This window comes from Passer montanus, unplaced genomic scaffold (assembly GCF_014805655.1).
Source record: "Passer montanus isolate IOZ18808 unplaced genomic scaffold, ASM1480565v1 scaffold41, whole genome shotgun sequence".
Taxonomy (NCBI): Eukaryota; Metazoa; Chordata; class Aves; order Passeriformes; family Passeridae; genus Passer; species Passer montanus.
This window is the reverse complement of record NW_024368930.1, coordinates 5,106,740-5,250,129: the sequence shown is the minus strand read 5'-3', so window position 1 is coordinate 5,250,129 and position 143,390 is coordinate 5,106,740. Positions and strand designations below refer to the sequence as shown.

At 46.1% G+C, this 143,390-nt stretch overlaps 2 protein-coding genes across 4 annotated transcripts in view; both read right to left on the bottom strand.

Moving 5' to 3' along the window:
* Nucleotides 1-36,893: 36,893 nt before the first annotated feature.
* On the bottom strand, nucleotides 36,894-94,556 carry NTSR1 (neurotensin receptor 1). Of its 3 annotated transcripts, none has more exons than XR_005628682.1 (5): nucleotides 93,808-94,555; nucleotides 56,388-56,589; nucleotides 46,505-46,595; nucleotides 41,706-44,211; nucleotides 36,894-39,222 (listed from the first exon to the last, which is right to left on the bottom strand). XR_005628682.1 is itself a non-coding variant. In XM_039719382.1 (4 exons), the coding sequence occupies exons 1-4, from the start codon at nucleotides 94,474-94,476 to the stop codon at nucleotides 43,962-43,964; spliced, it is 1,212 nt and encodes a 403-aa protein (XP_039575316.1). In that variant the 5' UTR covers nucleotides 94,477-94,555; the 3' UTR covers nucleotides 41,620-43,961. The 3 variants fall into 3 exon arrangements, 1 of the variants encoding a protein (XP_039575316.1); XR_005628683.1 differs by lacking the exon at nucleotides 36,894-39,222 and adding an exon at nucleotides 40,330-41,462 and having other exon boundaries at nucleotides 43,884-44,211; nucleotides 93,808-94,556; XM_039719382.1 differs by lacking the exon at nucleotides 36,894-39,222 and having other exon boundaries at nucleotides 41,620-44,211.
* A 26,219-nt stretch (nucleotides 94,557-120,775) lies between these two features.
* The window catches only part of SLCO4A1 (solute carrier organic anion transporter family member 4A1), a 26,980-nt gene continuing 4,365 nt past the window's right edge, over nucleotides 120,776-143,390 (bottom strand). Inside the window, exons 2-12 of the mRNA XM_039719456.1 lie at nucleotides 134,611-135,589; nucleotides 133,298-133,388; nucleotides 132,283-132,404; nucleotides 131,867-131,978; nucleotides 127,526-127,680; nucleotides 126,657-126,852; nucleotides 125,952-126,117; nucleotides 125,181-125,353; nucleotides 124,702-124,766; nucleotides 124,064-124,212; nucleotides 120,776-123,276 (exon numbers count right to left, since the gene is read on the bottom strand). Coding sequence (XP_039575390.1) covers nucleotides 123,127-123,276; nucleotides 124,064-124,212; nucleotides 124,702-124,766; nucleotides 125,181-125,353; nucleotides 125,952-126,117; nucleotides 126,657-126,852; nucleotides 127,526-127,680; nucleotides 131,867-131,978; nucleotides 132,283-132,404; nucleotides 133,298-133,388; nucleotides 134,611-135,436 — 2,205 coding nt within the window. The 5' untranslated portion in view covers nucleotides 135,437-135,589 and the 3' untranslated portion in view covers nucleotides 120,776-123,126. The remainder of the gene's footprint in view (nucleotides 123,277-124,063; nucleotides 124,213-124,701; nucleotides 124,767-125,180; nucleotides 125,354-125,951; nucleotides 126,118-126,656; nucleotides 126,853-127,525; nucleotides 127,681-131,866; nucleotides 131,979-132,282; nucleotides 132,405-133,297; nucleotides 133,389-134,610; nucleotides 135,590-143,390) is intronic.

Here is a 143,390-nt window from a genome sequence, read left to right as displayed (position 1 = left end):
GATGCTGTTAAAGGAAGGGTTCTGTGACCTTACCAGAACCACCTGACCTTGGTCAGGGGGCAAAATGCTCCAGCTGTGTTGAGTGGAAAAACCTTCCACCAAATCTGCTTTAACAAAGTTGAGTTTCTCAAAAATTCCCTTCTTTAATGGCCTGTCTCACGATGTCTTTTTTCCCTGATATCTGGGTCTGCTCTTCTCCCTTTTACTTCTTAATCTGAAGACCAAATGCTCAATAGCCCAAGTGGAAAAAGATCTAAAATAAGAGGTGAAAAAAATAATGTTTGTGGAAAATTTTTTGGGCTGGGCTGTTCACTGCCTCTGTTAAATGATGCCCTTCAAACTGGTCCCATCATTTTAATGCTCCTTTGTTTTGTTTTTCATTTTTTTATGGGAAGGATTTTCATCAGTGAAAGCAATAGAAACCCAGATGTAGAGTTCGCCCTGGGCCTGCTGTGACTGCTGTCCTTGTAGAGGTGCCAAATACTCGTCTCCAGAGCTGATTTTTTGTTGTATTCTCATTTTAGAAGCTCTAGTCCTGCTCAGGCCAACATTTCATTGCTGTTGCCTTTCTGAGTGTCCAGCTGGGATAATCTGTGGTTTTCACCCCTGGGCACAACAAGGAAAGGGGCACTTTCTCCCCATTTTGTATTTGGCACTTTCTCCCCATTTTGTATTTGGCACTTTCTCCCCATTTTGTATTTGGCACTTTCTCCCCATTTTGTGTTTGGCACTTTCTCCCCATTTTGTGTCTAGCAGTTCCTAAAGTTGTTTTAAGGAGTTTGACTGTTACATCCATTAATTTAATTTAATTTCTCTCCATTGCAAGGGAGTCTGGTTGGTTTCTGAATATCAAAGCTGGGAATATTTCCACCCTTAGAAAACAGCTGGACGTATCAGGTGTGTAGCTGTTTGTGTACACATGTGCAGAAATGTAATTAATCTTCAAGGGATTTAGGGAGAGCTGATGAATTTTCCACTATATCCACAGTCTGATCTGGAAGAGGAATCCAAAACCACAATATGCTGCATTCACTTTGAATTCTTTTCGTTATTCTTCTTGGATCAACTTAGTGGAGTTGTTATGAAAAATAATCTTATCTCATTTCCCACTGTACCTTTTATTGCTGCAGTTCATATCTGCATATTACCTTATCTCTGATCCCTGATGGGATTGTTGCTAATTTATTCAAATTCAGAACATTTGCTATCTGCTCTCACTATGATCAAGGTGGGCTCATGCAAAACTGTGCTCTTCTAATCAGTTTTATTAGACAGGATTGCTGATTAAATGCCTTTATACTTGTCTTCCAGGCCAATTTCTGAAATGAATTTTGACAACGGCTGTTTGAGGCTCCTGTTTCTAATACAGGTAATAATCAGGTTCATAATAGGAAGCTCTTTGACAAACGCATTTCTAGAAAATGAAGATCACAAACTTGCTGGAACAGTGAATACCCCATTTGTGCTGCTCCCTTTACTCTTCAGTTATGAGCAAACAGTACTTTAAATAATTTAAACATGATGAAGTTTTATTTCACTGGGCTGAATCCACTGAGTTCAGTCACTGGAGCTACTCCTAATTCTTCAATATGTCTTAATAAAAGAAACTTCATTGTCACCAAACCCTGCATTTTAATTTTCAGTTTGAAACAACAATTTCCAATTACATTGGAAAAAAAGACCAATCATGGAAGATAATGGAATTGTAAAACTTTGTGACCTTTTATAACAAGAGGCCAGCTGAGGAGAAGCTTTACATTTTGACTGTTAACTGCATTGTGAGTCTATTTTTTTTCTCAATTTTCTGTTCAATTGAGTCTTCTGCCAAGAGATACTATATTAAAATAGTTTTTCTCTTTATCTAGTTAATGAGAAGTTATAATTAAGATGAGTGGGATCCAGCAGCAGATCTCAATCCGATGTTATTGGGTGGCCGCAGCTGTATTTCTCCTGCTTTATAATTCTTTTTGGTGTTAGCAACTGGAAACCTGAATGTTCTTCAGAATCATCATTAGTTCTTTGTGCCTTTGCATTCAGCTTCAGAATAAAAACTCTTTGTAATGCTCTGGGCTTGATGCAGTGGTTCAAGAGACTCCAGAGCTCACAGGACTCACAAATTCGGGTCATCCCAGGGGAGGGGGGCAGCCAAAGATGAATGCAGGATAATTACTTGGCCTCGTGGTGCACTCTGACAGTTCCTTCCTTTCAAATTCAATGTAACTTTACAAGTAATTAAACATAGCTCTGGCTTCCTAAGGCAAAATGGTTTTAGGAGTGGTCAAGCATCTCGTGGAGCCCTGCTGATGACACTGGTGTCCCTCCTGTGATTTTATTTTGGGTGGCAGAGCAGAGCAGTAACAATTTCAGGCCTGAAGGTTTTAGTTCTCCAATCTTTTCTCAGGTTACCACTCCCCACTCTGGGTACCACGGGCTGTTAATCCAGACTCAGATTTTTCTTAATGTCAGAAAAGGTCTGATGTTAATCCTCGTGCTTTAAATCTGCCTCTGGGAAAAACCCTTTTCTTGAACTTCACATAAAGCAGAAGTGCACCTTTATCAGAAAAGAAGAAATTTTGTTGAAGGTTTAGCAGCAGCAATGGCACTTTTGTAGATTTTTTTTTTTCCTTCTTTTTCAGTTTAAGTAGCAGAGGTGAATTTGTCCAACATCCCTGTGCTATGTGCAGTGTTATGTCTTGAAACTGCAGGAGAGGTACTGCTGTCAACATTTCTGGTACATGCTGTGCTTCCCCACTCTCATGAAAACACATTTTCTGGTTTTCTGGGTTTTTCTTCTCACCATGCCACCCCAAACATCTGACGCCCAATGTATAAATTTTCCTATAAAGTTAATCCCACACATCCTTACATGCAAGTCAGTCAGAATTCTTTGTCTCAATGCTTTTGTGTTTCTCTGGGGGGCACAGCAAGATGAGAAGTGGCCAAGTCCAGCTGGAGGTGGGCTCCTGCCTGGTTTCTGCAGGAGGAGAACAGACTGTTCAGAGAATCATTTAGCAGCTGTTTATTAGAGGCATAGGCATGTGATTTTGGGGGTAGTGAAACTTGGCAAGAACTTAAATTTCAAAAGAAAAAACAAACCAAGCAAAGAAAAGCAAAAAAACTGCCAATCACTGATCTCCTTCTGCTTTACAGCGAGTTTAATCTTGTGTTTCATTCCAAATTCACATGGACATTCCAATTGTTGTGTGCAGCACCTGAATAAGAATCTAATCACACTGATAATTAATTTGCAAAGAAACTTTTTGAAAAATGCTGTTGAGTGCAACAAGTTTTGGAAATGTAATAGAGAAGCTCACCGGGTGCCCATTTTTTTAAGTCTGAAGGGCTCTAATCTAATCTGACAAATTGAATCTGGGATGGAGCTGCTGCACTGAATTTCAAGGCCCTCAACAATGAGGAAAGTGATAAACTTTGGTTTCCTTTGACCACTGAGGTAGGATACATTTACAGATTGGAATTAAACAGACTGAAAAGTCCAATGATTTTGCAGGAACTGGGAAATTGGGTATTAGGACACATCCATGTGTAGCTGCAGTCTGCTCCCCCTCCAGCAAGGATCATTCACCACATCTGCTCCTGACACAGGAGACAGGGCTTGAATTCCTTCCTTGAATTCTTTTGGATTCAGCATTCACTCTGTCAGCTCTCCTAAAGCTTTCCTCATTACTTTTTGTCCCTGTGTCCTTCTAACCATGCTCAGCTACTCCACAAACTGGGGGTCTGGGATTCTCCTCTGGATTACCAGAGCCTTTTCCCCACCTTTGTACCATAACCCTGGAAATTTCTTTAGAAAACAAGATTTCTGTTCAGTAAATCCCTTTTAACCAAGCAACAGTACATTAAGAAGAAACTACAATATCTAAAATAAAAAATAAAGCTGCCATTGAAGCTGAGGTTTCACCCCAAAGTGCAAGAAAGGCAAAGAATTAACTGAAGTTTCTATTCCCTCTCAGTTTGTATGTGGGAAGTGTTCAGATACTGTGCTGATGAGTGGTGTTATAAAGTGGTTGCATAATATCAGAGTTTAAAGAAAAGGGTGTGGAAAGCCAGTGTGAAGATGTGTGAATTCTGAGGAAAATTTGAGTTACAATTAATCTGGATAATGCTGCAGAAGGATTTTCACTGAAGTCCAGTCACCAGGGGTTGAGACTCCCAGAAAAAAATTTCTTGTCCATCAGGAAACACCTTTGAGCATCATTTTAAATACTGTGAGCATCCACACAGTCAATTTTTGCAAGGATGATCCCTTAGGAGGAAGAGAATTAGAAAAATGCTTTAATTTCCTTTGCTGTTCAGCTGCAGTAGTTCATCAGGATGGACAGATGAACATTTCTGTTTTCCTGGGCAGACAAGCATTTGCCTTTGTCCTTTCTGTTGCTTGGAGAACTGCTGAACATATTTTTAAGTAGAAAGTTGTGTAAAACAAGAACTGAGGTGTATCTGCCTGAGAAGAAGCTGCTGCAACAGATCTGAAGCTGCCATTCAATGGAAAATTCAGAAACCAATTTTTTTTTTGCCAAAGGAGTGAAATAGCTCCTAGAAAATCTGCCTCACAGTTACGGAAAACACAAACATTTATATTAGACAGGCTGGAAGGATAGGAAAGGGCAGGTGATAAGGGAGGGGGGGGTCTCCTAGATTTGGGTATTGCCAGAGGCCAGCTCAGGGTGGTGCCACCACAACCAACACCACTGCCCGTGGTGTGTGCTGTGAAATCCACGGGATCCCGTCATCCTTGGCAAAAGCTGCAGCTGCATCCTCTGTGTCCCAGCCATCCCAGCTTCTGGGGCTTTAGACTGTGTCCCTCCACTTCCCCTTCTCTGCAGGAGACAGAAAAGATGCTGCTTCTGCGTTTGTTGCTCACTGTGCCAAGATCCTGGAGTGTCTGGAGTGCTGAAAACGCTTTAACAGCGCCGAGCGGAGCCGGCTGCTCCGCGTTCTGCCAGCGTGCTGACAGCTCACTTCTGGAAACTTTAACTCCACAGAGGCAGCGATTTGCCTGCAATTTCTGATTTTTAGTTCTTTTATTCAGCCTCAAGAGGGGATTCACGGTACAAAGTGGGCAGAGCAGCACTGCAGGCAGAGGCTCCCAGGTCCCCTCTCCACTGAATCTGACGCACTTGGCTGCAGCACTCGCTCTGTCTCGGAAGCTGCATCTCCCTGTTCCAGCAGAACATTTCAATCTGAGTTTGTAAAAAAGCACATCTGATGCATACACTGCCCTTAAAAGTGGGAAGAGCCTGTAAAATGTCGGGATTGGCCAAAGCCATGACTTGGAACTCAATTGTGGGTTTGTGCTTGAGGCTGGGAGAGAGTGGCTGCTCCTGTACCACGACTTCAGCAATGGGCTGAGGTCAATCCTGGCTCCCCAACTCCTTTCTCAGGCTCTGCATCCTCTTTTCTGTGCTTCAGACTACTGTAAACTATGAATTTAGTGGTTTTACATTCCTGAGAAGACAAAAGATTCTCCTTTAGCACAGTGTCTGATCCTTGGGCTTGTGAGACCTCTTATTGTGTGTGATAAATTTGATCAATGTGATCTTCCTTCCACCTGCTGCGTTGCTGTTTCTGCTGTCTCTGCTCTAGTGCCACTGATATTTGGAGCAGATTTTCAAGAGAGAGAGGAAAATTCCCTCTTCACCATATATTTTTCATCCTTTTGCTTTCCCCAGCCCCACAAAATCCCCTGATGTTTCTGCCTTCTCTTTCGCCATTAACAACAATGTTTTGTGACAAGAGCTATAGTTGCAGTCAGCATGGAAAATTTGCTGTTATTTTAAATAACCATCTGCTCTCCCCACAGTCTGCTACCTCACCCTTAATTTCTTTATTTTTTGAATGTTTATTTTGATTAGCTTTGTCACATGGTGCTATAAGGAAATCTTGCTTCACTTCACACGCTGCTGCCATGTTGATACAGAAAACTGGCTTACAACCAAAAAGATGCTATTTTTTTCCATTCCCTCTCCTTTTTTTTTTTTCACCAGAAAAAGTTTTATGTAACAAAGTGTTGTGTAAGGAGGAGAACAGCAGGGAGTACATCAGAACTGATGGATTTTATTTCATCTCTGTCACAAATCCACTGTGGAACACTGGGCAAAGTCAGTACAATCCTAATTTTCTTATTTGGATCAATGTGAGAGCTACTGAAATCTCTTCAGTAGATCCATAGTCACACATGTGTAACAAGGATCAAACTCTAACCCAGAGCAAAAATAGGATTTTGGAAGAACCTTCTAAACCAGGGAGGAGCTGATGCACTAAAATAGGTCACCTTTGTTTATTTACATTAAAATTGCTGGCACACAGATCTTGAATTTCAGAGTAATATTTAAATGTGGGTGTTTGATATCTGTGCTGTAAATGCTGTTTCTCCATTAGATGTGCACTGACCACAGTGCACAAGGTTGTGGTAACTAAACAGCCACAATTCTGGGTAGGAAATCAGCATGTGTGGTAGAAATGGCTCAAACCACAAGAAATCTCTCTTTGAGGAGCAAAAAATCATGAAGAAATTAATACCCATTCTGCAAATGCAAATTTAGCTGGTGTGGTTGAATGAAGAAATGTAATTTGGCTTCCTGTGAGAAACATTTTCAGAGGAAATTTGGGTCCCCCTGAGTCCTTGGCATACATTACAGCTCCTGCAGATCCACGGGGAGCAGGGGGAAGTGTGGGAGCACTGTGGGTGCTGCTGTTCACTTATTTCTGCTTTTCCAAAGGACTTTCCTCAGTGTTGGCTTTGGGTGTACAATCCAACCCTGCTGGCCCTGGAGGTGAGACTGGAATCAAGGCACAATTACCTTAACGAGCCTTCTGGAGAATGTGAGTGCACAGTGCACAGCCTGGGTTTATTTATTCCCATGTATCAGTGTAAACTGAGTAATTCTACCAGAAAAAATGAGCAGAGAATGAGGTCCTGTGGTTCTGTCAGAGATTTCAGGAGTTCACTTAAGGTGTAACTGTTATGTTACAAAACACAAGGGATTCCTCCAAAAGCTTAAAAAAGACATTTGTGACTGTTGTAACAGCACACAGGGCTTCCAGGGGTGTGTGCGAAGAGCAGCTCTTCTGCAATCAGAGCAGATCAGCTTCTCCCTGAATTAATGCTGTAAGGATTTTTAGATACATTTTTATACATTTATCTTGCTTTTTCTGGGGTTAGGCTAACTCATATTACAGTTTCTGCAAACTCAACCAGCAGGGGTAGTTACCAAATCTGTTCTGTTTGTGCCCAGAATTGCTATCAATGAAACCAGGAGTGGGAGTATCCTCCTCAGGATGGATTTTCCTTTACCCTTCCCTTTGTCCTAATCTCCATTCAATAGTGGCTTCTGCCAATATTTCATCTATCTGCCCACTCTGTTAGGTTTTTCTGGAAATAAAACCTCAGACCAATAAACAAACTTAGCCAACAACAAACTTGAAAAAAAACACCAAAACAAAGGAATCTACCAAACACAACCACAACAAAACCCCAAGCAAACAAAAAGCCACAAACAGCTACCAAAAAAACCCCAAACAAGCAAGCCTACAAAGAACAAACAAAACCCCACAAAACCCCCTAACAAACAAGCCAGAAAACCCCTCCAACACAGAAAAAAAAACAAACCAGGAAAAAAAAAGCCCAATAAACCAGAGTTGCTGCAGTGATGTGTTAATGCTTACTAATACCGGCCTGCAGAAAACAAAATCTTCATTACTGGTGACAGCTAAATAAGCAATATTTATCTTATCTACAGAGTGCAGTCATGGATTCACACAAGAAATGCCCTTTTCCACAGCACAGCTCTTTCTCTGGGCTGCTGCTAACTGCACTTCAGCCCTTTTGGGATTTCCCTGAGTTTATCTGGTGAATTAACACCATGAAGGACTGCAAAGTGCATTATTTCCTACAGCACAGGACACCCACTGCTGCTGCTGCTGGTACTCAGAGAAAAGCAGTGATGGATGAGCAGAGGAGGCTCCCCTGTCCCAGCCAAGGAAAAACCACATAAATCTTGTTAATGCAGAGCCACAGACAGCTGAAAACACTGGTCCAGAGGATGGATGGAGATGTCCTGGGGAAAGTTTCCTGAGCGCATTTCAGAATGCTCTATTCTGATTACTGCTAACCTGGGGCAAGAGCAGGCAACTCTCAAACAATCAGCCAGAAAGAAACTTTCAAAAATCTGAAGTGACTTTATTTTTTAAAGGGGATCAGTAGCAAAAAAAAAAAGTGTTTATTCACTTAAAAAACAAAAAAGTCATAAGTATGAAATCTGTGTTGCCCCAGCTACACTTAAATGATCTTTTGCCTTATCCTGTCACATGGATCTTTGTTCACCTTTGATCCAGGTGCATTTCTTCTTTATGTGGCCATACTGCTACTAAGCAGAAAATCCCATAAGACAAATCCCATAAGAATGCTTTTGTATCAGTCCTTTGTAGATGTGTCTTACAGAAATAGACTCTGTCCTGAGTGCCTCTAGTCTATTACTGAAGGAAAAACGGTGGATAAAGCCAGGTGTTCCAGTGAGCCCCAGCTGCCCTGCTGGACTGGAGAGCCTTAGGTGTCCTACAAAAATAAAAAGAAAGGCTGACTTTGAGTGGGTCACAGATATTTTACATCTTTCAGCTTTTAACTCATTTTCCACAGGAATCCTTGTGTGAACAAACTCTGAGTTGGTGATACAAATGATCAGTTTTTGTTTAATTTAATTTATTTTATTTAATATGATAGGGAGAGTTCCTGAAGGAATTAGTGTCTGACAAACCCCTTGGCAGAAGGCAGCCTGGCAAGGGGCTGGGTTTGTTAATGCTCTCCACAGAATCCCAGAATGGTTTGGCTTGGAAGAGGCTTTAACGCTCATCTTGTTCCAACTTTCCTTTTCTCCTCCAGGGTCTGCCACAGGACCCTCTAGCCTGGGAATGTCCCTCCAGCCACAATCCACAGCCCTGGTTTCAAACTTCTCCCAGGACTGGCATTTTTGGCTTGGGATGGCTGGGCAGAGTGACACCACCAACCTCTCCCTTCACTCCTGGGGAGCCAAGGGGAGGCTGTTGAATGGTGTGAATTAACCCCTTCATGCCCCCACATCTCCTGCTCCAGAGAGCCCAGGAGCCATCAGTCACAGCAAGGCACGGGAGAGCAGCACTGGCAACTCCTCCAGACAGTCCACAGGGCTCCAAAAGCAAAGTGCAGAGTTTGGGGCAAGGCTGTTTAGTTCAGTGCTGTCCTGAGATGGCACCAGGAACCAGGACCCATCTCCACAACAGGAACATGCTAAGGACAGCCTCCAGAACCTGAGAGTTTCGTTTGCTGCAGGAGAACTGGCAAGACCTGGAAGGTGAGTGCTGGGGAAACTGGAGTGTGAGATCTCAGTGCAGAGCTGAACGTGAGCACAGAGCACAGCCAGGGTGCTCTTCCCTTCCCTTCCCTTCCCTTCCCCAAATTCCAACATCCCAATGCTTTCAGGCAGTTGGTGGCACTAGTTTTTACACTACATAGAAATTATTACATATGTCTAATCAGTGATTGTATTTACCTATTCATGAGATGGCCACTTAGGCACCTGTGGTACAAGAGAACCTGAGGAATTTTTTAAGAGGTAAAAAAGTCAGCTCTCCCCACTGGGAATCCCCCATCCACTGAGTACCAGGAGAGACTGGCCAAGTCTTCTGCTCTCGTGGTCACACAGCCACAAGGCCAGTGAGAGACAGCTCTGAGAGCTGGGAGCACCACTCCTGCTTTGCAGTCTGCCCACACTAGGATTTGAAAGGAGCTTGGCAAAATTAAAGAAGGCTCAGAGCTCTTGCCCTGTTTTCCCTCCTGGTTAACTACTTTGTTGTTACCTCATTTGTTTTGTGCTCTTTAGTGGGATGCTGACCAAGCTGCTCAGGGAAAGTGTCATTAATTATTAAGAAATTGTCTAATCCATCAGGGCATCAGTACTGCTATAATGCTTCCCCTGAGGAGACCAAAAGAGCTTTGAGTAAGGAGTTGGAGGTGTTCCAGTGAGAATATGCAGCCCCAAAAACCAACCTTACTTCTTAAGTTTGTTAAATGGAATTTCCAGATGTTTCCTTCCTTCTCAGCATTACACACCAAAAAGGCACAATGGTCAGCTTTTGGAAAATGAGATTTGTTTTCTGGGAAATAAATACTGCTGAAGGGACTAAGAGAGGATCCTGAGGGATGAAATGCTCCATGTCCTTTGGGCACCACCATATTATTACATGAAATAATACAAAAGGTCTGACCACGGACTTTATAGTCCTTGACTTTATAGTAATAGTAACACATTGCAACCCTGTTGATCTTAAAGCTAGAATGGAATAAAATCCTCTTTTCTTCCTTCCAGGTGCATCACAGACATGAAATATCACCCATTTATCTTGCTGTTTGCTATTTTTGTCTGACTGATACATGACTAGAAGGATACCCAGGATCAACCTGAAGATAACAGGATTTTATTTACTCTATTGCAGTGTCTGACCTCAGCTTTTAGGTGCTGAATTTTGTTCCTCAGGGACATTGAGCCAGAGCCAAGAATGCATCATGTGTCAGAGATGGCAGAGACTGCCCACCCTGGTCCCCCTCAAAGAGGGCTCTGGGCAATTCCAGTGCTCCTCTGCCAGTAATTCCCTACTGTGTGGCAGGAGAAGATGAAAAAGTGCAGCCCAGGAGGTTCTGTAGCTGGGTATGAATAAGCTCAAATCTGTGTCTCAGTCCTTCCACTCTGGGAGAGAGCATCTGATCCTTCTCACTGGCATTTACTTGATGGCTTGAAGTGGGAAAAACCTCAATAAAGCATTGTCTATAAATCACTCCAATTTAAGAAGGAGTTTTCATTAAATCTCCTGTTCCCAACCTTTCTTCTCCCCTCCTCTATTAAAGTCATGAGTTAGGAGTGGAAGGCTCAGGAGCTGCAGTCAGGAGTGATAAGGAAACCTCCCTTGAGCTGATTAAAAGGCTTTTCCAACCATGAGAGCAAGGCTGTAAGCCTGCAACAAGCTCTTCATCCTTAGATGTGATAGCTTCACTCTCCCTCTCTAGTTCCAGGTGGCTGTGATTCATCTTGGAGCTCTTGATAGCCAGGACTTTTCAGGATGCTCTGCATCCTGCTGACAGCTACAGCTGCAGATGGCTTTTCCTCTTGAGGCCAATACTGTGCAGCCCCTCTCTTCTTTAAAGACGTTTGTGACAGGACTGTGAGCCAAGGCTGGTCAAAAAATATTCTGGTGTAAAAAACTGTTTTTGTAACATTAAAGCTTTTGTCAGAGATTGGTTTTAAAGTTCTGTAAAATTAAATTTCTTGTTGAAATGAAAAAGCGTCTATGTCACTCTCACTGTCCCTTTGTGATCTTCAGAACAGCCTTAGATGATTTTAATCTTCCTCAGTGTTTAATTTATACTCCAGACTTTGAAGAAAATACTGCTTGCATCATCATGGCATCAGCATTTGAATATATAAGTTTGCTAAAAATACAGTAATTCTTGTCTACATTAAAGACTCTACTAATCCAGGGTGAGAAGTTAGAACATGGCAAATATCCTGACAAAAGAAAGCAGCTTTCCAAAGGAAAATAATTTCTGAATGGGTTTTGACTGCTCTGTGCTAAGAGTATGTGGTAAGTTTACCAATAATTAAATACACTGCAATTTCACTAATTGTTTGATTAGGGGCAATTCTCTAAACATTCTAATGTGTCAGGTTTTCAATGACAGAGCTGACAGATTGGTCTCTTATTTTCCTTTTGCTATAAATCATGGAGTGTGACTTGCTGGGAAACTGGAAGTATGGAAATGAGGCACAATGAAATGCAGAACCATGCAGGGACTGGAGTGTTTACATTTCATTCTAAGCAATAAGGCAAAGGAAAATACCTGGGGGAGGGAGGGAGTCTGGGTGTGCAAGTGGCTCTCTCAGAGGCAAAATCAAGCCTTGCACAATTACATTGAAGCACAATTATGTAGAACACAGAAATGTTCATTTTTTTGTTAAAAAAAAAAAAAAGAGTTAGAAACCCCGGTTTGTTTCATCAATAATAAAAAAAGTGACAGGAAAGGGAGTGAAAGTAAAAGAGATTATATTTGAGAGTGAAGGAAATTATGAGAACAGCCCAGCTGTGACATACCAGAGGGAATGGGCCTGGATTCCACATATTTCCAGCATGAGAACGTCCTCAAGGATCTGAAGAGAGGTTTGTGCAAATAGAAATGGCCACTGCTGCCCTGGGGTCAGGATCAGGATCAGGGGCATCTCTCCCTGGCCTGGGGATGAAAATTATATAATGGGGTTCCCCATTAAGAGACAGGAAAGAAGGGATGAGGCTTTGTCAGGAAATTGCCCTGGGGTGAGGATTTGGGTCTCCTGTTCCAGGTGGATCCTTGTCTCTGCCTTTGTGAGCCCTGCTCCACAATCTGCTTTAACAAAATGGAAAAAAATCTTTGTTAAATAAAAAAACATCTTTCAAGAGCTGTCCTCCTTCTCTCCAGGAAACCTGACATTGTCTACCATCCTGGCCTGTTTTGTGTTCCCATCAATCAGCCCCTTTTCTTCATGAAATCCTGCCCTGTTTCTCCAGGTCCAAGTCTTTTTGTGAACCTCAGAGCACTGCCAGAAAGCCTTGATGGATTTCAGTTCTTGGAAGTGCACTGTTTCCTTTGTCCTGGCATGTAGCTTGCATGCAGATCTGCTCTTTAAAGAGAGCTGGAGCATCAGTCAAGTGGATTACAGGGAGCTGGCAGATTCCAAAGGCTCTATGAAAAATGTCTGCTTTTTGGCAGGCAGATTGTCCCTTGAAAAGGGAATTCCATCAAAGCTGAACTTCTCTGACTCTGAGAGCTTCAGATCATTTGTGAAATACATACATGCTTCATTTTTGCTCACAACATGGATAACTGATGAAAAGAAGTTATTTCTCTTTACCAATCTTTTAATGTCCCATAAATTAGGAGAGAGCAGCAAATACAAGAGGCCATTATCACTTATTATTCCATAACCTTTCTGTTCAGACACAATCTCTGAAAAACTAATTAAGGCACTAGTGATGGCTAATGCATGCACTCCAAATAAAGCACACTCAGGCTCTGTTTCCAGCCAGGGCAGCCCAGGTTCATTAACATTACACACCAACAGATGAATTCAGTCTGGGGTAGTGCCTCCCGATTAAACTTTCCACAGCCCACTTAAGTGGAGCTTTGGTGCGTGTTTGACAGACACTTTAAACTCCCTGGAGACCCTCTGCTCTCCCCTTTGCATTCCAGCTCCTTCTGAAGGCCAGATTCTGGCTGCTCTCAGCTTGATTAGTGACCTGCTTGTTCTGTGGAGTTTAAGTGAGATGAACTGCAGGGCTGAGAGTCGTTCCACCTGGGGAGAGGTAACAGAATGGGACCAAAATGGTGATGCTGATAACAAAGGGGTCATTTTTAAGTTATCCCATCACAGCCACAGCTCAGAAAATTTGCTTCAGGGAAGACCCTGGGCTGGGACTCAAGAAATGGGTCAGCCTTAAGTTTAAACGTTAAATTATAAAATAGTGATAGGACAAGGAAGAATGGCTTTAAAATGGAAGAAAAAAGGTTTAGATTAAATGTTGGGAAGAAATTCTTCCCTGTGAGGGTGCTGAGGCCCTGGCACAGGGAAGCTGTGGCTGCCCCTGGACCCCTGGCAGTGCCCAAGGCCAGGCTGGACAGGGCTTGGAGCACCTGGGACAGTGGAAGGTGTCCCTGCCATGGCAGGGGTGGCACTGGGTGGGCTTTGTGGTCCCTTCAACCCAAACCATGGTTGTGTGGTTGTGTGAAAGTGACATTGCAGAACCTGTTTCCCCACCCTGTCTGTTCACAAAATTACTGCCAGAACTCTTTAGGAGGAGTCATTCCACCCTCTGCCTTCAGCTTCCAGAGTGCTCCCAGCAGGTCCTGCCTCTCAGCAAGAGCTGTGCAGTGACTGTCACCGTGGGACTTACACAGGGAGTGCAGGAAAGGTGCAAACTGACCAAATGACACGAATTTGTGCCTTGAGAAGCAGAAGAATGGACAGCCAATCCTTGGAGCCCCTGACAGATGGGGATGGCAGGTTGGACCATCCCCATCTCACAGGGATGACAAGCTGTAAAAACCCAGTCAAGCAGTCAGCCAAAAATCCTGCAGATGAAGCTGCTGGAATCACCAGCAGGTGTTGGGAACCAGCTGAAGTGGCTGCCAGACACCCACATGCAGCAGGATGGGGATCCCTCTGCTCATTGCGTGGGTTTGATTGAAGTGAGATTCAAACAGGACTTTTTTTTTTTTTTCTCTTACAGGTGGCAGCTCTATGCAAATTTGAAAGTGAGAGTTGATAAATACACACTTAGGGATTGCTTTTATCATCCATTTTGATTTTTATGTTAGGGTTTTATGTTTTTCCTCAGGAAAGTGAAGAAACAAATACTGTGTTAATAATTAATGGGTTGACTAATTGAATTGCTGCCCTTTTCACTTGTGTGATCAGCTGGTATTCACAGCTTTTTAGTGTTTTGGGTTTTTTTTTTTCTTTCCATTAGGATGAGAAGTGGTTGATGTCTGCCTTGGATCTTCTTTGGTATGAATTGATGAGGAATATACACCAATTTTCAGTGAACATTGCAGAGGCACAGCAGGCAGTTCCCTTGATGAGAAAATCCTTGTCTGGACCTCCTGCAGGTGCTCCCTCCAGAGAGATCTGCTTTTCTGCCTGCTCTTGAGGAATCACAGAAACTCAGGGAGTCTGAGAGAGCCCTGCCTCCTCCAGTGACCCTGTGCAGTACAAAAACAAGAAGAAGTGGCAGTAGCAAGAGGTTTTTTTGTGGTACAGTTTGTTAAACTCTGTTTTATAACAAGCACAGGGCACTACTTGTGGCAAAAAAAGGCAGAGAAGTTCCTTGTGCCCCTCAGACTCGGAATTTCTGTGTACTCCAGGGAACTGATGTGTTACCTGGAGCCATCTGAAGGGTCTTCATGCACCATTCCTGAGCTCCATGGTCCAGGGGCACTGAGTCCATCCCTAGCCTTCGTGGTCAAGCAGAAAATCCTTAGAAATATAGTATAAAAAACTCCCCTGAGTAACAGGAAAGGCATCTGGGGAGGCTGAATCAGTAGAGAAAAGGCTTTCTATTACTCTTACCTTTGTCTCTCAAGTATACACAGTGGACAGAATTTCCTCATAATCCCATCAGGTTCAATACAGTGCTCTGTTTTCTGAGGAGGTTTTTTGGATTGGACTCCAACACACACACAACCACATATCTGCATCTTCTCAGTGCCACAGCTCCCTTCTGGCCGTGTCACCTGGCCTGAGAGCTCCCTGGCACCAAGGTGTGTGCCCCGTGCCCTGAGCTGGGGGTGCATGGACCAGGCAGTGAATTAGTCTGGCCTGAGATAGCTCAGATGGCAAAAATCCTTGATTTATCTGCCAAGAAAACTGCAAATGTGCTTCAGCTGAGTCTGTCAATGTGAGAGGAGCAGAGGAGTGCCCAGTCAGCCAGAAGATGAATTTGTGCTTGTTCTGTCAGCTGCTGGAGATTGGAATGTCAATATTGAGCCTAATAAACTTCTAGTTTCTAAAACATTAGCTGTGCTGAGATCATATTTAATAACAATCTGGTCTGCCTCAGACCATGCACTGGTCTGCAGGGCTGTCTCTGGGCTGGTGGTGTTGCCAACACTCTCTGGTTTCTCAGGTCTGCTTAGGTGTGTGATTCACCCAAATTAAATTGTGGCCTTGGGCGGCTTCACTCTCAAACCTTCCATGTGCAAAGCAAAGGAGGTAATTTAAAATAAAAGCTGGGGTTTTGAGACTGAGAGATTAATATATTTTCTTAGATTCCTCCAGAGAAACTGTAGCAGAGGGCAGGTACTGAATGAACACAAGCAAATATCCTCGTGAGGAGTGTGTGACACCACAATTACCATGGTCAGCCCCTACAAAGGGCCAATAAAATCTCTGTGACTAATCAGGCTTCTGAAAGACCAGAAGCTGAAAGTCTCAGATCCTTCTGTGGTGCAGACAGCTGTTTCCCATCCAGCTTGCAATGCAGCTGGAAGTGCTGATGGATGCCTGGGTACCAAAATGCTTTAATTACACTGCCTTCCCCAGAGCTCATCTCTGTCACGTGTACGAAGTACAAGGAAAATATTGAACACAGAGGTTTCTTTCCTTAGTTTTTGTCTTGGCTGGATTAATTAAAGATGTCATTGATCCTGACAGGACTGCCTTGGGTTAGTATGGCTGATTCTGTGCTTGCTGCAAGTAGCTGGTGATGAGGGATTTTTTTTGTGCTGTATTATTCCATTCGAGTCCACTTGAGTTCCTTTGGAACAACATTTCTCTCTAGAATTATTACATTCTCCCTCTATTTATTGGTAATGTGTGGTAACTTATTCCCTGACACGGGAAATGAAATTGGTTGCTGGTGACTGCAGGGGTTTTGTTTGAATATTCTTTAAATCACAGAATCACAGACTGGTTTGGGTTGGAAGGGACTTTAAATCTGCTCTCATTCCATCCTCCTGCCATGGGCAGGGATACTTTGCTCTAGACCAGGTTGCTCCAAGCCCCATCCAACCTGGTTTGGAACTTTTCCAGGGATGGGCAATCAACAAATGCAAAGCAATAACTTAAAGAGAAAATGGGAGACACTTCCCACCCTGTACCCAGATATCTGAGCACTGAATTAGAGTATTGCTCACCTTGCAGATATCCCAAAGAAGCTCCTAAAGATTTCTCATCAAAGCCAGGACTCAGTTGTCAAATGCTGGCAGACTGGAGCTTGCAAAGCTGGGGAAGGGTGGAATAAATGGATTTGTGGACAGAGGGCAGGTGACAGGGTCAGAAGCACATGACAGATCCATTTCTCCCAGAGCCCTGCAATTTATCCTGTGACTGTCACTTCCATTTAGAGGGTCTGGACTGACTTGGTGCCCCAGAGGTGAGTGGTGGGTGTGGAGCATCTGTCTGGGTTCCTGTGGGGCTGCAGCCACGGCACTGCTTGGGTGCCTCAGAGGCACAAATGCATTTATCACTGCAGTACCCTCTGGTTGGGCAACAATACTAAGATTTTTTTAAAATTTTATTTATTTTGGAGGCATCAGAAAAATAAATATGATGTTACAGGTCTTGCAGGGCAGGAACTAAAGCATATTCTTCTCACTCCCAGTTTAATATCTTGACCACAAGACTCACTTGTCAGGTGGCATCCTAAAAACCTGCTCTACTTAATCTACTCCTCCAGGGACTTCTGAATATGTAAGAAATACCTGCTAAAAATAAATCTGCAGAAGATAGAGTTTGACAAGTTTTTCACTACTGCTCCAAGAGCGTGATCATTTTAAAATCAGCTGTGGTCTGTTTTCTGTGTTATGAATTATTGTCTTTGATAGAAAAGTCTCAGTTGTACATTGGCTTCTCCTCCACGTCCATTTATGCCTGATACCTCTCTAAATCAGTGATGGCTAAATTACAGGTGACTCATGGACAGTAATCAGTGCTAAATCAAGTTTGATTCCTCTGGTGAGAAGCCTGGAAGACAGAAATAAGGTGCCTGGAACTTTAGACCTTTCCCAAGAAACACTTGGTTCTTCCTATAAACCCAATAAATGCTTGCCTGTTATGAGGGACAGAAATTCTAAACTAGCCTGTTTCCAAAGAGACCTCCATGAGTAGTTATTTATTTGGTGGCACATAGTTTCAGGAAAGAAGGAAAAAAAGAGAAGGAGCTGCTGTCTGGTCTTAATTTCTGTGGGAATATTTCTTTCTCCCCACTTCTGGATTTCCTTAATTGTTCCTTTCTTCCTTTCTCGCCATGTTCAGGCCACTCCCTGAGCCACACTAGACCTCTAACAAGGACTAGGAAATGTAATTATTCCCACTCTCTCTGTTTTCATTATGTCTGTATTAATTGTCTTCCTTTTCCCAACAAGCTCTGCTGACAGGGAGCCATTATCATCTGATGCACACAGACTGAGTACAAATTCAGGTTAATACCCCAGGATGCTGTGTAATGCACTCTCCTGCTGCTGGGCTTAATCTAATCCAGCCTGATGGAGGAGGCACCACGGCACAGCCCAGAGCTCCAGAGCAGGATGCATCACCTTGCCAAATTTTGCAGAGGGCTGGCTCAAAAGCTCTCATCCTGCACCAGAATCTCCCAGCCCAGTGTGCAGGGCAGTGGTGGCTGCTTGTTTCAGTGCCACCCTGGCCTCTCTTCACCATCTCTGAGGAGAGCAGCCAGAGAAGAAAGGCTGCAGAGGGGCACCCCAAAAATATCACCTGGCACTCAGCTCAATAAGCTTTTCTCATTATACCCTCTGTATGAAAATGGGCTGATGGGGTCAGAGGGCACTGAGGATGCCAGCAGAGGACAGGGAGAAAGGGGGATCCTGTGCCTGTGTGCAGCCACCCAAAAAAGATTAAATTAGAGGTGTGAACACAGTGTCTTCCTGGATCCTGCCAAGAAGATTAATTAAAGTCACTTGCTGTAGCTGAGTGACCCACTTTCACTCACAGCTATCACATCTGATGTGATGTTTCAGGAGATGGGCTACAAGAGAAGAACAGCATTTCCATCTTTCTGCCTTTTTTCCCCCCCTTTCTAAGGAGAGGAAATGACAAACTCACTTTGCAGGCAGGAGAGGTTGATGAACTTTTTATGTTGTAGTTGTGGTAAAAACCACTGACACGTGACATGGCCCATCCAGATCCCAGCTCTGCCCATAGCTCTGCCAATCCCATAAATCCCTTTTCCTCTAGGGATAAAGTTTGGGTGGAGAGACAAGTCTAGCTGAAAATTTGAGTAGTTTGCCTTTGCTCCTGTCTTCTGTCCTCACGTGTCCCAGTGAATTTAGAATTGCAGAGTCTGTGTTGCTCAGCAGTGCACAGTTTTATCTCTGGCTGGGACAGGTTTTGCATGACCCTGGACTCCCTGGCGTGCTCACTGTAATTTATTTCCAGGTTTTGGCAATTTTCTGCTCCCTGTCTTGCAGGTCTATCATATTTGTGGGGTGCCCTCGTGGCAGGAAGGAATGATGAATCTGACTCCATGTTCTCAGAAGGCCAATTTATTATTTTATGATACTATATTAAAGAATACTAAACTGTACTATACTAAAGAATACAGAAAAATACTTACAGAAAGCTAAAAAAAATAATAATGAAAAACTCATGACTCTTTCCAGAGCTCCAACACAGCTTGGCAGTGGTTGGCCATTGAGTCAAAACAACTCACAACAGAAACCAATGAAACAATCACCTGTGGGTAAACAATGTCCAAACACATTCCAAAGGAATAAAACACAAGAAAAGCAAATCAGATAATTATTGTTTTCCTTTTTCTCTGAGGTTTCTCAGCTTCCCAGGAGAAAAATCCTGGGCGAAGAGATTTTTCCAGAAAATATGAATGTGACACAGGTCACTGCAAGTCATTACTGCTATGGCACCATTACACACCTCTAGGGGAAATTCCCACATCTGCCCCAGATCTGCTGAGAGATAAAGGAGTGCAAAATGATGCACAAAGTGTTGGAAATTGTTCCAATTATGCTCCAAGAGTCATCTTTGACCCTACTATTTCTCCTAAGAATAAGGCCATACTCTCAGAGGAAACAGCAAGGTAGAAATAATTTGGGTTTTTTTTTTTAAATTTATATTTTTAATTGTAATGGAGGGTTTTTAGTCTCTCCCAATGCAGTTACAGCTGTTTGATTCATTGAACCTTGGTGTAACTCCCTCTGGCAAACCATGCACTGAGACCCAGAGCTACCACCTGCACGTCAGCAGGAAGCTCCACTTTTCTTCCCACAAAGACAGAGATTTATGACAGCTGCTGCCTTCCCTTCATTTCTATAGCAGAGTTAATTTAGATTTATCATTCAATTCAAATCCAGGGAAAGTTCCAGTCCCCAGCAGCCCTCACAACCATTCATTTGCTAGCAACAATAACTCTGACTAAACAATAGAATCTTGCTTGCAAAGACTCAATAAAAGTTATGCTGATACTTGAGGAAAAAATTGCTTATCTTCAAGCCATGAAAGGAGTAAACTCACCCGCCTGTCACAGTGATGAGCCCAAAATTAAATTTTTGATCTGATGCTCCAAAATCTCTGGATTTTGTCCAAAGTGGAAACCAAATGTAGACGAGAGGTGTCCAGGTTAGAGCAACACCAAACCCAGAGGGATGTTGGCTTTGCTGTTGTCTAGAGGTGCTGCAGTAACCCAAATAAAACCTGGCAGAAAGAACTTTACCACAACATCAATGTTTTGCCAACTTTTTTTCATTAATGGATGTGACAGGACAGAAATATCACACCTCCATGGCTTGGATGCACTTCAGTCTCTGCTCTCAAAGGCAGACTCCAGTTCTGCATTGAACAGAACCAATCCAAACCCCAGAAAACTGCCCACTGCTGGAACAAAACACCTTCCCCAGGAGCAGGGAGAGAGAGCCAGGAGACATGGCCATTAGCCAAAATACCAGACAAAGAAAGATGCTGAGAAAAGATACAACGACTCAGAGAGATTTCATTTCCTCAAAAAAAAAGCTTTGGCTTGAGCTCTTTTCTCTTTAATATAATTTCCCACATTTCTGCCCTTGCTGTATATCTTACATCCTGCCATTGTTGAAAAGAGAGCCTGAAAAACATTGAAATCACAGCTATATCCCAATTCATCTTTTCCCTCCAGTCCTTCTTCCAAAAGTGAGCAGTAAAAGGCATCCTAATCCAAGAAAACCCCTCCTTCCAGCTGCCCCCACAGCTGCTGGGACCAAATGGTTTCATCCCTGCAGTGGGTGGATTGCTAATTGCTTCCCTGCCCTCCACCCTCCCCCGGGATTGCCCAGAGCATCCAATTCTCATCAGAAGCAACAAATGATTGGCAGAGAGCTCAGGGCTTCAGCAGCTCCTGCTGGGGATGTCACTGCAAATCTGGGAGAGGCAGGAGCAGGGGGAGACAAGCCTGGCAGAGGACAGAACTGCAAAGGGCAGCCCATTGCCCTAGCACTGCCTGGGCCAGCCTGCATCCTTTCAGGGATATTCCTGAGCTGAGGGAAGAGCTTTTCACTGTGCTCAGAAATCAATTTTTGCTTCGTGTCCGTGTTGTTTAATCAATATAATAAAAGCTGAAGTAGCTACGGGTGCCTTTGATATAATAGTGGTTGGCAGTCACAGACCTAAGGTAAATAAATAAAATTTGCAGTAAGTCCCTGTGCAGATGAATGTAATTTTGACATTTGCTCTCATATTTAAAGCCTGATCTATAAGATCAGCTTGTAGAATCATTAAAGTTGGAAAATACCTCTAAGGTCATTGAGTCCAACCCTCTTCAATAGGAGAATTAATTCCAAAGGCTCTTGAAACAGGCTTTGGCAAGATCACATGATTCCACATGAGAGATTAATAACACTATGAGAGGTTTTATCACAGTCAGATTATCAGCAAGACATGACAGAAACTATTTGGGCCATTGGGAATGAAGAGGCTGTGAAAGCCAAAGATATACATGAACACCAATAAATGTTAGGGACTGCCTTCTCTAATTAGGATTCAGAGAATTTAACAAGAGGGATTCCTCGCAGAAAATCCTTGGCCAAAAGCAGATCCTCTAGGTATTGAGTGCCAGGAGTTTCATGCATACATTTATTTCTAGGCATAAGAAAGGTAAAATGCAGGTCAGTGATGCACAAACCAAGCTGAGAGTGCTGTGGCAGTGAAGGGCTTGGTCCTTCCTGTACCAAACTGTTCCCTTTTGCTCCTCAAGACACAGCAGCAGCTGAGGGATGTTTGAAGGTGCAGTGTGTAGAAGAACTGAAATAACCACCAGAGGCTGTCAGAGCATGATGGAGGAGCAGTGTCAGGAGGGTTTGACAGGATCCCTCCAACCCTTTGGAGTCCCTGATTATCACATCACCAAGACCCCATCGTGGACACCGTGGCACAGCTGACAACTTTCCTTTGCTTGGCCAAGGTGAAAATTCCATCTGTGCCCATCAGGTCATGCAAGGATTTCATCAGTTCTCTCAGGGATGAGCAGAAACCAGATTTCAGCTGAACAGACAAACCTCTGACAGGACATTTCTGTAGAAAAAACAAGGGCTAATTTCATGCTGAGGTAATCTGTCCCCATCTACCTGATCTTGTTTAGGAACAGGCTTTATCTCTTCTTTCAGCAGATAATTGCCCTCACATACTACAGTTATTCTCTGTTATTTCCTGCTTCTCTTTCCTTAAAAAAAAAAAAAAAGAACTTCGTTTGTCCTTTAAGCATATGGTTTCTGACACATATAAATCAATATACTTAATAGAAAATATGCTTCAGGAAGGAATTTATAGAAATAGAAGGACCCGTCATGAAACATGCACCGAGCATCCATAATAGAATTCTATCATGTTAATCTATTTGGAAACAATTTGTCATCTTAGGACAAAGCTACAGCCAGGAAGGAATATTACATGAGAGCTTTCTCTTTGCACAACATATTGCTGCTAGCCTGGCTGAAAACCACAAACTAAGAAACCTTTTCGTTTATTTAAGTGCCAGATGCCTGATTTAAGGCAAGCTGGGCCTGATCCCAAAGCCTATCAGAGATGATAGGAAATCATCCTTTGAATTCAGCTGGCCCAGGCCCAGATTTACAAGCTGGTCTCTTACAGGCACATTTGTACCACAGGCAGGGCACTGACCAGGGGTATTTATGTATTCCAAATACTTTCCTTACGGTCTGGATGTGGAGTTTAGGCTGTGCTTACTAACAATTGCTAGAAATCATAAATAAAGGTTCTTTGAGTGTTTGGCCTCTAACTTGTGGCAGTGGTGCTGTTTTGAGGCTGCCACTTCTGAATTCATGTGCTTGGAAGGGGCACATAATGAAATTTCATGTTACAAAACCACATTTTCACTATCATTTGTTCCCAGCCTTTGATGGGAACTTCAGAAAGTGGGTTGTGAGGGCACAGAGAGGGAAAACCCCAAAAATATTTGGTTGTGTCAGCATTGGGACTACTCAGAGATTCATAGAATGGTTTGGGTTGGAAGGGACCTTGAAATTCATCTGCTGTGGGCAGGGACACCTTCCACTATCCCAGGTTACTCCAAGCCCCATCCAGCCTGGCCTTGGATACTTCCAGGGGTGGGGAAGGAAGTTCATAATGGAGCTGAGTGATAAATAACCAATGAAAAAAATAAACCTACATACAAAACTGGGTAAACTGAGCAGGTGATCACTTCCCCAGGCTGGCTTTTCAGTTACAGATCATTTCCTCTTGTTCTTCTAATCCTTGCTGTTCTAAACCCTGATGTTAGGACATGCTTTCCTTCCAGCCACACCAACATTTATTTATGTGACTGTAACGTGGCAGGTTTTTAACTGGCTGGATGTTTTTGTCCACCTTCATTTAAGCTTTCCTCTGGCATGCCAGGATCCATGGATGCTGCCCTGAAAACTGGTGCATTGGTGTTTTGGAGACAGCTGGAATAGCAGGGGGAGGCTTTTGTGTGTGTGACTGTGTGTGAGTGTCTGGAGCCTGGTGAAGAGAATGAACACAGCTGATAATGGATGCTCACAATTAAATCCAGGCCAGATAATAAAATCAGGTGAGGAATAGACCTTTGGCCCCAAGCTTTAATTCTTGTTGGCAAAGAAGGGAGAGTGTTAATGCAGTTTCATGTACTGCTACCTTGATTCACTTCTCTTCCTCACCAACAAATAGACTCAGGGTTTGTGCACAGATTCTGGCAGAAGTAACTATAAATACTTGCTCCCCTGTGTATAAATTCCAACACTGGAAACCTGGCTTTACATCTGAGCTCTCTGAGAGTTGCTTTGGCTGTTGAATCTACATCCCAAGAAAATCCTAGCAGAACTCAGAGAAGGAAGGAGTAGGCAAAGGCCCATCAAATTATTTTTTCAATGACTGGGAGATTGAAGAGGACCAAATCTCTGCTTAACTGTGGAGGAAAACCAAATCTGCACAGATTTCCTTGCCATCAGTTTATTACCCTTTCCAATGTCACCATCATCCAGTGGTGATGGTTGCAGGTTGGGCTGCTTCAGGGACTATCAGAAAAGCCACTGGGATATGCTTTGCTAACCAGTATTTGCCAGTGATGGTAAAAATGACTGTGTGATTGTCCTTGATTGCATAGCACACATCATCTCATCAGCCACCTTCCTGCTCCTCCCAACCCCTCTTGAGTGATGCTTTTTGGATTGTGGCTCCTCTGATCCTTCTGCTGCCAATAGTTTCTGCATCACTTTGTGGATGTGGTATGTTTATGTTAATGCTTATATTTGTGTCTGCTTCTGCTTCTGCCAAGGTGTCTTCCTGTTTAGTGAAAAACAGCACAAAAAAACCCCCAAGCATTGAGAATATTATCATTCCAACACAGGAGCAGGAATTTCTGCTAATCCAACCCAGGATACAGTGTCCAAACAGTTGGATTAACACAGCTCTGCTGCATATGGTATTGAGTTGCAAATGAGTCAGAACATATTCTCTGTCCAAAGGTGGGCAGATGTACGACTTTGATAGAAGGCTGTGGATTTGGCTCCTCCAGACTTTAAAATGCTGCCAAGGAGGTAGGAATGGCACAGATCTGAGCTGGCTGCAGCCCTGCCTCACACAGTGCAGTCAGGGGGAATTTCAGCTATTTGGGGTTTACAGGGTGAAGGAGGAAGAGTCTGTGCCTGTGACTGCCACTAGAAATGCATATTGTAGGACAGAAGGGCTTTTTTTATCCTGCACAAATTGCCTCAGTTCCACTTTCCTAAGTAAACAACCAGCTAAGAGTCAGCTACACTGCTAAATGAAAACACAAGTTGCAAGAGAGCAGTGTAGATTAATTGAACAGGAAGAAAGGAAATATATGTGTAGCAGACCTGAAAAGGAGACAGAGAGCTAATTAAATGTACTACAATAATTTGACACAATGTCCTTCTCATGCAGCATCATAAAATGTTTGCCAGATCAGTGCACAGAGAATCAGCTGCGAGTCTGAAATCTTCCTAAAATCAGAAAATTTTTACATCTCTTGTGCTCCACCTTATTGTTGAGAGCTGCTAAGAGGGAAAAGCATCATAGCTCATCAATCCTTCCTGAGATCAAGGTGAAATTCCAGCATATCAACCAAAGAATGGGAAAGTGGGAAAAGTACAGAGACCAAAACTCTGGGATGGGCAACAAATCAAAAAGAACAATCTGCCATGTGCCTTTGCAAGAATCCATAGGGGTTTTTTTGAGTAATCCTTCTCATGATCTTACAAAATTCATGCCTGTGCCTCTGCATGTGGGGCATGTTCCAGTATGTGTGCATGGAAGTGCTGCATGTTCTTTTTGGAGCTTTTTGGTGCTGTGGGTTGTGGGAGTGATATCCATGTTCCCTTTTCCCATGTTTCCCCAGATGTAATTCTTCCACTGTCTCATTTTGGCTGTGCTCAGCCAAGGACTACACCTGGGGGATGGCTGCAGGCACCTTAATTAATTCTTGCTTTCAAGTGACAGCAACACACTCCCTGTATCAGTTTCCAGGAGTGTTACTTTGCATGTGCAGGAAATTGAGGGCTAGTGAAAATAGCATCAATTTCATTATTGTTGGAGAAAATATATTACAAGTGAAGCAAACTGAAAGTCACTGGAGAATGATGGGGCTGAAAGGAAGAAATTAAATATGTGGGCATTCCTTTAGGATACTGATATTTCTGTACTGCTGGTTTTATGCAAAAAGTAGAACTTGGAGCAATTTGGCTCTAATCTTCACCAAACTTCCTGATTTTCTGCTAGCAGAAATATGCAGCCATTTTTTTCTGTGCTGGCAGCCTGAATCACAGCCAGTGCTGGGAGCCACTGTGCAGCCAAGACAGGACATGGGACAGCAAACCTTGAGCATGTGGGTCCTGTTCCTCTGCTCTCAGCACATCCAGGGTCCAACCTGCTGCACCTCTTGTCCTTCTAGCACATGGTGCTGATGCCCATGTGAGAGAGACAGGCCTAGGCAGAAGCCTTCCCTTTGGTTTTGGAGAACTTTTCAGCCATCAATCCCTTTGAGTCTCACAAATGAAGGGAAGATTTTTCTTGTCCATGGAAGAAGATTCCCTGGTTGGACTTACCCAGCCCTTAACAGCCTGTCTCCAGGAATAAATTAGAATAACAAGGTAGGACAGACCATTTTATTAATTCCCTCTCTTAGCAGGATGTCCCTCAGAAGGGAGGTGCACTCCAGTGTGTTTCTGCTCCCATTTAATCTCTTCTGTGCTGCCCAGGAGGGGACCAAGTGAGTCATGAGATGCTTTGGATGTCATCTCCAACCTCCTGGGTGTTCCTCTTTGTGTGGGATGGAATGAGGCCAGGCAGAGCTCCCCTGCCCACATCACAGCCTGTGGCTTAGCCAGGTGTCCCTTTGCTCATCAGCGAGCTGGAGGTTGCTGCATTATATAGTTTTCACAATGGAAAAAAGCACAATTATTATAAGGCACTGTTATCTCTGTCACATTCAATAAAATCAGCCTGGCTCTCGGGAAGTCCTGTGAGGAAGGTGTTGGGATGAAAATTCATGAGTGCAGGGTAAGAGACATTGGCAAATCAGCCCTTCTGTCAGTCATCACCCCACAGATACTTTTTTTAGGGAGGAATGGGTGAGCTGGGGTTATGGGGCCTTGCTGTGATTTGCCAAGCAGTCCCAAATGCCCTCATGCAAGGACTGGTGATGAGGGCAGGTTGTGCTGATGATCCCTGCACTGCACTCACTGGGTTATGCAACTGTGCAGCTCTGGCTGGTGGTGGATGTTGACTTAGCTCAGCAGGCCATGGTGGCTCCTTGAAGAGAAGTGGCACTCAAGAAAGGGGAAACGTTTTAAAAGGCTCCAAAGCGTGAGATCTGTAATGGATCACATGAGTGGGCAGCATCCTGAGAGGTGAACAAACACTACAGAAAAAAGAGCTTGTGACAAGAGCATTGGAGGGAGAGAAAGAGACTCCTCTGCTTGAGCTGAGACTGCAGCACTGAGGTGAGATCTCTTCTGTCAGCCAGGGAAAGACAGAGACTGCAGGCTGTGGTTGCTCTTAGTAGGATCTCCACAGCTAATTTAATACTTTAAATTTAATACTCTAATTTAAGAAACAGTTGTTGCTGCTGTCACAAAGTGCTGTTGTTCTACCTGTCCTAAAATTAGGAGAAATGCAAACAGTGCCTTGATTTTTCATGACATTAAAGCCCATCATGATAATTACTGAAAAACCCAAATCCTATGCACTGCTGTGGCCACTTGCCCATGTTTGCTGAGGTTGCCCTAATGTTTCTTATGAAGTTTTACCCTGTTTGTGAGGAGAATCCCTGGGAAAGGGGAGGATGGTTGCTGGGTTTCACTGCATAGCCTGGTTTGGAAATGCAGCACAACCAGGGAGCCTGTGGTGATGTTTCCCAAACCTGCAGAGCTGAGGAGAGCTGGTACTCTTGAGGAGAGCTGATACTCTTTATGTTCTTGGAACATTAAACCCAGACTGATTCTGTCTGAGCCTGCGGGGTTCAGATCTCCTGGGGCTTTTCTGAAGTGACAAAAAGCAAGTTGATTTTCTGGAAAAGCTTTTCTCGGGAAAAGCTTTACCCTACAAAGTGTTGGCAGCTCTCCACACTTACTTTCTTCAGGGTACAGGGGGAGACTTGCTTGGTAGCTGGAAGAGCAAAGCTCATGAGGGAATTTTAAAACATTGAAGTGCCTGCAATTCAGAGATGCTGCAGCAGTCATCTAATGCACATTTATTTTGCATGGGAATTTTGCAAATGTAGCTGAATAATAACATTCTTTTGCTATTCTGCTTTTTCTGTTAGGAGGTGTTTAGCATCTCTGATGCAGATTCCCAGGAATATGTGTTTATGTGTTTAAATTCAAACTTGACCCTAGGAGGGGAAGAACCAATTTTCTGCTCTTGTGTCAAGCCTGAGTGATGATGAATGGGCAGGACCTGCCTTACAGATACTTTCATTTAGATCCTTTTGAGTATGTAATAGAAAATGGAATGGTGCAGGTAGGCTAATCCTTATCCTTGCTTTGCCAAGCATCAAACTGAAATAGCTGATGCCTTCCTGAGACACTTTGTGAGTATCTCATGGGAAAATGGGAGCAAAAGGCTGCAGTCAACATTTCTGCAGCATTGCTCCAAACAGGGTGATTCACGTGTGAGCCCACAAAAATGTGCAAATGAGGAATGTGCCCACATCACCTCTGATCTGTCAAAGACCTCAGCCCAGCCCCTGTTTCAGCAGGAGGGCAGTGCCACCAGGGGAAGGGGCTTGCCCTGGGTCAGCACCCAGCAGTTACTACAGAGGAGTGGGCAAAACTGAGGAACTTCTCCAAAGATGCCAGGCACTTGTGAGTAGGATTTTTTTTTAATTGGTTTCCACCTGTCAGACTTGTCAGTGGTGAAACTGGATGTTTTCACAGAGCAAAAAAATCCTTCCCCCTCATCCACCCCCACATGTCCTTTCTCCCCATGGCCCATCTCCAGCTCCAAAGTGACAGCTGAGCAGGTTTATTTCTGTCCACAGCACTGGAGGAGGCTGTGAGAAGAGGCATCCCACAGCTCTGGTTCCTAGCTGATATTTTGAGTCCAATTTCTGTTTGGGAATCATTTCCTTTGGGTGCTGCTGAGACTCTGCTGTGCTCCTTTGGGCTGACGTTGTTCCTGAGATGTGCAGGTGCTTTAACAGCAGCCTGGCAGCCCTGCACAGCTTTGGGATGGTCTGTCCCTCCTCAGAATGTCCCAGGTGCCACCACCTGGCCTCTGGTACCACAGGTGGCTGTGCTTGGGCACAGAGGGACCTGGCAGGGGCTGTGTGGGAGTGTTTGGAAACCTAAAGTGGGTCTGCTCAAAGAGGAGGCTCCCTGGCACTAACCCAGCCTCCTCCTATGGGAAGGAGCCACTCGAAAGCAGGAGAGTTTTACCACAGAGTGACAGGGAAAATTAAGGGAGAAAGGAAGCAGTTCTCTTCTGCTGACAGCAGGAGACAGAGGCAGAGCAGTGCACAGCCCAGCCACAGCCTTGTTATCTCCTGTATCCCAAAGCCCACTCTGTAGTGACTTCCCTGCTGACATCCCTCCCCTTACTGGAGCTAAAATATAGCAAAGACTTGGGTGGTGAAACCAAAGTGTAAGAGGAGCATGGCTATGAGTTATGGGGGGAGAAAAGGACAGAGGCTCCCCTGGTACACTGTTGTCACCCCAGAGATTTCCACTTCCACCAAATTCACAGAATTCCCTGAGCCTTTGGGACAGAACCGATCAGTTCAGCTTTGTGCCATCAGACAACTGAGATGACAACGTTATTGGTGTCCTCAGGTCAAGCTTGTCATGTTGAATTAACAGCTCATAAGGCACAAGAAGTGCTGTCTCCCCCCTGTGAATCAGAACTGAGACATCACCTGCACAAGTAATTGTATTAGTTTTGAATCAACAATGAAAACAAAGGATAAACAATTATCTACTTAAGTTCTTCATCCTTTTTGGTAAGATTATTGGGCAGAGTAACTGAATTACTGTTGTCTTCCCATTTGTCACGGGGTTGATGAGACACCCTTTCTTCCTCTCCCCTGCCTGTGCCACTGTGTGCATGAGCACTCAGCAAACAGCCCAAGGTGCCTCTGGCTCTGCCTCCAAGGGTGGGAGCCTTGCTCAGAGGTGTCCTGCTCTCCACCTGCTGCCTGCGGGTGCCAGCTGCAAGCTCCTGGTGTGGCTGAGAAGGAAATGTGGTCCCCAGCCAAGGGGGTGGGAGCAGAGAGGAGAAATGTGGGAGGAAGGAGATGTTCATGCACCTGATGTCCTCCCGGAGGGTTGCAGGGCTGATACCCAGAACTAGAACTGGGATTCTCAAAGTGGTGCTAAAAAGGAGCTGGTCTCTCCTTCCTGGAGAGCTTTCCTTCAGGTGAGCCCCAGATGTGGCTGCACAACCCCCATGGTGGGGCTGCAGTTTCATAGCCCACATCTGGGTGTGCAATCCCAGTTTTGCCTGCCTTGGATTTGATTTCTCTGTACCTGTGGAAATGCTGTGCGTCAGAACACAGCATTGTTCCCACCACAGCTCATGATTTATTTGAAATGAAATCTACTTTTCTGCATCAAGGTTTTTCTGGTACTTCTGGTTATGATGAGGTCGCAGTGTTTGACTTTTGAAACATTAGAATTTCCAGTAGCGCAGAACAGTTTAAAGGAAAATAAGGACTCTCAGCTATGAATATTTATGGCTAGAGTTGAATTGTGTTTCAGACTGCAAGTCATTATTGCTGGGAGAACAGTACATAGAAGGCAATATTCAATTTATTAAAATATTTTCTATTTTTTGTCTTGATCAGTGAGCACATTTATTTGAAATTTGTGTCATTTAAATCTCAGTATTAAAATCTTATTAAAGTTACTAAATAAAACAGAGCAAGGAACAAGGCTATCCACAACACCAATAAGCCAGAAATATTTCTGCTCATAAACAGTAAAAATGTAGAGTTGACCCAAGCTATTTTATACAGCAGATACTTTGATATGAACAGAAACACAAATTATTCTCAATTTCAACATTCATGAGGTGAAACCACAGCTGCTCAAGTGAAACTTGTACTTGTTAATCCTAAATAAAAGGAGCTGGTAGCAAAGATGTGGATATTTGCACCGGAGATGAAATCAATCAAACCAAACACGCCCTCATTTTGAGGGTCCGTGACTGAACATTTCTTTCAAATTTAATATTTGGAGCGTAGGGATGACTTTGAAAATATCTGTGATTGAAAATGTGAATGTAGGAAGGTGAGTGCTGGTAAAGATGCAGATTAAATGCTCTGGAGCTGTGGTGGGCAGCAGGAGATCCTGAAAACCTTCCCAGATTTGGGAGTTCATCTCTCTCCCAGGTATCCCACTTCTCTCCTTCTCCTGCAAGGTGGGTGTCCCATTCCTCATCCTGTGCAGCTCTGATCCTCCCCCTCTGCTACAACACCAAGTGCTTCAGCAGCTTTCCCTGTGTTGTGCAGCTACAAGGAAGGCTCTAAGGAGATTTTCTTAGGTGCTCTGAGGAGCTACCACCAAACTGAATTGAAGTAAATTTCATCTGAGCAGAAGGGAAAATGTCCTCAGTTGCACTTAGGAATAATTGCTCTACAAGAGAGTTGAGAACAGCTAAAAAATACAGAACTCTGGCCAAAAAGAGCCAGGGATTATGGGAACAGGCATTTGCTGGGAGACGTGAGCAAAGTTAACTCTTTGCTTCTCTGCTTTACTCTGATGCTTGGTGAGGGGATGATTCACTGAGCAGGTTGACAGGGTTGTACCTGTGCCTTTGCTTCATCCCACTGCAGTGGGTGATCCTCTGCCCAGCCCTGCTTCCCCTCCTTTTACCACAATCCTATTCTGTATTTCCCTGTGCACAGTTAAAAACCTTCCTGAGAAACGTGATTTGTGCTTCACAAGACAAAGGCTCGATTTCAAATAAACATGCCTTACCCTCAGTTTTGAAAATTTTCATTCCAATGAAACACCTTTCCCATCACATCCTCTGATTCATTATTTCATTTTGGTCCTACAGCTCCTAATTCTGCAGCACTCTGATGCCAACCTCTGAGGAAGTCTGCTGGTTTCATCAAAGTCGTGCTGTGACTCATGGTCCCTTCTTACAGAAAACAGGCTTTTCCTCCTGATGAAGACAACCAATCTTCAAACCCTGTGCTGCCTTCTGGAGAGATGGATATGAAACACAGGCGGATCCTGAGCCCTGGAGCTGATCTCCCAGGAAAATGAACACCACAGGGAGATGAATTGTTGTAAACAAGTGGAAGTGAGATTTTTGGGTGAAGAGAAAAGCTTTTAACTGGTCTTTTAAAATGCAAAAATCAGAAAGGAGCAGAATGTATTATCTTTCTTTTTTTTTATCTTTCTTTTTTTTTCCCTTTTCCAATCCATTTTCCTTTTTTTTTTTTTTTGTTTTTTGGTTACACATTGATGTTACTGACACAACTGTATTCTCCCTGGGAAAATCTGAGAATCCTTTTGATGACATGATGTACAGAGAGCAAATAGAATTGTCATTGTGCACTGATGGTGCCCACACTTTCTGAAGATGTTTGAAATCCTTTGTACCTTTATCCTACACCCTAAGCTGATAGGGCACAATCTCCCTCAAAGCTGAGCTTTGAAAAGTCAGAGGTTTTGGGCTGGGGGGAGCCAAAGTGAGATCCCCTGTCTGCAGAAACCTTTTCTGCCTCCATCTCCCTGTAGAGAGTTCATTAATGTTGCATTTTCTGAAGAGTGGAGCAGAAAAAGCTCTCCCCAGTTTGTATTTAATGTTCCTCTATGCATAGCTTTGGCTTTTCTGTTCACCACAAGTATAAGGCTGCCCCTCACACACTGACTCTTCATTAAGCTCAGTGATTAAATGTTCTCCCAGAAGAATCTTCCCCAGGGATCAGATGATGGCAACATGGCTGATCTCCCAGAGATCATATCACCCTGGGGCAAGGGGAGAGGAATTTTTACCAGTCAGCCATTCTAGGACAAAGACATTGCTCTCCAAGGCTCTTCATGGTGATATTCTTCACAGCCAGGTTGGACAGGGCTTGGAGCAACCTGCTTTAGGGGAAGGTGTCCCTGTCCATGGCAGGGGATTGGAATGAGATGATTTTAAGGTCTCATTCCAGCCCAAACCATTCTGTGTTTTAGTCATGAGGAGCTGATTGTAGTGGTGTATCCTTGGAGTGAGACTGGCAGTATGGCAGAATGTATTTTTCCCTGTCTCCAAAATTCCATGAAAACTTTTCAAGATACAAAGTGAAATCTGAAAGTCAATGCCAGTGAGCCCCGAATGATGAACAACTTATTAAAAAGCACTGAGCCATGCTGTGATAAAAGCTCTCCTCCCTCACCCCTGTAATATACACAAAAAGCAAGAGATATTGTCCTGTATTCAATAAAAATCAGCACCAGAGTCTTTATTTCTTCCAGACACAATCTATGAACTCTGATTTCTGTTTTAGTCTGGTCAGCACCTCTGGCATTTAAGGCTGGAGCTGTGAACAGAATGAAGAGCATAATTTTCCCCTGCTAAATGATATTTTTTTAAAAAAAAGCTTCAGAAAAGAGAAACTGAGTTAGATTGTGTCACTTACAAAGACAAACTGGGTTTCTTTGCAGATGCAAACAGGTTTATACCAGTTGTGCAGCTCAGATTCATCAAGGCTAAGAAATGCTCTACAGATTTGTGTTTTCTTTCATCTCAAAAGCTTGTAGACTTGTGCTGACGTGTTTTCCTAGATCAGCCTCCTGAAGGGTGCTCACTTCTTTGGGCAAGAGGATGAACCAATCTGGCTGCCTTGCTGTGGCATCACTGGTGACCAGCTTTAAAATCCCTGTACCATTTGCTTGCTCTGGTCTGGCCCAAGCCAGGAGGAAGGAGAGGGATTAAGAGTCCAGTTCTGAGTCAGAAAGCACCAACCACAACATCAGGTGTTTTCCTGAACTGATCACAAAAAATGACATTTCATGCTTGTGTTGATGCTAAAGAGAAATTAATCTTATTCCAATTGCCGGTCTGAAGGAAAACAAAAAAATGATTTATTGCAGTAATGTGAAACTTTGTAAGAATTCATGCTCTGTGTGGGAGCTGTACTAATAATGCTGTTGGCAGTCGTCGCTGCTTTCCAGTTGGACAGGAGAACTAAAACATTGAAAATGTCAGGTGCCACAGATTTCGTTACAGCTCCCCGTGGCACTGCTGAGGTCAGCCCCAGCTAATGGAGTTTGTTGCTGTTTGGGTATTTTTTAAATTCAGCAGGCAATGCTTCACCTCCTGCAGTGTGCACGGAGCAGACCCCAAGGATAACAATGTCAGGAGCTCTCTGGGAGCTGCCAAGGGCTGTGACAAGCTTGTTGCTGCTGCTGACAACCAGCGAGAAGCTGTGTTTTAATGGCTGAATGTTGGCATGTTTTGCTAATATATGTCTTGGAATGGAGGCTTAATATAGCTCATGAGCTACCTGCTGCTGCTGAGTGAAGGGAAAGGTGAAGCACTGTTGACTGTTGGAAACTCTGGGGTTTGAGGCTCTGGTCTATGAGATTTCATTGCGGCCCTTGGGTGAATCCCCGAAGTTCCTGTGCCTGAAATCCATCCCTAAAACAAGAGCTCCATTGCAGTGACAAAGGGATGGAGTGGGCTGGGTTGTTGGAAGTGTCCTAATGCTGTTAAATCTTGGCTACTACATCTCCAAGCATCTCCAATATGTTTGTGAAATTCTGGGGTGCTGGCGAGATCTAAATCTACCCTCCCTCAGCTAAAAGCCTTTCCCCCTTGTCCTCTTACTCCAGGGTCTTGTAAAAACTGGAGTTTTTACCCTCTCCAGCTCTCTTGAAGCCTCTTAAAGTACTGAAAGGGGTTCTAAGCTCTCCCTGGAGCTTTCTTTTCTCCCGGCTGCACAACCCCAGGCAAAACATCATCCCAGGTGTGGCTGCAGCACCCACACATGCCCTTATACACTCACTACAAATGTTTGGCCTTTCTCCTTGTCCTTCTTGAAACTCCTGGCTGGCTTGGCTGGTTTGTATCACCAGTGATATGGTGTTTAACTAACTTTGCTGCTTCTCTACTTAGATGTTAGGAAGAAATTCTCTGAGGGTGGGCAGGCCCTGGATGCCCAGAGCAGCTGTGGCTGCCCCATCCCTGGAAGTGCCCAAGGCCAGGTTGGACAGGGCTTGGAGCAGCCTGGGACAGTGGAAGGTGTCCCTATCCATGGCAGGGGATTGGAACAAGATGAGATTTTAGGTTCCTTCCAACACAAACCATCCTGTGATTCCATGGCTCTGTGATCCTTTCCCACTGGCATTTGGCTGAGTGAGCCCAGGATGGGGCTGGCAGCCCGTGGATGCTGGGCTGGCTGCTCTGGGCTCCCCTGGCATGGTTTGTGTTCCCAGAAAACAACCCCAGCAGCTTGGATTGGCCACCCTGCAGCACTCAGGCCATGCCTGTGCCTGTGCTTCTGGAGAGGTTTTGCACTTGAGTGCCCAAAATCACTTCAGGTTCTGCTTTGTGCTTCCCAGCCCACAGGAGGCCTGGAATAATAACTGTGATGTGCTGCCTTATTGCTTAAATGCCCTCATGAATATACTCCAGTCTGATCTACTGTTCAAACAAATTCAATAAGGCAGACCAGGATTTAAAGATATTTTAAATAAATTAACTTCTGCATGGATGTTTATTAAGTTTTATGAAGCCACTTACTAAAACATAACATTTTTTTCCGAAAGGTGCCTGAAATTTTCCCCTCGTGAACTATGGAAATTGCTTTTATAATTGAAATGAGAAATAAGGGCCAAGCTGAAAGCATTCCTCGTGGCTCGAGGCACAGTCCTCGTGCCTTTCTAAAGAAAAAAAAGAATTATTTGGCTCTCTACATCTTCTGTTTTCCTTCACATCTGCGGGGCAGGACGTGGTGCAGGATTGCGTGACACCAGGTGGGAGGGAGGCTTGGGAAGCTCAGCTTCCCAGGATTTGGCTTTTTCAAGGAGTCAGCCCTGAGCTAGACAAGTCATGAGCAATGTTTTTCACTCCAGCTTGAACACGGGCTGGATTTCTGCACAAACCATGGAGGCTCCACTGGGAGCGCCGTGCCCAGCACAGAAATCTCCTGCAGCCTGGAAACAAGGATGCTGCCACGTGCTGTGGATTTCCACTGCTGGAGACATGAGCTGTGAGCTGAAAATGCACCTTTGAGCAGAGCAGGGCTGAATACCAAATCAAAGGATCCATAAAATAAATGATTTTCATTCTTTAGTGCTTGATGCTATAGGGACAATAGAGGCTCCTGCTCTTCTCATCTGGAAGCAGCACCAAAAAACCTTTGGGGACCATTTGAGCTGTTTTTAGAAGATAGATTTTCCAGGCATGGATGATTCCAAATATTTAAATTTTATTCTCTTGCTGCTTTCCAAGCCACCTTCCCTTCTATCAGAAATCAAAACAAAAGGCTTGAATGGTTAAAAACTATGAAGATTTTATGGCTCAGATCAGCTATTGCACAACAGAACATTAACCAGGAGCTGCAGGGAGGATGAAGGTGACTGATTTTTGCTCATTTAATGTAAGGACACCTTAATATTGTGGGCAATACCCAAGCATTCTGTCCCCACAAAATTACATTTGTGTTAGAAAAATAAATGCCAGGGAGGATCATGCTAAAGATAAGAGGATAAGAGGGGAAATCTCACTGTTAAAAGACAATAAACCTGCTTCTTTTTCATCATTCTTTGGGGTGAGGCTGACTCCTTTGCTGTGCCCCTACAGCTCCCAGTGCCATAAAGCCCCAACCTGCTCAGTTTTCTGGGCAAAGCTGCTGCAGAACTGTGGCCAAGATACAACATCTGCGACATCTGGCCTGGCACAGGGAAGAGCAAGCAGGGAGGACAGGCAGGGCAGGAGCCCAGACCCCTGCAGTGCCCCTGGGGCTCAGCACTTGGAGCTGCTCAGTCTGGGAGCTCAGCTCTCCTTCCCTTCAGGCTCCTGCCCTCCACGTGCCCCAAGTCCTGGGTGCTCTCAATTGCTCTGCCCAGCACAGATCTGGTGCTTTTAACAGATCCCAGGAAGGATTTTCAGGGCAAACATCACTGATGGGAGTGTCCTTCAAAGCCAACTAGCCCCCCTGTTTGTCTGCTGAGCTGAAGTCAGGAGCAGCAGCTGATGTTTGGAGGAAGTTTGTGCTGCAGAGTGCAGGGACTGAGCACTCAGGGCCCTTCTGCAGAGGAACAGCAAGTCCCAGTTCAAGGCAAATGGAATCCCACCAGTTTAGACCCCAGCCAGGGTGCCTGATAACCAGGCTGTGTGATAAAGGCACACCTGCCACTCCAAGCAAAAGCAGCCCAAGCCTTAAATTTAGATATTTATTTCTTAGGATCAATAAATGACAAAATAAAATACCATACAGTACAAAGGCTATATCAGGAATTAACCATTTCAGTACACTTTGATCAGTAAATACAGTATCAATAATAGCATGTTACACTGAAAGAGTGTTTCCCATTGCCATACAGGAGGATTCCACACCCTCTTCTTTCCCTTTGTCACAGAAAATATCACAAAATAGACACTGACACACTTTTAACATTCATTTTTTCCCCATTGAGCAACAGGCCACAAAAAATAAAGCACATCAACATTTTGTATCTCAGAATAAAGTAAAAATAAAAAGGTGCACTTCAAAAATATTTGCCATAAATACAATATGTGCAGGACTATCAGGTGGCACAGCTGGGGAAGGACTCTGGATCACAAAGCCAGGACACAGCATCATGAAATTTTGGATCAGCAATTTCTACTTTTGTACTAAGCAAATCCAGTCTGAGAGCAGGAGGAGTGGTTGAGCTGTGATGTGAAGAACCAGACAGAGCTCCAGCAGACACAGCTTTGGTTAAAGCCACCAAAGAACACAGCCAGGAGGACACTGGGCTGGCACAGCACCCTGTGGAGGTGTTTGCTGTCCCTGCCCAGGGCTGCAGCCATGCAGCTGCACAGGTGATGGGTCCAAACCTGCAGCAGGAGCTGTCTGCAGCAGCTGCACACCCAGGGCTGCCTCACTGAACGCTGGAAATGCAAAGATCCTGCTATTGTTGTGCTCCAGCACGTGCCCTGCCAACCCTCCTCGCTGATTTCCCGTTGAGTTTTCTTCTGAAACCTCGCTGAAGTGAGGTCTCATGCACCTTACAAAAAAAGACAAGCTCAGCAGAGCATTCCTGGGCTGGGCCTGTGGTGAGACAGTCCTGTCTGGGGGAAATTTCTGAATAGCAAAATTACTTTATAAACCTGATTTCACACTCTGCTAAACTGATGGCTCTGGCAAGGGCACTCTGAAGAGAAACAAAGCCTCAAAATAACGTTTGAAGAGGTCACTTGATAGACTCTCTTCAGAATGGAATTTCTCAGAATCCATCTGGCAGCACTTCACATCTGCGGGTTCCACAGATTTTATTCTTTTTTTAGTCAAAACAAACAGTTCCAAACACAGGGAATTTGCATAGATGAGCAGAGCCCCAGCACTCACTTCTGCTTCAGTGAAGAATGCCAAAGCAGGGACACAATGGATGGGAGTTTTTGTTCCGTCTAATGGCAAAAGCCATCCACATCAGATTAAATTAAAAAACGTTGTTGGGTTAGCAGTTCAATCATTGTTAAGAGGCATCTAAAGAACCTTTTCTGTGGTAAATATGGGGCAGTTTGTACCTTTCTCATCTCTACTGTATCAACTTTCCTTTACAAGGCCAGGTTGGATGGGGCTTGGAGCAACCAGGTCTAGGGAAAAGTGTCCCTGCCCACGGCAGGGGTTTGGAACTGGATGGTCTTTAAGGTCCCTTCCAACCCAAACTGTCCAGTGATTCTCTGGAAATCATGAAACCATGGGGGCTTGAAGTCAGCTATCCTCACTTCTTTGAGCTCAAGCCACATCTCTAAGCTGAATACAGCAAAATTAGGTGAGGAGGGAAGAGAGGATGAAAGCAGCTGTAACTTACACTGCTCAGCTCAAGGCTGTCAGATTTGGCCAGTGGAAGAGGTAGCTTTGAGCTGCAATCTCAGATTAAGGCCATGGACCCAGATCTGCTTTCCTGTTAAACTGCAAGAACAGAGCTGTAGAAGTCAGCAAACCACTTGGATGAATCCCCCAAATTCCCCCTGCTCCTCAGCACTAGAGTGGCCCAACAAACACTGTGGAAAGAGTTGATGATAAGTTCACTTTTTCTCCAGCTTTTTCTCACTGTCATGTCAAACCAAAAACAAACCTGCCAGTTTCTCTGAGCTGTGATCAAATATTCTGTAAGCTGCCTGTGTATCTCAGTAGTGAAAGTCTAAACCAAGCATCTTATGTGAAAGAACAATTTTTGTACAGTGTTTTCTATGATAATCAAGGACATTTCAGCAGGCTGGTGTTGAACAAGTGTAGTAATAATGTTTAATATTTCAAATGAGCAAATGAGACATGCAGGGTGTTAATGAAAGTCAAAGCAATGCAGTTACAGCTTCCCTGGGAGGTTTCAGAAAGCTCCTCCTAAATACAGCTGCTGGCTGAATTTAGAGGTGAAGTAAAACCATTTGGGTCATCCAGAAACATTTGAAGTGTCTTGCCTGGAAGGCCAATGTTAAATATGTGACATCAAGACTCCTCTTTCTCTCAAGGCAGATTTTTCCCCTCTCCTGTTCATGGTACCTGGATTTTGCCATGAGGCATATGTGACATCAAGACTCCTCTTTCTCTCAAGGCAGATTTTCCCCCTCTCCTGTTCCTGTACCTGGATTTTGCCATGAGGCTGGATGAGCAGGTCTTCTTCTTCCAACCTGCTCAAGCCATTTCACACACAACATACACACAAAATACTTGCTTTTCCCCACAGATTTCCTTCTGAAGAGATCAGTCTCCCTTATTCCTCTTTGTTTCAATTTATTTATTTGTCTGCCACTACCTGTTTTCTTTGTCGAAGAGGAGTCAACAGTCCATGAGCAACAAAAGTGCTTGGTCAAATATAATCTCTGCCCCCTGCTTGGTACAACCGGGTCAAGAAATCACGAGAAGGCATGACAGAACAGAGCTTGCAGTGCGGCTGAGTCAGAAGGAACTGAAGCCCCACTGACTTTCATTTTGAGCCCTTTCTTTTGCAGGGTTTCTGTACTAGGCATTAAAATCACCTCCCATCCCTCCATCAGCAGGTGTGGCTGATGGGCTGCTGGGTGGCCAGCTGGGTACAGGTTCTAAATGCCCCAAAAGTAGTCACCCATCACCAACAACTCACAGCAAATGCCCCCAGATGGGTGTTTCCTCTTTGTGCTGAGCCCAACAGTGAGTTGGACTCAATGATTCTTGTGAGTCCCTTCCAACTTGACCTGTTCTGTGACTCTGTGATGCAACACCTGTAGCAGGAGATGTCACCAGTGGTTCTGGTCTCCACCACTGTGTGACCCTCACTTGGGCCAGCCTGTGGCTCCAGCTGGGGACCCCAGCTGCTCATTAGCTGAGGGGTGACGTGGGATGGGCAAGGCCCAGAAAGCCAAACTGAGCCAGCTCTTCTACTTTGTCACCTTTCAGAGGCAAGTCCTGCTCTCCTGGTGGCATGTGGTGTGAAAGGGGACACCAGGTCACCACCAGCAAAGGCAGCACAGGGTGAATGGTCAGCTCCAGGTTCGTGCAGGTCACCATCTGGGGAAAAAGCCCTTTAGCTTGTCCCAGAGCCCTGTTATTTCTGCACTAAACACTCTGGAGCAATTTGCTGTATCATATAAGGGGCCATCAGAGGTGAAACCATATGGGGGAACAGCTCATGCTACCTCTCCTTACCTCCCCTCTTAAATTTCAAAGAGAATTTTCAGGTCTTGTTTCTGTTCCTCTGGCTTGTTAAAAGAAAATGGGTTTAGAGTGAAGACTCCCCAGTTTAGACTTTCTTATGCTCTGCATTTGAACTATGTGAGTATTGGGGGTGCAGATAGGTGTGCCAACAGTTCTGGTAGCAAAAAGTAATACAAGAAAAGGTAGAACAAGAGGACCTGCTGCCTACAACTGCTATGCATGAGGCATCAGCCTTGTGGAAATAGCAAGAAAACAAGTAAAACTGGAATTAGAATGGGAAAAATCTGAAGGTGCCAAAGAATTGGGGCAGATTGCTCTTATCTCAGCAGCCTGGAGCCCTCATGAGCTCAGAGTTTTCTCATCTCTTAGTGCAGGCCAGCAAACTGTTCTCCCTGGTAAAAAATAGGATTTGGCTGTATGGCAAAAGGAATATTTTCCATTTCTGTTCATTTTCAGCGCTCCATCTGGGCACAGCCTCTGCATTCTTGACTTTGCCAGAGACTCTGCTGCTCTTGGTGCAGTGGTACCAAAGCCAGGCACTGTGGATGCCCTAAAGCCAAAGGTGACCCCACTCCCCAGGCCACAGCCACCCCAGCCTAGGTAAGGCATCAGCTGTTCTTATTTAATTTCAAGGAGCCAGAGTGGCTCTCTTGAGCACCTCAGTTGTGTTCCTCACAATGGATATATTTCTAAAATAACCACCTGGCTCCCTGAGTTTTCACTCCTCGTTCACTGAACATCCCACAGATAGCATATCCATTCTCCAAGAACATCCCTTTCTGTTCAAAGCTTCTTTCTCCTCATCAAACTCTCTGCTTGGTGCCACCAGGAGACACGATCTCAAACCCTTGGACGTGGACACGGCATCTCTGCACTGAGAAAAGGATGAGATGCAGAACAGTTTTGCCTAAGTTGAACACATTTTGGCTTCCCAGTTAACACCACATCTGGATTTATGCCAGACTGAAGTTACAATACATGTAGACATTACTCACAAGAGGCAAGGCCAATGCTTGAAAATAACCTCAAAGTTACTGGCAGAACAAAGCCTATTTTTTCCAACAAAAATGACTTTGCTAAACACATTTGTGTTACGTGAATTTGGAGACCATGCATGAAAGTCACAGAGGCCTCTCTCAAGTTTTGACTCCACGATGAATTGCGTTCCTCCTCCTCCGTTTCAGAAAGCTCCTCCTAAATACAGCTGCTGGCTGAATTTAGAGGTGAAGTAAAACCATTTGGGTCATCCAGAAACATTTGAAGTGTCTTGCCTGGAAGGCCAATGTTAAATATGTGACATCAAGACTCCTCTTTCTCTCAAGGCAGATTTTCCCCCTCTCCTGTTCCTGTACCTGGATTTTGCCATGAGGCTGGATGAGCAGGTCTTCTTCTTCCAACCTGCTCAAGCCATTTCACACACAACATACACACAAAATACTTGCTTTTCCCCACAGATTTCCTTCTGAAGAGATCAGTCTCCCTTATTCCTCTTTGTTTCAATTTATTTATTTGTCTGCCACTACCTGTTTTCTTTGTCGAAGAGGAGTCAACAGTCCATGAGCAACAAAAGTGCTTGGTCAAATATAATCTCTGCCTCCTGCTTGGTACAACCGGGTCAAGAAATCACGAGAAGGCATGACAGAACAGAGCTTGCAGTTTGGCTGAGTCAGAAGGAACTGAAGCCCCACTGACTTTCATTTTGAGCCCTTTCTTTTGCAGGGTTTCTGTACTAGGCATTAAAATCACCTCCCATCCCTCCATCAGCAGGTGTGGCTGATGGGCTGCTGGGTGGCCAGCTGGGTACAGGTTCTAAATGCCCCAAAAGCAGTCACCCATCACCAACAACTCACAGCAAATGCCCCCAGATGGGTTTTTCCTCTTTGTGCTGAGCCCAACAGGACCTAAACCACAAGTCCAGCGAGTTGGACTTGATGATTCTTGTGGGTCCCTTCCAACTTGACCTGTTCTGTGACTCTGTGATGCAACACCTGTAGCAGGAGATGTCACCAGTGGTTCTGGTCTCCACCACTGTGTGACCCTCACTTGGGCCAGCCTGTGGCTCCAGCTGGGGACCCCAGCTGCTCATTAGCTGAGGGGTGACGTGGGATGGGCAAGGCCCAGAAAGCCAAACTGAGCCAGCTCTTCTACTTTGTCACCTTTCAGAGGCAAGTCCTGCTCTCCTGGTGGCATGTGGTGTGAAAGGGGACACCAGGTCACCACCAGCAAAGGCAGCACAGGGTGAATGGTCAGCTCCAGGTTCGTTCAGGTCACCATCTGGGGAAAAAGCCCTTTAGCTTGTCCCAGAGCCCTGTTATTTCTGCACTAAACACTCTGGAGCAATTTGCTGTATCATATAAGGGGCCATCAGAGGTGAAACCATATGGGGGAAAAGCTCATGCTACCTCTCCTTACCTCCCCTCTTAAATTTCAAAGAGAATTTTCAGGTCTTGTTTCTGTTCCTCTGGCTTGTTAAAAGAAAATGGGTTTAGAGTGAAGACTCCCCAGTTTAGACTTTCTTATGCTCTGCATTTGAACTATGTGAGTATTGGGGGTGCAGATAGGTGTGCCAACAGTTCTGGTAGCAAAAAGTAATACAAGAAAAGGTAGAACAAGAGGACCTGCTGCCTACAACTGCTATACATGAGGCATCAGCCTTGTGGAAATAGCAAGAAAACAAGTAAAACTGGAATTAGAATGGGAAAAATCTGAAGGTGCCAAAGAATTGGGGCAGATTGCTCTTATCTCAGCAGCCTGGAGCCCTCATGAGCTCAGAGTTTTCTCATCTCTTAGTGCAGGCCAGCAAACTGTTCTCCCTGGTAAAAAATAGGATTTGGCTGTATGGCAAAAGGAATATTTTCCATTTCTGTTCATTTTCAGCGCTCCATCTGGGCACAGCCTCTGCATTCTTGACTTTGCCAGAGACTCTGCTGCTCTTGGTGCAGTGGTACCAAAGCCAGGCACTGTGGATGCCCTAAAGCCAAAGGTGACCCCACTCCCCAGGCCACAGCCACCCCAGCCTAGGTAAGGCATCAGCTGTTCTTATTTAATTTCAAGGAGCCAGAGTGGCTCTCTTGAGCACCTCAGTTGTGTTCCTCACAATGGATATATTTCTAAAATAACCACCTGGCTCCCTGAGTTTTCACTCCTCGTTCACTGAACATCCCACAGATAGCATATCCATTCTCCAAGAACATCCCTTTCTGTTCAAAGCTTCTTTCTCCTCATCAAACTCTCTGCTTGGTGCCACCAGGAGACACGATCTCAAACCCTTGGACGTGGACACGGCATCTCTGCACTGAGAAAAGGATGAGATGCAGAACAGTTTTGCCTAAGTTGAACACATTTTGGCTTCCCAGTTAACACCACATCTGGATTTATGCCAGACTGAAGTTACAATACATGTAGACATTACTCACAAGAGGCAAGGCCAATGCTTGAAAATAACCTCAAAGTTACTGGCAGAACAAAGCCTATTTTTTCCAACAAAAATGACTTTGCTAAACACATTTGTGTTACGTGAATTTGGAGACCATGCATGAAAGTCACAGAGGCCTCTCTCAAGTTTTGACTCCACGATGAATTGCGTTCCTCCTCCTCCTCCTTTGGCTTCAGTACGTGGTTTCCCTTGTGACCTGGCTGGAAAATGTGTGGTTGCTGGAGATGCTGTTGGATTTCCTGGTGAAGGCCAGTCGTTTCTTCTTCTTCCTCCATGGCAGGCACAGGATGGTGAGTGTGGAGAGGAAGATCTGGCGGAAGTTTGCCGACACCAGGTTGTAGAGGATGGGGTTGATTGCTGAGCTGACGTAGAAGAGGACATTTGTCAGCATGTAGAAGTAGTGGTAGAAGTTGTAAAGGAAACTGGAAGAACAGATAAAGGACAAAAATCTGAGTGTGAAGAACTCAAAGTCACAAAGGTGAGAAAAACACGAGCTGCTCTCCAGCTAACCTTTCTAGGCTGCAAACATGAGCTGACCAGTGGTGCCAGGGCCACCACAACCCATCTACATCTCCAACTAGAACTGGTCAAACACGGATCAGATTCCTCTATGGAGATACTGCCCCACTCACCAGCAGTTAGAGACTTATTTATGCCCTGGATCCAGACAAGATAGTTACCTCATGCCTTCATTTTTCCTTGGATGTAGTCATTCTGGAACCTGAGAAGCCAGATGGAAATTTGCTTCTGTGTCATACATACACATTAGCTTGACTTTTTTGGCTGCAGTTCTGATCTACAGAGGTTGCAGAAGAGCCAGACTCCAGGAACAGATGCAGCTCTCTCCTCCCTCTGGCAGTGAGAGCAGCATCAGCTCATTCAATGTGTCCCTGGGTTGGGATTTGTCCGTAATGTGGGACAGCATTTCCTTTTCTGGGGGCAAACTGATGATAGCATGCTCCTGAAACACATCCTAACCACCACAATTTAATGTTTTCAACAAGAACTGGTTGAAAATGTTTTATTATCTTTTATGCTTTTGGATATATCTTTCCTTGGGCCAACTGAAAACAACAGCCCTGAGCTGGTAAAGCATTTATAAACACCACGGGTCTCATTTTCAGGAAGATGTTCCTCAGAATCATTTATCTTGGGGAAAATTGCAGACCTTTTCTCTTGTCTGAGCAGTGTCTAACAAAAGATAAATAGAAGAGTGCTGGACTATGTTGCCCATCCCTCCACACCCCTTCAGCACTGCCAAGGACTGCATGGCCCATCCAGTTATTACAAGCAGAGTTTCTCTGTGTAGTTGTGAAGAATTAATACTGGAAACATTTCTCTTCTTCAGGGGCAAGGCACATGTGTTTATAAATGAACATACCAAGCTGCTGCAAACTCTTGGTTAGCCACCAGATTGATAGTTCACTATCATTTTGTAAATTCAGTGTTTTCCTAAAATTACTCATGGTTTTAAAAAGAAGAAAAAAAAATATTACATGGATACAGCCACAATGCATAAATTCCCACTAACTGCAGAAAGACTTCTCTACCCCTCTTGCTCAAAGCAAATGCAGTCATCACATAATTGAACAGTGCCTTAAGTGCTTTTCATACAGGAAAGCAAAGGAGAAACAAGAGTTTGTCCCAGTGTGTGCCTAGAGCTCTGTTTTCATGACTGAAGATAGATTTTGGATTTTACTGTGGCTGGATCCATAGTCCCATTCAGTAGACTGCTATATCCTAATTTAATATATTTTGAGTCTGGAATTGATAGAATTTTAGTTTTTTATTGTTGTTCTGCTTTTTGGTATAGTAGATTTTTCTTTCCTTCCCCTTGAAAGGAACAGCCCTGGTCTCAGGGAGAGCAGGGATGTAACACCACGGAGAAGACACAAGAGAGCATCCCTTGGCATCTCAGGCTTCCTCAGTGTGTGTCCCCAGACAGCGTTAGCTCTTAATGACATATTTAAAAATAATAATTAGTTTGGTGTCTGCTTTGCTGAAGAGCCTGGCCTGGTGCCTCAGAAAGGAGCAGGGGGTGCCTCTGCACATCTGTGAGCAGCGCACGTGTGTCTGTGTAATTATCCCGGAATTCTCTGACAATCTGGGCATTTCCTAATCAGCAGCAACTGCTGGCATTTCATTTTGATCTGCTCCCAGTAAATAACCTGGCCCAGACCCAGTAATAGCACAGCTATTCCCCCACCTGTGTCATCCCCCTGTCAGAGAGGAAATGTGGCCTCGTGGAGCTAAATTGTGTGCTGACAGGAGCTGCTGCATCTTCGGGCTGGGATCAATATCTCTGGCACAGAGACTGAAATCCACTCTGGATGTACCAACCCCCCTGTCCAAATGTCATTTCATCAAGGGCTGCCAGACTGATGTCTGTGGTTGCAGCCTCAGGAGGAGAGGGAGGAGAAGGAGAGGGAGGAGGAGGAGGGGCTGATGATGCCTTTTGGTTCAAAATAATGCTTCCTGAGGGATTTAGGTAAAACAAAAACTCTTAATTTTCCTGGCAAACAGTGATACATCCAAAATAAAAAACAAACCAAAGCAGCAATTAGGTTTTGAGTCTTGAATGCCCCACTGGAGAACACCTTTGTTCCCAGATCCCCACCTCCACCTCCACACCTGGAGTGCCCTGGCATCCCCAGCCCAGCCTGAGCCCCCAGCCTGTCCTGGCACAGGTGCCTGTGTCCCCACATTGTGACTCACTCTGTCCAGTGGCTGGAGGGGACATAGCAGAACATGAGGCGCCGGATGTGGTAAGGGAGCCAGCAGACCACGAAGGCAATCACCACAGCACCTGCAAGGCAGGAAAAAAGCCTTAACCTCGTGAGCAACTCTCCATCAGGCTGAGGAAGGGACCTGTCTGCTTGGGTTTAATTGCTGTAACTGTTTTCCTGCAGCCCCACTTGTTGTTGTATTGCTGTAGTGCAAAGAATTAATAACCCTGAGGGACAAGCAGCCTGCAAATGTCTGTAAAACAAGCAGAACAGAAGTAATAGAGAACAGCACTAAGCACTGGGGCAGGGACATGAGGAGCAGCAGGAGGTAAGATGAAGCACTGGCCATGACTAGTTCCTGGCTCAAAGAAAACTCTGTTTGCATCTGTGTTTCACGCCCTTGTGGCACTGGGTATTTTGTCCATGTATTCACAGAGACAGCTGGAGTATGTTTTCCATCCAGGTAGAAAGAGAGCCAGGGCCACTCTAATCCCATTAGTTTGTTCCATGGAGCCACTGGCCACGGGCCCCACAGTGCTGAGCACCATTAAACTGCTCTTTCTAGTGGCAGGGCTCATCCTTTTGTTCCACATTTGTGCCATACCTGAGATTACAACGTGTTTGGCTCTGGACTTTGTCATAATAAAAATGATCAATTAAAGGGTAAGCAGAGAAAGACACTGCTGCTTTTTTCCTTTCCAGATTCTGAGGGATGTCAGACAATGGAAAATAAAATGCAACAACTCTGAGGCATAAAAGTGCTGTTGATAGAGTGCATTTGTCAGTCTGGATTAAAAAGTAGATCTATCAGGCAATCAAGAGAAAGATTTGTTTCCTTTTGTAATATACGTTTTAACTTCTGTGTGGAACAGCAGGATTCTAGCAGAATCCTAGCAGGAAATAAAGAAATCTCAGTTAAAACATAACACAATAAAAGGCAAGAAGAAAATAAAGACTAAATAAAATAATTAAGTTAATTTTTGGTCCCAAATTTGCTCTACAGACAACAAGGGACGCATCACTCTTGTCCTTTATGTGACCTGTAAGGGGCTGGGAAGCAGCAAAGCTCTGCTCCGGAGTGAGGTACCACAAGTGCAATGTGGATTTGGCACGTGGAGCCAAAGGCTGGGGGGTTTTCTGCCCTGGGATTGAAAATATTTATGTGGATATGTCCCAAACCCAGACACTGTCATCTCTCAGGGACCATGTTGTAGCTCAGGGAGATGTGTTTCCATTGGATAGTGCAGACCAGGAGGAATAAATCTAGCTGTGGCTGCATCTCCCCATCACTGATGCTTAGCTAGGAGGCACAGGAGAGCAGAAATTAGAAAATCCCTGGTGTCCAGCTCCCTGCTCACACCCTACTCCAACTCCATGAGCTCCCTCTCATTAAACACATAGCTAACAGTGGAGAAGGTTCTATTCCATGATGCATGACAGCATCTTCCAGGAATGCTGCAAAAGACATTTATCCAATAAAGATTTAAACAACTGAAGGGAGATGTTTTGGAAAGAAGGCTAGAGGGTCTGTTTTTATTCTCTTGTCCAAGTGAATTCATTTTTTCAAACTGTTTTTTGGCCGCTCTCTGGCCACAGTGATCACAGATGTAACTCATCACCAGACAGCCTGCAGCCCTTCAGATGCCATCAAGTGAATTAATTTGACCTGTGTCTGATCCTTCCCTGAAGAGCTTTGATGGGACTTTGGCAGGAGAGCCCCTGCATGACATGTGGCACAGGAGAGGTGGGGACATCCCCTGGGAGTTCAGTGGGAGCGTGGCTGCCTGCCTTGCTCCTTCACATTTCTGAGCACCCGCTTTTGGCCACATCCAGAAATCCATTTCTCTGCTGGATGGGCTTTTGGTTTGCCCTGGATGGAGCAGTCCCCCCCATGATTCTCCAGGAGATCCCTCCCAGGGGCTGCAGGAGAAGCAAAACTCTCCAGCCTCTCCTCCTGCATCCATCAGCCTCGGGCCAACAGAGCGAGCCAAAATCACAGCTCCAGCCCATCTGCTCTCCCAGCGCCTGCACAGGATTAGCTGCATTTTCAGGCTGCAGAAGCAGCTTCCCAAATGGCTCCAAACACAGGTTCATTCAGGCACAACTTCATTTTTGCAGGAACCTCCACACGCTGGCACTTCTGAGCTGCTCACCCCTGTGTGCAGCTCTTTAGGAACGGCAGGATCCGGATTCTTTCGACAGCCAATTATAAGAATCTCACACATCTGCTTGTTAAATTTACCAACATGTTAAATGAAAGTGGTTTTCTCCTGGTAAATGATCTCTGCTTCTGCTGCTTAGGCAATGCTGTGCCAAATAATATGGATCTATAGTAACAAAAACACATATTGAGAGAAGTATCTGCTTAACATCAGCAATTAAGTAATCTGTGATAATTCTGTAATATCACATGCAATCACTCCGCAATTAAATCTCTATTAAAGATGTGAAGTGCACTGGAGACACTTCTGGTCTGATTTGGAAGTCCCAGCTGGGTGACACACTGTGCAGTTCTGTGCTGCACAGATTAGGAGATCCCGACCCAAATTTGTCACCCTTAATCCGTATGTTTTCATTTTATCATACAAGGGATCAAGCAGATTTAGGGCGGCAATCCTGCCCTCATGGGTCCTTTCCCCTGGGAGGAATATGAAACACGAGACTGTGTTAACTTTCACCTAATACAGAAGGAAAATTCCCTTTTCTCCCAGATACCTGGCTCCTTTTCCTGCTGTTTTGCTCTGCCTGTCAAAATGGTTGATCTGTAAAACAAATCCTGGGCAAAACCGTCTGCCAAAATGATATTTTATTGTTGTTATGAGCTCCTAGGATGTGTTCTTCATCATCAAAAGCTTGACATGTGGGTTCCTTTGGTGGAGCAAGAAGGAGCAGCTCAGTCTGCTGGAGCTGAGCACTGCAGGGGAAGGGTTTGATTCAATATGTGATGGTGTCACTGTCCAGGATGGTCTTTGTGAGGTTGGAGACATCCTGCCTTTCTTTTTTGAACTAAAAATAAACCAGACACATCCCTCACTTCTAATTAATTCAATAAGGTTCTAATAGGAGCAGAACTGCTCTGTGAGCTTCTGATATTTCCCATAATTGAGCAAATGAGGTGCCAAACCTCAAGGCTGGGGAGTGGATGTGGGAGCCCAGCAAGATGACCCCAGTGTGCCAGGGGTGGCAGAGAATGATCCTCCCACCAAAGTATGCCCTCATTTCCCTTCTAAACCAAACTCCCAATTTAAATGTGCATTAAACCATGAATTATTACATCCTGTGTTTTTCTATTTTGTCTTATAATGGCTCTTTTCTCTGTCTGTTTGAACTGCATGCCAAGGAAGAAGGGGAGAGGAAGGAGGAGTGGCAGAGGACGAGCCCTGGTTTGTTTTTCCTTCAGGAAGTCCTGCAGAGAGAACCATCAATTCTGACTGACATCTTGTTCATTGTGAGGAGATTTAAACTGTGCCAGTCTCTACTCTCAGACTAAACTGGACGTGGCAGCAATCCTGGAGGTTAAATTCTGTTAGATCACGCTGGGTGTTTTATTTTGCCTTGTGTGTATCCTGGGCTGAGGCTGGGACCTGCCCAGGAGCTCCTCTGGGTTAGCACATGCACGGGGCAGGGCACCCTGAGCAGGGAGCCCATGCCATGGTTTGGCTGAGCTCAGGAGAGGGCTCAGGAGGGGTTTCCAGCCCCCATGCCTTGGTGGGGCCATGTGAGGCTGGGAGTGACTCAGAGCCCTGGACAGCGATGGGTGAGGAGCCACAGCCGTGACTCGCCCGGGAACGGTGCGCACAGAGCTGGGCTGGTGCTCTCCTCCTCCTCCTCCTCCTCCTCGCTTCATCTCCTGCAGCTCCTCTGGGATGCTGAGTCACAGCCCTGCAGCCCCGGGGTGGCCCTCGGCGAGGGTATCCCTCTGTCCTGTCCTCCTTTCTCCAGGAGAGGCAGAAAAGGGTTGCTGCTCCTTCTTCCACACCCCTGCTGCTGCTACGGCCTCCAGAGAGGCTCGGATCCATCTTCCCTTGATAGTTTTGTCCAGACTACTTCAGCCAATTTATTTCTTTTTCTCTGCATTGCAAGGGGATCTGAGCCACATACAGATGTGGAGCAGCAGAGTGGAATTCCTGAGCAAAGGCAGGAGCTGTTTGGGGAGGTATTGGTCCCCCTGAACAACAGCTCTCAGCTTTTTCTGTGTTTCAGACTCATCCCCAACGCTGCCCAAGGCGTGCACACCCACCAGCTAATGAGGTGTACAAAAGGTCATCAGGCTTGTCAGCGTGGTTTTTGGAGAAACAATCCTTGTATATCCCAGTCTCCTGGGTTTTATATGTTTATTTAGTTGATGCCATTACAGGAGAAGCTCTCCCAAAGTGCTGTTTGATCTGGGAGCTGGTGAAAGCTGGGCCAATGCAGGCACAGCTGGCACTGCCTTGTTAAACCTCGAGGTGCTGTTTATATTAACATGATGTTCTACCTGACAGGCTCTTGGCAATATTTATATCAGCAGGCCCCAAAGCAGGGATTGCAGAAGCCCAGTAAAATTAAAACTACTTATGCTGGTATTTGGGTCATAAGGCTGTGGAATAAAGGATTTCCATAAAAGTCAGTAACAATCAGCAGGGTTTGGGGACCACCAGCATGAACCAGGAATACTCAGAAGAGCAAAGAAGAAACTGGGAGTAACAGTGAGCTTGAGTAGTCCTCAGCTCCTTTAAACACCACTGAAAACAGAACATTTGCTGGGTATAATCCCCTGATTCTCCTGAATGTATGATCAAAAAAAAAAATCCTAAATTCTTCTTTATTAGTGAAAGTGAGACAGCACAGTGAATGGAAAAACCTTTTGGCATTCAAAATCAACATATTTCACCCAGACTGTATTCTCCAGTCCTGATTTTTAATGGCTTCAGAAGACAGATTTGAAAATAGATGTGAATTTTTGCCCCAGCTCACGCCAGTGGTTAAATCATCCCCTGGCACCAGTTCCATCCATAAGGAGCAAGGCAGAAAATACAGATTAAAGCTGGCCCAAGAACAGCACAGCAAGCACAGCACTGCTGTCCCAGTGCATACTGGGGTCTCTTCCCAAGTTCCCTTCTAAGGTAATCATTCTTTTGGAAATTACAGAAGAGGTTGCTTAATTCCATTTAAACTTCATTCATGCCATTTCCCCTGGGGATGTCTGGAAGAGAAGGAAGAAGAAAGGAAGAGAATTTCCCCTTTGAAAGGTAGAGAAGGGATCCCATTTAATCCTCACCACGTTCTTTTTCTATTTGGTGAGATCAGGTGTAAGCTGAACTGGCTTCCTCTGCAGCCCTTTCTTCTTTCCCCTCCAGTTTTGAGTTTCACATATCCTTTGTTCCTCCCAGAACAGTTCCTGCTCATCAAAGGGACCCTGGAGCTTTTTTCACTGCGTGCTTCTACACTGACTAAAGCCTGGCCAGACTTCATGTTCAGAATCACATTAGTTAACTTTTTAAACACTCACATTGTCACAGCTTAACACCTGGAAAATCTGCTTTCAGTGCATGGCCAGTGCTGGAGTTTTCTGTAGAGATGCAGCCACAAGAACCTGCAATTCCTGCAGGAATGCTGTGCCAGGCCCAACAAAGGGACACAGCTTGGGAGAGGGGAAAAAAAGAGACTCCCTGCCCCAAGAGGTGCAGCCACCCCTGGTTTTTGCTCCTTGGAGGGTGTTTATAGAGCACTCTGATGCTGCTTGTTTTATCTCACTTGGCAGGCTGCAAAGTAAACCTACAACTACAAACATCTCTGGGAAATATATACAACAGTTAAATAGGTAATTTATCCTCCCAAATTTCAGTGTGACACTTCAGCTGTTAAAATCAGCTTCCACTCAAGCTTAATGCCACAGGGGTTTTGCTGAACTCCACTTGGAGTTGCTCAGACTTTTTATTAGAGATACAAACTGCCATGAATTTTGTTCCTTTCTTGAAAAGAAATGATTCATGAACAAATAAATCTGCTTTCCTTAGAATATAGGAATTATGAAATACAACTGTTTAAGGCGTTTTAGACTGGTGCTCTTCTGTGTATTGTGCTGCAAAGTATGAGCTATTCCTGTCTGTAGGCTGGTTAAACTAAATCTCATGGCAATATTCTCCTCCTGAAATGAATAACTCAGACTAGGAGCATTGGTGAGAAGAAATGAATGGACTCTTCAAAGTATCTGTTAAGAAAGGGAATTATTAATGCACAAATTAATGAAATACATGGATACATAATTAATTCTTGGCCTTTGTCTTGTATTACCTGACGAAATGCAGAGGCTGCAAAATAATAATTTAAAAATTCACAGACGTTCAGTAAAAAATGCATCTTGACTTCATCTGCTAAAGAAGCATTTTACTGAAGCATCACCCAGTCACCTGTGGGAGACTGAAGGATATTCTTTTAATTGGCTAAACCTTTAAGTGCTTTATAATTGCTTTCACTAAGCAGCTTCAGTGACACACAGCAAATGCTACCTGGAACTGATTACATTTTAATAGGCTTAGCCAACATCCCCTTGCAAAGCCTCCCCTTGATGTCCATCAGTTTGTCTCAGTGTCGTTATCAGAGCTCAGTTGTGCCATTCAGTAACTCCTGCCTTCCTTCCATCCACCTGGGAATGATCTGGAGGAGAAGGGGCTGCAGCAGGGGTGTTGGTGGGGGTGTCAGTCCATGCCACAAAACTGCCCCTTTCCAGAAGACATTTTGGCTGAACAGAGCTTTCATCCTGAGCCAAGCTCAAATGCACCCTGATTTCTGAGCAGCAGAGAGAACTGGGGTTGTTCAGCCTGGAGAAGAGAAGGCTGCAGGAAGAACTTGCTGCAGCCCTCCAGTGCCTGAAGGAGCTCCAAGCAGGCTGGAGAGGGACTGGGGACAAGACCTGGAGTTACAGTACAGGGGAATGGCTTTAAAGTGAAAGAAGGAAGGGTTATCAAGACTGGATATCAAGAAGAAATTCCTCCCTGTGAGGATGCTGAGGCCCTGGCACAGGGTGCCCAGAGAAGCTGTGGCTGTCCCATCCCGGGCAGTGCCCAAGGCCAGGCTGGACAGGGTTTGGAGCAGCCTGGGACAGTGGGAGGTGTCCCTGCCCATGGCAGGGGGGGAATGAGATGAGCTTTAAGGTCCCTTCCAACCCAAACCATTCCATGATTCTATGATTGTTCTGGTGTGTGTGTGTGCATGTGAGTATTTAAGGATTATTTAGAATATTATCAAGTGATTGGCACATCAGAAAACGTTCATACTTCTGTAAAGCATCACACAGCTTTGGGAGCCTCAGCACTCCAGGGCTCCAACATGGCCAAGGAAGAGCAACACAAACTGGAGGTGGTTTAATGGAAGGAACTGCATGGGTGAAGGAGGGTGTGGAATCTCTTGGTGGAAGGTATTTTTAACAGCAGAACTGGCTGCCCTGATATCCTCAGTAAAAAGGCTGGGAAGCTGCAAAGTGCCTGGAGCCCTCTGAATCTGAATCCTCACACCTGGTGAACTCTGAGGGAATTACAATCAGGAATCTCATGCTTCCTGACTTAATGAGTTGGCTCCCGGGCAGCAGGCCTGACACATTCCCTGATCCTGATCACCCTCATTATTTTGTACATGACCACAGTCAGACAGAGCCAAGAAAACACACAAATGCTACCAGAAGGGAGGAAAACACTGTTGTGGATGTTTTGAATGAGGCTGTTAGCCTGGCCACTTTTAGCTCTTATTTCAATGTAAACAAATACTTAATCTCAGTACATTTGGAGCAAGGAAGTTTTTTGCTGCTCTGATTTTATCCAACAGCTCTGCACAAACACAAAAGATTGTTTTCTAAGCACAACTTTTACAAGCTCTGAAACATTTCACCCTTGGACCTAAATCAGCTTTCTCTGTACCTCGGGCCAAAGTTCACTTTTGGAAATGGAAAATACTTTCACCCCCACGAAGCTCTGATACTCTGCCAGCAGTTTTAAAAGGGGGGACAAGTGTCATTTTTCTTTTCCCACCCTCTTCCACAAATGAGCCCAGACTCTGTTCATGATTTTGGTTGTTGTGGATGCCAGGATAAGTAATGTGAATCCTTGTGTATTCTTTGCTACTTCTCAGACAGCTCAGAGACTTGGTTTATTAAAATGCAAATCATGAGGAACAGGTGACAAAAGTGTGAATCAAACACCCCTGTAATAAAAAAAAAAATCAGTTTTTTTTATCTGAAAAACTGAAATGCACAGGATTTCACTCCCATTTGCTAGATAAAGAGAGCATTTCTGCATGGTGGAGTGAATCACAGACAAAAGTGAGGGAGGATTTTTTTATTTGCTGGATCTTCCTCAGCACAGAAATGCAACAAACAGCTGCCCTCTCATTGCCTTCCCAGCAGGGAGAGGAGCTCAGTCCTGCTGCTGGGGTGGCCCTGAGGAGATGCCTGGAATATCTGGGTATCCCTGCATGGGGGAGCCCCATGGTGCCACATCTGAACCACTTTTGAACCACCTCAGGCTCCAGACTGAAACCCCTCACTTTTGCCAAATATTCTCAGCCTTTGCAGTACACATCAAACCCAAAATTTGCCTGGAGAAGAAAAAGAGGAAGCAGAAGAAGATGAAAAAGAAAATTATGCTTATTGTTCAGAAAGTGAAGGGTTGTTTTTCAGCACCTCAGAGGAGATGTGGACCTGTGGGTGAGGGGTGCACTTCCTCCAGTGCTGAGGAATGCCAGATGTAAATTTAGGTTTCTCTGCTATTATTCATGAAGAGCTCTCTCTTCTTGATGATCAAAGAGGATACAGTACTGAAAGGAGAGAGAGAGAGGTGTGTGAGGTGGTGTAGCAGGAGTGAGAAAAGGCAGCTTCTCACTTCGTGGCAGCAGGCAGAAGTGTTAACAACCAGAAAGGGATAGCAAGGAGCAGAGCCCTGGTAGGCTCCGTGGGGAAGCAAGGCTCCCTCCTCACCCACCCCTGGTAACAGTTCACTGGGCTGCAGAGACACTAAACAAACACAGTCCAACAAGGTAATTGTGGGGAATTCAATGTCCCCTGTGTTTTTCTTTCCTTTTTCTCAGTAGGCATTTCCCAGTTGGAAGCTGGGATGCACACGTGGCTCACCTATGGCACGGGCAAGGAGTACTTCATGGGATGCATTCCTTGTGAAAAACAGCTGGAAAAATGTCATGGAGGCTCTTGGTGCCTTCTCTGGGGATTTCTCTCATTGGAAACCTGATCTGAGCCAAAGCACTTCAAATGCTCCAAGATGCCCCATCCCTGGAAGTGTCCAAGGCCAGGTTGGACAGGGCTTGGAGCAGCCTGGGACAGTGAAAGGTGTTTCTGCCCAGGGCAAGGCTTTGGGACTAGGTGAACTTTAAGGTCCCTGACAACCCAAACCCTTCTGAGAACACCAGAACATCAGAAAGCTTTCTGCTAACAAATTTTCCCTATCTCATGTTTAAAACCACTATAGGCACCCTTTGTTAGCTATTTTGGGTACTATTTTTGAGCAGCTTTTGCTTTATCCTTTCTAAGGTTCAGCTACCAGATTCTTTGGTCTTTCCCTCAGCTTATTTAATCAAGACATGCACTACTCTGCAGTACAGCTCAATTCCTGAGTGCAGGATCTTTTTTTAAAGCTCTGAACCAGAGCTCTGCAGAAAAAAGGGAAGTAATGAAACAACACAAGCAAGGCTTAAATTGCTGTCAACTAAATCATTAAAATGCTGGGTTGGCTTTGCTTTTCCAGAGTGAGCAGGTCTGCTCGTTAGCTTTGCAAACCAACAAGCAGAGACAAAAGGAGAGGGCGTTTTGGGCGAAAGTGTTTTCCAGTTTCCACCTGTTACCCTTCAAGTCATTTATTCAGGCGCGGAGGGAAGGCGATACTCACGCAGGACCCTGACGCCGTGTTTCAGGGCTTGCACTCTGCTGGGCTCCATGGACATGCTGAGCATGGTCTGCTGCCCACCAATGGTGCACACCTGGTTCTCCTGGGCCGCCTGCTTGAACATCACCAGCAGCTGGTTGGCGATGATGGTGTTGAGCACAGAAATGACGACCATGGGGAACACGAAGGAGATGAAGGTGTTGACCTGCAGGGGAGAGATGGGGCACAGTCAGGGATAGGAGCAGAGGAGCAGGAAGTTGGGGTTTTATTTCTCAAAGTAAAAGGGGAAGAGCCTGCAGCGGAAAGATTTCCATCCTCTTACTCAGCTGGTTTTGAAGGATTGTTGTACAGAGGGAGAACTCAAACGCTGCTGACGCAGGTTCATTCATGTCGGCCAACACCCAAAAAAGGCAAAATCATTCATAACTAATGACGTTCTTTTCCCCTTTTCAGTGCAGCTCATTGCCAGAAATGTCTCAACTGAAACATGCCATTGATCTTTTCATCTCACAACCAGCAGGATTCTGCTTAGCTCTCACCATGCATAGCGTGACTTCTAAATAACAGTGTGTTATTGTCTTTTTCCTCCATTATGAGCCCTCCTTGGGATCTTTTTAACTATCTTTTTTGTCTTGTGTTCTTTCCTTGCGGATTTAATGACAGCGTTTTGTTACCTCATAACAATGTTAAATAAACCTTGTGCCTTAAAGGATTAAAATTGATCGGAATAAACAAGTGGAAATCGTAATGTTTTTAGTACAAATTATTTGATTACTACAGTTTTGATAAAATTAAATGGAGGATCAAATTAAGCAGTGATTGAATCAAGTAGAAGTCACAGTTCATGTTAAATGGAAGGCTTTGGGGCTGTTTAGAAAGCTCAGTTGAACTGAGCTTGGTAAAGGACAGCTCAGAGAAACAGAGGCACGTGTAGGGTTTGCCTGCACATCTGCCATGGTGGGATGGGGAGCTGCTCTGCTGAGCCCAAGAGCTCATCCTCTCTGCTGGATGGCACAGGAGGAGACTCAGCACATCACTCAGCTGGGTGTGGAATAAATGAAAAGCCCTTCAAGATTTTAGAATTTCAAAATATTGACAAGAATTAAACCCTGTCGCAAATCGCTGTGAAAGCAATTGCATTAGAAGTGATAAAATGACAAAAAGATGAAACTCTGAAACTCAAGAGGGAATTTGCTCAGTGGGAGGGCTCCAAGACAGGCTGACTTCTTACCCAGACAGGGACTTATCTTTCACCTCAGTGATGCAGGACACAGAACAGCCCTGCACTCCAAGCCAATGCCAGGTCCCTCTGCAGGTTGCAAAACCTCATCTAGAGAGAGGTGGTCCATCTGCTGGGATGGAGATATCCCCTCTCCACCCACCCACCCCTGCTGGACCATCACCATGGACAGGGTTCTCTGTACTCCCTGTGTCTGGTGCAGCTTTGTGGGCTCTGTGCCCTGGAGGGATTCAGAAATGCTGGAGGTGAATGGGAATCACCCAACCACACCCCCAGGTGCTGCAGGATATCTCTAAGAGAAGTGAGCAGCACACAAGCACATGAGAGCAGAGGCACATCAGAAACATTCCCTTTGTCCATAGCTCTGAAGCAGGAACTCCTCTCTTGGTGAATGAAGACAGGCTCTGTGGTTGTTGCCCAGGTTTTCTTTGGATAGTTCAAGTCTCTGTACAACTTTGTGCTCCAGAGCTCAACGTGCCAAGCAAAAGCATCAACTAGGTTTTGTCTCTCTTCTACATGGTGAGAACATCCTCTCCCATTTGTGCTGGTAATAATAACAGAGCTCCTCAGGGGCTGAGTGGATTCCTAGATACACCCCACCACTACAAGCTGCTAATGGCCTCTTTTATTAAGTATAAAGCAGTTTTCTAGGCTTCTAAAAGATCTCACAGCCTCCTGTACATAAAGAAGAGTTATCTTTTGGAGCTGTCTCCACAGGCTAAGACAGATCATTAAGCAGTAAGGACCAACTATTTAACCCTTGCAATGCAGCCAGGCTGAGCTGGAGCACATGGGGGAAATTATTGCCTAGATTTACCAGGTCAGACTAAGACAGGAACCCTGCAGCTCTTCACTCCAATTTCTGGGCTTTAGCTGCAGAATGCCCTTCCTCTTCCCCACTGCTGAACAACGTCTGCACATCAGCAAAATGCACCACTTAACTCTGGGAATGTTTCACTCTGTCACCTGTGATTCAGGATTTATTGGTTTTCATTCTAAAATTTTGCCCTAGCTGTAAATCGTACTTGCTTGATATAATTTTGCAGAATTCCAAAAGTCTTTTCCAAGCTGTTTTGAAAGCTTTGATTCATTCCATAGTTGCACTGTGAAGTCTTTTAAAGAGCTTATGAAATTGGCTAGAATAGCATTGACTTTCCCTTTTAGGAATTGTTATGGTTAAAGTGGGAATATTGCATAGTTTCCATAAAAGGCTAGATTTAAAGATTTTTCCCCTGCCTTGATTTGTAGCAAAACTCTCATATATTAAAAAAAAAAATCAATATTTTCCCCAGTAGCAGAATGTTTTAATTTGCTGAAAGAATTATGAATAATTTGCAAACACAGAGCCCCAAAGTACATAAGGTCTAGAAAAGCCAATTTTCCTAAGAAAACTCTTTCTATTCCCAGCTTTTCTGTTGAGCTGCTTGCTGGGAGCCCAGCACACTGTGCACATCAGTGCAGCAACACTTCATTTTCAGGTGACTTTGCACGCTGCTGGAGCTGGTGCCTCCAACAACTTCTCAAAGTCAGTGGAAAATTTCCCATTTGCTCAGGAGGAGGTGGTCTGGGATCCCAGGATTACATAGACAAAAGTTCAGGAGCAGGAAGATTGTGGAGGTGTTTAATGGGATTTTCTACAGTGTCTCCAACATCAGTGGGCTAAAGTGGCTACAGCTCTCAGTGAACACCCATGGGAGCCCTTGGAGCTTTACAGATATTCACAGACTACTCTGGCCCTGGGAAGGAGGGTTTAGAGAGTGTGCAGGCTCATTTTTGACCTGAAAGTCTGAGATTTATGTTGGCTCACCATGGAAAGCACAGTCTGTGTGATGCTGGATCTACACTAATCCTGTGTTCTGTTATTTGGGTGCACAAGCACGGGGGTCTGCCCTCATCTCTGCTCCCACCAAGCGTGGTTCAGTCTGATTCTCCTCTCCTTCAAAACTGATGGGATTGCACCAAAGTGAGCCCACCAGAGCCCAGCACCACAATGGGCAGAGTGAGCTCAGTGCAGGAGCCCAAAGCTGTGCAGGGACAGGCTCAGCCCTGACTGCCCTCTAGGCTAAAAACCCACACAAACAGAACACCAGCAACCCCAGGACTGAGTGCTAAATCCTCATTAAAAAATAAATCCAATATTGCAATGTTTGCCAGTGGACAGAATGGAACACATGGAACACTGACCCAGTTCCATGCTGCTGTCCCAGCTGGAATCAGTGAAACTCCAAATGCTGCTCAAGCACCAGGCTGGCAGCATCTGTGGGATGGGATTCATCCTCAGGACCAAATCATGTTTTGTCTGGTACAGAACAAACCTTCCCTTCCAGCACTGCCTGAGCAGTGACAGCCAGAGACCCAAGTCACTCCTCTCTGGCTGTGCTGAGCAGGACAATGACAGCACAGGTGTCACCTCTGCTGGAACCCTGAACCCCCAGAGGCACAGCTGAGGTATCTCATCACCTGATGGATGCCAGGATGAGGCAGAGACACCTCTGTGACTCCCCACACCTTCATTGTCCCCGGCGTGGTGACAATGACCTTCCCAGCTCCATCAAGGCCAGCAGCCCCTGGGGTCCTGCCCTGCCCCAGCACTGAGCCTTCCTGGCTCTCTGATGATAATCTTCATCCCACTCGTCTCTTGGCTATCTCCTGCCAAAGGTGATTTTAATATGAAATAGGAATTATGGCCGTTGTGCAGGGTTTTGCAGGACACAGGAGGGAGCAAAGCTGAGGATGGGGCCTCATATGCTCATGAGAAAATACATGGAAATTTGTGGGATTTAAATCTAACTTCTAGAAGTGAAAATGATGCAGTTATCAGCCTCACAGTTAGCTCAATAAAAATCCAGCTTTGTGTGAGACAGAGAATTCAGCCTTGTGAGTTTTGCTTCTTCCTTCCAAACAAGTGTGAGAGAGACATGGGGGAAGGGACAGCAAAACCAAGGGACAGGAAAGCAGAACCCAGTTCTGAAGTTTGTGACTCTTCCTAAATCTTTTGCACGGAAAACTGCTCCCCGGGCTCTGCTGAGCTTCCTGCTGACGTGGTTCACTTTGGCCAAGTCGTGCCTCAAATTATCTGACTGTGTGGTTTCCCTGGGTTACCAGCAGCAGCAGCCAGCAGCTCCCTCGCAGCTGTGATGGAGAAGATGAGCACAGAACTCCACAAGGAACTCCCCAGAGGGCTCCAACAAAGTCTGTAAATCAGAGGGTTTGCAAAGATTTATTCTTTTTTGCTCCAAGGTGACTGTTGGAGGAACACAGGTTCAAAGGTCACTTTGGAAAAAGATGGGGTGTGGATCCCTACTACAAGCCAAGATCTTTTTTTTTGTTAGATACATCTGAAGGCAAAGAGGGTAACATTATGAGTATTACACCTGTTTATGGGTCATCTTTTTTCCCAGCAAAACTCCATCACCTGAGCCATTCAGTGCACTGAATGTTCCCATGGTCCATCAGCACAAGATTTTGGACAGGCACAGAAAAAATGAGTGAAGTGTTGGAGAATTGGTTAAAAGCAAACACATTAGGCTAAAGCCTCTTCTGCAGTAGCAAAATCAACACTGTAAGTGTTTATGATAAGAAGAGCCAAGAATCAGAACTACTCACAACATTTTAATTGAAAGAGTTTTGATGAGAAAATGGAAAATGTTCCAATACTGAGAAAAATAAAAGATTTTTGAACACAGGTCTTGTGTTTTCCCTCATGCCTTTTTCCCATATAAGTAAATAAAATTCCCCAAAGCCAGGGGAGCATGAAATGCTGGTCACAGCAGCAGCACAGTGTGGTGCATCCCATGGAGCAGCAGCTGGGGTGCTCTGCCAGCAGGAGCAAGGCCCCTGGAGTGGACAAGGGGGCCAGCTGAGATTAAGGGATAATTTTAACCCTGGGTTATGGCAGGGATTTTGTGTCAGAGATCAGAGATGTTCCCTTGTAGCCTGATAAATGAGGTGACAGCACAGTCAGATCCTTGGTCCCTGTCAGCTCAGCCTCTCCAGGGACACAGCCCCCTCCAGCAGTGAGCTGGGATGCCCAGAGTGATTTTTTCCCTTTCTTTCCAGGGCTGTGGGAAGGCCAATTAAAATGGAGAGAAGTGTGGATGATGGTGAAATGGGAAAACCTCACTTGTACCCACTAAGGTTCTGTCACAGCTCGTTTCCCTGTGCACACCTGGGGAGTGCTGAGAGATGGCTGCAGCCTCCCTGTTTTCTGCTGGGGAGGATTCTCAGTGCACAGACTCCTGGGAAATGGGTGAGAAACCCCAAAGGAGCTGAAAACTGACTCAGGAGGAGATGCGTCCTTGCTGGTTTCCTGGAAGTGACGAGGGAGAGGACTGAGGATACGGAACATCATTTGATTTGTGGTTTTGTGCAGATCTGTTAAACCACAGAGCCACATTTTAACAATCTACCACATTCTGGTTCACCTCATTTCCAATGGAAATGGAAAGTAAATTATCCTCCCCCTGACTGTGGAGGCAGTATTGTTAGCATATGTCAATCAGGGAAGCACATTCTGCTACAACAACATTTGGCTGCCAAAAAATCTTATTTGACTAAATGTACTTTACAAAATTACTGGTTATCTCACTCAGTAGCCAGAATTAGCATTTTTTTAACCAGCCAGTGGATAATTTCAGCCGTTAATAAGCACAGTACTGCATTCCAGGATACAGCAATCTGTGCAAGACAAAGCAGGGAAGGGGAAGGTACATCGTGTTGGGATGCCAAAGGGAGCATTTGGCAGTGGCACTCATGTTTGATGCTCACAGGCTGAGTCTGATGAAAAAATCCATCCACAGGTTTTTTTCCTCCCCAGTAAATAAATTATCATCTAATTAGCCCCACCTTTACATTAACTGTGCAGCTTTCCATGCCAAGTATCTCATGATTGTCAGGAAAATGCCATTCCTCAGCTACAACAGGGCAGGAGAGGTTAGTGTTTGTGAGTGATAGAGGAAAATAACCCCTGCTTTTGGAGCCAGTAACTGGCAGAGGGAAAAGCATGGAAGCTGGACACCTACAGCCTAGTAAGGGAATTTATCTCTTCTGGAATTTTTTGAGGGGACCAGTACTGCAATGCATTGGCTCTGGTCTTTACCTTGGATGAGGGCATCTGGTATGGGAGCACAAATGCTGGGTAAATAGGGATATTTGGCCAAGTGCCAAAGCCTGTGTGTGTATCTGGAGCTCTACCAGTGCATTTGAGCAGGAGCTCGACCTTTACAGGCTGCCAGTTTTATCTGGGGCAGGTTTGCCTGTCACGCTCCATTTCGGGTGGCTGCTCTCTCCAGAGCCTTGACAGCGTGGCAGGGGTGACACAGCTGTCACCCTGGGACAGAGCTGGCTGCTGACCTGTGTGGGTGGCACTCCGTGCCCTGTGCAGACACTTTTGGTGGCTCTGGTGGAATCCTGCATCCCTGCAGGGTCCCCTCACAGCACCAGAGTGGCACAAACCCCACTGAGCTCAGCCGTGTGAAATAACCCTCCCTTTTGGATGCAAATATCTATGTAGATCCAGGATATAATATCCCATCATTAGCTTAATGAATAATCAAAGACAAGACATCAAAACCCAGTTATTATTTTTCTCTTTGCAGCACCCTGAGAATTGGTCACAAAAGCCTCTGGTTGTTACATCCTGATATACCCTGTGCCTCTTTTACCCAGCCAGAGGTGAGTTCACATCCCACACACCTTATCCATGTGGATAATGTGGCTGTGTGAATTGCTCTGATCTCACCCCAAAGAGCTCCCCTGTTCACTCCCTGGAGCTGCAGGAGCTCAGAGAGACTGAGGAGCACCTTCCCTGTGCCTCAGGGAGACCTTTTCAAACTCGCTGAAAATCAAGCCCAGACATTTCAAGGAAAGGTTAAGATGATGTAAAATGCTGCTCCCAGTCACAGGTATTGATGTCAAAATGTTTGATCAGCGCTGGGTTACAGAGGCAGAGCCTGAAGCCAGGACACAGCTGTGTGGGGACACGGGGTGGATGGCAGTGACAAGCAGCTGAACCTCAGGAGCTGGGGCAGAGATGAGAGTGTGAGCATGAACACAGACACGAGCAGGACATCCAGAGTTTTTTATCCAGGGAAAAAATCCTCAAGAAAAGCCTGGAACACAGGCTCATCCTATCCAGTCCATTGCTGATTAAATAACTCAGCAGGTTGTGTTGACCTCAGCTGGCATCAGCCACAGGAGCTGGAATTGGCCAACACTCTGTATTCCAGAGCTCTGCAGGAGCCCCAGCTTTATCTCTGCTTTGGATGTGGTCTGCGAACAGCAGACTGCAGGTACTGGTGCTGAGGTGAAGAAAGAGAAAAAGAGAACAGATAAGCCTGAAGATAAATTATCAGATGGAACTTCTGGATGTTCTTGAGCCACTGGACTGGTTCCTGTCCCTGTGCTGCTGCTGCCCTGCAGCCTTTGGTGTCAGTGGGGCTGGAGCTCCACTAACTGCACAGCAAGGACACGTGAGCATCTGCTCCTGACACATCCACTTGAGGATGTGTCAGGAAAACCCCTCCAAAGACAACCCAGAGGATAATGCAAAAGGCATTATCCTTGTTCTCGAGCTCTGGCTGCTTGATGCTGTGGAGGAGTTTCAGGTTTTGTATTGGTAGATATTTATACCAGAAGAAAATCCGTGTTACTACAAGGCTTGGGGTGGCAGACTGCAGTCTGTGCTGCACTTGGAGAGCTACAAGGTGCAAGTACCTACAACCTGCTGCACAGCAGGAGGACGTGGCCGTGCACAGGGCAGTGGTCCTCTCCTCTCTCTGTGCTGGCTGGATGCCTCCAGAGCTGTCTCCAGCTGGATAACACCAGCCATGAACTCTTCCAAAAGGCTTAATTTAGCTCTAGCATTGAGATCAGCAAGAGGATCTGCTTAAACTCTGTTTTCATTAGCATTTTGTGTCTGCTCCACAGTAGTGATGTTTTCCTGGCTTCTCTCCCTGGAGCTGTGACCATCACAGAGAATAACCAGGCAGTGTGGATTAAGGTTTTAAGAATAACCAACGTGTACCATTTTGGAGCCTGTGTGTGGTCCCACACTGATGAACTATAATGGGAATGCAGAGCAGCTAATGATGTTGAGAAGTTGAGTTAATCACATACTCTGCAGGAGTTAATCAGATACAGAACAGATGGAAATAAATTGCGCACTGACAAAAAACATCCATCATATCTATGGCAAAAACATTCCCATTCATAAACTTCCCTCCTTGGAGAAAACATTTGTACATAAAAAATAACATCTGATGCAGAACAACTTAAATGGGCCTCTTGCTCATGATGAGTTGGGAAAGATGTCAGAGCACTGAGTAATGGTGGCATTCCTGAGCATGACTGCATACCTGAAGGATCATTCAACCTCATTTCTATGCATGGTTACAATGCTGTCACCTGAACTATTTTCAGATTTATTTATTTATTGTAAGTAACAGCAAAAGATGTGATTCATCCGTAAGTGTTTCATATAAATCTTATTATTCCCAATTGTACACAAGTGTAATACCTAAGTATTGAACTCCCTGGGGACCTCAGAGCTTTTCATTACCTCCTTAAATGCCAGAGAACCTACTCCATTATAACTGTTTTTAAGAAAAAAATTCCTCTTTTCCTGGTCTTTTCCCATCAAACTCAAACTTGAATGGCTCTGCTGATTCCACCTTCCAAAGAGAAAGAAAAGCTGTGACATTCAGGAAGTCCTGGAAATAATGGACTGGAGAACAGACAAATTGGAAGGTTCTAAGGTTTACCTTGAAAATGGAAATGCCTTGTATATCATGGATTTTCTTAATAAAACTGAAGGAAAAATGTTTATTTAGGAAAATGGAAGAGTAATCAAAAAAGGCCCAATGCCAAAGAAAAAACCCAAAACCCAAATAACTCAAGTTCTCTGTAGGATTTAGCTTGATGAAGATGATGAATCTGGGGCCTTTTACATCTCACTTCAGTTAATCTAGGGCCTCCTGCCACTGATTTAAGAGGGATATGTGGAATTTAAAAAGGAAAGATTTTGGTATGGGATATCTGCTGCCTTCCTGTACCTGGTCAGGGAGGAGAGAAGGGACAGAGCAGCAGTGATGATCCTGCATCACATCATCAGTAACCCAAAGCTTCAAATCCTCCCCAGTTCCTCCTTCAGGAAATCACAGACTGACAGAAAATTCTGAGCTGGAAGGGACCCACAAGGATCACTGAGTCCAGCTCCCTCCTTCTTCCCTTCCTGTGACTGGTACAGTGAGCTACAAAGTAAATTAATTCAATTTACCCAATTTTGCCTGCAAACAGGAATAAAGTCAATTCATATGCTGTCAGTTTGCTGGCCTCAGCCTTGCTCCTCAGATCCATTGCACTATTTAGGGCAATATTTTTGGATGAACAAAAACTCAGTGAATAATGTTCATTTTCCCTTTGAACACACAGGTCTTTGGTACTATTTCCCCCTCACACTACCCAGGAGCTATGTTCTACTGAAGGGGAAATAATAATTCAACTTCAAATGACAGACTGGAAATATACTTTAAATAATTTACCAGTGCAGTTGGATTTCAGTTCTCACTATCTGCTGGTATTTTGGTTCCTGCCTGTTTTTGCCAAAGGGATATTGCCCATTGCCTTTCACATTATATTTGGGTTTCTCCAGCTCTGCTGCTTGTCAGCCCTCTAAAGAATTTAATAAATGTTCATACCATGCCTAATGCTCCTGACAGCTGAGTAATCCTAATCCAGACTTTGTAGTTTTTTCTGCTTATCCTCTTTTGGTTCTTCTTTGCTACTGGGTTGCACAAGTTGTGGGGGCTCACAGGGTGGACATTCACCCCCAGCAAGTGTCTGCATGGAGCTCCCTGTGGAGCAGACTGCTGCTGATGTTGAGTATGGCTGATGATGTCCTTGTCAAACCCCAGGAAATCAGCCTCCTTCCTGTGTTCTCCACCACAACTGCAAGTGCTCAGCACATCTGACACTCCTGTGTGGCTGGGATGCTGCAGGAGGGGCAGCCACCACAGCCTTAAGGACAGCACAGGCTGCACGTGTGTCTCAGGGCACTACCACCACATAAACAACTCACAGCAGCTGGTTTTGTGAGCCAGCATCCAGATCCTTGCTGCTCTAACCTGTGCTTGCCATTCCATTCTTCTTTGGTTCACGCTTGGGATGGCTGTTGTCATGAATGAGACTGTTATGCTTGGATATTTACTCAAAGACAACATCAGAAAAATATTCAAACGCTGGTGACAGCCAATTATCCCCCAACTTCTCTTGTTCTGGCAACACTGAGTCATTTCATCCCTCATAATCAAAATGGATGCCTTTTTCCCACATGGGTATGAAGTCACTGGCAGTGGCTGTTTCAGGATTCTAACTGAACAGTCTGCTCTAGCAGGGGAACAAAGCCAAAGACACGAGCACAGGAGCAAAACAAGCAAAGATTTCTGCCTGTGAAGAGCAGCAAACAGTTGAATCAAGTGGTGCTTGCTTTCTTTCTCTCCTCCTTCCCACACTCTCCTGGTAGGTGGATGATGACAGAGAAACGTGTGGGTCTGTTTGGCTCACGTGGTGCTGTCAGACTCCCAAGTTCTCAAGTGAGATTCCAAGTTTTACACTTGGAATGGGTGTGTAAATGAGTGTGGAGCACTCAGGTGCTGGGCTCCCCTCTGCCACCCGTGTCCCAGCCAGGTCCCTCTCTGGGGACAGGGGCTGGGTGGGCAAAGCTGCAGTGGCCCCTCTGTCCTGCCCTTCGTGGGGAAAAAATGAGGATGCAACCAGCAGCTGGCTGACAGGAGAGCAGAAACTCATTAGAGCACAGGGTAATTAACAAATCAGCTCCATTCCCCAGGATGGTGCTGGAGATTTAAGATAAAGACTTTGTTATAAGCCAGCCAAGGACTACAGCCTTCAGCCTGATGCATGAGGTACACACTGCAGGAGGATCCAAAGGAAAGTTAATTTAAACAAAAGCCCAAAGAAATGGAAAGAACAAATCATTCTATTGAAAAACACGTTAGATCCAATTCAGAACAATTCAAAGGAAAGTTAGGTTAAACAAAAACTCAAACAAATGGAAAGAAAAAGATCATTCTCCTATTGAAAAAATACATCAGACCCAATTCTGGTTCTGTATTTCTGCCACGTGAGGTGGAGGTAGAGGAGGGTAAGAGATGCTATAGTGTCTGAGAGACAAGCAATGTCATGACAAAAAAAAATTTATCTGTTGAATTACATTTCAGGATCAATTTTTCTGAAGCTTTTTGTAATATTTCACATATGCTGAAAAGTCTCATTAATACAGCTGGTAAAATAACAGCTTGTCTGCTTAAAGTAATTAGTAGTTGACAATTGGGTTGAATTTTAAATCCATGAGGAGCTTTGCTTAGCACTAATAAATGTTGATTAAGGTAGCAATTAAAATCTAACAATCTCTCTGGGGGTCTGAACTTAAAAGCTGAAGTTTGGAACATACCTCAATTTACAGAGAAAATGCTACTGTTCCTCCCCAAGCTGCTTTATTAAGCTGTGGCAATGTGGATTTTTATTTCCTTTGATTGTTTTTTTTTTCCTTTTGTTTTTCTTTCTTTTCTTTCACCTTTTTAAAATTTTTATCAGTTTACACAAATTAATTGCAGCCTAAAGTAGTGCTTGGGCAGCCACCAGCACCTCTCCTGGCTGAGATAAAGACTTGGGGACAGTGGTGACATTTAGCAGAGCGAGGTTTGAGATCATTCTCAGGAAATGCTGCAGGACCCTCTTGTCCCCATTTCCATGGCAGTCCTTCCCAGGAGGCTGTACCTGTCTGTCCCTCTCCCCACCAGGCTCTGAAGTGGGCTGGAGAGATCTCCAGCTCTCCCTCAAGGCGTTCTGCCTCGCAAGCACAGCCAAGAGGGGAGGTCAAGCAGCGCTCATCCCTCCTGATTCCCTCCCCTGCTGCTCCTCAGAGCATCCCATAATCAGGTGATTGGATGAGCTACCAAGGAGAACTATTGACTAGGCAGTGCCTTGAGGAAGACAAAAATTTTCTCTCTTTGTTGCACTTGAGCAGTGTGAGCAAGGCAAATCACAAAGAACATTTTGTTTATAGACTTCTATGCTGATTTATCATCAAGGCACTATTCATGGAGGGCTCAGGTTCTTTGTGATCTTCCTTAACCCGGTACAATTTCAGTCACGTCCCTGCATTTTTTCTAATTTGTAAGTCAGAAAGCACATTTGTATTTCATGGAGCACTTCCTTTACAGTGGCCAAATCCTTTTGGATTTTTTTACTCTTTCTGTGGGCAAGACATGAACTGAACACAAAACCAGATTTGTCTTTATCACACATTAGCTCTGCATCACCCATTAATTACATTGCATCCCCAGATTTTAAGATGAATGCCAGTGGGGGAAAAAATAAGAATACAATGTGAAATGGGAGCACCTTTGTCCTCTGGTGCTCCTGGGAGTGTTTCAGTATTTCTGCTCTGGTCATGCCCTTAAATCAACAGCCTTGTCATTATACTGTTTCCCAGGGCTGTTCCTGCTGACTTTGGGGGCTGCTGAAATGAGCTCCTTTTCCTGCAGGGTCCTTGCCATGGCTGTAAAGGAAAAAAACAGACCAGCAGAAAATTTGTGAACATCATGGACAAATCCAGGGGGTGTTCCCGGGGCAGGGCAGGGAGGTCAGAAGGAAACTGGGTCCCTCTGAGTTCCCAGGGCTCCTGCTGAATTTGGTGGCTGCTGCTTGGTCCTGCTCCTGTCCCCAGCACCCTCAGGAGATGAAACAGCCTCCATCCTGAGCAGCCTCTCATTCTGAGAAGGACCTTTAAAAATCAGCATAATTTTTAGGTGCTTTCTTAGCCCAGCCTGTGTGATCTGAGTGTGGCTGTTGGTTTCTCCACGGAACTGTGTGTTCCTGAGAACATTTCCTGAGTCCATTCACTGTTAAGGATATTTACAGAAAAAGAGAGCTGGAGAACTGAAGATGTCAGGAGCTGGAGGAGGAAAAGGATTAAATCCAGAGGGTGGAAAAAAAGCCCATTCACTATCAATCAATGTGTCTATCACTTTTTTTTCCTTTTTTTCTTCTGTGTTGTAAGGATGAAATACAAATGGCTCAGAGAAATGTGGAAAGGAATGCAAATAAAAGCTTCATAGCCAGAGACATTCAGAGCTCTTTTTTTTTAAAGGAGGTTAAGAACTGGATGAAATTGTCCATTTCCATTTGAGTGAGCAATTTCCATGCCTGAAGCTTTGGGACAGGTCATTTTCTCTGCAAGATGGACACAAGGGTTGAAGCAGCTGGGAACTGCAGCCACAGATGGGCACAAGGGTGAGCAGTGGTTTGGGTATCTTGGCACTGCAGTTTTGGGGTTTTCAGGGAAAACAACTGCTCTGAGAGGGTCCCCAGTGGACACAATTCCTCCTGGACATCTCCACAGCCAACACCACCCTCTACATGGATCCACCTGTGCTGCAATGGGCACTCAGGGCTGCTGTGGAGACATCACCTGGGGTCTGGAAGCATTATTGCATGGAAAGCCATGGGCTCCTGAGGAGACACCAGGGTGATTATTCATGCACAGGCTTTCAGACTACTTGAAAGGGCCTATTTAATATTTTTACAGTAATACTATGCACTCTGCTGCTCTTACAGAAGAATTACAGGTGTCATCCTGAGGAGGTGTGTGTGGGGGGCAGGTTTTTGGAGAAAAGCCATTTTGCCAGGGAGACGAGACAAACAAAGGGCTGCAGAGAGACCTGGCATCTCCAAGGAGCTCAGAGGATCTCCTGGTTTCAGGCTGCTGCCCTGCCCCCTCACAGAGCCATGAAGATAAATCAGCAGGGAAATACTCAAATGGTGGGGACAGTATGGGAGGACACGCGGGATCAAGTGACATGCAGAGGGAGAAACCCTAAATCCAGCACAGGTAGGGAGGAAAGCAGGTATGAGCCATCTGTCCCTGGTGCAGTGTCTCTGTTGGCCAATTAAAAGCCACTGCATTGAACAGGTCAGGTTCTAATGAGCTGTGGGTCCAAAGCCTGACGGGGCAGCTGGAAGACCCCGTAACCCCAAATCCACATGGTCTTTCAGAAAATGAACCCAAGGCAAAACAGATCAAGGAGGTCACGGCTCTCTCCTGCAAACCACAGCACAGGCAAGCCCTGAATGCTTTCCCATTTCTCAAAATTGATTTTCTTTTTTCCAAATTAAAGCACAAAATGAACATGTGAGACCAAATGCTATCAGAGCAGACTGCAAATGAGGCTAATAGGCCAAATGTCAGATTTGTTTCTGCTGAGGAGTCATTACTGAGCACAGACTTTATGTAACCTGCTTTGCTCTAAAGCATAATCCAGCCAGCTAATGACTGGCATGAGAAAGATGTTTTGCCTGTGGAATGGCTTCTTTGTTGTCATAAATTTCTCTGGACCTTACTCCAAAAGGTGGAGGTACTCACCTGGCTGCAGCCAGCATTTGAGGTTGGCTCAGAATCTGATGGATAAGGCAAGCCTGAGGTGCTGGGTTAAATAATTCTTTGAATTCTGTATGGAGCAAAGGTCTAAATTGCTATTCCTCAAATCAAGATTCTGATTGCAGCTTTAGAAGAATCTCTAACCGTTTCCCCATGGTGGCTCCAACTCCTGCAGCACAGTTCACAGGCTCTTAACATGTGGGTTGTTTTTCAGCTTTACCTTTCTCAAAACCACAGAACTCCATGGAGGAGTGGCTGAGAATGTTGACCTGGAGCAGGTACCACCTTCCAGTGTCCTGGCTTGTGCAATGCAGGGATCAGGAGCAGAATCTCAGGTCCCCAGTCACTCATGGTGCTGTCCAAGGCTCTGAGTGTGGCTGTTGGTCACATCCCCCTCTGCTCACGGAGATGTTGCAGCTGCTGTTGCTGGCACTTACTTACATTGGCCTTTGCTATGCATTAACCAAAATAATTTCCTTTTTGAAGCACAAAAATTTCAGTGCAAAAATTGCTGCTTTTATCCCTAAGGCAGGCTGCCCAGACACAAGGCTGTCTCAGGTAGGAACCATTCCTGTCCAAAGAGTTGTGGAATCAGATTCCTTGCAAGAGAGGAAGTGATTTAGCACAATGAAGTAATCACAGTGTCGTGAATGCAACCAGGATTTCCCTGTTAATTACCTCACCGTTAATTAAGGGACCATTTTTTTATTAAAATTAATTCTCATCTTTTAAAAATGTATCACTTAAAAAGGAGATGTACAGAAGTGTTTATCACTGATACCCTAAGATGCTAATTTCCAAATGTTGTGGCTTGTAATCAAGTTTAATTTTCTGACTTATCCTCCAAAGGAGAGACTTTACACCAGTTTTGACATTTAAATTACCTTTGATTTGCAAGTCCAATACTGCCATAAATATTCATAGCCAAGAATCGACTATTTAGCCTTGAATTTTTTTATATTTTTAATTCTCTACTAAAAACCAGCTTCAGAGCGAGCTGAAGGAAAGAAACGAAGCAGATTTCCTCTGAAGCACTGCGAGCATCTGGCTCTGCTACCCAACACTGAACCGACACATCCACGCTTCTGTTTGATGCCGCCGAACGAAAATTGACAAGGAAATCATCCTTTGATCCTTTCCCTTCCATCTCCTCGCAGAAAGCTGCTGTGAGCAGGGGCTGCTGCTGTTGTTTTGGCCTGTGACACGTCCAGCCCTGCATGGGGACACAGCAGGGGCAGCCCAGGGCAGGGCAGCCACACAAACACAGCAGCTCCACTGCTGTGGGAGTCAGAAAACCAGAAAACTCCCCAGACACCGGGGGGTTTGATCTTAGAAGAAACTTAGATTGATGTAAAAATATTAAGTAAAAAAAATAATAACTTTTTATTTTTGTAGTTGTAGGTGAGAATATGCCTTAAGTAAGTGAGAGACTGTGCTGATGAGATGGTGAAGGGTTATAATGTAAGGGTGTGGCTGTATGGAGTAAGCTGAGAGTTTAGAAGTTATAACAGAAGCATCTGTGTGCATGTGAGTTAGAAGCCCATTAGATAAAAGTATCTGCAGTGCAGTAGAAGTGAGTAAAGGTGATAGGTTAGAAAAGCAAAATAAACCCTGTGGCAACTGTTCATTGGGTTAGAAATTTGCTTATTGCCTTGTGACAAAGAACTTGTGGCTACTCTTGATCTATGGCCGAATGCTTGCTCCTCTAAAATCTCACAGCCTCTGAGACTGACGTTTATCTGAGCAATAAATCCTTCTTAGCTTGAAAATAGCCCCATCCCTTCATTTCTAGCAGGGACAATGATACACTCGCCCTGAGCGTGGCCACGGGGAGGACAAAGCCCAGCTTTGCCTGCTGAAGGAATGCCAGGCTTGGGGGAAAGAGCCTTGTTGGTGCTGCCTGGCCGTGACCCTGGGAGCCCCTTCCCTGCCCTGGGTGGCAGCGTGCCAGCCCTCAGCACCTTGGCCACAGCTATCCCAGGTACAGGCAAAGGCTCCAGGCCACGGGAGGGTCCCTGTCCCCTCTGGCAGTGACAGCAAGGTGTCCTCTTGCTGCTCTCCTGCAGCCCCCAGGTCCATTCAGGCTTGGGCACAATTTCAGTGGCTGAGGAGAAGGCTGTGCTGGGGCTGGCAGCTCTCAGGGCTGATGGGCCAGACTCCCTTCCCCTTCCCTGAGCAGAAACCCAGCTGAGAAGCAGAAGAGCTGAGATGTTCCAGCCCTTCCCTTGTTGGTGGGGCCACTCTGGTGGCCAATTTCTGTCTCAAAATGTTCTAAAGATGCTCCATTTTTTCCTGCAGGATGTTGTGAGATGTGGGTCAGTGTGGGATGGGACGAGGGGCAGGATGAGCTCAGATGTTTTGCAGAGGGCTCTGAGAATCCCCTCAGAGCCCAACTCTGAGACACAGAGCAGGCAAACACCTGCACACATCAGTCACAATAAAGGGCAAATTGGCTTCATAATGAAACATTCTCCTCTTTTCAGTGACTGATGACTTCTTCAGGTTTGGGTTTTTTTTTTTTTTATATCAGGTACACTTCAACCGTAATTAGTTTCTCCAGTCTTTTTTCTTCTTTCAACAATAAGGCAAGGACAGAGAAGCAGCACTATTAGTACCCACTTCTTAAAATAATTTCTATTTGCAAAAGGCTAATAAAAAAATGAGATACACTGTGACCCTTTGGGCCCTTAAACTAAGGAATTTATTTTAAGGATAAACATCTACTTCTGGGGTGAGCCCCTGCCAGTGCTTTAACTAACACAAGATGGACTTTGACACTGCTTTTATGGCATGTTAGATACCCCCAGCTCACCTCCACCCCAGGGACAATAAATATGTGCCTCAAATGTACCTCTGCTGCTGCCAGGAGTGTCCTTGTTCTTGTGTGGGCATCTTTGCACCACAGTTACACTGAGAGATTGATTTTCTGATACATAACCAAGGTGTCTGCTCTTACCTGAGATCAAAGAAGGACCTGCTTTCCCAGGAACTCACCCAGATCTTTACTTTGTCTCCTTGCTTTTCATTTCAGTTCAGTATTTTAATAAAAGGTGTTTTCTCTACCTACAAAATAATAGTTCACAATGGGTAGCAGGCTGGCTTCTGATATTATTTACCTCTTCCATTTGAAAAGGAATTGCTTGCAGTGAAGCCCATTCAGTTTGGATCTGAGTGTGGCCTTAGAAATTCCAAGCTTTGAAAATGTGAGATGGACCATAGGAGATCAGGGATGCCAATTTCAGGTCTGTTTCTGCCAAAAAGCCCTGAAAAATGTAATTCTTTGGTGAAGCAATGTTCCCTCTGGTCAGTGCCTAGGACTGAATTTAGTCCAGCAGAGCAAAGCCCTTCCAGATTCACTTTCCATGAAGGACCAGACATGAGAAGGATGAATATCAAAACTGGTGAAATGAAGCAATTCAGCCCTGAATTGTTCACAGAGGCTCCACAAAGGTTAGAGAAGACTCATAAGAAAACCCGGACTTTGTTCTCCCAAATAACTCATGGCAATGTAGAAGAGATGATCCAGTGCCACTCTGGTGGGAAAAAAAGACATGACAATGGCCTGAAACGTCTTGATTTTTGATTCAGTAAAATCTGAGAGTCTATTAAGTGACAAGTTCTCATAAATAATTCCATCTAATGGAAGATACTTTGGTAATTGCGGTATTTTAATTTCAACCCTTTAAGTGCAGAGAATTCTCATTAGCACTCAGCATTCAGGTACTGCAATGAATTTTCATGGAGAAGGAGTAGCATACACAGCGCTGAAATGGTGGAACTATGATGAATTTATGCATCACTTTATGGACAAAGACATTAAGTGATTCATTAAGCAAAGCCATCCATTCCCTTCTGGGTATGAGAAAGTTTTTATTATTCCTGTTCTTCAGGTAAATAGACAGAGGCAGAAAATTACTAGGCCTGGCCCAAACCTCTTCTTCCCAAGCATTTCCACAGTGACTTTCTCTGGTTTCTAGCAAGGTTTATTTATAAATGAAGCCTCCAAGTGACCTTAGAGAGTCTGACTTTCCATGCCTCAATCTAACTCCTGTGCAATATTGCCTTGACTAAAGGCAATAAAAACGTCCACAGGGGAGATGAAATGCCAGGCTGGCAGACTGAGTGCATGAATATTATAAATGAATGAAGCAAAATTTGGATTTCAGGACAAAAGCTTGCCTTTACACCAATGCAGAGAGAACTGAGTCTTGTTATGGTTGTTTAGAGGAATTTGCAGTATTTTGGAGAAGTGACTCCTCTGTTGCCGTGTGCTGCCAACTTGGAGTCATGGAAATTAAAACATCCATGTTCTCAATTATTCCACTGGCACTGGAAATGCTGGAGGAGGAGGAGGGATATCAAATAAGAGTGTGCAAGAACAAAACTCTGAGCTCTCTTGTGTAGCAATGACTCACAAAGTCTTGGGCAAGCAGCGCTCAGCAAAGGTGACAACGTGGGCAAAGAAGGAAGAGTCATGGCACCTTTTCCTCCTAATTGTCTCCTGTATTTTAATTGGTTTCAAAACTAGTTGTTAGCAAGGAGATAAATGCTGCTTCCTTCATGTATTCTGCAGTTAAATGCTGGGAAAGGTGAAGCACTGCATATAAACCTGGTGGGAATCACAAACTCACAGTCTGGCTTGGGTTGGAAGGGAGCTTAAAACTCACCCCCTGCCATGGGCAGGGACACCTTCCACTAGATCAGGTTGCTCCAAAGTCTGTCCAAGCTGGTTGTGAACACTTCCAGGGATGGGGCACCCACAGCTTTCCTGGGCACGCTGTGCCAGGGTGTCACCTCCAGTCGTTCCCTCTGTTTAGGCTGTGTTGAGGTACCAGCTCAGAGAGGCACCACTGGATTTTGTTTAAGAAAGAAATGAAACATTCCCAAAACTCAGCTCCCTGCTGAGCTGCTGTTTACCATCAGCAGGTGAGTGATGGGGACAAGGACAGTGACCAAAGGCAGGACTCAGCCAGCCCAGGGGAGCTGCAGAGCATCACTCCATCACTGCTGCAGATGTTTTCCTGTGGGGAGGGTTAACACACACTGCTGCTTCTTTCTCCATTACTTACAGCTCTCAGTCATTTCACCTTTTATTTCCTGGCTCTGCTTCATTTGGAAAAAGTACTCCAGTGACAGGTCTATGGCAACTTTGACCACTTTTTCAGGTTCACAGCTTACAAAAGGAGCTGAGAAGGGCAGGTCCCTCCTCACTCAGCCCAAGCTTGTGGGCATCCAGCTACATGCAGGTCACTGCAGCTGCACTTGTTACGAGCAGACAAAGCTGTTGCCTCTGCAAAAATCCCATTTCAGTATAATTATAAAGACATTTTTGCATGAAAAAAGGTTGTTTATATGAACACATGCATGGACCAGCTTTAATTCTAAAGGTAGAATTCAAACCTAACCCAAGCATGTCAAAACTTCATAGGTGAGGACCTCTCTGTTGCTGCATAGGCATTCAGAAATTCTGCTTTTCTGCACAGCCTTTGGTAAAGCAGAGATCCTACAGATGAGAAAAAGGGATTGGTCTGATCTTTAATGATACAGCCAGTATCACAACCTGAGAACCAAAATAAAAAGCACAAACCAAACATAAAGAAGCAGAGACACCAGCCACTTGAGTGCTATTTGGATTAATGTATTTAGAACAAATTAGAAACCTTATTAAAGACTCTTCCCCCAGGACCTCTCTGGTCTATACCTGAAACATGCAAGGAAAAACATTTGATCTTTAGCAGTGAAGGAGCAAAAGCAAAATAAATTTAAAAAAAAAAAGACACACTGAAGACAGATACTTCAAACAAAATGAATCAAGAGAGAATGCCGAGATTGTGCCTAACTTCTAGGGGACAACTGAAGTATCAGTTTACTCATTTATTATGCATTAATTAAAATGCTTAAAAGAAGGTGAACCTGGCTCAGGGAGTGTTGAAGCAAAATCAGATGTGCTTTGACTCATCGCTGTGACACAGTGAAAGCTGTACAAAAATATTACCAGGAAGATCTGTTTGGAGAATTTAAGATTTTTGTGCATTTAAGGAGTTATGACATGCTGTTGTAAGGCAATGAAAAGTACAGGGACTGAGGAGATGTGAGAACACAAGTTACAAAAACAACTGGAAAATGCTTTTGTCCTGTAAGAGGTTTCCAATAGCTGAAACAGTTCTAATTGCCTTGACTAAAGGCAATTAGAAAAAAACCCTAATAAAATTAAAAAGCAAAGGAAATCTTGTGGCCCTAGAACACTCCTGTGCCTGTATAATGAGCTTTGAATATCTGCTATAACTTAGAGCTGCTCTAACAGCTTTTGCAGTGTGTTTTTGGACCCCTCTGCATAATGAAGCCCCTAAATTGAGGGTAAATCCTGTGCTTGTACTTCTGGAGGTCCCTGGCTCAAGTTCCAGAAGCTCAACCAGACACCCCATGAAGGCTGAAGCGGAAGGTGGGGAGTTACAAACCTGGGGGCACAGGACACAGCCCTTGCTTAGGAATGCACCAGTTATGGACAAATAATCTCCTTAAGAGAGAGGTGAATTTGATGCAAAATGAATTTTTGCAAGGAAACCAAAAGCTACGTGTCATAATTCAATACACAGTACTGACAAAAATGGGGAAATGCTGAACTATTTCAGTGTTTTCAAATAAACACTTGTTTTCTCCCTAAAAACACTAACATATTTTGTTTCAAAATATTAAATAAGAAAATATGCTGATCTTCTGCTTTATTTCAGAATTGTCCTAAGCTAAAGAAGAAAGAAGAAAAAGATGGGTTGTAAGCCCAAAATGAAGCAAAGTGACCCATCTCAGCTGCAGCCAGAAACTGAATTTTCTCACAAAGTGCTGTAGGTTTAAGTTGATAACCCCAAATTAATTACTTTGTTTAACTAATCCCTGATACATTTATTAATTTCTTTTTCTTGGTTTGACCCAAACTCCTTTTTCTCCTTTGAAAACAAATTATTTCACCATGAAACCACAATTCCCATCCTTCTCCCAGGTGCAGCAGGAACATCTCCATGGAAAGGAGAGGAATAAAGACTGCAGCCCATGAGCTCTGGGAGCCACGTGCCCTTGGGGATCCCCCACCTGATCTCACCTGGAGTCTCTGGGTTCCTGCCACAACAGAGAAGGTCAAGATTTCTCCCAAAGCATCAGTGCTTTTGTGAGCCCAGCATTTGGGTGCAGGGGTTGTGACAGCTAGAAAACTTTGTTTTCAAGCATGAACCGCCAGTGCCTTCAGAGTGTTTTGTCTCTCCTGCCCCCATACAGAAAAAAAAGCCTGTAGAAATGAAGAAAGTTCATCTGAACTGAAACAAAGGAGGAGGAAACAGCCTGTCCTCTCATTTTGATGGATCTTTCTCTGCAGGGAGCACTGAATATGTTCATTTTCCAGGTATCATTTGGTCTCAGATTAGTCATTCTTGACACGGGCATTTTCCAGCCAACAGATTAGGCTTCTCCTACTGGGTACAAAGTGTTTGGATGTTGTCTTGTAAAATAAATAATTTCCTCCCCCTCCTTTTGGACAGATCAGTGATTACTGCTCGCTGGTTTAGGCAGTGAAAGAGTGGGTAATTCTAGAAAGAATTAAAAAATAAAATAAAATAAAATCTGGGGACATTTCTATTTCCCTCAAATCTTTTTTTAAAAAAAAAAAAAAAAAAAAAAAAAAAAAAAAAAAAAAAACCAAAAAAAAAAAAATAATCCAGAAACATTTCTATTTTCCTCAAATTTTGCTTAACTTGTTTTAAGGTTTTATTTAAGGCACAGAATGGTTGACAATAAAATTATTTCTCTGAGCTGGGAGAGGTAAAGCAGATTGTTACACACAGGGAGAGGGGAGCTGACTGCTCTCATAAATAAGTCAATGTGTTACTCCTGCAAGACTGGAAGTGGAATGACAGCTCCTCCAGATGCTGATGCTCTACTTCTCTGTGACCCTCAGTAAACTGAAGTTTGCTAAAAATACCCTCCAAAAGCACACGTGCCCATGGGCTGCAGAAACCCTTTGGAGGAGGGGAGGTTTTAAATCTGGCCAGGTTTTAGATCTGGCCAGACCCCAGCTCATCCCCCTCCATCCCCAGCTGGGCTGGGTCTCACACCTCTGTCCCCAGCTCAGGTGCCCAAACCTCCACGAGCATCCTCCCGTGGCTGGGGGGCTTTGTGGCCAGGGAATGGGGAGGGTGGTGGAGCCTGAGCTGCTGAGCCTGCCCAGGATGCTGGGGATGGCCCCTGCTGCATCCTGGCTCTTTGGGGAGCAAATTGTGGCTCTGAGGTGCAGCTGAGCCATGCCATGCTTTAATGGAGATTATTTCGAGTTATGTTTCCAGGGGGGATGTTTCCACACGTGCCCAGCCTTGCTCTGCTCCCTGCCCCCTCTTGACACAATGAGGAGGCTGGTGATAAAACACAGCAAGAGTTAAAGGCAAGAGGAGATGGAAGCCCATCAAATTCCCAAGCAGAGCTGTGTTTTGGGATGAACATTCCTTCACTCCTCAAAATGCAACTCGTGCAGACAGTGACTACCCAGGCAATGGGCAAGGACATGTCACCTTCCCCTCCTGACACCCAGCAGAGGAAACAAATCAGTGTCATCAAACCCCAGCCTCTTCCTCCCCTTCTTCTGCAATCTGATGTCTGAGATGCATGAGGAAGAGGAAAGCACAAGTGTGACAGGGTGATTGGTGCTGATCTTTACTCACACAGAGAATAAGCTACCAATCAGCCAATCTGTCCCTATCTCCTTATTTAAAATGCAAACTAACATGAAGGAAACAATAACATTTTCATTAGATGGAAATAGAAAAGCTACAGGAGAATGCCATTGTTGCAGCGTGAGGTTCCTGAGCCACATGTAATTACTTTGATGGATCACACACTAAAGGGAGAGTTACACAGCACAGTTTCCACAACACTTTGCACCATTCCATCTCTTCTCACTTTCAGTGATGGAAGCCAGGGACAGCTAGGGTGGGAAGTGATTTTCCTTACAGTGCAGCAAGGACAGCCTTCTGGGAAGCAGACCCAGCCCACACTCCAACCATGCCTGTTTTGCTTTTAAAAAAAAGAAGAAAAAAAGCCTCAGAGCTTCAAACGAAAAGATGCCCAGAAAGCATCAAAACTGGAGGAGAACATGTAAACCATGATGGAAAGTAGAACAAAAGAAAGAGAAAACTGGAAGTAAAATAACTCATGAAACTTTTCACAAGTATAAGGACGTGCTCTGACAAGAAGGGCTGTCACAGACCAGCCCTGATGCCAGCTTGCACTCTGGTGTGCTCCAGGGTTCAGCCTGGTTCCCCCAGACTCAGTCTCAGTGCAGCTTCAAGCCCAAATTTTGGAGAGGCAGAGCCCAGAGCACCCGGTGCATCGAGGCTCTTGAGGCGGGGCCTGCTGCCAACACAAAATGTGTCACTGTGAATCATCCACACACCAGTTTCAGACTAAAAACTGTTCCCTGAATCATGGGGAAAAGCACAAATGTTCTGCTCTGAAACAGAAAATTCACTGACTCCTTCTGGAGCCAAAAATAGGGAAAAGAGTTATGTAATTCATTTACTTTGAAAAATAAGCATTTCAAAGTTATCTAAACAGCACTAATAACAGGGAGATCTCTGTTTATTTAATCCGTCCATTTTTTGCTGGGCTTGGTGTTGGTGCTCCAGGCAAGTTTGTCTCGTTCACCTTAAAACAACTTAAACACAAAACTTCACTCTCACAACTTAAACAGCTGTGAGAGGCTGGCAGGGCAGCAGCTCCACTTCACATCTACATTGCTGCCATAACCATGTGCTCCTAAAAACATCCCAGATTTTGTTGCACACCACGTTGTGAGCAGAAAGAGAAGCTGGAAGCATTTTGTGAGTAAGTCTTGGAACCAGCTGTTTTCTTAGGGGTGACCAGTCCATGTTTTTTCACTGGTTTGCTCCATTTCCAGCCCAATCAGCTTGGATGGAGGCAGATTTCTGACAAGTCGCAGCTAGAATTATAAATTAAAAAGCCATGATTATTTTCAGCTGAAATTCTTGTCTCCCTGGATAAGTACTCTACTTCCCTCAGCAGTCTTTGCAAATCATTCTTTGTGACCAGACACAAAAGCCCTGTTTTCTATGAGATCACTTATCTCCAGCAAAGCTTCAATGGAATATTGAATGAAGGCATCAAAACTCTGTCAAAACAACCACTGCCACAGCATGGAAAGTGATTTTTCAAGGCTTCTTTCTTGATGTTTGCTGGTAATAATTTCCATCAAGTTCATTCCCAGAAAGGTTTGGGGGGATTTTCTCCCCATCAGTCTCTTGGGATGCTGGGCACAGCAGTGCCCAAGGCCAGGATGGAGAGGGTTTGGGACAACCTGGTCAGGTGGAAGTTGTCCACAGCAAGGGGCTGGAATGAGAAGATCTTTAGATCCCTTCCAACTGAAACCATGCTGTGATTCTGTGATTCACCACTGGGGAAGGGGTCTTTGATTGCCAAACCCATTCCTGGGCGATTCCTAAGCGCTGGGATCACCCAGCTCTGAGGAAGGAAAGCAGCTTCACCCCACCCCAGCTCCAGCCCCCTGTTTGGGACTGCTGTCTGTTTGTAAGTGAAGGCAGCCAGGCAGAAGGACTCTTTCTCCACCTGAGGGTTTTCCTGCTGCTGATGCTGACCTGAGAGGCCCCACCACAGGCTGGGTGTGGGCAGGAGAGCAGCCCTGCTCCTGGGGGTGTGCTGGTAATAATTTCCATCAAGTTCATTCCCAGAAAGGTTTGGGGGGATTTTCTCCCCATCAGTCTCTTGGGATGCTGGGCACAGCAGTGCCCACGGCCAGGTTGGAGAGGGTTTGGGACAACCTGGTCAGGTGGAAGTTGTCCACAGCAAGGGGCTGGAATGAGAAGATCTTTAGATCCCTTCCAACTGAAACCATGCTGTGATTCTGTGATTCACCACTGGGGAAGGGGTCTTTGATTGCCAAACCCATTCCTGGGCGATTCCTAAGCGCTGGGATCACCCAGCTCTGAGGAAGGAAAGCAGCTTCACCCCACCCCAGCTCCAGCCCCCTGTTTGGGACTGCTGTCTGTTTGTAAGTGAAGGCAGCCAGGCAGAAGGACTCTTTCTCCACCTGAGGGTTTTCCTGCTGCTGATGCTGACCTGAGAGGCCCCACCACAGGCTGGGTGTGGGCAGGAGAGCAGCCCTGTTCCTGGATCTGGGAGGAGGATGGGGTGGGTCCATGGGATGGCTCCATGGAGCACAAACAGGTTATCCAAGTGAGCTTGGAAATTTGTGAAATTTGTAGGACAGAAATAGAGGGAAATCTGCTACCTATTAAGGTTTTCATAGAATCATTGTTGTTTATCCACTCAGTATGGGAATTTTTCCTGACATCCAAGCTGACCCTCCCCTGGTGCAATCTGAGGCTGTTTCACCTCATCCTGTCACTCACTGCCTGGGAGAAGAGGCTGACCCCCCAAAGCATAAGGAACTGAGGTGTGGACCAGCCTCCCAAAGAGGAAAGAAGCCCAATGCTGGGATGGAATTAATGCCCAGAAGATTTTCAGCTGTGCTTCAGTCTTGTCTCAACAGAGGTCACAAGTCAAGATCATCTCCACAGATCGATGCATGTGGCCTTTTAAGCAAACTCCTCTCTGCTGCCATGAGGCTCAGGAAAGGTGTTAGTGCAAATCCACATGGAAAATCAGGCATTACACCCCGACAGACACAGCCCCAGCAAAGGGCACCTGGCACAGCCACCCTGTGAAACTGGCAGGGAAAAGAAAACTTGAAAATCACCGGAACTAATCCCTTCTCCTCAAAAATCACCTGCAATGTTTTGGGGTTTTTTATTGAATTTGAGAGCACGGCTCTGCTTTGGAGCCCCAAGGGAAAGCACTGGCTGTCTCTCCTGAATTCAGTGGGGAGGAAGTCAGTCTGTTTGCAGGCGTGTGGCTGCTGTGTGCAGCTCCAGCTGCAGTCGTAGAGCCCTAGTCAATAGCTGCTTTACAGAAAAAACAGTTTTGTTTTGCAGGCACAAAGACCTCTTCTATCCCTACCCAGCAGGAGGTTTATAAAACTGTCATTTCTTGCCCTGTTTCTGCCCTTGCCTCCTTGCTTCTACTTCTTACAGGCTGCCAATGGGTTTTTTATTGCTTTGGGTGTTTTCTTTTAATTGAAACTGAGTAAATTGCATTTTTCCCCTAAATAGTTGATGAGTTTAACAAATTTTTCCATTATTTCATGGTGGGGGGAAAACCAGCAACCTTTGGAGCAGAAAACAGAAACATTATTTGAACATGGTTTATGCAAGAGCACAGAGATATAACCTCACAATGAGGGGGCAGCTCCTCAGGGCCCTTAAGAGCAACTTTTGCCTGGGCAAAATATTTAAGGGATGAAGTTTAGCAGAGCACTACATTATAGGAGAAAACCTCTTGGGTATGACCAGCGATTTCCCCTTTCCCAAACACACTTTTAAAAGTAAGCTTTATTTCTGGTGTTCACTATATTTGTAACAGTCTTTCTTGCAGGAGCTCCATTGATAACAGGGGCAAGAGGGAAGATAACAGCAATCATGAAAGGGAAAGACCTGCCTCATGTCCCTCTGATAAAGCCATTCCCTGCAGATCACATCTCCAGCCCCTTTTAGAGGAGATCAGGCTAGGCAGGGACAGGGGTGGGAGACTCATTTGCTGGGAAGAGACAGAATTGCAAAGCAGTAAAGCAGCTGGCATCTCATTCTCAAAAATAAATGGCTCCTTCCATGCTTCATCTTCCTTCTCTTTTCCTGCAGGACCCCTAACATTAATATCACCAAGCCTGTTCTTCCTTATAAAACAGCAGAGCAGCTCCCCCAGGCACAGCTCCATCCTAAAGCCCCATCCCTGTTTTTAACCTCAAACATTTCTCTTCCTTCCAAGCATCTCCTTGAGCTGCCAGCCTGCCTCTCATGCAGTGGGAATCACCCTGCAGAGGGGGAACTGGGAAGGAAGGGATTGCACCAAGCTGAAACCTTGTTGAGACAGGACCAGTGGGAAGCACCAGTGGCACCAGTGGGACCTGGGAGGAGCAGGGAGGGTTTGTGGCAGTGAGTGCTGGGAGCCACAGCCTCTCTGTTTTGCTGTTATTATCCCCTCTCTGCCCTGGCCCCTTGGAAAAGCCCTTTTCTTTGGATAATTGGTTTTGTTCTCCCTGGAAGCTCTGCCCTGGGACCCACTGTTGGTGACACCCCCATACTTTGGCTTGTGATGAGCTGAGGAAAATGCACCCCTAATGGAGCTCATCTGGAAAGTCCCTGAGCTTTTTGCTGCTCCCAAGCAGGGTGTTCAGCAGTGACACAAGGTCTAATAGGCTTCTGCTGTTTCCTTTGACTCAGAAAATGGCTATTGCAGCTGCTAGTGCTCTGTCTTCAAACAAACTCCCTTTCTTGCTAGATACTAAAGAATAAATGGTATTTGCTTGGCTCTGGGATGCTCTTAGAAAACAACTGTCAGCTCAGGCAGTGTCTCTGGCCATGCTGCCATTGCACTGACCTCTGTCCAGTTAAAGCTGGGCTGGTTGTTCCCTCCTGATCCTCCAGCCCTGCCCTCGAGCAGCAGCCGCCCTTGGGAGTCTCCTCACTGCTTGACTCCCCCTTGGGGAAAGGAGGGGAGAGGTTTCCCTTCCCCTCTGCCCCAAGAGACAAGCTCTGAGCAAGCCACAAGTGCAGCAGTGACAGAGCCAGTGTCTGTGTGGTGGCACAGGGAACAAGTGGCACCACTCTGGAGGGGCAGCAAACAGCTTTGGCCACGTTTTACAGCGTGATGTTGGTCACATTTCTGCTCCATGAAAGGTGAATGGACAGAGGAACAGACCCAAAACAGACACAAACCCTACTAGAAAATTCCATAATGAGGTGCTGGGCCCATGGCATTACACCTGACAAATTCACCAGAAAAGATCCAAAGGAATAAACCAACTCCAGATAATTCCAGGGCATGAGAATATGTTCAGTATCACCCTAAACTTGATGAGATTAATTTTCCTAACAGCTTGTTTAAAAAAAAAAAAAAAAAGTGGGTTATGTGATTAAAAGAAATAAACCCCTCTCCAATGCCCTATTGTGTGACCAGCAAAAACTGCCTTTCTAGGTACTCACCTACCTGGATGTCAGCATTTCCCAGAGGTTTTCGTGCCTCCAGCCCTTTTCTTTGGCTGTAGAATCACAAGCAGGCTCTTGGGCAGTGATTTTTGCAAAACAGCAGGCTTAGATATAGATTTCTGGATTCAAATATTGCCAGCACTTGCCTACAAAGCACAGGGCACAAATCCACAGTGTATAAACCAGAGTAATGGAAAAGCCAGGCTGTTAATCTTCATAATGTGCCTCTCAGTGGGGATTTCACTTGAATGCTATTTGCATTAAATATGATACTGAGTGGTGGATATGCAGTATAAATAAATTAAAGGCCATATTTAAGTCAAACCCTGTGCCCCTGTTGACTGCAGCCCCAAGTGTGAGAGCTGCTAGCAGTGGGCAGTGCAGTTCTGTTCCTCTGCACGACCTGCGGAAGGAAAAAGTGATGGCAAGTTCCATCACTGATGCCCTGAAAAACTATCTTTTTTTTGAGAAAATGAACCTGTTTTGTGAGGTTAAGGGTGGCAACCCAAGCTCTCTGAGTGCTGGAAGTATTGTGGACAGTTTTGCTTCCTTCTCCCATCCCCACACTCTGGATTTTCTCCATAAAGGCTGAGCTGGCAGGAGCCTGTGCTGGAGCCTCCCCTTGGGCTGCTGGGGATGGGAGCAAAGAAAATTCAATTAGACTTTCAAGGGAGGAAAAAAGGACTTATCCCAAAGGAGAAGTGAACTTCTTGGTTACTTTATTACTGCTTTTCCTCAGTGGTTTTCTCTGCTGCAGCTCCTCTCAGCCTCATGGAGCCTCAGGTATTACAGGGTTTTTTCCTGGCATGGATTGATCTCCAGGCTGTGTTCAGAGTGCCAGGCTGGCCATGTGCCCAGCTCCTCTGGACTGCTGCACTCTGAGACACTTACTGATCAAATTCCTGCCCTTTCTTGTTTCCCTTTCAAGGGATTTTCTATCTTGCATTAGCCAGGAAACACCTGCAAGCTGTCAGAGAGACAAGCCTGAGGCAGAGTTTGCTCCTTGGCTTAGTAAGTGCAGTCTATTAAGTGTTTGGGGCATACACAGCTCCCCATCACTGTACCTTGAGGTCAAATAATCTCTTTATTAGTCTAAACTTATCCTTCTTCTGCCTACAGTGCTTTATCAAACTTGACACACTTGGATTTAAGGAACAAGTATGACAGTGTCACAAGCCCATGAGTGACAGCAATAAAAAATGAAACATGGGAAACTCAAAGGATTGAGTTTCTTTTTTTGAATTAAATGAGTATATTAAACTGTATAAATTACCCCCGTGGGGATTAAATGTAAGGTCTTTGCAGGAGGAATCAATAGTGATGCCAGTAATGAGTTAAACTTTCCCAGCAGCTGTGTGAGCTGCATTTTTATAAGATGGTTTTGAAAAAATCATTGAATAGGAGAGGAAAGTGGGTTAATTTCTTATTGAACATACTCAAATAGTTATGGACTTATTAAACAAATTCTCCAAGGGAACAAGGTGGTACGAAAGTCCTGCCACGTATTAAGAGCACATTTGCTCAGTTCAGCAGTGCAGACATCCTTTGTTCTTGATTAAGTTAAAATTAATAGGATGTGGCATTGCAATGACTATATTAATTAGCTCCTTGGAGTCCTGATCAAAAGTAGGGGTCTGCTGAGCCAGATGTCATCCTGCATCCCAGTGCTCGTGGCAGATCTGCAGCAGGTCCCTGCTCCCAGGTCTGGGTGAAGCTGGTAAGGTGATAAACCCCTTTTTTCAAGGTTAAAGGAGGAAGAAAATGGGATGGTTGAGGGGTGAGACTGCTCCTCTCCTGGCTGCCTGACACCTCCCAAAGCCCTGAGAGCAGACCAGGGCAGCAGGGAGCACCTCAGGCTGAGCCTGGCAGGAGGGGACCAGCAGCAGGGACCTGCCCAGGAGGAGAAGGCAGCAGGGACATCCATGGATGAGCCTTGGCAGCAAGGGCTGCTCCCCTGCAGGTGCCAACACAGCCATGGGCAGTGGCACCCAGCCCAGGGCACAGCCCTGGCACTGCTGCCCCTCCCTGATTTAGTGATTCTGAACATGCTTCCTGCTCTGTCCAGGATTCTTCACTTCAGAGCTACTCCCAGCTTTTTTATTAGCATTTTGCATAAAATAGGTGCTTTTTCTTTCCTTTCAAATATTAGGCCTTATGAAAGTTTACATTTTTTTCCTTGGGATTTTTTTTTTCCCATTTCTACAAGGAAAGTCTCCTCTCTTTGATTCCTGTCTTCAGCTGACAGTTGCCCCCAGCCCATGAGAGCACAAAAGCTTCAGAGAAACCTCACTGAACTTTTCCTCAAAGGAAAAGGTTCAGCTACAAAGACCTTGCCCATTGTATCCTCCTCTGCCTGGGAGAGGAAGAGTCCCCACGGAGCCGTGCCCAGCAGGGCACCCTGCACTGAGAATTACTGAAGTGGAAAAGCCACAGGAGATGAGGAGCAAGTCTCACATGCTGAAACCACCTGCAGGTGAGCAGCTCCTCCAGCCCAGCAGATGCATCCTCTCCAAAGGCTGAGGGTGAGAGTCACACAGCCCAGCCCTGTGCCACAGCATCCCTGTCCTGGCAGGAGCAGGGGTGGGGATGAGTTTCTGGTACCCCAAGCAGGGAGGAGGAGGATGGACCTCCACAGGCAAGGCACTGGAATAATGGGATACAAACTTGTCTCACTAATATTTTCCTCCCATACACAGAAAACAAGTGAATGCAGAAAAATACTGGGAATGAACTGTCAGCTCAGAAATGTGCTCCCCAGTCAGGGTTAGTACTCCACCATCACCACCTTTTCTAAATCCAAGCACTTTTTTTCCGAAGAAATCATTAGCTCAACTGATTTATCATCATCATCATTATATGTTTGGGGTTTTTTGAATCCCACACCTAAGAGACTTTGCAATTGGATAGAAGAAATGGTATCCATGGGGGAGATGTCCCTGGAGCATGATGAGTGAGCTGGGCATTGCAGGCACCTCCAGCTCCACACGGTGACAGTGGCCTGTCCTGGAGGGCAACCACACAGACTGGGCATGTAAAAACCCAGATTCATCTGCTTAATGTGGGGGAAAGGAGGGGTGTCAGCACTGGGATGATGGGTTTGGCATTTAATGCTCTCTGCTTTAAGGCTCAGCCTTCCCACCTTGCCCAGGACCCCACCACGTCCCCCAGCCCCTCCAGTCACCTTTGCTCACTCTCTGTCCCCTGGCCCTCAGCAAGGGGCAATTTCACAGCAGGGAAAAAGCCATGGGGACACCATGGAAGCCCAAATTCCCCACCCAGGCACCCCTGTGTCCCACAGGGGGATGCTGCACATCCTGCCTGCCTCAGGCAGGACACAGAAGCGTTTCTGAACGTCAGGAAGCAAAAAAAGCCATCTGTGAGTGTCGAGCAGATGCTGCACAGAGACGAGAGTGAAAGTCTTTAAGGGAAAGGAGGGGGGAAGCAGGGAGATGACAATTAAATAGCTGTTTTAAATTATCTGAAAGATTAAAGGCAGATGAAGGTTTTTGGATTTTTTTTTTTCCCTGGGACAAGCAAGTACGAGATTGCCTTCATGTCTTCTGCCTTCACAAGCTGCTGGTAAGAGGAAAACCTAAGAGCTAAATCGATCGGCCACATTTCCTCATTTTTTTATTATCTCTCCAGCTGACATCTTGGGAAGGGGGAGGGAAAAAGAAATCAAGTGAATTAAAATCAATTGGGGGGGAAAAAGAGAAGAAATTATGTAAGAACTGGCAAAACACAGCAGGCAAAGTGGTTATGTAAAGCAATGAACACAAGAGCTTATTTAAATTAGATCTAGCTGCGAGACAGAGCAGAGTGTAAACGGGCTGGGATTAGGCAGGCTGGGCTGTCGTGCATATGCTGAGTTAAAGCCCTGGGTTCCCTGAATAGCCCATGAAAAAAAGGCAGCTTTTAGGGATGCTCCCACCACAACAGATGGGATTGCTGCTGGGGTGGGGGTCCCTCTCCACCACTGTGGGGATGGATCCAGGCACATTTACACACCAAAATCTTCCCATGACCTGATGGGACACAGTCCTGCCACAAAAGTGCCATCAGAGGGGTGAGTGGCACCCAGGACTTCTCTGGTGTAGTGAGTGATTTAGAACAGCTCTGTTATTAAAAGCCACAGTAGGAGTTTGGCTGTGACTTAAGGAAGAGAAATCAACTTCAATTCCTCTATTCAATACCAGTATAAACACAGGATTCCTGGACTATTGACTAATCCTGGATAGGATTTGCCAGCAAACCTGGAGAGAATTCAGCCACTTGGTTTTATGGCTTGTTATTTTCACGTAATATGGAGAAATGCTTGTCATGTTTATTTACTTGGCATCACAGATCTGATGGTGGGCAGAGCCCTGCCTCCCACAGCCCCAGAGCAGTGAGCACAACCCACCACCCTGCCAAGGTGCTCCTCACCAGGGGAAGGTGTAAGGGAGTGTTTGCAGCACCATACATGGAGTTAATAACTCTGTGAGCCTCTCAGACAAATGGAAATCAAATAGATGACCTTGGAAGAGTGTGCAGAGAGCCTGGCAATGGATGTCAAGACTCCTGGTCCTTTCTTTCCATCCCCTTCACACCTGAGGCTCTTTGGCAGGTCCCTTCAAAGGCATTGCATGAAGAAATGCAGGCAGAAATAAAGATGAGGAGCCACTTGGGCAAACAGGTGTTTAGTGTGCAGAGTTATTTATTCTACAAATCATCCAAACTGTGAGCAGGCTTCATAAAACATGATAAACGAGGGCTCTGGAGGGATGGGTGAGCTGCAGCCACGCAGGCTGGGCTGAGCAGAGCAGATCCACAGCAGAACAGAGATCCTCCAAAAGGGTCAGGATGTCCAGAGGAGTTCCCCAAGTGCTGCCCCAACAAATGAGCAACTTGGAGCTGCTGGAGCTGTGGCAGTTTCTGCAGGAGCAGGGCCTGCTGCCATGTGTTTTAATAAATGGGATCACACCAGCTGTCTGTGCAAATCAAACATTAGCATGTGTCAGACACTCTCCAGGCACTTGCTGTGGCTTGGGGGACATTTTGCAGCAGAGCCATCCGAGCACAGGCTGTGCCACACCAGTGGGAAAACATCTTCCCCTGTGCATTTTGGGGGGCCAGGAGCTGCCCACACCCAGCTCCCCTTGCACGTGTGCCCAGCCCAGGCTCAGATGGAGTCCTGGGATTTTAGTTTGAGGAGCTCTGTGTGTGGGGACTGGCAGTGCACCAGGATTGGAGGTGTTTCCTTCAGGTTCTGCTGTGAACCTCTCCAGAAAACAGGTATGAAGGTAAGAAAGCAATAAGCAGGAAAATCAATTTGCACTGCATCTGGCCAGTAAAATTCAGAGCTTTTTGAAAATCAGGGCTCAGACTGTGCAATGTTAATGGCACACAGGGCTGCACATGGTAGATCAGGACCCTCAGTGGGATCCTGTTTTGAGGAAGCTGATTCCAGAGCCAGCCCTACAGGCACAGCCTCATCAGTGAACAAGGAAAACCTCTCATCCTACCCCAGAACTCTCTATCTACTGCTGCCACAATGGGGAGCTTTAAAACCTCCTCCAGCTGAAGCGCCATGAAAATATTAATTTACTTGTATGGCTTTAAGAGGTGTTTAATCTGTGTGGAAAAAGAACCTAAAGCAACAGTGCTTTTCAGGGGACGTCTGCCAGCTAAAGAGTTTACCAGACCTAAATAATGTGGCTATAATGGACTTACTCCGGGTACCAGATCCCACGTGGGTGCCAAAATCCAAAGCAGACATCCCTGACTAGCAGCATGAAAACTTGGCAATGGAAAATGTATAATAAACCAGATCCACAGGCTGATTACAGCAGCTGAAAGGACAGTGATGAGCAAAGCTGGGAAATAGTTCTAAGAATTCTATATTAGAGGCCACACAGGCCTAATGCCTCGATGGCAAGAGGTGAGATGTGCCTGGGGTAGGGATCGTGGGGACACACAGTGTCACCCTGCAGAATGTCTCACCTGCTGCTCCTCCTGATTATGTGCTGCCCTGAGCAATTAGTAATTGCTAGAAGAATATCAGTCATTGCCTCTTACAGTTGTTGTGGAGCTTAAGTGGTGCAAGAACCAAATTTCCTGAGTGTTCTTTGAATAATTACTTTATTATTATTATTATTCTTACTAGGAATCCTGATTGCTCACATTCAGTCTAATTCCACTCAGGAATGTCCATTAAAATTTGAATACTCAAAGCAAATGCAGAGGAACTTTTTCAAAATCAGAGATGTTAAATTACTACAATCAAATAGGCCCTTGCAACTCAGAATATTCTGTGATTCTGTGAAATACTTTTTCCAGGAAGCTTGTTCCAGTTCAGAGAGGATCATTCTCCTGTAATGATCCCAGCAAAACCATAGCTCACACTGGTCTCCGAGGATATAAATGGTTACAATGCCCTGTTCTGGGACAGAACTTGAACTTCTTTCAATCAGCCAACAAATAAAACCACTTGGAGAGCTAATGGCTTCCAAAAAAGAAAATGCCAGTTTGCTTTAGACAGTTTGCCAAACAGGAATAGGAGTGAAAGATGTTGAGTGATTTATTACAAGTGATTTGCCAGCTCGAGCAAGTGCATCACTGCTCTCCTTAATTTAAAGACAGAAAATGAATGCAAAGAGATGCAGAGATGCTCTAAAGCAGCTTGAACCCACTATGAAAGACCAGGGCTCCAGATTGCCACCCAGCAAGACCTCTGCACGTCACACTCCACATCAGCACTGCCCTTTCTCTCCCGGATCTTCCATCATTTGTCTTTTTTTAAACCTCTGCACAGCCCAGGCCGGCTCACACGCTGTGCCATGGTTTCCACTAACGCACTTCAAACCTGCCTTGCAGCTGCTTTGCTTATTCACTCCAGAGCCCTCCCGGCCCAGGGCCCTGCCTCACGTTGTGTGATGCTTCCCTGTGCTCAGAGGAATGGAGTGAAACCATGAAACAACCTTCCCGGCTTGGCAAAGCCACTTCTGCAGCCAGATCCCTGAGAAGGAACAGATTGGCACAGTTTGGGATTTGGTTCTTCCTTCTCCCCCAACAGCTGCCTCTTTCTTTTAACTTTTAAATTAATCCACTAGTTAATTAAATATATATATATATATGAGGAAAGCCCACAGGTGAACTTCACATACACATAATATATTCATGTTTCCTACTCCTGACTTGGCTAATGGAATTGAATCATTGCAAGGCTGTAAGGTATACTGAGAATTGTTTAAAGTGTAATCTCCAAAGATATGGCTAGGAAATAATCCTCTGGTTTTAGCCCTACCATGGTAACAACGAGCATCAGTTTAATCCTAGAAGGAAGATGAGTGGAAATAATGCATTTCAGTCCCATTGTTCTCAAATCAGATGGCTCAGTCTCCTCAGAGAGCAGAGAATTTGGGTTAAGTACACTGGGCTGCCGCTGACAAAACCTTCCAGGCATCTACAGGAGAAATGCAGCCCTCACCACCTCAGATGAAAGTTAGGGATCATGATAAAATGCAGAGGAAATCCAGGGTTTCTATCAGGGCTTGATTTTGGTTTACTTCAACAGTACAGAGGGGAAACTGGGAGAGTTATGTCTAAACATTTACTGACTCTGGTCTTAAATCTAAATGCACATACCCTCACCTGCTTTTAGTGGGAAGGAATGGTTCTGATTCATTTCCATTTAGGTTCCCTCCCTTCAAGAGTGGGAACATCCCAGCGACTTCAGTACACATGCAGCTTTAAATTCCAACTGCCCGCCGATTAACCCCACCTGAAATTCATGTTCCAGATAAAAAATTGAGCAGCTATCACATGCAAGCCTGGCAGCCAAGGGGCTATGGAGATTGGTGTCTTGCTCTCTTCTGTCCCTCCTTCCGTGTCTCTTACATTTTTCAAGCTCAATGCTCCAGTAAACAAATCCCTCAACCCGCCAGAGCACTGGAGCACGGCAAGTGTTGATGCTGAAATCCGTTCCACGCATGGGCGTGTTGGATTTAGCACTGTGTGGAGAGCAGCAAAGCCGTGCTGAAGTCAGGAGGGGCTGCTAAAACCAGCTACGGATTTCTCCAAAACAGCAAAAATAGCAGCCTCCGGCTTCCACGATGCAGCTCCTTTTCAGAAGCCAATGCTACACCCTGCGTCCAAAACTTTCTGAAATTAGGAGCTGTCACTACACTGAAGAAAAGGGCTCTGGATCAACACAAAGAACGGGGAGAGGGGGGAGATGGTTTTATTCGCCCTGAACTTGCTGGCCGCTTTCCAGCAGAAGGGGGGGAGATGCAGAAAATGCAGAGGAAGGGTGGAGATTTGGGGGTTTCTGGCCACGACCGGCCACCAGGAGCTCCGGACCGGGACAAGGGGAAGCTCCGGGCACGGGAAGGGGCCGGACTGAGCACGGAGCAGGATTTTCCCCGGTGCAAGCTCTCTGCTCAGCGCGGCGGGGCAGGAGCGGGTGCGGGGAGGGGCGCAGCAGGAGGAGCCGAGACCCCCCCAAACCCCTCCCGAGAGCACCCCGGGCAGGGGCGTCCCCTCGGGGCTGCCCGGGACCCCGCTCCAGCCTCCCCTCCTGCCCCGCAAAGTTTGGCCAGCCGGCAGAGGAGGCGGACCCCCGGCCCTCACCTGGATGACCGTCTTGAGCGTGGAGGTGTCCACGATGGCGGTGCAGATGAGCGAGTCGGGGTCCCGGTCCTTGCCGTAGATCTGCCCCATGGTGAAGATCATGGGGATGGCGAGCAGGAAGGAGGCGATCCAGATGCAGCTGATGAACTTCTTGGTGCGGCTGCGGGACATGATGCTCTTGGCTTTGAAGGGGTGGCAGATGGCCATGTAGCGCTCCACGCTGAGGCTGGCGATGTTCAGTGCCGTGGCATAGGTGCAGGCGTCCCGGAGGAAGTAGTAGCCCTTGCAAACGGCCCCGCCGAAAGCCCAGGGGTGGTGGACCCAGATGAAGTTGTAGAGCTCGATGGGCATGCAGAGCAGGAAGATGAGGAGGTCGGAGAAGGCGAGGCTGGCCAGGTGGTAGTGCACGGTGCTCTGCAGGTTCTGCAGCGACTTCTTCCTCACCAGCGTGTACGCCGTGATGGAGTTGCCCACGGTGCCCACCAAGAACAGAGCCGAGTAGATGACGGTCACCATCACTTTGGAGTAGATGTCGGTGTTCACGTCCAGGTCCTCCTCGTCGGGCACTTTGGGGAGCAGGTCGGAGCGGTTGGTGGCGTTGGCGAAGCCGCTGGGCTGCGGCTGCAGCGGCCCGGCGGGCACGGCCGGGGCCGTGGCGTTCGGGTGCATCCCCGGCGCCGGGCAGCGCCGCCCGGAGCGGGACGCGGCCGGCTTTAAGGCGGCGGGAGGAGCCCGCGGTCCCGGGGCTGCCGCGCGTGTGCGAGTGCGAGACGCGCCCCCCGCTCCGAGCCAGCGGCCCCCGAGCCCTCCTCCCGCCGCTCCCCCGCTGATCGCTGTGCTGCGGGGGGCTGGACACGCACCGCACACTGAAATACACCGGGACACCGGGACAGGCACACCGGGACAGACACACACACCGGGACACCGGGACACCGACACACACCGGGACACTGAAATACACCGGGACACCGGGACAGACACACACACCGGGACAGACACACACACCGGGACACCGGGACAGACACACCGGGACAGACACACACACCGGGACACCGACACACACACTGAGACACCGGGACACCGGGACACACAGACACACACACCGGGACAGACACACACACACCAGGACACACAGGCACACACACCGGGACAGGCACACCGGGACAGACACACACCGGGACACCGGGACACACCGGGACACGGACACACACCGGCACACACACCGGGACAGGCACACACACCCGCACACACACACAGGCACACACACCGGCACACACACCGGTACACACCGGTACACACCCGCCCGCCCCTCCCCGCCGGTCACACAGAGCCCCCCGGTTTTGCAGCCCCCGCTCGGTCCCCAAGGCCCGGCCCGTGCAGGGAGGGGAAGGTCCCGGGCTGGGCTGCGCTGCCACTCCCCGGGGAGACCCCACATCCCTCTCTAAGGCACAGAGGCATGGCTGGAAGCTGGGGGCTGCTGAGGGGCTGTTCGTGGGGCTGAGCCCCCTCCTTCACCCCCTCAGGGTGAGGAGAGGCATCAGGGGTGCTCTGACACTCTTGTACATCTGCAGGTACTGCTGATTCCCAAACACGCACTCAGCTCCTGCTGCTGCTAGGATAAATTCATGTCAATGAAGGGGGAAACACAGCTATAAATACCTACCTGTGCCCTGACCTGCTAGGGCACCCTCAGTGCCACGGCACAGCTGCTTTGCTTTGGTCCCTATCAGTGACTTTTCCCTTAATATTTTCATGTTTGGGGATGTGGGTTCCTCTGTGAGCTTCCCTGTTGCAGGGACAGGGGCTGTGGGGTGTTGTGGTGATGTTGAAGGTGACAAATAGATCCTCCACAGGGAAAGGATGAGTGGTCTGTGGTGGGGTTACCCTTTCAGCCGCCCTGTAAAACTCTGGTGAGCTGTTTGTCCACTCAGTCACCTTTGAGAGAAAAACCTTTAAAAATGAAGAGAGGAGATGGAGGAAAATCCCACTCAGAGCATCACTGGTTTATCCAAAGACAGCCATAATTTTTCTTGTTCATTAGCAGATGCTGAGAGCCTTGTTTCCAACAGCCAGTGGGCTCTGTGTTCACCCAGGCTCTTACCTAGCTGATGAAAGATGTCTAATTCTTCAATCAATCAAATCATCTCTTGAATACAAGCAGCAGCTTTCCCCAGCCATCCACCAAGAGTCAATATTCCCCCCAGTTTTTCTCCTCTTACCTTAATCCAATAAGAACCCCATGGAAGACTAAACAAAATCAGATTTATTTAGTCATGTTATTCATACCAATTTGGAGAGAAATATTTTCCGGCACTCATCCCACTTTAGTTTAGAGAATGACTAATAATGTCTTAACACCAATGTTCCTTCCATTTAAGCTCCTCTATTATGAACTTTTTATTAGCTGAAAGGAGTTTGTCAGAGTTGCTGTTCCCAGCTGGTCTCCCCAATTGCTCCTGACCCTTGGATAGGGTTTGGGGATGGATCAAGGGTATTTATCCTGGAAAAGGAGAGTGGAACATGAGGTGAGTTGGTGGGGTGTACTGATGTCTGAAGGAGAGCTGCAGCTGGGATGCAAACCTCTCCTGGCTACCCACTGTCCCCAGCCCCCAAACCCCAGGGGGAGCTCAGAGCCCCATGACTGAGGCACAAACCCACAGTTATGGGCTAAAGCAGCTCTCCCACAGATGCAGAGAGCGAGTTCCTTTGGGATCTTTATCTGTAACGAAGAGTTATTGTCCCTTCTGGTGCTGTAACTTCATTTTGGCCTTGTGAAAAGCTGTTGCTATTCCCACAAACAAGATACCCATCTGCTGGTCTAATTTTGCAGTGTGGATCTGCACGTTTATATCAATAGCTGTCTGCAGAAATGCTCTGGTTTGGGTTTTGCTGCCTCATCTTTCCAGGCATGGCTGGCAAGGAGAGAATTGCCCCAGCAGCTCTTCCTGAGTGCTCCATGTGCTGCCTCCTCCACTTTCCCTCCATGCCAAGCACTGGCAGGGAATATCAAAAGATATAGTTTAAAAATAAATCTAATTGCCAACTGAAGTAGCAGGTACCTGGAAATAATGTGGCTGTTGAGCTACAATCAACACTTCAACAGGCTGGTGCAGTTTGTACCGGCCAAATCTCTCCTTTCCTGAAGTGCACGGGGAAGGTACTGCCCCAAAAGTTGGTAGGGACCACCCCAAAAATGGGCTGAGTGCTCCCATCAGGAAAGGCCTTAACAGTGCATTTCTACGAGCTAATTAATTTAGTAAATTCTAATGATTCCTTGTCAAACCTGCCTCAGCCACACGTGAAGGATTCTCATCTCTCTCGCAGCTCTGTTCCTCACAGACAGGGTGAGAGCACAGGGCTTGTCTTCTGGGATGCAGCCTTGCATTCCCCGGGCAGGGATCGACCTCTCCACCTTTCCAGAAAGTTTTTTGCCCAGGCAGGTTCTCCCTTCTGTCCTTACCTGGCTTTTACAGAGCTGGGCTGGTCCAGCCTGAGACCCTGCCAGCCCTGCTCTCCAAGCAGCCAGGGGCTGAGCCTGCCCAAGAAAGGCACCCACCCCACATCCACCCCTTTCCGGCCTCTCAGTGTAGCACCTCTTTTCTCTCCCTGCTGCCAGCACATGCCCTGGGGGATTTGTGAATTCCCTTTCTCCAAAATAATGACAAAAACATCTCTTCTCACCTTCACTCCTGCTCCCAGCAAGGTTTTAACCCACGTTCCCCTCCCAGCTTCCTTCTGGTGCTCCAAAGCCTCCACCATAAATCCCCACTGTTTGTTTCGGAACCAGCCGACCTTTTAGCTAATCTGGGCTCGTTTTAATATATTTTGTGTGTGTGTGTCTGCGGCTTAAAAAAGGAAAAGAATCATGGAAACTAAAAAATGCCTGATCTCAAATGTTACTGCAAGGCATTTACTTAAAATCTTGCAGGAAAATGTCACCCAAAGACCTCAGCTATTTAAACTGCCTGGACTTCTAGCCGAGGGTCCCACTGTGCCTCAGATGTGAAGCCTCACTCCCCTTTTATGGAGACTCAAGTATTTTTCATCTTTTCTTTTTCCAGGTGATTCCAGTCATTAGGAATTTTCATGCTAATCTTATTCCTGCCCATTTTCATGGGGCAGGATTTTTCTGAAGGGCACAAGAAGCAGCAAAGGGAAAGCTCTGCAAGAGGTTGGTGCTAAGAGACAGCATCAACCTTTCCCAATGGAGCACCCAGCCCCAAAGCCTTGTTAGAGCAGGTTTGTGAGGCAGGGGATGCTGGACTGATGGAAGCCTTTAAAATCCCTTCCCAGTGGGCTCGCTATAGACAGGCTCTGCCCTAAGAGCCAGGAGTGTCTAAGATGAGCTGGGAAGGTAAAATCCTGGAGTGTACAGGGATTTTTTTGGGGCATGCTGTGCCTGAGAAGTGAGGAAGTGGGGGAGAAAGGGGTGGTAGAAAAACAGACATCGATCAGCATTGTTGGTGGCAATATTGACTGGATCATTACTTACAGGCACTCCTACACTCAACTTATTGCAAAATAAAGTGTTGGTTTGGCTGAGCAATAAACAATATTTACTGCCTTTGGCTGAACAGTTTTTCAGAAGAGTATTTTAAATCAAACCAGTTGATACACAGGAAATTTATTGACTCTGGTTTTCACGGCAGATTCACCCGCTGAGGCTCTGCAGTGTGAGCACGTTGGTGTGTGGGTTGGCAAAGTGGACAGACATGCCCAGAGCAGAGCAGTGATCACACACCCCAGCATGTGTGTTCTTGGGCAGTTTAAAAAAGAAAAAGGCAGCCCAAAACCCAGAACACGCTGTGATGTGCATGGTGCTATTGGTACGAAAATCACTCAGAAGGAGAATCAGTCACTGGGAAGGAAGAACTGGGAAACAAGGTGTTGAGGCACCGTTTACAGGTCCTGTATTCTGTGTGTTACAGGGTCAAATCCAGTTTTTTACTCAGGCAAAACCCCTTCTAACTTCATGAATGTACTGCCTGACAGACTTGGTGGTATTTGTCTCACACATCAGAGAGTGCTGCATTAACTGGACACACACAGGAGATATCAACTGCTTTAGCTTAGAGATAAAGGAGTTTGGGGTCCCTTGGGCTGGTACTGCAACAAGCCCAAATCTGATTCCTCATGGCAATAAATGCATTTTGCCTTTATGTACGCAGTACAAGTGCTCACCACACAGAAGTCGTGCTGCACACAGGGTTTCTCTTTGGAAATCCTGGGGTTTCTTCCAAGAACAAATACCAAAAAAAGGGACAGAGGAGTCTAAATGGAAACTTTGCACTCGCAGTGGCTGGGACCCCGCATGGCAGCCCCAAGCACGGCACATGCAGATGGGCTGCTCCTCTGCTCCCCAGGGCTTTAATCTGCTTTTGCAGCCCTGGCAGCGGCTCTGCCAGCTGTGCTTCCAACAGCTCCACGCAGTGGTGCCGGCTCGGAGCACAGCCCTGCTGCCAGGAGCGCTCCAGCACAGTCCCTTCTCCTCACACCAGCATCTTTCAGGAGGTCTCAGAACTCAACTTGCAGATTAATCTCATTTTCTGAACCCTCCTCCAAAGAGTTGATGCTCCTTTCCAAAATTTCAGTGGGCCTGGCTGTTGTAAAGTGCAAAGGAAAAAGCAGCACAGCAAAACTCCCTGGCAGCCAAGCACTTTTTACTGTCTCTTCCCAGTGAGCTTCCCATGTGTTTGAAGTGCTCACAGATCCTGGTTAAAAGCCTTGGATTTCAGGAAGCACAAAGAGCACTGGCCATGCTTTGTGCTCTTTCCTGGTGTGAGCTTTTTTATTAAATGCTGGAAATGCCATGGGCTGGAAGAGCTTTTTCCTTGGCTCTATGTCACCAAACAGCAGGATGTGTTCAGACACCCTTCACCCTGGTCCCTGGCACCCAGAAAGTCCCTTTCCTTTTCCAGGGATCCCAGCACTGAGGAATGCAGCAGCCTCAGCACCAGAGGGTTCCCAGTGGAAACTTTCCTGGGACTCCCTACACTGGCTTTGACATTTCAAACTCAAAAACTTGGCACTTTGTGTCTTCCAAAGCATGCTGTGACCTGTGCAAGTGCTTATTATTGGTTCTCTGTAATCTGGCTCGTTCCTGCTATTCTTCCCTTTAAGAGCCCACATCCTCCTATTTTTTCCAAGCACTGACACCCTGAGCCTGGGCTGCTCCTGAGCCTGGGCTGCTCCTGCACCCAGTCTGGCACCGCTCTCCTGTGTGACCAGAGGGTGCTGGCACTGCTCTGCAGCCTCTCAGGGTATGACAAGGTCCCTCCTGATCATCACCAGGAGGAAGAACAAGAGGCTCTGTGAGGCTGCTGAGCTCCATCCCTGCCCTGGGCACAGCCTGAGCCCAGCCTGCACAAGCCCAGTTTCTGTCCTGTTTTCCTCACTGATGTCACTGCAGGACCTGCTGCTCGGATGACTCAGAGGAAGGGCTTGTTCCCACTCCTGTGGCCAGGAAACTGTCAGGATCACTCTGAGGGTTCGCCTGGGGTGCTTTGTTTCTGAGGCAGGTGCAGTCCTGCTGACCCCAGCTCCCAGCCTGTGCCCACCCTGGTGCCTCCCAGCCACATCTCACGCCTCAGGCTGGGCTGATTTCTGGCCACATTTACCCAGACAATTTCTCAGTTCAAGCATCTTGAACCAGAGAGGACAAAACCAGTATTAACCCTGTTAGAGTGAACAGAGAGTCCCTGGAGAGGGATTTTCTTTTCCTTCTTCTGATATGCCTCAGAGGTTCTTGCACCCAACCCAAGGGAAAAGGCTCCCATAATCAGGTAAAAGCCCAACTCCAGAGGCTCTATAATGCAGAACAGCCCTGGGACTGCTGTAAATTAAACAACCAAAGGATGCAAGAGATAAAGAAAAATATATTTTCAAAAAAAAATGGCCAGGGAAGTTAATTCCTTTCATCCTGTGTTAGAGAGGGAGCTCATTCAGTGCCTTTCAATGATAACTGGGGCTGCATTCAGTGCCTGACATATTTTTTCCCAGAAGTCTCATCAGAGGTGTTTGGGGAACTGCAGGTACTGAAGAAATGTGGGGAAAAAAATAAAAAAGAAAAAAAAAAAGAGCCCAGCTTCTGGGAAATAAATATTTGGTTGATTTAGTGAAAAGATGTTTACTGAGAAGGGGAACTCTCTGGACAATAGCTATCATTATAAAGATTCTCATAAATCACAGACAAACTGTTCTGACTCCAAGGGAAAATATTTCCAACTGTTTCACTGTTAAAAAACAAGTTGGATTTTTTCATCTCACAGAAAACAATGTCTGCTCTTGCACTATATTTTCATTTTTGATTCTAGAGACTTCCCTGCTCTGTTTCTTGTCTTGCCTAACCTGTGAATATCATTCCAAAGCCTTATGCCAAAGCAAAGGCGTGATCCTGTGGTGTTTTTGCTACAATTGGTGACTGGCTCCTCAGAAAACTCTGCTGAATCAGAATCATAGGATGGTTTGGGCTGGAAGGGACCTTAAAGGTTGTGTCCCACCCCTGCCATGGGCAGGGACACCTTCCACTGTCCCAGGCTGCTCAGAGCCCCTTCCAACCTGGCCTTGGACACTGCCAGGGATGCAGAGGCAGCCACACCTTCACTGTGCCGCCATCCCAGGGAAGAATTTCTTCCTAACATCTAATCTCTACATGTTCTCTGTCAGTTTGAAGCCATTCCCCCTCGGTCAGTCACCCCATGCCCCTGCACAGTTTCTCCCCATTTTTATTTAGCTCCCTCAGGCACTGGAAGGCCACAATTAGGTCACTCCAGAGCCTTCTCTTCCCCTAAGCCCAGGTTACAGCTTTTCTCTTTTGTTTACAAAGCCCATGTGTACAGATGTGGGAACCAAAACAAGTTCATTTTTAGTGCAGTACATGATTTTACAGCAAAACAGGAAAAGTTGCCCACCCAGCCTTGAATCCAGGCCTGAATGCCTGAGGAAAAAGAGTCAGGATAATGATTTGGGTAGAAGGGTGCATTCATACAAGAAATTGCTAAACATCAGCAAAGCCACGCTGGTGACAAGGATGTGAAATAGGTCAGAAAAATTAGATGGAGTCCTTCTTCCTCAGTAACGTCATCAAAGGAAGTCATATTTCACCAGGTGGCAAAGTGGAGTAACAATGACAGAAACTTCCCCAAAAGCAGCTGTGAGATGAGCTGGCAGGCAGCTGGACAGAGTTCAGTTAACAAAATTATTTCTTTAAACTACTTGATTCTCTAGAATTTGCTCTGATCCTTCAGCAAATTTTGCAGCCACGGGTCATCTTGGCTCTGATATTGTGTGAGGTTCTTTTCAAGCCCTTGTCTTACCTGGAGCTATGCTGCCAAATGAGCAGGTTGACCTCAGTGCAAGGAGAAATGTTCCTCTCCCACGGAGGCACAAGGAGACACAGAGCTATGAAATTCAAGAATTAAAAGCCAAAAGTCAAGCTGAAGTCAGGGTGGCAGGATCTGCCTGGATTTTGTTTGCATTAGTAATACTTTTAGAGGGCAGAAGTCCACAGGCAACATTTTCTGACACCTCTACAGCTTAATTTGCACAGCAAGGCCAATGCTTAGAAAATATTTTCCAATATTTGGGGACTATAACAATATGGGCCATATAAAAAAAAATGTGAGATTTTGACCATAAATACCAGGAGCTATTTTTAAAGATTTTTAGAGTTATTTTTAAAGCCTTGTGGAGCTCTTCACCTGTTGTCCCCAGACAAGCTTCTCTCGAGGGGTGTCTCATTTGAGTGTCTCCCTGGAGAAAGAGAGGCACCTGAGACACCCCAGTGGGTCATAACTGGGACAATAACAAATTAACAGCACTGAGGAGCCTCTGGAACCACTGGAAAACGAGCTGAGCAAGCAGCAAGTCCTAAATTCATCTTTGTGAGGACTGAGCTTCGGCTGCATTAGGAAGATGTGTAGCTCCCACCTCCCATCTGTACCTTAATGGAGATCTTCACTCCCCAGAAACCCCTCCAAGGAGCTCAGAAATACAGCCCTGTCCTCTGTGAGACTTTCTGCTTCCTTTGATAAGTATGCAAACACATTTTATTATGAGCCTGATATGCCAGCTAGAAGGAGAAATTGATAGTCTGCCATATAAAGAGATCTGAGATATGCTTGAAAAAGGGCAAACTTGCAAGAAATAAAATCCATCTTGTGTTGCAATATGAGGAGATCACTTTATCTGTTGGTCTTTTATTGGAATAAAAGGGCATGTGTAGGTATTGAATTAGCTGCGTGACATGTCACAGCCTGAGCTGGAGGTATAAAAAGAAAGATTTTGATCAAATGCACACTTGCTTCAAGATGTAAAAGGGATGATGTGAAGAAGCAATTTTGCAAATTTAAGCGAAATTGGTTTAGAGCAGATTTTGACAGCAAATAGAGACAGAAAATGTGACAATCTCACCCTCACCCACCAACCAAGCTACAGCAAACCCAACTGCAGGGTCTTGTCACAGCTGGTCCCCTCCCTCCTGCAGCCCACGATGGGAGCTGAGCCAGGGCACTCAGCACAGCACTCTGCTGGAGCCAGGGCAGCTCCCAGACCTTTGGCTGCCTCAGCCTCAAAGGAAGGGAGAGCTGGAGACAGGGATGACTCCTTGAGGGGTGACTCCTCATCCTCTTTGGTTTTTGAACCTGATCACAAGGATCTGGGAGAAGGTGATGCTCCTAACCCAGGAGAGGTGCAATAGTCTCATGTTCAGTTCCTGACAGGCTGAGTTTCTTCTTCAAGTGCTAAAAGACAAGGAGATAAGTCAAATTCATTTGTCTTTAGATTCTCAGTTTGCCTAATTGCAGACTTCCTCACAAGTGCCGTGCTCGTGGAGGACTCAGAAGACATGAAGCTATTTTTGCTCTTCATTTAACTCTTCTCAGCCATTAGCAACTGAGAAGTTGTGATTAGAGCTGCGAGTTCTCCTGTAAAACAGTTATCCAGTGAATCACTCTTCACTGACAGGGCTCTGCCCATCTTCCCATCAGCCTCACCAGGTGATAGCCTAGTATTATAACTCCTCCAGGAGACAGTGATTTCATGGAGAAAACACTTTTCTTCCTCTCCTGCCTGGTAGGGAGCTGCTCTGCTCAGCTCCATGGCAAACAGCAGCTGCTGCTGGAGGGGATCCTTGCAGCCAGGGTATCCTCAGCAGATCCTTCAACTGCTCACACACCAGAGAGCCACAGTCCTGCTGGCTCCAGGGAGCTGACAAAGATGGAAACAAATAAATGTCACCCCAAGTTCCTGGAGATCCACTGTCCAGGACGTGCAGGGGGATCTGAAGTCATGGTTCTGGTTTATGAAGAGCAGAAGTGCCCTTGCTTTAGCCACCTCCAGCTGCATCAAGAGGGCATTCTCCCCAGAAATGAGGGCTTCCCTCCAGTGTCTGTCCCCCATTCTCTGCTCAACTCAACGCGCAGCAGTGCAAATCAAAGCACAGCAATCTGCAGGGTCTCTCCTGTGCTGTGTTTCAGCAGCAGGAGGAAGCAGGAGCAGATCCAGATCTGCTGCAGCACCTTGTCCTGCTGTCCCAGGGGATGGGCTGGGCTCAGCAGGAGCACTGCCATTGATCATGGGCAGGTTGTGCTGGAGAGGAGCTGCAAGTGACAACAGTAATCATCATCATTCTCTTTGCTTTATTTGATCACACAGACAGAGCCCAAAATATGCCGATAATAACAGGAACACCCCGTGAGCACCTTTGATTTTCTCTTCATGAAATCACACGTTTCACTGTTGTTTCTGAAAAAACATTAGATGAGAATCATTACAAGGCAAATTAAGTTTGAATGTTGCCAGTTTGTGGAGAGAGGATGGAGACACAGCCTCGGTGAGCTCCTTTTCTGCCCAGAGTCTGGAATGAGTGGCAGAGCTCCACATGTGAGTCTGATCCTGCCTTCCTGACTGCCCAGACCTGCACCCAAATTCAGGAGTTTCTGACTTTTTCCACATTCCAGCTGACTAGGAGCTAAATAACATGCTGGGTCCAGATATCACCACCAATGTATTTTCATATTTCCGTTAAGATTGGTCTTGACGATCCTGGAGGTCTTTACCAACCTTAATGAGTCTGTGATTCCATGCCACCATCTAAATAAAATGGAATGGAGAAACAACAGGGCCAAAATCCACTCCCTCCCTCTAACTCGGTGCACTTGTGTCTTACTGTCTCAAGCTAATTATTACAGCTTGTGTTTATGTGGATCTTTTTGCCAACCTATAAAATAGCAGCAAATCCTCATGCTTGGTTTTGGCACTGAGCAAACTTCTGGTTCCTGCAGCCCATGGATTTGTCCTCCAGGATGTTGTGACAGTGAGGTTTGGTCCCAAATGGCTTAAAGGACATTAAGTGGTTTTCCCATTACTCCAGCAGCAAACTCCATTCACGGGTGTAATTTCTAACCTGGCACAGATGAATGAAATTAAATTTGTGTCATGATATCCAGAGAAATGCTTTTGTTTTGGAATAAATCAAGGAGGTGTCTGGTGGTGCACGTTGCAATGAACCTGCAGGAAACCTGCTGTTACTGCTCAGAGCTGCACTCCTGGAGCCAGGCTGAGCACCTGCAGTGCAATAAGGCAGATTTTGGATGCAGAACATGTGTAAACATTATCATAATGGGGCTTGGCCAGCACATGTGGATTTGAGCCCAGGAGAGGAGCAGCCTTCACTTTCCTTCCCCACTTCTGCCCACTGAGGATTTTCCTTGACAGAAAGAAGACAGAAATCCCGAGGTTTATAATCAATTCTGAGCGTGGGGTGCGAGGATGTTTGATGTTAAATGTTTAAATTAAACTCAGCAACTCCTGCTATTCAGGCAGAAACCCACTCCCTTGGGAGGCTTTCTCGTAGGTGTGTTTAATGGGACCAGCTCTGCAGCAGCCAAAATCAATGTTGAGTCTGCTACAACACAACCACGGGGCTGAAGCTGGAAAATGTTGGCTCATGGGTTTTGTTGTGGGCTCCCAGTTCAGCCTGTGATGAGGAGATGTGCATCCCAGAAACTCCAAGGCAGCTTCTGAGTTAAGGATTAAAATTTTCCAAAGTACTTTGCTATAATTGCACGCCTTTCCTTAAATTAAATGCTTGAATAATTCTAGAAATTGGCTTGAATTAGAAAATGCTTCACCTCTAACTATAATTTGCTAGGAAACAGGTAAAAAAAGGAAGAGCTCAAGCAAGAATAAGTAGCACAAGTATAAAGAGGTTTGGGAGAGAGGAATTAAGTGTGAATATGAATCAGCAATAACTTACATTTATGTTGCTGTCACAGAACCCTGAAAATAAAATCCAAGAACAAACGGGGATAAATATTAAACCAGCATTTATGTTCACTTTCATTTCAACAGTGCAAATACTTCAGCACATTAAAAAAGATTTAGATTTTCTAGATACTCAGAGGTTTTGTAGGCACTGTCAAATTTGATTCAAGTAGATGAAGAAGTCTGAATACTCTGTATAAACATGCAGCTTAGTAAGCCTTGTGCCCAGCCCAAAATGTAAGATATTTTTAATCAGCAGACTAGAAATGGGATCCATACAGCCTCCTCATGATTGCTCTGGAAATTTGGACACAAAAGAGAAGCTGCACAGGAGTGTGCAGGGGTTATAAGCTGTGCTGAAGCTGAGGTGGCAAAACACAGCCCTCCCCAGCTGAAAAAACACATTTTCCTTGCAGGATGCTGGAGAAGAGGAGCCAGGGACCAGCCAGGTCCAGCAAAGCCCTCACTCCAATCTGACACATTTCTGTGTGGAATCATTTGACAGCTCAAGTGTGACTGGGGCTGGAGGCTCAGCAGCGGCTAAGAGATTTGAGATGTTGAGGCTGCCCAGCTGGAGAGTGCTGGCTGCCCACGGGGGTCTCCTGACCTGTGCACTCCAGCCCTCAGGAGCTGCTCAGCTTTGTCCTGCCCTTCCCATGGCTGAGAGAGATGAAACCTCATGGGGGAGATACCGAGGGCAGGAGCAGGCATCACCTCCTCCCTGAGGCAGAAAGAGCCATGGACTGCTTGCAGTTTGAAAATGAGATAAATTTAACCAACTTTGCAGCACAAAAGGGGTCCTGAGGAGGCTGCAAGGTGCTGTGTGCTTGGGCAGCCTCAGCACAGGGAAAAATCCATGTCCACTGAGCCTTTGGCCACTGATTCAGGAGCTGGGAAGAAGTGACAGCATCAGGACTGACCAGGGAGTTGATTGATCATGGATGTTGATGCTCTTTAATTTTCAGACTTGTGAATGTGGTTGCAAACTTGGAACTTTGTTTGACTCACGACTAAAAGGAACATATGATTATTACAGCATTTGGACCCAAGAATCAGTAAAAAACAAAAGCAGCATATGAGGCAACATATGGTAAATATGTATTTAGAAGCACAGAAAGTAGACAAACTCATCTGGGTCAAGATTTAATCAGATAATGTTTGGTTTAGACTCAGCACTAATGCTGCTTTGGAAGCATATTACATTTGGAGTCAGTATTTAAAACTCTGTTACAGACAGATGAAAATAAAAACTAAGGGGGAGAAAAGAGTGGCAAATTCATAGCATGGCAAATTTATATTTCTTGGCAACCAGAAGATGAAGTCTAATTAATCCATACCCACCCACTTTCCTTACACGTCTGGTACAAAGGGCTAGCCTGGGTGTGTAATGCAGTTAATAACTCATTTCCTTTTGGTTTCTTCATCTTTATTTATTAATTCCCAAATTCCTGCTAGACCTACAAACACCATCTCAGACGCTGAAGAAGCTCCTGAAAGAAGAAAAAGGAAAGCTCTGATAATGCTGGAACTCCTTTGTGTTTTAATGAAAGTCCTGGTTCAAGAAGTCCTGCAGGTTTTTAGGCAAAGTATTTTCCCACCAAGTCAATGAGTCATAAAACTCAGTGAGTGCTGTCATGGCTTGAGGAAATCTTTTAAGAGCTCTGTAAAGCTCCTGAAAGAAGGAAAAGGAAAGCTCTGATAATGCTGGAATTCCTTTGTGTTTTAATGAAAGTCCTGGTTCAAGAAGTCCTGCAGGTTTTTAGGCAAAGTATTTTCCCACCAAGTCAATGAGTCATAAAACACAGTCAGTGCTGTCGTGGCTTGGGGTAATCTTTTAAGAGCTCTGTGGTCCTGTAGATCATCTAATGTTTTTCCAGTACCTTTATAATTTCCCAATTCCATCATTATGTGACCTTTGGCAAGCTCCACAAGTTTATGTTTTTCCAGCATGCAAAATGCACTGTTCACATTCAGATCTCTCTTACTCAGGTGGAGACAGTGCAGTAACACCATTATCTGTAGGCTGAGGAAATGATCAGGACCCATCTAGAGTCTTTTCCTCAGCCAAATAATTACAGCTTCAGGCCATGAATAACACAAGCTATGGGAAACCAACATGGACATGCATGAGACTCATAGCACATAAAATTGCCTCTGAATCCTGATGGATGGAGTGGTCCAGCTCTGTTCTCCACCACTTATTTCCCCACAGACCATTGCACTGCACAAGGCCCCTCGTGGATTCCCTGTGGCAAGTCCAATGAGTGGTCCAGCTCTGTTCTCCACCACACCACTTATTTCCCCACAGACCATTGCACAAGGCCCCTCGTGGATTCCCTGTGCCAAGTCCAACCCAGCCACCAGCAGAGCCTCTAGCACCTGCTTTCCATCACCTGCTGCTTGAGCACTGCATGCCTTGGGACTTTACATTGTTCTTCCATTTGATTAAATATTCACAAAATCCCTGCTCCGTTTGGTACAGGGTACCCAATTTGCACTAACAGGTATGAATTTATTCATTTAGTGGGAACTCACAATAAAGATCATGGAAGAGAGCAGGCACTGCACAATAGTCCAAGTCCAGGACAAGCGATTTCTGAGCAGACTTGTCTTTCTTTGAGAGTCAGGTTGAAGTTAGGATCAGGCATTTGATGTGGTCGCTGAATTTCCTGCATATTTATGACTCTACACATGAGAAAAGTTGTCAGCTTAGCAATGAGATGAGAACAGTTTGCCTCTCCCTCCCCGTTTAACAAAGGCACCAGGTGGCTGGCAGAGACGCTGGATTGCTTCATTAGCAGCAAGCGGAGCAGAAGGCTGGCTGTGAACAAGCAGTGCTGAAGGAAGCCAAGCAGATGAAGCTGCAGGATGGAACCCCTCCAAGTGCTGATAGGAGAAGGGAAGATGGGCCAAGCTGGTGAGAAAACCCTGTCACCTCTTCCAGGAACTCGCAGAGCCCTCCAACACCCCTTTCCTGCATCTGTGAAACCATCTCCTGCAGAGACACGCTCTGCCTCAGCCTCTGGGCTGTCTTTCCACAGGACAGTGATTGCAGCAGCCCCACTGGGAGCCATAAACCACTCAAACATATGGCCCTGCTCCTCCACATCTGCTGGGATAACTGCTGCCTCCCCTCTCACCCGAGACACCCAGCAAAAACGGAGACGTGCGCTAGCGGTTCATGGGTACCTATGGCTTTGGATGGAACCATTCCACTCTCCTGGTTTTTGGGTCATCTCTCCTAATTCCATCAGATTATGGCATTAGTGAGGGTAGGAGAGTCAATAAGCTAATGCATCAGCCTTTCAGGCTCAGGGGGATTTGTTACCTTCCTTTTCCTTGTCTCACAGAGATGCAGCGTGGTTTGACATGGATACTGGGAACCAGCCCTGAGACTGTGTAGCTGGGAAGCAAGGAGCTTCTCCTGGATCCTGGAAATAATAAATTAATGTGTCCCTCTATTTTAAAAAGGCACACAAAAATATCATACTTCTGGGGCACTTGAAAATTCTGTTACCAACAGGTATTAAAAAGCATATGGCTTGCTGCCTGCCAAGGACATCAGGGAAATGAGAAGGGAGTATCTCCAATTTTAGCTGAAAAGAGGATGCGGATAAAGGATCACAAAGCTCTCTGACAGGGCATGGTGCCCCTCAAGGTGCTGTAAATAGCCACAAGCCAATGATAGCAATTATTGGAATGTTTTCCCTTTCCTTTTTGGTGAAGATTCAATGAGCCCTGGCAGTACAAGCGACATCGTGCATTGTTATTAACAGCATGGGAAACTCAAACACGGTTCTCAGGGCCTCACTTGTGCTGAACACAAGACAATCTTTCCCAAAGCAATTGCAACCCCTGTGAGCTCCAGGGAAAACCCAGAAGCTGAGTTTATTCTATAATTTCTCCCAGTTTTTTTCAAGTAAGGATTGCAGCAGGCAAGGTGTGGCTGCCAAGCCTTTTTTGGAGGGCAGTTTGGTGTCTCCCTCTCTCTTGCCCCAGCTTAGCAGTGATCTTGTGCTGATCCCCCTGCCCATTCATCTGCTGTGCCTTCTGAGCTGGCACTGCAGACAGGGTAATCCTCTTTGGTGCCTCTAACTTTAATTAAAACATCACTTTTCAAACTCCAGTGAGAAGAGCCCAGTGGTCCTTTCTGCTCCTCTCACAAACCAAATTAGCCATCAAGTCACAACTGGGAAATTTAGCATCTCTTTGCAATGATGGTAATTAATCACCGTTTTGGTTTAAAGGACTCTTTGGTTCACCCAGGACAGCAGCACTGAGGGAAAGGAAAAACCTGAGGAGCTGTCAAGGGGGATCTTAATACCAAGTTATTGTCAAGTGAGTGAAGCCTTGAGAACACATTTACAGACTTGAAATGCAAATAGAAAAAGATGGAAAAAGAGGAAAGCTACATCTTCCTCATGGCAGTAAAGTTCTGCTGCTGGTTTGAACTGGCATAACCAAAAGGATGAAAGACTGGTAATATTCTTGCATTATAATCCATGTAATTGTGTTTTTGGAGCAGGTCACTTTGAAAGTCGTTCTCTATTTAAATGTTCAAGGTCTGGGTGAGCTGGCTTTGAGTGTGAACACAGTGTAGACAGTACATCCTCCACCAAAAACTCTCTGTCACTCCTCCCCTTTCCTTGTGCCACCATCCACAAGGTCTCACCCACCAAGACATGTCACAGCAGGTGAGCAAGGACCTTCCCAGCTGCCGTGGAGAGGAGTGAAACCAACAGCCTCTGCTTAGTGAGAATAACACAGGAAGAGCAGGGCTGCTGAAAACATGGCAAAATGAGTAGCTAAAGCCACAGGGACCATTTCATAATTCCTCTGGAAATGTGGAGCTGCTCGCCAGTTTTCCCTCACTGCTATTTCACAATGCTGGCTGATTAAATTTTGCTGTCTGGTATTGAGTCTAAATAACAATGAATAACTTATGAGGAGCTCTTCTAATGAGGCACACTCTGTTCCTGCAATTCACTCAGCACTGGGATTGTTGCTCACCAGACCCAGGGGGGCCAGCCAGGTCTCCTGCCCACTTTCCATAAATCTGGATAACAGTTGGTGAGTACCTGTAGCTGCCACTCCAGTGCCACCCACAGCTGGCTCCCAGCTATGTCAGGCCATGGGTTGGGACCCCAACCTTTGCTCCCACATCTCTGGGCACCATAGCCAGCTCAGGAGATGAGTTGACTGGTGAAATGTCCAGGGAGAGCACAAAACCAAAATCCCACCATTCAGCCTATCCCACCAGCTCTTTCTTCTTATCCAGCTCTTGTTAGGTTTTTATTTTCTGCTGAAGGCAAGTCTCCACTAGAATAAAGTGCTGGACAAGATACTTTAAAATATTTTGAATCTTGAAATGGGTTTTAGCTCTCCCAGCCCCCATTCCTAGTGGAGGGAATTTGCACCCAGAAGTGGTGCAGAATGTCCATTTGCTTTGCTGAGCTGAGCTGGCAGCAGGATCTTCACCACCCCTCACTCTGCTCTACCCCTGGCAGGGGTGATGCTTAAACCAATTCACTCGGATACAAACCATGTAGAATGTTTTCCAAAGGCAGCTCTGAATTCCCCAGGCTGAAATGCACTTAAGCAGCAGCTTTTGTTTAGCCTTAGCTCTGATGAGCCATGATCAGACGGGTGGTGCAGAGTGCCTGTCTCTCCTCCAGACTGGGAGGCAGCAATTTCTCAGCCCAAGTGCTGTGAGTGCATCCCAAATGCATGAGGAGCTGTTTAAGCACCAGTTGCCAGAGCCTGCCAAACAAGAAATAGATTTGCCTTCTCCATTGAAGTGAATTTTTATTTTTGTCAGTCCTGCCACTCTTGCAACATGTCCCCCTGTGAAATGTGTTGAGCTGAGATAACCGGGCATAACACATCCGCAGGGATTTGCAGTGGCAAGAAAACAATCTTGATATTCACAATGAAAAATGTCAAGTAGTTTCATAGTATCAAATGATGATGGTTTTTACACTCTGTCTGTGGAGAATAAGCTGAGGAAGAAGACTGAGTGAATTTATGTGCGTGTGTGTATTTAATGCAGCCACTGATCAGATCAAGAAAGCAATGAGGAATCTCAAACAAACCTCATTGTTTTGCCTACACACCCCAGGACTTCTTTTCTTTTTGTGTTTTTTTTCCCCCTTCTAATTACAGTGATGCTATTACTCAAATTAGCAGCTGAGAGCACAGCACACAGAAAACCTTTTCAGGACCAGGTGTGATAGCAGTGAGACAAATGCCATTGAGACCTGGCACGATGCTGTCCCAGGCAGGAGGAGAAAACACACGGGATTTGGGGAGTCCCCTCTGCTCCCTGCAGCCACAGGATCCCCAAACGGGTGATTCTTTGTTTATTTAGCCTTTGTGGACCACAATCTAATTGCAGCTTAGAGTTCAGAGCACCTCTGAAGACCCCATGTGTGGGGAAGGCAGTGGGAGGAAGGTTTACCCTCCAAAGGGGATTAATTAGGAGAAAAGCAGCTGGTGGACATGGGATAAATAAGAACTTAAGGGTATAAATGAGTAAACATGAGGTAAGAACATTTCTCTCCCAGCTTCTGGTTCCACCATGTGCTTTTGCTATCTGCCATCTTCTCCAGCAGGGATATTGCTAAAAAACCTGAGTTAGTGAAATGAAGCCTATTTTCCAAACATGTGTTGCTGGCTGGGAGGTATGACATGTGTTAACTCTGTCACCCTCGAGTGATTTTCTAAAATGTCAAGTAAAACTTCTTAGTTCTGGGAAGATTTGTGCAGAAATTTCAGTTTAGGAGTGGGCCAGAGGTGGGGCTGAGCACCAAGACCCTGCAGGGGTTGAAGTCACCTGGATTGCTCAGGTGCTGAGCAAGAAGATGTAAGATCCACCCCTCCTTGGGTTTTAACTCAGACCTAAAGCTCCTAAAATCAAGTGTTTGCACCAAAGTTTGCATGATCTTACCTGAATTCAAAACTGAACCTGTCAAGGTTTAGCAGCACTTGGGTCTGGTACAGAGGTTTAAGTTAATCTACCATTGTCATCATGTTATATTGAGTCAAAATTTAAATTTTTTTTGTCTTTTCCAAGATACTTTCCAGTCTGGGTCCAGTTAATGTCATTACCCAGGTATGTAATACCTAACTGGGCAGCAGGACTGCAGAAGGATGCAGCCCTGGACTTTCTGTATTGTCAGGAGGCTGCACAGGGTGAATTCCCCCACAGACACCCACGGCTGCTCAGTGTCACTCCTTGTGTGTGAGAGAAGGGAAAAAGCTCCAGGCAGCGAGGTGGGGAATGCTGTGGAGCAGAGAGAGGGAAGGGAAGCCCCTAACATCACACTTGTCAGCCAAAAGGTCACCAGGAATGATCTCTCCCTGGTGCCTCCTGAACCACCTGCTCCCAGTGACACTCTTCGACTGGCTGCAGGTAGGAAAGGATGGAATTCCACTATTTCCACAGCTGCTTAGGAGTTTTAATTACACCTGGCACATCAAGAGAAGCCTAAATCAAAGCACTTGGCACGGGGGAGGTTAAATGTTGCTCTTTTCAAACGACATACTGTTTTTGGTTTTATCTCTATAAACAGAATATTACAGAAGCAAATGTGGCAACGCTCAGTGAGCGCTTCCTCCTTAATCCACCTCAGCATTTGCCTGCTCTCAGTTGGTTTCTGCAGTAATCACATTTCCTTTATCTTTAATTCATAACCTGATCTTTCATTTACAGCATTTCTTTCTTCCTCCAGCCCTGTGTATGCATATTCCTGCAATACACAGTGTAACCTAATGCCAGAGGGAAAGCAAGGTGAATTTTTGCAGTGCGAAACTTCCGAAGGAGGCTGACATTTGAGGAGGGATTCAGGTGCCTGAACACACGTCATGTGCTGCTTTGGAACCCCCCTTGGCAGCTGAGGCATCCCCAGAAGGGCTGGAAGACGTGACAGGGAACCTCTGGGAGGCCACGGCCTCGTGGGGACCGTGGTCCCCAAGGTTGGCTTAATAGAGCAGACAGAAAATCACAGAAAATCACAGTGTCACAGCAATTATTCCTGACGCTGAGACAATCCAGGGCGTGATGAAAACCTCCTCTCTGGCTTATTTTATTCAGGGATTTTGAGGAGATGAGGGTGAGAGCCTCTGCAGTGTGCCTGGGGAGGGCTGTCCCCTTTTTTGGGCCACAAGGGGACCCAGGGGCCCTGGCCCTGCAGCCCTGGAGGGTATAAAATGCTCAGATCTGCCTTTAATCTACTGACAGGATTTGTATAAGAATTCTATGAAATCTGGTAACTAAAGCTCTCAAGAGGTAGAGGATTTGCTGTGATCCTGGGTGGAATAAGCTAAGATGTTTTTTCTTTCAAAACCTAATCTGGCGTAGATGTGGGTAAAACCCCCCAAATCCACAGAAGCCCTATTTTAGGCTGAAAACATGCAAAAATAGGTGTTTTAAAAGAACTGGACTCCAGGTATAGGATGGGTGCTTTTTCCTGAGCTGCAGAGACGTAAAAGGAGTTTATTTTAATAAATGTGGGATCACTCCCTTGCATTGTGACTGTGGAGGGGATGTGGATGGGAGAGACCCCCAGGGCAGCTGTTTGGAGGAGGAGGGTTAACAAATCACCTCCCAGAGCTGCTGCCCCTCTGTCCCATCTCTACTGCACTAACAGGACTCCTTATCCAGGTAGGAAAACTCTTTCCCTGAGCTGTGTCCCTTTGGAAATGGGAAGCCAGAAAAATACAAGAATAAACCTTAATAACCTGCAGCTGCCCCCTGGCACAGGGCAGCATTTGCCATGGGATCTTCCCTTAACATCTTGAGCCTTTGGATGCTTTGTCCTGCTGAAATGAGAAGTGATGCCAGGCAGACGGGTGTTGGAGAGGAAACGAGCAACATGAAAGGAAAACAATCAACAAATGCCAGCCTAAATTAGCAGCAGCAGTCTGGGAAGTGGGTCCATTGAGCAGTTTATCTGTGAGTCAGATCACAACGGGCCCAGCTCATTCCCACTGCTTTCCCCCAGGAGCCCATGAACACAAAAATAATTCTGTAAATACAATTATTTGCTTCTTGGAAGTGCCTTTTTCTCCCCTGAAACAAACAGAAATAAAATCCCACAATGACTCTATAGGACGAAAGCATGAAATTCAACTAGTTGCATTAATCTGCCTTTATTTTTTTTTATTTATTTTTATTTTTATGTGCATTCCTGAAGAATAAACCCATTTTTCCCAGCTGGAGAGGGGCTGTCCTTGAGCAGAAGCCACAGCACACACAGCCTGTGCTGCTCCTTTGTCCTGGTGTGACCCAGATTCACAGGGGATTTGTCACCACTCTGGGGAATGAGACCAAACACGGCCAGGGAACGCAGAGGCCAGCCCACATTTAGGGAGGTTTTGTAGCACTGGCCTCACCCTGGGCTTTTATTTGCCCTGGATGGGCTCAGATGGACCATGTGTGACTTGTAGACTAATTTCTGCTGCTGGGGAAAATTGGAGCAGGTAAATACAACTGAGAGAAAAAACCTGGGAAACAGTTTTCCCTCTAGGAAACAGGGCAAAGCTGCCTGAAAAAAAGAGCCTCTTGGTAAGTTCCCTAAGAAAGTCTGCAGTTCTTAATATTTTTATGACTTCTTTTATCCCTCTGTTGGGACAGGAAAAAGGGAAAATACAACCAGAATTTGCATGTAGTTGCTTGCAAAAGGAATAATTTGATGGTCTAAATTTAATTCTGTTCCTACACCCAGATCAGCTGCTGGAGCCTGGGAAATCCCTCTGGTCAGAGTGTGTCTGGCTGGAGACATAAATCATCTCACATTTATCCTTCTAGGAACTGGAAATTCCTGGTATAAGCAAAAACTAGTATACAGATATTTATGAAACCGAAGGGAAAAAAGAAAGGGTAAAAAAAAAGAAAAAGAAAGGAGACCTGCAAAATTGAAATTTTGAGGTCTTATTAATTCAGACAGAAACAAGTTGTACAGTTCCAGGTTTTCAGCTCGCTGAAGCCCCTGTTAATTTTTTTTTCCTATGCAGAATGTAAAATCTTGCTGTCATGTTTTGGGTAGGAAAAAAAAAGATGTTATTGTTATGAGATTGAAAAAAATAGGGATATTTCTGTTTTCCACTGTTAATGAGAAAAAAAAAAAAAAAGAAAAAAAAAAGTAAGAGATTTCCATTGTGCAAAACCCTCCGTACTCGGGGGTTTTCCCCCATCTCCTCCCTTTCCCCCCCATCACCAAAGCCCTGTAAAAACGCAAAGCACATCCCCAAGGCGGAGAGGAGGTGCTGCCTTCGCGGTAACACAAATTTGCAGCTCGGGGCCAGGGGGAATTCGCAGCTCCCAAACTCCGCTAACGAGAGCAGCCTGGCGCTTAGCGGCGATGCTAATCAATTAGACACGCCGAGTATTAATGATGCCCTTCTGCCTAATTAGATTAGCAGCACACGGGTCCAGCCGCTTGGGTTTTCCCCCTGCGGCTCGCAGGGAGCATCGCCCACCCGAATGCGGGATGCTCCGGAGGGAGGCGATTCCCCGGAGCATCCCGCATTCCCGCATTCCCCCGGGCACGGGCAGCAGAGCAGCGGGGCAAGGCTTCGAGTTGTCCCCACAGTTTGTAACTCTCTGAGGCTGGGGGCAGAGGTTTAGCAGCTCCCAGTGCCCACAGGGGTGTGCTGTCCCACAGGAGCTCAGGGGGAGCAGATGTTCTCCAGCCTTCACAGGATGCTCCGGGAATCTAAAACCCAGCTGGGTGCTCCCAGGAGCCAGCCCACGAGGAGATGCTGGGATCTCCAGGATAGTAAAATAACAGCTATGGAAAAATGAGAGGAGCCTTATCTCCAAGAGAAGAGCATCGGAAGATGTAGAGCAAGATAAGGTGCCAGGAACACTCACAAGTCCACTGACCTACAAAGTGTGAGATCGCTGAAAAACACTGATAAATTGGGCCTTTATCAGTTTTCCTCCTGCTTATCTGATTTATGCAGGTAGCACAGTGCTGAGGGCCCAGCTCCCAGCACAGAGAAAATGAAAGACACTGCAGTGCCTTAATGAGGGAATATTCTTAGAGCAGATCCAACTGAAGTGTTAAAAAGATTTCACAAATGATCTTCCCAGATTGCTGGTGGGGAATTGGGAATTAGCACATTTTAAAAGAGAAAATTGGAAAAAAAAGAGCTGAAAATAAGGTTTTAAGATATTGTTAAAGATGAACCACACCTCAGAAGGCCCCTGACTGGGTTTCTTTAGCAGCTTGGGCTGTCTCTCAGGAGAAGCACAGGGAGCAGCAAATTTTTGAGAAGTTAAATGGACAACCCTTGATGTTTAAAAATCAAAAATCCATCCTTTTTTTGGTGCATCAAGCTCAACCCTACTGATTTTTTTTTTCCTTACAGAGTAGAACAAAAGTGTCTACATCTCCCAAGACAAATCCTCTGCCAATCCCTCCTTAGGAATGAAGTCATGAAGAGACAGCATTTTGCTTTTTCTATTAAAAATGCTTTCTTTGCTACTCTTTATGTGGTAAGTGTACAGTTGGAATTGGCACAGGTGCCCAGAGCAGCTGTGGCTGCCCCATCCCTAGAAATGTCCAAGGTCAGGCTGGATGGTGCTGGGAGCACCCTGGGACAGTGGGAGGTGTCCCTGCCCGTGGTGGAGGGGTGGAATTGATGATCTTTGAGGTCCCTTCCAGCCCAAACCATTCCATGGTTCCATGATTCCATGATTCTATGAACTACAGGTTTTATCTGCAATGCCACAGAGGCTTGGGTAGCTCAGGATTTTCTGTTCTTCCCCCTGCTGGGGTGCAAGGCTTCATCTGTGATTTCACCAACTTTCAGGGCATTGCTCCACTTGGAACAGTTTTGTATTTTTAAATCAGAAAGCCAGAATTGTAAGAGATCACATTTTTCACATTGGTTGGAAGCAGGGCACATTAGTATGTTGAACACTCATGTCTGGAGCTACAGTTTCTATAGTTACTCGAGCATCAGTGTTTCACTGAACTACTGCAATATTCATTTTACAGCAGCTCTGCTCCCCCCTCACTAGGAGAGGTTTGTAAGAGAATTTGTGGTGAGTTCCTCCCTTTGTGTGCACTTTTAGGTTTCTCAGGACTCTCTTAACTGACAGAGTGTTACTTGATAATGAAGCAGGCGAGTTGTAACACCTCAGAAAATTCGAATTTAATGTGAGATCCATTCTTCTGTGCATCTCTAGGAAATTGGACAGTGGGTTCCTGGATGGAGAAGACATGCAGCACCCCATTAGAAGGAGCAGAATGGTCTCATTTTCCTCTTCTAAAATTGCTGCTTGCAGGTCAATATGAAAACTTGAGGGAAGACAAGAAAATTCTGGCATTTATTCTGTTCCAAAGAAAATTTTTTTTGTTAAGAGAAAATGCCAGCCCATTCTGCTTCCTCAAATTCCCTAGAACTGTGTGATGGAAACCCAGCTCTGCTCCCATGGCAGAGCCACAGGCACCCCTCACACCTCCTGGCCACCCTCACATGTGCTGGGTTGAGGTTGCCCTGGCTGGTAAAACACATTTCCCTTAACCTACCACTCCTCTTTTTTTCTCTTTTTTCTGTTTGATTTTAAAGCAAGTTAGATAAATTATTAATTAGGACCTGAGCCAGAGACCACTGGGCTCAGTATAAGGTTTACCATGGGGTTCCACCTGGGCCAGAGCACCTGGGATTATTCCTGTGCTCCAAACCAAACATCCTTTTAACTTCAGGAGAATCCAGGCAGGCTTGTCTCAGAGTGAGGTGAAAGGATCAGGCTAATACCAACCCCAATTATAACATCTGAAAAAAGAAAATCAAAAATATAAAACCGCCCTTTGAATGACAGCTCAAAGCCCTCCATCCCTGCTTGGGAAGGGAACGCTTCAAATAAGAATTTACCAGATTTTTGTAGAAACAATACAGCTGCTCTGCTTGAACCCTCACCTGTTGCACAGCTTTCTGCTTACAAATTGTGTATTTCCCCTGGAATAATGTATCACTAGGTACTAAAATTTTACTTTTGGACCTCATAAATGGTATTTTTTTTGCTGTTGCAAAGCTGGAACCCAGTGCATGGGCTGGATTTCTGTCCTTTCCAAAAAGAACCCGCAGCACACGGAGGTGCTGGCCATGGCACCGTGCTCCATTGCCATCTAGTGGCACCGTCCCCAGCCCCACCTGGCCCTGCACAGAGCCCTGACCCACGGTCAGCAGGGGCTGGCCCTGGGAAAAGAGAGGAATTCTTCCTTTTGCTGAAATCACATCATGCCGATCGCGTTCTGCTCGGTTGGTTGGTGTTTATTTTTATTTTCCCTTCCTGTGCTGTATGAAGCTAAGTGTGCAAAGTGAATTGTTGGCGTTTGCTGCCATTCCTGTCTCTGGCACAAAGGCAGAGCTGCAGGGATGGGGCAGGGGAAGTCAAGGGATGCAGCTGCTGGGACAGGGAGGCACCAGGCTCTCCTGCACATCCAGGCGTGGGAGAGACCAAGCTAGGAGGCTCTGCAGAACCATCTGTGTGCCACTCAAAGCCTTTATTTACTGGCATTTTAAAACCTCCAGGAAGCTTCCAAACAAACTCCTCAGCAGAGAGGAACGGCTCATCGACTGCCTGGGAGGTTGCCACAATAAACACCATGCAGTTCCTGCTGCCTGCCCTCCCCCTGGCTGCTCATTTGTTTTACCTCCCCGCAGCTCTGCTCAGCACCACCGTGGTTTGTTTGCAGTCCCCAACAGCCTGAATTGCCCTGAGCAAACCACAGGTGACACTCAGCTCCTGACCTTCACTCACCCACAGCAGGGCTGGCACACACTCCATGGCTTCTGTGGATGAAGAAGAGAAATTATTCTTCTTCCCCAGCAACCACAAACCTCTTTTTGCCTTCAAAAGCAGCAATCCTCTGTCTCAGGAGGAGAGGGTGAGCCAACAGGAGACACCAGCTCACAGGGCCTCGATGCCACCTGTAGCCCCACATTTCACAGAGAAAAGCAAGGCACATCTTCCCAAGAATATTTCTGGGTTTCATTGAACCTCAGAGAAAGGACAGACAATTCTCATAATTTGCTGTGCCTGTATTTGTGCAAAAGTAGAATGCAATATGGAGACTGTTTACCCAAAGTGATGATGTTTTGTTTCCTTGCCCTGTCAGGGCCAAGTGTGTGTGTGTGTCGGGATGTTGGGTGACAGTCACGAGATGAGTGCAGTTGGGTGCAGAGCTGAGTGCATGGCAGATTCAGTTTAGATATAATGGAATATAATATAGAATAATATAGTATAATCAAGTAATTAATTAGCCTTCTGATAAGATGGAGTCAGATGCATCATTCGAGAGATGCATCCCCTTGTCAGGGGGTTCCCTAGTGTGTGCAGAGCTGAGTGCTTGGCAGATTCAGTTTAGATGTACTGTAATATAGTATAGAATAATATAGTATAATCAAGTAATTAATTAGCCTTCTGATAAGATGGTGTCAGATGCATCATTCTCTCTCCCCTCGTCAAGGGGTTCCCCGCGAATTCCAAAGTCACCTGGTGCCTGAAGCTCCTGTAGCCATGAGGGGCTTTATTAATGCTACAAATTAAACACAAACCTGTGTTCCAACCTTCCTCCTCAGAGATGCCACGATGGCCTTGCAGCAAATGGCACCATGGATACACCCCTGACCAGAACTGCAGCTGGGAAAGGGTGACAAGTGATGAAAAACACACACACACAAGTACCTGTGAAAGGGTGGTTATATTTCTATGCTTTTATAGCAATATAATACTTCATTTCAGATTGGGAAACATATTTCCAAATTTTTTAAATTACCTGTACAGCTAAACAGCCTGGTTATGGAACAGGAATGCCATGTTGCTGCTTACTAAAATCCTTGAATTACCAGTCCCACAGCAACGTAATAAATGCCCAGAATCCCAGCAGCTTTTTTTAGCTCTGGAAACAACATACTCAGATAAAGCTCATTTCATAAACACTAAAATTGCATTGCAATATCCATATATATACACACACACACCCTTATACATACATATATATATATATACACACATATATATATATATATATGCAAAGGAAAACTTCTAACTTTCATAAATACATCATACATAAAATAAGCTCCCAAAATACATTCATGCATTTCCCCATCTCAGATCCCTCCTTCGACTCAAGGTGTCTAAGCTGGGAAGGACAAGGCCTGCAGACAGGCTTGTGTTTGTAGGTGGCTCCAAACCCAGGTGAAGATTTTGGGGTTAAATCCTGCAGCTGTGGGTCTAACCCTGCCTCCCCAGAAAAACAGGGCTCTCCTGCACACTGTGCCCCATCAAACTGCACCAGCTGCCCTTCCACAAGCAGCCAAAAGCCACCATCCATCTTGCCCTTATCACTTTTAGTTTTCCCAGTAGTTACTGGAGATAGAAACAGAATCATAGAATGGTTTGGGTTAAAGATCATTTTGTTTCAATCCCCTGCTGTGGGCAGAGACATCTTCAGCTCGACAGGTTTGCTCAAAACCCCACCCAAGCTGGCACTGAGCACTTCCAGGGATGGGGCAGGGGTGCACAGTGTGTCCCAGCACTTGACAGGGACTGGGAAACAAGGGCTTTGGAAGCAGAGAGGTCACCCTGTGGCTTTGGTGGAAGGGGATCTGTGAATGGAAGAAGCTGCTTTCCTCCACTGACCTGAATATCAACTACACTCCCAGCAGCACCATCCTGTCTGCAACAGGAACACTCTGAGAGTCAGTCCTCTGCTAATGAAGGGAGCAAATGCCCATCCTGTGTCCAGTTGTGAAAGCATAAATACATAAAATATACAAAAACATCTACAAAGCAATTCTGAGTGGGAGCTGGCAGGAAGGAAGCGCCAGTTGTGCATCTCAGGGATGCAGATCCTGTCCTGTGAACATAATCACACCAGGCAGGATTCCAGGGCTCCCTCTGCCTCCCCTGGGGATGCACCTGGACCCTGTGGCTGTGCAAACACTGGCACACCCAGCACCAGCCTGGCCTGATCTGCACTCAGAGGAAAGCCAGAGTCACACCTGCCCCAGTTCCACTTCTGCCCCTCAGAAAGGTCCTGATCAACATTGCAAGAGCACATTCAAAGGCCATTTTGGGAATGCTGCCCTCTCTCCTTGCAAGCAGGCCAAGGCAGACCCATCCCTCAGGCAGCTGGTCCAGAGACAAACTAAATTCACTGCAACTTTTCTGTTTACCCAAACCCACTGCCTTTACAGAAAAACCCAAGATAAACATTGCATAGATCTGTATCTCACATCTTCCCAAGCCCAGCAAACAGCAAGAAGTTCAAGTTTTGCACAGTACATTACAAAAGGCATCACTTTTGAACAACACAAACTGAAAAAATGAAGTGTCCCACGGTGTAAACCCTGCAATGAGTGAGGCAGTGAGTGTACAGTGCTTGGCAGCTCTGGGAATGGCTGCCTGTAGTGTACTGATGGATTTGCTAATCAAATCTCCTCTCCCAGTAACAGGAACTTGCATAATGAGAGAAGCTGCTCCTGAACAGAGCGATTCTGTGTGCCATGGGAAGGAGGAGGACACTGCCAGGGCTGTCTGCTTTGCATGCAGCAGTTCAAGGGCCAGCTGACCCCTTTGCAGGGCAGACTGCAGAACAGCAGTGCTCCTCCCCAGCTTGGAAGTCCCAACAGGAGTTCTGCTACAGTTGGCTTTACAATTGAGATATTCAATACATTTGGCCCAGATCTTCTGGTGGTTTAAACCCCACATGCTCCATTGGAGTTACCAGTGATTACTTCCACAAGTGGAGAACGTGGTCCTGGCTTGTCACAGACACAGAATAAAGCTACAATAGCCCTTTCTTTAAATAAAATTAAATAACTGCACGTGGCACCAGCACACAACTCTAAATGTGCTTCTGCTGTTAAGAAAATAGCAAAGCACACCAGTGGTCACTTAAATTATTTATCTTCAACTAAAAAAAAAAGAATAAAAATTTAAAATATTACTGTTGATTTAAAAACCTCTTGGGAAACTGCATAATGTCTTCTCGTGCTATTTCTGAGGCTGAAAAAGTCACTTGCATGTGGACAGCACTATATATCCTCTTCAGCTGGCAGTGAAGGCTTGTGCTCCTGGAGGTCACTGGTGCCATTTTCGGATGCATCCAAGCTGCCCGGAGCTGACTCTGGAGGTGGGGGTTTGTAGAGTAAACAGGCCACTATAAAGAAGGTTGTCCCGAGGACCTGCAGCCATGGAAACACCCTGTTACTGTGTGCTCTCCCCCAAAACCAGGAGCCCACCCCACATCTGCCATGAGCTTTGCTGACCAAGCTTTGGGGAGATGTTGGCCAGCCTGGGAAGCAGAGCAGCACTCAGAGCCAGAGGGGGTAAAAATCTGAATTTAGCCAGCCCCATAGCAATGGGAATTTGGAAAATTCAGCCCCACACAGACACCTGGAGCACAGTGCTGCATGAGCCAACACTGCCTCAGCCTTTTGCTGGAAGGCTTTTGAAAACCTCTTTATCACAGCAGCTGCTAAACACTGCTATCTAGGGCAAGTGCTTGTTTGGGAGCAGTTAAAATGATGGTTTTCTGCTAATAAATAAAGCCCACAGCTCTGAACTCTCTTATTTTCTAGCAGTGACTGGGGAATGGTTATTTAGAGCCTGCCCACAATGCCATCCCTCACTCTCACTAATACACTGCACTTGGATATTTTACTCCATTTCTAGCAAAAATCACTTTGGTTGCTGTTGGAAGGAGATATTTCATATGGTGCAATAGAAGCTGTAATCCTAGAAAATAATGGGAATTTAACAGAATGATGGTGTCTGGAGCACCATTACCTGATGAGAAGCTAACAGGGCTTTTGCCTTGCCTGAGAAATTTCTTGTGTGAAAATTTAATCTTGTCTGGGGGCGGGCCAGATCAGGGCAGCCCAATTTTGTAAAATTCTTTACAAGAGCAAAACATTATGTCCTAAAAACCTGTCTGCTTTACCAGGGAGTTGAGATAAGCAGCAGCATCACCTTGTAGACCAGTCCAGCGACGAGGGTGTATCGGCTCATGGCTGAGTTCTGGTAAACGTAGCAGGAGCCCTGCTCTCCACACTGGTCCTGCCAGAGCAGGCAGGATTTATCAATCATGGAGCCAAAGGCAATGGGACCAGGGATTCCTCCTGTGGGCACAGAGAGGGCATCTTCAGTTTGGGCAGCACCCTGCAGAAAAAGCACCAGGCTCTGCTGATACCATGATTAAGAGAATTCATCCTGCACCATCCAGAGCCACCAGTCTGGATTTCAAGATCTGAGAGTCCAGCAGGTCTTTTGGCCATCTGACCTACACATTGCACAAGAGCCAAAAGACACTCACAGGAGCTTCAACACCTCTGCTCCTTTTCCTTAAAATCAGGGCACGTTGGCAGGACATTGAACCTCTGTCACCTGTGACATGTTACAGAACCCTCCAATCAGTTTGTAAATCACATGCAAAGGGAATTAGGTTGTCCTGCATGAGAGCAAAAGAAAGCAAGCATCCTCCTTTTCAGCAGTGTGTGTCCTACTCCCTTTGTTTCCAACCCAGTGTGTTTTATTCCTGGGTGACAGCTTGGCACACACCTCCCAGAACACCAGACCATTGTGGGGTGCAAATTCCCTCTGCTCCATACCTAGTGTTCGTACCACAATCCACTGGATCCCGAGTGCAAAGGACCTTTGTCTGTCAGAGACACACCTGGGGAGAAAAAGGGGTTTAAAAATGCTGCCAGGCTGCACCTCCCTGCTTCACAGCTCCAGGTCCTCAAGCCCAGCACAGCTGGGCCTCCCTGCTTCACAGCTCCAGGTCCTCAAGCCCAGCACACCTGGGACCTCCAGCACACCTCCATCCCTCTGGAGATTCAGGATCACCCCAGTGCAGTGTCCCTGCTGTAAATGTGTCTATCCCATGGCAGAGGACAAAGCTCCCAATGCTGAAAATTCCTTTCCCAGCTAGACTGGGACAGGAACTAGTAGTGGTGTCTCCAGGCTGTCAGTAACTCAGTGGTTCCCATCACACCTTTCCCATGCTTGATCCAGCAGGAAAAAGCAGAGAGAAGGATATTGAGGCTTCTTGCAGTGCTGGCAGAGGACAAGGCCATCCCCTGCTTACCTCAGAGTGGCAGTCAGGGCAGGAATGCTGCTCAGGAAGGTGAAGAGGATGACCACGAACATGAAGCACAGGAGCAAGGGCTTTTTGTCACAGGAGGAGGTGCATTTCCCTGCCTCTGCTTTGCCAGAGCCAGGCAGGAGAGCTTTGTCAACACAGCTGCACTCTTGGTAGACCTGGGGAAAAAAGGCTGGTGGGAGCTCTGCTTGGAGAGTGTGGTGGCAGTCAAAGCTTTAAAAATAAGAAATTCAGGGAGGGCAGAAAGCAGCTGGTTAGACTCCCAGAATGAAGCAGAAATCAAGCTGCATTTTTGACAAACCTCTGCTTGCAAACAGGTCAATCAAGAAGGGAAATTCACTCTGCCAGGCAGCTGAATATCACCTCTACCCTCCCTAAGCCTTTGCTTGACTCCATGAGCAACACGCTGGAAGGATGAGGAGGGGCATCATGCTCATTCAAGGCCCAAAAGGAGCACTAGGACAGAAATCAGGGGCTTACCAAGCTCCCTGCCCTGCCTGCCTGGGTGATTTTCCATGGATTTCAGCACAGTCTGACCCAGAATGAGGCAAAGATGATTGGACACAACGAGAGAAGCAAAGCAGGGTGACCTCAGAGTACCTCCTGCCTTCATCTCACGTGGTACCTGAGAGCATCCACCCTGCCCTGCCTGATTTTACAGATTTGCAGCAAAGCCCAAAAACCTTTTGCAGAGCCAGCCAAATCACTCCAGAGATGTGCCACCACCCTGTTCATGCACAGTGCTTCCAGACCTACCTTCTTCTCATTCCTGAGGTTTACAGACACACTTTTGCAGCCAGCGTGGCAGGGGGAGTAGTACATGATGCCATCAGTGCCACAGACAGGGCTGTAGGTGTCCTGCAAACAGCCACACTGGGCATTGCAGGCTGCTGTCAGGTTGAGGTGCCCACCTGGCAAAGCACTGAGGGAAACACAGCAGCAGTCAGTGAGCAGCACTTTACAGGAGGAAATGGGGAGAGGAAGGGGCAGTGGGAGCTGTGATGGATCCCCCGGGAGCACAAAGCCAGGTTTGGGAAGGCTTTCATCCCACCAAATTTTAACCATGCCCTGGAGCTGTCTCTCCCACAGCCACCAAGGGAGTTTAAGTGACCAGCTCTTAGGGTGACACTCCCATTCAGAGAGGAGATTCCCACTTTTGGTCCAGTTTATCCCACTGGATAGAGATGGGGGCTGTTGCAAAGGCAGCTCAAGAGTGGAGTATCTCCCACCCTGGTGCTGCTGATTTTCCTCCCCTTACTAACTAAGGAGCCTCTTCCCTAAACTCCATCTGACTGCAAAACTCAGGACATCTATTTTCTGTGTCTCACCCTCTGCCTGTAGGACTGACCAGACACCAAATTTCACCCCCAACACATCCACATGATGCCCCCAGCACTGTGTGTTTGTTACCCTGTTCTGACAGAGCCCCTCAGGACAGACAGACAGGGTGGTGGTCGTTACCTTCCATCGTACATCTGGGTTACTCCTGCCATGGGCATGTTAGGGCAGTGGATAAAGAAAATGAATATGGCCAGCAGACTTGACACTGTGCACAGCAAACACAACTTGATGATTCCTGAGCAGCGCAGTTTAAATTTATTCACGAGGAATCCTCCCAGGAATGTGCCTCCCCCTCCGGCTGGCACGACCAGATAACCTGAAAAAGAAGAGGAAAAAACCCACAAGTGAGTTTAGAAATGTCAGCAAGGAGTTTTCAGGTTTGAATACATTAATTGCAGTGTATTTTGCATACAAATGATTCCTTGCTTTCTGTGTGGCTTCTTGGTGGGAGTTCAGTGGATGTTGCTGCAGTGGGTGGTCCTCTGTAACAGCTCAGGTAATTTGGCATGAGCCTGTTACGGCAGCTTTTCCTGCCCAGAGATCTTAAAACTGACTCTTTGAGGAGCACGAGTGCTGATGCTTGTTGGACACCATTCCTTGGTCTATGTTACAGCACTTAGGTGAGGATCTCCCAGTTTTTGAATGCTGACAAAATATCCCCCCCAGCTCTGACATCCCTCCTCAGAGGAAACATTTAGCCAATGTTTCCTGGTGATGCAATAGGAGAAATTACAATTATTTTGCCTTCCTCTAGAGGGTAACAGATGGCTACAGAAGTGACACATTTCCTCCTGATGTCAGTAGATGCAGCTCTGGAAGTGCACTGGGTGTAGGTGTGCTGATAGGAAATGATCCCAGCTAACAGCTGAAGGGGATAACCAGTCCATAATTAAACTGCAAAGCATCTGTCTCCATTCTAAACAAGCTAAAAGTGCTCTTCTATTTGTTGGCAAAAATGGGAAAACATTGCAAAAACATGCTTTCCTTACCAAAAAAGGTGGCAGCTTCAGAGGCACTTAAACTAAACTGGGACTCCAGGAATTTGGGTCCAAACGTGGACATGCCAGCAATCAGGGTCGCTTCGGTTGCTCCTGCTAAGCAGAGGAAGATGAAGGTGGGGTTCTTCAGAAGTAGCAGCACTGACCTGGGAAGGACAAATATACTGGAATTGAATCACTCATTTCAGGCACATTTTCATTTCAGGTCTTCCCAGTCAGAAGGATCACATGTAAGATGAGGCAGCATCCTATCATCCTGCAACTCTTTGAAAGGAAAAACACCAAAAGGAAGATAACTGGGGTTTGAAGGAGCTTTTCCAGTCAGTGACACAGTGTATGTGTGTGATGCAACTCACACTAAGGGCACCCACAACTTCTACATGGATGATTTCATCAGGAATTTTTCAACATTTAGGGTCAGGATGAGTACTTTGTTTAAATGGGGCTATACTGAGAGGACATTACTCCTCACCAAATCTCCATAATTTCAAGGTTTTATTAGTGCCTGTTGGCAGATATCTTGGGACTCCTGACTCAACCAAGAGCAAATCTGTGCTACATCCTCACATACACACGTTACTTGTGCACCCACACTCTCAGAACAATAACAACCTCTGATAACCAGAGATGTTTTGTAACTCAGGGGAAATACCAAGCAAGCCTTTCTATATGGAGGAAACACCTCCAAGACACCTGAAAAACAGAAAGCAATCTTTCTGCCACAATCTAAGCCCAGTTTTACTTGAAGCTTAATGTACAAATTGAGTAACTCCATTTTACTTTGACCCGCTGGGATTTAGGAGAGAGCTGCAGATATGCCAGAGACATTGCCATGTGTCATTTATATGCAGATCCAGCAACAATTCCATCCCTGAGATGCAGAAAGGCCCTCAGGCACAGGGAATGGTCTCAATTATCTCTCACTATCTCGGATATTGGACTAAGAGGACTGACATTGCTTCTCAGGGCATGTTTTGTAACCAGCTTCAAATTCTGCCCCATGACTTCCCCCTAGCCAAGCCCAGGCCAGTGCCAGGGGTTATCCCATTGCTGGGATGGGCACAAATCCTGCAAGAGTGATGACCTGGGATGCCCACAGAGCAGAAAGGCTCTGGTGGAAATGTGAGATCAGAGAAATCCTGTCTTGGTACAAGCAAGGGAGAGACGTGCTGAGGCTCAGTCAGATTTATGCAACTTTACTCAAATGGAGAATTGCATTACACCAAAAGAACAAAGAAGCTGAAAGACAGAAATACCACACATTCCTACATTTTGATTACAGGGGGCTTTACACTGCCTAGCTCTTGGGATTAGTTTAATGTACTATTTTATTTTCCAGATTTTTTTGACTGTGCTTAATTTAGAAGCATAAAGCCTAATATTTTAATGAGAAAATGCTTGTAGATCTTGTGGCTGAGGCAAAAAACAGACAGCGCCTTCACCTTTTTACAGAGAAGAGTTTCTCCCTGGCACTAGTGTGATTTTCTGCCCACTGCCCAAAAGTTACAGGCTGGACTTGCACGTAGGAAAATGCAAAGGAACTTCCTTCAGCAGTAAAAATAAGGATTTACTCAATTTAATCTGTCTGAAGACAGAAGATGTGAGGAGCTATGGCACATAAAACTTTACCAAAAACAGCACAAATGTTTTTATTACATCAGTAGGACTTTAAACCCATCCAGAAATCACCTAATTCTTGAATAGCCTTGGCAGTGCTCAGTCCTTGCAGCCAAAGGGATTTCAGGAGCCCCAGCACTGCAGAGAAGAATCCCACCTGCTAAAAAAGCTGATCCTCCAAGGCTTTACTTGGGGGCACACATAGGAACTCTTTTCACAAAATGGTTCTCTGAGTGGGCTGGGACCACCTGCATGATCAGGGCCTTCTCCTCTGAGAGAACACTCCAGATAAATGGATATTTATCCAATTTTACAGCATGTGAATGGGGGCTTTTCTAGCACAAAATGACACCCACTGTCACCAGCACCAAGGGAACAGAGGGCACCCTGTGCATCCCACAGAACATAAACCAGCCTCCCTTTGCTCCACTTCATGGCTTTTCTGAGTCACACCCTGCACCTTATCCAGGAGTGATCAGTGAAATACTGACCACAGCTCCTTGTGCTGAAGCTCAGGGCTCGCCAGGCCAGGCAGTGATCCTCACAAACTCCACCCTGCAGCTTGCAGGGACAAAGCCAGCTCTGCATGCCCTCCTTTGAGTCCCTCTGCTCTGACAGGAGGGGTTACTCCATGACAGCAATCATATGGGAGCAGAGAAAGGAAAATGCTGTTCTATCAGGCCTTTTCAACCCAAGAGTTAATAGAGAAGTGTCTCCAGGGCAGAGGATTAGGCTGTATGGGCTGCATTCCTGTGAGCTCTCAGGCAGCACTGTGACTGCAGCAACTCACGAACCTCACTGAGAAAGGACCTGATGGCATGGAACAGTATTTTATTTCATCTGTATTTCTGCTTATCTTTGTGAGACTGTTACTGCCTGTACTGTGAGAAAATGTGTAGCACAGAGTCCCTGACCAACACAAAAGGAACAGGGAGTGTCCTTTGGCCTCACCCTCCAGCCTGCTCCACGTGTCCCCAGGAGCTGCCTGCACAGATGGGATCTCCTCTTTAATGCAAGTTTCCAGAGCAGAAAGCCTTGAAGGCACTTCCCCTTCATTAATCAAAACCAGGGACCACAAAAGTCTGCTGGGTTCCTGCTTTCAAACCACACTGAGGTCTGGACTGGTCTGAATTCTCTGATACAAGTTCCCACCTTTGGGGATTTATTATTCAGAAACAAGGTGTGAAAGATGCTCCTGCAGGAGGATTGTCTCTGTTCCTGCTGTCAGACAAGCAAGAAAACATCAACCACTGAATTTCATCCCTCTCTGCTGCCCTGTTTGTGCTGGTTTTAGTCACAGACTTATCGTTATTTAAATGCAGGTTTTGAATTCAATTTCCGTGAGCAGAACAAGCCATGACCTCGGAAAATGGCACCCAGTCAAGAATGCCATTTAATAACAGCACTGAAGTCTGCTCAATGTAGTATTCTTCATACAACTGCCTTAACCCCTGGTAAACTTCCTACAAAGTCTCCAAGCATTTCAGATGGGTGTGAGTTGTGTTGACACAGCACAGCTCGACTGGTGCTGAAAATTCCTGTCCTGAGCACCTGTTCTGCTTCCATCCTCCTCTGCCAGCACGACAAAGACCAAACTAATGCTCAGAAGTGATTGTTGGCAGCAGCCTGGGGTTTAGCAACATCTTTGCAGGGAGCAGCCATCACACATGGATAAAATCTCCTCCCTAAAAACGGTCCTGGGACAAAGAATAAAAAAAAAAGGAAGATCTCAACAGTGACAGATCCCCTTATTGACTGCAAGGTCCAAAAGGAATCAATATCCAGGTATCTGCAACATCCAGAGCCTCCATGCCAGCTAACCCCCTGCAATAAATAAAGCAGCACCTCTCCCCCTGCCCTCCCTTTCAATACAATTCAACACAACAACAAAAAAATCATAAAATATTTCAAAAATCCATAACAAAAATATGTGGTTAAAAGATCACATTTTATTTTGGCTCCTGCTTTGTTCTCATCACAGAGCTGAGCAGCAGCTCAAGATTAAGCAAGTTGCTGTGTCACTGCCTTGCTGGAGAGATAAGAAGTAGTAATACATAAAAGGTGGCTGGAAGATGTGAAGGCAAAAGAAAAAGAAAGGAAACCAAGAATAAAAGAGAAAAGGAACTGAAAGTTACAGTGTGGTATATTTTGTTCCCTGGGTTTGGAATGGAACTGTGAGAATCACAGGGCCTGTTTCATCTCGTTTCCCATTAAAAATGACAAAACAGGGATATAACCCAAGTAAAAATAGAGGAAAGGAATAAAGCCCCGAGGGGCTGGGGAGGAGGAGCTGAATAACTGGGCCAGGTGAGGCCAGGCAGAAGCAGACAGGCAGAAATAATGCTGCTGGGGAGAGGGAGGGAGCTGGCAATGCCTGGGCATCTCCCATCACCTAAAGCTTGGCATCAAGCCACTCTCAGCAAAACTCAGTGTGTGGCACAGCACTGCAGGTGGACAGGAGCTTCTGGAAACCCAGATGGAATCAGCCACTTGTCCCCTGCTCCCTCATGTGATCCCCAGCACCAGCTCAGCCTCTTTGCCAAGAGATTCCAGACCTTGGCAGGACCAGGCACTTTGACACTGCTCTGCAAGAAAAGTGTCATTGCCTGAAGAAGGGCAACACCTTTGAGCTGGCAGGGCTGAAGGAAGCTCAGCTTGGGCTCTTACTCTCTCTCCCCTTTGCAGGGCTCCCTAACCTCTGTGTGCTTTTCTCACCGAGGCAGATCTTTCACTGTTTTCCCAAAGTCTGGATCCGACGCTTTTTTGTGGCTGCCATCCTTCAGCTGGTGAGCCTCTGACACCCTCATAACGATGTAGCGCTGGGACCCTGCAAAGGAGAGGCACAGGGAACCAGGAGAGCGTCAGACACGGCCTGTGGATGCCACCAAAACCATGGATTTGCAGGGCAAAACACAACGTGACATCCTCCCCCCACCAACAGCCGCAAGGGAGAAGCAGTAACAGAGGCAGATGGAAAGCCAAAGGGGTGCAATCCATTCAGGAATCAGAACTAAAACACAGGAAGCTGCTCCTTTGCTCCCACATCCCCAGGCAGACATGCAGGAGCAGGAAGCCCCACGAGCACCGCGCAGCCCCAGCCCCACACCCCGAGCCCAGGAGCAGCCCCGTACCTGGGAGGCGCTGGGGGTAGCCCAGGATGGGGATGGAGATGAGCAGGGAGGCGGCCCCAGCCCCCAGGAAGCCGATCCACCAGGCCCCCACCCACAGCGTGTTCTCGGGGGCCATGTCAGTCCTGCAAGGGCGAAGGCAAAGGGACACAAGGGAGAGAGGTGATGGTTGGGGATGGAGCAGGGCAGCTCCAAGGGCCTCTCCCCGAGGCTGGCAAGGGCCAAGGGGGTGACAGCAAAGGACACTGAGTGATCTGATGGGGTGCCTCGTCCACCATTCCTCCAGCCTCAGCACAGCCTCACCAGAGCACAACGCGAGCCCAGGAAATCACACAGTTTCATTCTCATTTAATCTCAGGTTTGCACATGCACCTCACTGCTTTTCAGTTGTGTTCTGAGGGTTGCCAAGATCCTTGCTCCACCCCAAAAACACCCTCTGCAAGAAAACTGGTTGAAATAACTAATTTCTTCCCCTGGAAACCCATTCCCCCTTTTTAATCAATTCATCTGGTCTAGTAAATGATGTCCCTGCCTAAGGCAGAGGGGTTGGAACTAGATGATCATTAAGGTCCCTTCCAACCCAAAGCATTCTGTGATCCTATCATCTACCAAAGAGCCTGGAAGGAAAGAAGAATAAATCACAAATACTACAAAGCAAGAAGGGACTAAGCATCCTGGTGGGATGACTGGGAGGGCAAGCAGCACTGCTGGGAGCACCACCTCATCAGGGAACTCATTCAAGAAATTCACCTGCTGCTCACAGCCTCATTAGCACAGGCAGTGCAGCGTGAGGAAGGATTTAAGCTGACAGGTTTGTCAGCAATTTCTCTACAGCAGCAGCACTAATGCAAACCACCCTTCCAGCCTCCCTGCCTGCAGACACACCACCCCACACCCCAGGCACACTTCCACCCAGCCACCAGCTCATTGCTCCAGATCATTGGTATTATTTTTTTCTACCCCAAAGGAAACACAGAGCAGAAAGGGAAAGGAACAAGATTTTTTTTTAGCGACTTACTCTCTGCCAATTTCAGTATAAATATTTAGAAACATTCCTCCTACCAGATAACCCGCTGCAGGCCCAAGGATTGCAGCAGTGTAGAAAACAGCTGAAAGGGAAAACAAGTCATGTTAGACAACGTCAGCCAGGGATCCCCAGTGTGATTCCCTCCTGGATGCAGGATGCTCAGCCTCTGGCTGCCTCACATTCTTCCCACTAAACCACCAAGACACAAACCCAGATCATTCCAACAAGTTTTTGTCTCACGCTTCTCTTCCAGGGAAGCTTTTGCATCCAACCTGGGAAGTTTTACAGTATGGGGCAGGCAAAATTGGTTCAGAATTAAACCACATTTAGCAGGGATGCTGCTGATCCCATTGCCACATCCTGACTGCCACAGCAATGAGCAGCAGGACCCTCTCCCCACTGACAACACAAAATGTCTACACTAAACACAGCACCACTGGTACTTATTACAGTTTGCTGTTTAAACCACAACACACAGAAAGATCATCACCTAGCTGATGATCTCCTTGTGATCTCCTGCCCACACTACACAGCCTTCTGACACAGCATGGGCAGACTGACACATTTTGAAATTGCTAAAAGATCACCCTTTTGGCACTTTCACCAACAGGACTGTGTTTGGCAGCTGCTGAGTGACCAGTGATGCAGAGGAGTGAGCTGAGCCTCTTCTCTTGGCTGTGCTTTGCACCAGCAGCAGCTGAGCAGCCCAGTGACCATCCCTGCTGTGCTGAGGCCTGAAGGGATGATGATCTAAGGATTTAGATTAGATATAAATGCGGGTGATAAAACACTTGCACAGGCTGCCCAAACAGGTGGTGGATGTTCCATCCCCTGACACATTCAAGGTCAGACTGGATGTGTCTCTGAGCTACCTGATTGAGTTGAACATGTCCCTTCTCATTGGACTAGATGACCTTTAAAGGTCCTTTTGCCCAAATCACGCTGTGATTCTCTGTCCCCTTGCACAGATGGGGGTATGGCCTCGTGGCTGTCTGCCAGTCATGCTAATGCCACATGGGCTGGCCCCACGCCAGGAGCAGGAGGCACTCCCCACCTACACGGCATGAGCTGCAGGAGGAAAAACACCCAACTGAGCTCACAGGTTTCCTCCTGGCAAATAATCAAAACCTCCCCAACAGCTGCCACATCCCCCTGAGTTTCACCTCACCCCTCAACTGGAAGAAAAGGCTGAGCAGTGTTGGGAGAGGTGCTCCCACTGTGGGCTGGAGATGATAAAGGACCATGACCTCTCCCTCCCACCACCCTGCTGTCAAGGGGCTGGAGCTGCCCTTCACCCCACTCACCAATGTACACAGGGGAGTAGTTGGTCTTGACGTTTTCATCTAGGTAGGTGACGCCGAGCGTGTAGAGCGGCGTGGCTCCCATCCCGTGCAGGAACTGCCCCAGCATGAAGACAAACCTGTAGCCAGAGAGGCTGGAGGCAGCCTGGGAGCAGGGCAGGCTCTGGTTCCCCCCGCAGACGCCCACCTGGGCCGCCGAGCGCGCCTCGTACTGCCCCGTGGTGAAGTGGGGCAGGGCGAAGAGCAGGGAGCCCAGGCCCATGACCAGCACGCCCCAGCCCAGCCAGCGGGGCTTGTGGCCATTGCCCCCGAAGTAGCTGACGAAGGTGAGGCAGACGCAGGCCGCGATGTCGTAGGAGCTGGCGATCAGCCCGCTCTGGTAACTGCGCAGGTCGAAGCGGCGCTCGATGGAGGTGATGACGGTGTTGATGAAGCCGTTCACGGTCATGCCCTGCAGGAAGGAGGCCACGCAGAGGAAGAACAAGACCCCTTTGGATGTGTTGCAGAGCTGCAGGCAGCCGGGGGTGAAGCCCCCCCAGCCGCAGGCCAGTTCCTCCCCTTCAGCAGACACGTATTTGATCCCTTCTTCGAACGGCGTCTCCTCCTGCGCCGGGCTGGGCACGCAGAGGGGCTCGGCACAGGAGCCCGAGGGGCTGGGAGCCCCTGAGGACGCGAGGCCATTGCTCAGGGGGGTGCTGCAGCCATCGTCCCCGCTCGCTGTCCCCGACGGCCGGCCGGCCTCGCCGCGATGAGGGGACGGGCGGGAGAAGTCGAGGGGCTGAGCGAAGCAAAAGCCATTTTCTCTGGTGGAGTTCTGGGGCATTGCCATGAACGGGAATGCAGAGTGCAGTGGCGGGTTGAGGTGGGCTGGTGGCCAGGGTGGCTTTGCAGGGCAGCGAGGACCAGCCTGTCCAGGAGATGCAATTTTCAGCACTTACTTCAGTAGGGAGACTGTTAAAGTCTGAGCCAAGACCATTCTGATCTGCGCAAAGAGAATTTTTAAATGCTTTTATTAACCATGCTCAAACCACTCAAATATTCTTCTTCCCCCTCCCATTTTATTTTAAATAAGTATAAGCATTTCACTGTGCATTTCACCCAGTCATGTGCTTCCACCATGGAATGTGCTGGTACCTCAGGTGTCAGGGCATCACCAACATTACAGAAATGAACAAAATATTCAAGAGTCTTAAAAGAAAAGCACCTCTAAGGCAGTGTCCCCACCCACTGAAGCCCCTTACCCCTCCTCTGATAAAGACCTGGTGAGACCCCCGCAACCTCCATCCCCCTTCTTCCCCCTGCAGAGAACAGCCCACACAGCTACAAGTTTCCCACTGCTAGAAGTCCTTTGGTCTCTCTTTCACACTCTGCCAATAACAGTTTATAATTATCCTGAAAAGTTTCCACAGTCAGATTGATTTTATTCCAAGCCCTCAGATCTGTTTACAACTATTCAGTAAAATCCTTTCTATAACTAATTAGACTACATGCCATTTCAGAGCAGGCTGGAGGGCAGAGGCAGCTGACTCTAACCTGATTACCAATGCAGACTGCCTTCTTTCACCCTGTTCCTGTGCATTGCATCACCTGACCCTGCCAGCAACCAAGAGTATTTTTCCTTAAATGCCTTGGCTGAACTATAAATGATGAAAATAATAAGATTCTCCCTTGAATACTAGTCTTAAATATGCAACAAATGCTAAACGAGAACTGTTTAATCAGAGAGCATCCTCAAAGCATCCTGTATTTCTCAATAATTTTGCCAATATCTGTTTGAGACGTTCCCACAAAAATGCTCCCCCTGAGATGACAGCCTCATCAGCATGGAAAAGGGGAAAAAGGGCATTTTTCCCTGATAAAATGAACTATGTTCAGATGGCTGTAACCTGGGAATACTGCAGCCTTTGGTGAAGACTTTAATTCTTATCTGCGTGTTGCAGTAAAAAAATGATTGACATCTGCTAAATAGATGTGCTTCTCTGTACCAGCAGATCTCAGGAGGACTTGGCAGAAAATGCTACTCAGAGCACCACCAAGGTGCTGCTCCTGCCCCAGAAGGGCAGGGGACAGCCCACATGTGCTACCAAATCTTAAACATTTGTGTCAGGAGTGCTACAACACATCTGGTCCTTAAAGTAGGTTAAACAAATGAGGCCCAACTTTCACTTGCAAATAACTTTATCATAATTACCCTGTCTGGGGAGCAGTGTTCATGGACTATTTCCTATTTCAAGCTCCAGATTCTAGCAGAGATTTGATGACAGTGCAGGGCAGGTGAGCCTGGTGGGCAGGAGGGCCCTGCTTTGCCCTCCTGGACTCCTCCAGGTAAATCCTACCTTAGCTGGCTGAGTACAGCAGGTAACTTTGATCTTTAAAGTGTCAATGCAAAAACTGACTGCAGGGGTTGAAATTTTGCTGCAGAGACAGACTGTTGTAATGTGCTGTCATATAAAAATGATGCCTTGGTGCAAGGCTCTATTTTTTCCACTTTTTTTGCCTCTCCAGTGTTCTTATGACTCTTACAACTCTAAATCTGTTTCTCATCTTTGGATGCAATATTGGAAGCAATAAATAAGCCTGCTTTAGCACTCTGTTAAAGTCAGGAGTGATTATTAGGTGCTGAATCAGGCTCTAAGGGGCGGAATTGTTCATACTCATGTAAATCAAACGCCTCCTTGCACAGCAGCCAGGGCTGCAGCTGCACCCTCCTCCTATCAAACTTGTATCAGACTCATGTCTGATGTTACACTTGACTGCACTTGTAAAGAAGGTTTCTTGGCTGGGGATTGATTTTGCTCTCACTGATTCCAGCAGACAGAAAAAGCACATCTCTGTTATTACCTGAGATGCAAGCAGGAGCCGTGAGCTCCCCAGCTGGCCCAGGTTCACCCTGGGGGAAACACTCCTTTAAACACTGGGATCTCTCCTCTGATACCTCATGAATTTATATTGATACTTTGGTATTTCATGAGTCAGGAAAGAGTCTACAGCTCTTCATCAAAGGTTTTATTTCCTTGGTGGCAGCAGTCTGGCCCACTGGACCCAGGTGACCACATCATCCCCTCTTCAACTCCTGCCACTGCCAGTGCGAGTTAACAGCCAACAGGGTGACACATTTCCAAAAAGCAGCCAGCCTTTCCTCCAGGCAGCAGATGTTTCCCCCCACCCAGAAGCCTTCTCAGCCCCAACACCCCCTCCTGTACACATCCCAGTGGACCTGGGCTAATGACTCGTGCCCAGGTGCCGTGGGCAGGGAGCCCACTCCTGCTCTGCGCTGCCCCCGAGCTGCTTGGCATCTCTTGAAGTATTTATAAACTGGCTGTGACACCTTCACTGTGGGTATCAGCTTGCAAAGGAGCCATATGCCACTTTAGAGGACAAAATATAATCTTCAGGGGAAAAAAATCCAAGCAACTTCATGCACTTCCTAATCATTCATATTCTTCTGAGCCATCCATTTATTGCCTCCCATTCATCTCTGTTTTTAATGACTCAGCGGGTGATTTCTTGCTTACACTGAATCAGTCCCAACACTATAATCTCTCTGCCATAGATTTCCTCTTTTGCTGCAAGATTTCTACTTTTTATTTCCACTGTACAGCTGGTTCCAGAGTGCCAACATTATCGAGTCAACACAGCAGAAGTAGCAAGGCAATGAAAGCATATGATTTGTATTTCCTGATGAAATCTGTAAAGACTTCCCCCCCCATCATATTTAGCATTAAATCAATAGTAAAACTTACAAGCTTTTCATCAGGTGATCATTTAAAAAGTCACAGGACCAATTAAAAACATTTTGTATTTCTGCCAAGGACTGCGATGAGATTAATGTTGCAAATTAACTCATAACTGACATGCAAAATAATCCCATTTGCTGAAACATGCCCAATAATAGTTAATCTTCCCTTCCACATTATGGTTTTTTGACTTTTATATGGTATTATTGTGGCAAATAACATCTATACATAACTTCTGCTTTCCACAGCTGAGCACAGTTTATGAGTAGACGTAGCATTTTTTTCAATTCTATTGCATACATGGAGCTATTTCCTAATGAACGGGGGTAGTGGATTAAAAATGATCAGGAAGTGTACTGCAAACAGGAAAGGAGCAGCCCCAGGCAATGCTTGGTGGTTGTGATGGGTCTCCTTTATATTCCTCTGGGTCTCCTCTGTTTTTATTTTCCTTGATGTGGAAGTGAGCCTGGAATTACTGATCAAGTACTTGGAATCTGCAAAAGTCCACATCCAAGCACCAAGCTCATATTACTGCAGCAAGGGATAAATTCATCTGGGTTTGTCCATTTAACTTCTCTTAGTAACACACAGGGAATTTTCCTCGGAGAGTTTGGCTTCAGGATTAGCAGCACTCCTTCTGTCATGGCTGATAAACACCATATGGATCAAGTGTAATCCACTGGCTGCTTTAGGAGTGGGGAAGCCTCCCAGAAGTGAGATAAATCCACATCCCAGTCCCATGAACAGGGCTTGTCCTTAGGGCACTGGTTCAGTGCAAAGGAGATAAAAGCAAGAATGGGATGAGTGAGTTGTTCTGAGTAACACTGAACTGGTTTCCTGGCAGCTGAGGAACTTCACCCAGCTCACACCGAGTGTAAACTTCATATTTTTAGCCCAGTTTTTAAAAGCATCCCTTTGAATCAGCAATACAGAGGATGCTGCTATTGTGGGATTGGCACGAGGGCCAGATTGGAGCCTTTGGTAAGCAATGCCTGTGGGAACAGTGTGGTCCTGCACACATGGAAAAGTTTCAGGAATGAGAATCACACCCAGAGAGCAGCCAGCTGACCATGAACTGAATGCTGTGCTCACCATCAGAGCTGCAGGGACAGACAGAGGATGAGGGAGGAATTTCCTAGGAATGCGGGGCAATAGGAATATCCTGACCCACCCCTCATGTCAGAGACCTGCTTTTACAGGATTAGCCCTACTGGAGTCTGAAGCATGGAAGAGAGCAGCAGAAACTGGCTTTGAGTTATCACATGAGCAAGAACATATTTATAATTACATAAATTCCAAATAGTAGAGCTTAGCACTCACAAACCCTTTGTATGTTTTCCAAGTGCTTTCCATTCACTGGGAAATTATTGCAATATACGCAAGAAATCAGGAAGGTGGCTTGGATAATTTTCAATTAGCTGCTTGAAAATGCTTTGAAGATACATCTAGCCAGACTTTCTGAATCTATTTACTTGTTCCAGCTTATCTGTGCAAATACAATTGGCTGCAGCTGCCTCAGACCATCTTTAGAAACTTGCAATGCCAATGTACAGAGCAGACTTAACCCAGGCACTGCTTTTTGCCATAGCACAGATTAACCAGACAAAAGGGGTTTTATGCTATAATTCCTAACTCACCCTCCCTAATGTCATTCTTGCTTTAGTGTCTTTTTCCTACCCATACATTTGGCCAATGCTGGGAAGCAAGGAAGGAATGCTGGAAAGCTGGGAAGCTTTCCATGCTGGCACAGCACTGTGCCTTCCATCACTGTCACTGCCCATGGAGCTGGGTGTTTCCAGATACACCACCAGCATTTTCCCAACCTCTAGCCCTGCATGGTGTTATTTTCCATCATTTGGATTCTTACAAGCCATTAAAGAATGTTCTATATTCAGCACACTCTTTCTGCACGAGCTGCTGGTCAGCTTTTCCCAAGGATTACCAGTTAGCTCCTACAGCTGTCCCTTCTCTGTTTCCAAGCAGAAGATGCAGACTCAGGCAAATCCTTTATGATGTAAGAAATTAAACAAAATGAGCAAAACCCAAATAAAGAAAGTGAGACACGTGATTCTCTGGTGCTTCTAAAGACAGAAGCACTAAAATGCAAAAAATGCAACATCCTCCATTACACAACTCGAGATGCTGTGTTCAGAACAGATGTATTTCAATAATGTTATAATTTACCATGGTTCACAGGCACTTACACTTTTTTATACTTACAGTTTGATCAATATGAAGGTAGAAACAAGAAAGAAAACCAGATGGAACATTACCATGAAACTACCTAGAACTTCACTTTTTCTTGAGATACAATTGCCTTCCAGCCCCTCTTCTCTGCACTACGGGGACTTTCTGGGGAAAACCATGTACCACAAGGTCATTTTACTCTACCAGCCAAGGACAGACTTTACCTTGAGCTTTCTAGGACAGTGGGCTGAATGCTCACTCATTGAAGTCCAACCAGACAACACAGAGCTCAGTGAAACACTTTAGAAGAGCTAAAATCATCATAAAAATGAAACTTGCTGTTCATAAGCATCTCCTGCAACACTCACCACTGCAGTGAGCACAGGACAACATGAGATGGGCAGGTGGAAACATGGAGCCAGGTGGGATACACACCAAGGATTCAGCTGAGGGAAGAGCATTTCCCCACAAACCACTCGTTTTCTGTAGATCAGCAAGTTACAGCTTCCCCAAACAGCCCTGGGAGCACGAGCTCACCGGTGCACACCGCTTAGCCTGGATCTTGTTTAACATCCAGCGATGCTCCCTAATCCTCTTAGGTATTAGTCTTGAGATTCCTGCCAAGCGGGGGAACAGCAGAGCCTCCCAGACAGCACTTAAATGAACTCACTGCTTGAAATGTGCAATGCTTCAAAATGCAGTAGAACTCCAGCTGTTCTGCTTTGGTTAACCTCAGATTAGCACCTTGGAGGTCACTGCGGCGTGCAAAATGCAAAGTTAAATCACCTCCATTTCTGTGTCTCAGGTGGCTCCCTAGGAAGCCATTCTGCACTAGGACTGCAGTTTTCTGTCTCATAATGACTTGTTTATAGCTAAGTACCTAATCTGCGTTAGACATCCCTATTGTGTCTCTGTTGCCAACTGCAAGGAGATCATCACATTCAGGTTACCCACAACCCTCAAGGCACAGAACTGCAGAATGGTTTGGCTTGGAAGGGAGCTCTGAGACCACCCAGTTTCTGCCCATGAGCAGGGACACCTTCCACTGTCCCAGGCTGCTCCAAGCCCTGTCCAACCTGGCCTTGGACACTTCCAAGGATGGGGCAGCCACAGCTTCTCTGGGGAACCTCTGCCAAGGCCTCACCACCCTCACATGGAAGAATTCCTTCCTAATATCTAACCTAAAACTACTTTCTTTCACTTTGAAGCTATTCCCACTTGTTTGTCACTCCATGTCCCTGTAAAAATTCCTCCTCCAGCCTCCTTTAGGCACTGGAAGGGGCTGTAAAGTCTCTCCAGAGCCATACCTTCTCCAGGCTGAACAACCCCAGCTGTCAGAGCTTGTATTCCCAGCAGAAGTGCTCCACCCTCAGTCCTCTCCCCTGTCTCCACAAGGATTATTTTGTGTTGCTAAATCACCCATTATTGCAGATATGATCTGGAGAAGGAACAGGTACATAATCATATTTCTGTTGGATTAGCTGAGGATATTACTCCGTGCTCATTCTGGCCTCATGTTGGCTACCACAACAGAAACAATATTTGATCTAGCACAAAGCCAGATGGTGTAAAATTAACCCATTCAGAACAAATCTGATGTGGCACAGGGAATTTGGTCCAGCATTGGCACAGGCTCACATGGCTGTAAGACTTCTGACATGGCATCTGCAGCCTTTAAGTTTCCTGACACCAAATACTCCCCACCCATCCCCTAAAGATGACCTAAACATTCACACTTCATTTTATTTCATACTTTTAGATAAACAGAGTGTCAGCTTGCAGATAATTTGCATTTGCTCATGCAATATCCTAGATCTCGACAGGCTGTGGTATACTAGGGGATTTCTCTAAAGAGGGCAGATCCTTATTTGTGTCATCAAGAGGAAATGATGAATACTTTCAAAGGGATGACTTTTCTTCATTCTCTGACTCAAAATCCCACAAACAGAAGTTAGAGCAGCTATGAAGTGAAGGGCAGGAACTCAGGGCCAAAGGGGAACTGGGGCAGAGCACGAGATCAGCACGGTGGGAGTGTGCAGGGCTGCTGACCACTGCCACCAAGGATGAATGGGAAGAAGCCAACCTGGCATGCTTCTTCTTTAGAAAGCTCAGATTCATTCCAATGGCAGCTCCTTGTGCTGCAAGTTCCAAGAGAGTGCAGCAACATCTCATGCAGAAAGCACTGAAAATCTCAAGTATATCCACAAAGCACAAGAGGTTGTAAATGGGTAGGTGCATCCTGGCTGTGCTGTCTGTGGCTGCTGGCTTCTCCCATGGCTGGATGCCTCTAAATAAATAAATAAAAATCCCCTCTGATCAGAAGAGGTGAGACTCCACCAACTCCTTTGAGAGGTGGAAAAATGCTGAGGCATATCCTTCAGCACTAAGAGAACGCCAGCTCAGTATGAAACAGCAATTCCACACACACACACCAACATCCACACCAAGGCACAGAGACAGAGGTGCTCAGAGGTGAGTGCACACTCCCTGCAAGCACCACAGGCCCTGCAGGCTGCCCCTCTTGCAGGCTGGCACATCCTTCATCTGACAGTGCTCAACCAGGGCAGCAACTCATTCCACCTGCCAGGGAGCAAACTGGGGTTTCTTCCTGAGATAAAGGAATAAACAGGCAGAGAATGTTCCCACTGTCAACCCCAAACATCTGCTGGATTCTGAGGGGTTTGCTGCCCATGAGCAGTGGGGAGACACACTCTGCCTTGTACCCTCCCCTTTCTCATGCACCAGGAACCACAGCAGCTGCTGGAGGATGGATTGCCTTGGAAATCTGGAAACTGCCTTCAAGGGATTCCCACTTCCACTCAGCAGCATAGTGTGGCTTCCTTTCTGGAAACCAGTGGA

What these genes read in the sequence shown, in the direction of transcription:
- NTSR1 (XM_039719382.1), bottom strand. Translation starts at nt 94,476, where the DNA reads ATGCACCCGAACGCCACGGCCCCGGCCGTGCCCGCCGGGCCGCTGCAG. An exon ending in ACACGGCGTCAGGGTCCTGC is followed by an intron (nt 46,596 to 56,387) that starts GTGAGTATCGCC and finishes CCTGCCTTGCAG; the next exon opens with GTGCTGTGGTGATTGCCTTC. An exon ending in CCCTCCAGCCACTGGACAGA is followed by an intron (nt 44,212 to 46,504) that starts GTGAGTCACAAT and finishes CTGTTCTTCCAG; the next exon opens with TTTCCTTTACAACTTCTACC.